The sequence below is a fragment of the Biomphalaria glabrata genome, chromosome 3 (genome assembly GCF_947242115.1).
Source record: "Biomphalaria glabrata chromosome 3, xgBioGlab47.1, whole genome shotgun sequence".
Taxonomy (NCBI): Eukaryota; Metazoa; Mollusca; class Gastropoda; family Planorbidae; genus Biomphalaria; species Biomphalaria glabrata.
Window position 1 is genome coordinate 37,499,457 of NC_074713.1, and position 144,179 is coordinate 37,643,635.

At 36.2% G+C, this 144,179-nt stretch overlaps 4 protein-coding genes across 7 annotated transcripts in view; all 4 read right to left on the reverse strand.

Moving 5' to 3' along the window:
- Positions 1-1,970: 1,970 nt before the first annotated feature.
- Positions 1,971-18,477, reverse strand: LOC106072575 (polyribonucleotide nucleotidyltransferase 1, mitochondrial-like). Of its 2 annotated transcripts, XR_008777106.1 has the most exons (27): positions 18,326-18,477; positions 15,094-15,154; positions 14,199-14,273; positions 13,567-13,672; positions 13,308-13,357; positions 13,033-13,096; positions 12,718-12,765; positions 12,478-12,591; positions 11,833-12,019; positions 11,568-11,619; positions 10,471-10,528; positions 10,246-10,342; positions 9,885-9,987; positions 9,432-9,502; positions 8,616-8,652; positions 7,945-8,008; positions 7,174-7,263; positions 6,772-6,932; positions 5,970-6,041; positions 5,796-5,859; positions 5,522-5,605; positions 4,353-4,436; positions 3,848-3,954; positions 3,507-3,562; positions 3,126-3,204; positions 2,236-2,468; positions 1,971-2,186 (listed from the first exon to the last, which is right to left on the reverse strand). XR_008777106.1 is itself a non-coding variant. In XM_013232960.2 (26 exons), the coding sequence occupies exons 1-26, from the start codon at positions 18,466-18,468 to the stop codon at positions 2,301-2,303; spliced, it is 2,295 nt and encodes a 764-aa protein (XP_013088414.2). In that variant the 5' UTR covers positions 18,469-18,477; the 3' UTR covers positions 1,971-2,300. The 2 variants fall into 2 exon arrangements, 1 of the variants encoding a protein (XP_013088414.2); XM_013232960.2 differs by having other exon boundaries at positions 1,971-2,468.
- Positions 18,478-28,522: 10,045 nt separating this feature from the next.
- LOC106072574 (putative N-acetylated-alpha-linked acidic dipeptidase) lies at positions 28,523-74,416 on the reverse strand. Of its 3 annotated transcripts, XM_056024882.1 has the most exons (20): positions 73,053-73,301; positions 72,644-72,772; positions 67,830-68,131; positions 65,610-65,886; positions 64,371-64,496; positions 60,949-61,138; positions 59,466-59,562; positions 58,246-58,332; positions 56,148-56,233; positions 48,215-48,334; positions 47,902-47,987; positions 46,453-46,516; positions 45,800-45,867; positions 42,413-42,504; positions 41,161-41,251; positions 40,298-40,387; positions 34,511-34,676; positions 32,871-32,952; positions 31,808-31,900; positions 28,523-29,419 (listed from the first exon to the last, which is right to left on the reverse strand). In XM_056024882.1, exons 3-20 carry the CDS (start codon positions 68,105-68,107, stop codon positions 29,218-29,220), a joined length of 2,295 nt encoding a protein of 764 aa, XP_055880857.1. In that variant the 5' UTR covers positions 68,108-68,131; positions 72,644-72,772; positions 73,053-73,301; the 3' UTR covers positions 28,523-29,217. The 3 variants fall into 3 exon arrangements, with proteins under 3 accessions (XP_055880857.1, XP_055880858.1, XP_055880856.1); XM_056024883.1 differs by lacking the exons at positions 72,644-72,772; positions 73,053-73,301 and adding an exon at positions 74,289-74,416; XM_056024881.1 differs by lacking the exon at positions 72,644-72,772 and having other exon boundaries at positions 73,053-73,300.
- A 2,003-nt stretch (positions 74,417-76,419) lies between these two features.
- On the reverse strand, positions 76,420-106,645 carry LOC106079826 (putative N-acetylated-alpha-linked acidic dipeptidase). Its single transcript, XM_056024880.1, has 19 exons — positions 106,553-106,645; positions 102,619-102,957; positions 100,267-100,543; positions 99,392-99,514; positions 98,144-98,333; positions 97,838-97,934; positions 95,871-95,960; positions 94,939-95,024; positions 94,070-94,189; positions 93,852-93,937; positions 91,542-91,605; positions 90,559-90,626; positions 88,818-88,930; positions 87,765-87,855; positions 87,492-87,581; positions 84,629-84,794; positions 80,665-80,746; positions 77,471-77,563; positions 76,420-76,831 (listed from the first exon to the last, which is right to left on the reverse strand). The coding sequence occupies exons 2-19, from the start codon at positions 102,900-102,902 to the stop codon at positions 76,630-76,632; spliced, it is 2,322 nt and encodes a 773-aa protein (XP_055880855.1). The 5' UTR covers positions 102,903-102,957; positions 106,553-106,645; the 3' UTR covers positions 76,420-76,629.
- A 2,951-nt stretch (positions 106,646-109,596) lies between these two features.
- Positions 109,597-144,179, reverse strand: part of LOC106079828 (myosin-2 heavy chain-like) — a 37,267-nt gene continuing 2,684 nt past the window's right edge. Inside the window, exons 4-15 of the mRNA XM_056024884.1 lie at positions 141,612-141,729; positions 131,969-132,117; positions 129,837-130,004; positions 128,873-128,986; positions 128,099-128,233; positions 124,097-124,196; positions 122,897-123,039; positions 121,457-121,705; positions 119,885-120,124; positions 113,978-114,057; positions 111,341-111,470; positions 109,597-110,272 (exon numbers count right to left, since the gene is read on the reverse strand). Of these exons, the coding sequence (XP_055880859.1) occupies positions 110,225-110,272; positions 111,341-111,470; positions 113,978-114,057; positions 119,885-120,124; positions 121,457-121,705; positions 122,897-123,039; positions 124,097-124,196; positions 128,099-128,233; positions 128,873-128,986; positions 129,837-130,004; positions 131,969-132,117; positions 141,612-141,729 (1,674 nt within the window). The 3' untranslated portion in view covers positions 109,597-110,224. The remainder of the gene's footprint in view (positions 110,273-111,340; positions 111,471-113,977; positions 114,058-119,884; positions 120,125-121,456; positions 121,706-122,896; positions 123,040-124,096; positions 124,197-128,098; positions 128,234-128,872; positions 128,987-129,836; positions 130,005-131,968; positions 132,118-141,611; positions 141,730-144,179) is intronic.

The following is a 144,179-nucleotide window of genomic DNA, read 5'->3' on the forward strand; positions in this document are numbered from 1 at the left end:
ATACTTTCAGCCGACATGCCGTTTTATTAAAAAACACCTATATGTGAACTTCCTAATCATCTAGAGTCTTAGACAGTCATTATTTTAGACTAGATTTAAGTAGAGTCTAGACCTAGATTTAGTAGGCCTATTATTATAAAAAAAATAATAATAATCAGTCATTATAGACATCATTCGCAATTTTATTATTAGGTCTAGGCATTGAAAAGTAAATCTATTTATAAACTATAATAGATCTAAGTCTAAGTACTAGCTTATTAAATAAGTCATTATAAGTAGAAGTATTATAATAAATATTGTATAGATCTATAGATTGACTAGATTATAGATAGATCTCTAGTTTAGTAGATTAAGTATAGAGTATAGTAAACGTATTACAGTATTATTAGATCTATGTCAAGTATGTCTTATGTCTATATCTAATAATCTAATAATTAAAAAAACTTTAGTCTTTATTAATATCTAGACTTTTTTCTAATAAAAACTCACTATAGGCATAGCATAGGCTAGACTCGGCAATCTAGTCTCAAGATAGAATCTATACTATTACTAGATCTAATCGATTTTTATATAGGCCTATAGATCTAGACTAGAATTAGATTATAGATCTAAATATACTAATGGAGAGATGAAATGCGGTGTTAGCTATAGCGTCGCGCAAGAAACAAACCTGGGTTTTTCTAAACTCTAATACTAAACACAAATAATATATTTAACCTTGGTTAGGCCAAAAATAGAATATGCATCCTCCGTTTGGGACCCCTCAACTCAAGAAAACATTAAGAAACTGGAACAGACACAAAATAGAGCAGTGAGATTCATAACAAACGAATATTCACATTTGACTAGAGTAACACCTTTAGTAAAATCACTAAATTTAGAAAGCCTTCAGGACAGAAGGCTCAAAAGTAAAGTAGCAATCATACATAAAACACTGAACCATAATCTTCAAATACAAAAACAAAATTTAATAAAATACTCTGAAAGACACAAAGATAAAGGCACATTCCTCGTCCCATATGCTAGGACAAATTTGTACAAACACTCCTTCTTCCCTAGTGCTATTAGAGCATGGAATGGGTTGCCTGAGCTAGCCAGGAAAAACCAGTGACTTGGCTGAATTTAAGTCATTGGTTAATATGCATGACTAAATGCATGACGCGTAGGACGTAATCATCTTCTTTTTTGAAGTAACGTCTGTATTATATAAGATAAGAAGATAAGACTTGGTATGTAATAGTAAAACAGCACCTACCTAAATAAATCGTAACTAGCAATCAAAAACCTACATTTATTGTAGTATATATAGGTCTGTGGTTGTATTTTATATAGCCTTCGTAACTTCTATAGAGAAAGGACTTTTGTAATTTCTTTTACTGAAAATTGGGCTATTCGCGTCTGACACATATATAATTTTTACGTTCAGAAACAAACCCTATTAGACTGCAAGCGCAACTTATTGGGGAAATACCAGAAATAAAATACATAAATTTGATAGAAACCTAGCGGTTTTTCATGAATAGCGTGGGCCTCAGGTTGCGAATCTGTCCAAAACCTTTCTTAGTGAGCATCTAGGAACTTGTGTACGAAATTTGTTGTGGATACGTACGAGAGTTTAAGAGATCTTGTGATCAATGAATCAGTCAACGATTGAGATTTTGTACATATATATATATATATTATATATATATAATTCTTAAAATATGCTTTTAATCATTTTTTAAAATCAAACTTACGTTTAATCTAAAAAAGTATTTTCCTTCAAATGCCAAGTAACATTTTAATTAAAATCAAAATTTTCAGATTGTAAATTCATTAATTTTAATACATGTATTGTTTTCTTTTAAAGATATTTAATATAAATAAAAACAAAAGTGATGTTCCATGTCAACATGCAACAAATTTTAAAGACTAAGATTTGAAGGTACACTTTCATTGAACAATCTGAGATAGAACAACAAAATAACCAGTTTTAAAGTTGATATCAAAATATTTTTATTCTTTTTTTTTTTAACATTATCAACATTTGTATTGTTGTCCAGTTGTATGAACTATTGGTGACATCTCTCTTTTATACAAACTGAAACTGTCATATCAACAAGTTCTTTCAGATTTATATTGTCACTCACTCAAACACTGGCATTACCTCTTGCATACATCCTTACATGACACAAACCAAGTAGCTCCTCTTGCATACATCCTTACATGACACTATCCAACTAGCACTGGCATTACCTCTTGCATACATCCTTACATAACACAAACCAAGTAGCTATCACATACACATAGGCCAACTATTTTCATTGATGTTCTGTTGCTTGAGGGTTCAGATTTCTGATGAGTGGAACAGTCGGACCTTGTAAGACTTTGCGAGATATGCGGTGAGACCCGGAGGATGGGTCTCGGCCAAAGTATTTGACAGTTATTTCATGTCCAACTTCCATTCCTAGAGAGCTAGCATGAGACACCTGCCATAAATAAAAAAAAGATTGACAGTTATCATAAAAAACTCCATTAAGTTTGGCAGACTATGTTAAACAAAGTGTCTTTAACATCTGTTGACAGCGAAATCTACACAAAATTAATCAAATAATGTAGAGAGAACTAGAAAATTCTCAAGTGTTTTTTTAATGGGTGAAATATTTTAGCAAATATTTTAAGTTTAAGTATTATAAATAAAATAATAATAATGTGCTATGATGAAATTCACAGAAAATGTTAGCTAATATTAGTTAACTTAAAGTATGACAGCTTAGCCATTTGGTACATGCTTGTCACATGGTTTCAAATTTAAATACCACCTGCTGACATCAGCTGCTGTCATACAGGAAGTTTGGACTAGGATGTAATAATGTTCATTTCTGAAGCAACATCTGAAACTTTTTTTTCTCACTGCTGTAGTCAATAAATAAGTCACTTAAAGTCTTGTGCAGAACAAAATACTAACTGAACTATGAGGAAAATTGTGTTTCCATGTTTGATGATAAAGTTTAAAACTACTAAGTTTTACTCCTCTCCTAAGTATGAAGGTTGACTTTTAGTGTTGGGCCTGAAATGTTTCCTCGCAGCTGATCATTGTGAGAAACTGATCAGGAACAATTACAAGAGACAAAGTGACATCTCACCTTTCTCTGATCCAACTGTGAATTGTGTAACAAAATTGGCTTTAATCTTGGATGCAGCTCAACCATCACACCAAAGTCTCTAAAATAAACAGCATATTAATTAGATCCAAATAAACTCTCTAAATAAAGAGCATAACAATTACATCAAATCAAAGTTTGTAAAATAAAGAATATAACTATTAGATCCAACCAAAATAAACAACTGGATTTCATAAAATGAAAATGTCAGCAACTGAAATGCATATAACTAGATAGAGAAAAAGAGATTTTTCAATGCACACTGTGTTGACTGGTTTTTGTTTGCTTTTATCTTTCTTTTTGACATTTCTTCTGCTTACACAAACTAAGTTCTATTAATCCAAAAATCTTTGACCAACTAACCTAATTTCCACAATCTTCCCAGTGTAAATTGCTCCAAACTCTAATTCTGGTTCTTTCTGTCAAATAAAAAAAAATAACAATAGCTGTTTTGTTTTTTAAGTTACAAAAACATAAAAACAAACTTCTTTACAAAGCTCAAATGATAAAACAGATATATAAACTGATGTTGTAGAGGCCATGGTCCAAATTAACAAAAATAAGTTTGCAAATGATTTCTGTTTTACTATTTACAAGTCTTTTAAAGATATATAATGGAATATCTTTCAATTGAATGAAATGGTTTGAGACTGAAAAAAAAATATCTAGGAACCAGAGTTGTAAAAGTGCTGTCCATGTTTGACCTGTTCTTCCATTAATTTATCAATCATTTCTTTAGCCTCAGCCATAGCCTCCATGTTTGGGGCAAAGATTTGAAAACTTTTGTCATCTATTCGTGTGATTGTCACACCTGGAAAATGTAATGAAGAAAAATAGAAACATACCTCAATGTTTTTGAGACAGTCATTCTAAAATAAGTTGCAAGTAATTTGTTTTCACAAGAAGCATTTAAGATCTAATTGAATGGCATGCAGAGCATTTGTTTCAATTCATCAATACTAATAGTTACAAGTACAATTTTTAATTTGTGGATAGTCATAGTAATCTTCACTCTCACTAAGGAAAAAAGAAACATACTTTCTCTAACAATTTCTTTTACATTGAATTAGATGAGCAAAGTTTTTAACAAGGCACAAAACAAACAATCTTTACTATAAAAAAAAATACTATCATTTATCCAATATACATTAACATAATATACATTATTCGCTGTCATGAGAAATTAAATTAAAAAAACTCTGGACTTGCCTGTTTCTGATTTAATTTTCCTGATGTTGTATCCCCCAAGACCAGCAAGCTTTGTTTGTTTTGAGTGATCCAGTTCCAATTTCTCTATTAAACAAAAATTTTTATAAATATGAACTGTAATTAAAGCATCAAGTACTAAATATTATGTTCAGCATCAGTTCTGAAGAATGTGAAACTTCTAAAATACTATCACAGAGAGTTATGCCATTAGAGTACTGGCAATGAAAGTTTAAACATTTGTCAAAGTATTAGAGCAGCATATTATCTAAAATCAGCATATTATCTAAAATCAATCTCTAAAGTGGAGCATTATTTTTATTTTATGTAAAGAATGTAGATTTTTATTCTGCTTCAAGATAAAACTAAACACTGACAAATATGACATTCAACTGAGAAACAAAATCATGAACAAAATCATGAAGGGGGGTGGGAGTGCAAACATTTTCAGCAGCTCTGAAACCCTCTCTAAGATACCTCACCCACAGGTCCACAGAAGAGATCATAGTGCACTATTCCAATTTTCTTTCTGAACCTTAAGAAGTAAACATGCCCTATAATGGCAGTGTTCATAGCCACTCATCACTTTGACAAAACAACTTAAGGTCAATTATGTTAAACACATGTGAGAAAAACAGTCTCATATGACTGAGCACTTAGCCATTTCCAGATAGTGAATGCCTTGCAAAGATTGGATGGAACAAAAGTGTGTGTTGATGGGGTATTGATTGATAGAATAAGATTAAGGATTAAGAAACTATTGTTAGGAAAGGTTGTATAAAATAGGTTTGACAGATGATGAAAGGGAGATACTTGTGCTCACAATATGGAGACTGTTTGTAGATTTGAGTGAGTTGATATATAATCCTTATTACCATCCACACTGAAAGCCTGTAGATCTATGTGAATAAAACGTTTATTTCATTCAAGCTTTTATTTCAAGTTGTGTGTTTGAGTTCATGCAAACACCTAAAGGATTTTTGGATTAGCTGTATGAAGCTACATCTCAATAACATTCCAACGACACTAAAGAAATATGACAGAATGCAGAGTAAGGTTACATAAACCTGATTCACACTAATCTTTTGAAACAGCTTTCATTTGTCAATGGCACTGAGATCATGTGGTCTGTTGACTAAAGAGATCTAAGGAGAAGTGATCAATGTATTTACCTGTGACTGGGCCACACACTTTCATATTTTTTCTGGGTGTTGATATCACTTTGTTCATAATCTCCATGATTTCTTTGGTTGCAGCTAAACAAATAAATAACAAAGATCAAGTAAACATTATCTAAAATTGTCCATGATTTCTTTGGTTGCAGCTAAACAAATAATAAATATAAACAAAACATTATCTCAAATTTATTTTGACATAAATGTTGATAAATAAATCATGTTAAGCTTTTATATTTCCTATTGATTTTAAAACTAATTTTGTACTCACCAAAGCCACCTTCCAAAGCTTTGACCACAACATAAAAAGGAATGCCAGGTAATTTTATGTCAGCCTAATTAAGAAAAAAAAATGTTCACTAGCCTTAAAAAAAATAATTCAAGGCATTTAAATCAGAAAAGAATATTTGATTGAGAAAAAAACAACTCTGACATTTGAACTAACCTGAATGGCAGTGAGCCCAGAAGCTGTGGCAGCCATCTTGAAATCCATGTCCCCCATATAGTCTTCAATGCCCTAGATTAGAAACAATAAAAGTTAAGTAGTACTATAGTTAATAGCTGATGAAACAGGTGAAATTAAGAATACATAAACTTTAAATAAGAATATTATTACTTTGTTTTGAATGATTATTCAAGCTTCATACAATTATGACTTAGCTTTTAATTTCATAAAATGCCAAAAAAAAAAAAAAAGAGCATTATTTATGAATGTTAAATCTTGCTCATCATATTTAGTCCAATCCAGTCAATCAAGCAGCCACTTATTTGGACAGAAATCCTGATGAATCAAATCCAAGAATGTGAGAGTAAACAGGAAAAAGAATCCACAAGTTACCCACATAGAAGTTGCAAGAAGCAAATCTACATGTAAGGAATTCACTGTCAACCATGACATAAGTCTACACAAGAAAGCTATCCACCACCCACTAGCTTCCAATGTTGCCATTTGATACATATTCCAAAGTTTGCCGTTTTTTTTCAGACAGGAAGAAGAGTGTGCAGATCATCAATTGGAAAAGAAGTGTAACTAACTAATTTTATTGTGTAATTTTGCATAGTACTTATAACCAATTTTTCCCCATATGAAGTTAATTTCCATTGGGTAGATTGAAATCAAACATTTGATATTATTCTTAAAAGGTGTGATGGTTAATCTAACTGTAAATGCTTCAGCATAAGTCAGAAATAAAGATATTTCAAAACATTTTTTTGACACGATGCTAGACTTATTCTTAATTACTTACCAACAAATCAGTTAATATTTTATAATGGACAATTTTTCCAGTTTCTGGCTCTGTTCGAGTAATAAGCCCCATGGCCACACCAGCTGCTGCTTCCTTTACTGGAACACCAGCATCCATTAGTGCCAGACTTCCTCCACACACAGAAGCCATTGATGAAGATCCTAAATGAGAAGATGCAGCAATGAACTTTTAGTTTATAGCAATTCTGCTCTAAATGTATGTCTTACAATTAAGAAAGTAACAAAGTTGGCAGCAAGTCATGAAGATCATGCTAACAACATTAGCAGAGTTGATGTGAAAAGGAAAATCTCTTTAGTTCTCAAAGTGCCAAACTAAGATGAACAGTTTCACCTCCTAAATATAACTATCAACCCAACTTTGTAAGAAATAAACCACAATTACCATTAGATTCTAGAACTTCTGCTGTGAGTCTTGTTGTAAAGTCTGATTCCTCTGGAAGTATTGCTTTTAAACCCCTCTCAGCCAGAGCACCTTAGAGAAGAAAGATTTTTAATTTATGAAGGAGTGGAAAAAGAGTTTGATCTATAAACCTCATATTTATTTGTTTTAAAGTATGTTGTAACTGAATGACAGAGCACTGACCAACCATAAGGAATATTCCTAATTTTAATCATTATGAAGTTATACAAAATAAATATATCAGTCTGGAAGATTTCTATTCACGTATCATTCAGGAGTGTAGGGTTGGTATTGAGTTAGAAAATGTTTTGTCAAAGTGGGTCTAATTTCAATTTAGGTTCTAGAAAACTCAGTTCTTTCAATAAATAATTTGATTACAATTATTGTACTCATATAAAGCTTAAGTGATTGTTTACATTAATCTTATTGTTCAAACTAATTGAAGCTTGTTTACATTATTCCTATTGTTCAAACTAATTGAAATTCAAATTATTTTTTTATTGCTGAGTTCCAGCATCTTCTATGCTTGGATCCCCATATTCAAGTGAGATATATTGCAGACAATGTTTCTTGAATGTAACAATGAAGTTGCTTGTTTCACCCAGTTCTAAGAGTAGTTGCCAAATGTCAGGGTACTGGCGACTTAACAATCAAATCTTTGTTGGCAACAGAAGCATGTGAATTCAAAACTGTTCTTAAATAAAAGTACATTACTTCATATGCAAATGACAAGTTGTTTTCCTCTGTACTTACCATGACCTAATTCTCTCCTACCAATACCTCCCCTCCCTGTCTCATTGGTAGCATAAGGTGGAAACTAAATAAATACAAAAATGATATTTTAACAATAATAACACCAATTTTAAAATGCTAATTAACTTTTATCTACAAGATTAATTGCATTGTTTGAGACTTTTAATGATGCTGCTTCTCAGAGAATCAAATCACTGATTAAAAGTAAAAGTTCACACATTTAAAAAATATTTTTACAACAAAAGAAAATAATAATAATAAAAAAAACAACAACAACACTGAAACCATTGTTTTTAGCTTGTAGTATCATATTGGTTATTAAAAATAGATGGTAACTTGTAGATTACATCTTACATGTTTCTAGCTCAACCCAAACAGAAAGGAAAATGATTCTAGTTTTTTTTTTAAATGTAGCATAAAAAGTATAGCACTTGGAAAAATGAAAGTTGCTAGGATATATCAACCAAAGGTATTGTCAATCCTTTCAAAATCTATATTGTCAATCATTTCAAAATCTATATTGCCAATAATTTCAAAATCAATAATGTCAATCCTTTCAAGATCTATAGTTGTATCATTGAGTTCAAAAGTACAAACAGGATTTCATCATTTTTTTTTAATTTACATTTTTATTTTGTCAAATTAGAACTGCAGAATATGAAACTATTTACCTCATAGTGAAGCATAAAATTTTTCTCTTTCATACTCCTGAAAAAATTCAAGTGAAAGACATTAAGACATGCATCATATTCAACTAGTTTGGCAGCAAACATCTGATTAGGTGAATACGAAAAAGAAACATGAGCAAACATTGTCTAAAACTGAATCACATATCGGCTGACCACACTGCAATGTTCCTCAAGAAATGGTATTTGTGACTCTCCACTCTAAAAATAAGTTATATTGCACCACATCATACTTTGAGTTACAGGCCAAAATATGTGTACTAGGAATTGGCTTTTAATTATTTTATGATTGCTATCAGATCTGATTTTTTAAAACCTTTATTTCTAAATTAAACTCAATAGCTTTCAAATCTATCAGCCTAAATATATGAAAGAGAAAAAAATGACTTCAAGATGTGAAGTGATTGATTCTCTCTATATAAAGTTTAATCTTAGTGTTTAGTATCTAAGAAGAAAGTGTCTGCTCTTGTTTCAAATAAAGGAATAATATTAGTAGCTAGTTTGGAAAACAAAATGTAGGGACATTTTCATACTCAAGTTGACAAGTAATTCCTTGGATTTCTGCAATAACATTTCACAAAGTTTGCAGTAAATACAACTCTTTGCTCAATTTTTATTTCTGGTATTGAAAGTACGCTTCTATGAGGATTACTAGATAACTTTTTTAAACAACGTTCCAAACCCATAGAGTGAATGTCAGTACTTAAAAATGCAAAGTCATTGATCAGGGACATTTAGAATTATTGACTTTAAATGATTGTAAGATTATTTTAGAAAGAAACAATAAAAAGTTATGTGTACCCTGTTATCACAGATATAGGATCAGACTTGTATGCAGATTCCAAAGTGTCAAAGGTCACTGTGCACAGCACCTACAGAAATATAAACACATAATTTTGTAAGAGGCTTCATGTTCTCTAAATACTGCATCAAATTTTAGAATTCAGCAGATGAGTTGTTTTTTTAAATTACAACTAACTACAATTTGTTTTTTTTTTAGAACTGTTTTTTAAATGAAATATGTCATATTTTCTTGTATGTAACAATATAGAGTTTTTAATATAATGTACAACATTGAAAGCATCAAGTAAATTTAAAAATCTTCAATTAATTGAGTATTCAGATAGTAATGCTCAATTAATAAATCAAAACTAGCTGAGAGTTTACTTGATAAGAAGGATAATAACTATTTACTATTAACATTTTGGTGAAAGAAAGAAACAAATTGTCCCATGCCATTGTGAAAGAACAAACCTGTGTTTGTCCACGCTGAAACAATGCTGAGCCATGGAGAGGTTTATACAAGTCAACAGCACAGGAAATATCCCTCAACTGATTCAAGGCACGCCCATCACATCTGAGAGAGAGAAAAACAATGATCTCGACATTATTGTGAGAGGTTGAGTGTACATCAATTCAAAATAATTAGCTGCTTATAACAGTTTTAGAAATAAAAGGAAAAGTTTTAATTATTTGAGACAATGTACAGTCAAATTGAAAGATAAATAAAAGGTAGTTATGACCTTTATTTAAACACACAAAACTTTTCCATGAAAACATAACTTATTGTTCAGTAATATGCCACAGTTGTAAAGTATTTGGACTATTCTATTACCGTCTATCTTCATCTAGGATCAAATCTCTAAATGTCTGTTTCACAAATGCTTGATAAGCTGTTTGAATAACATTCTCTTCCTCATCAGGGAAGCTTTCTAAACAGATAACAAAATGTCCACTTAAAAGACATGATTAACATTTATAATACTAAACATTTACAGTAAAATAAAAGAAACTCTGCTGATATTTGTCCAGTTAAACATAGAGTTAAAATGCAACCAACCTTTAATCCCCGTGACAACAGACACACCCAAAGCCTTCAGGGCTTCATCTCGAGATATCTATAGAAAACAAATATGTCTGCCCATTAACATTTGGGACAATAGAACATTACACTATACACAATACTATAATACAACAACATTTAACTTCAACATTTTATTAGGTGGCACTAGTAGATCACTTTTTTGTTACCATTACCAGTCTTTTCCCAATAAATAAAGCTAAAGTTTGTTCTGTTAAAAGTTGTATCACTTTCATTGATCCTTCTTTAATACTAAAGAGGTGTCCAGGGCAGAAGGTGTGTTGCTTGGGCTGGGCCCATGTGCTGTTTCACTTCATCTATTCATTTAGGCATATTAGGTCCTATTTATTTTAGGGAACTCTTCTCCAGACATAACCTTGCATACATATGAATTTATGGACTTGTTGTATTTCTTAGGGTGAGGCTTCTCATTTAACTCAAGTTTCAATTCTTTTTGACCATTTTTATTGGGATCCAGGTTGGGCTCATGCTTGTTTCAACTGCTAAGTTTTTTTTTCTGACTTAAAGCCTGGCTGATAACTTAATGCAATAGCTTTGTGAATTCTTGCTTCTATCACCCTGTCCAATCTAGTATTTTCTGTAAAACATCATAACTAAGCTGTGCTTTTAAAACCAAAATCCCTCAGTAGTGAAACTGAGTTGTTTATTTTCTGCATGTGTCCAGTGTGCAAGAAGGTCATGTCTGTTTTGTGTCAATAGTAGAATCAGTCATGTGAGAAGTGAATGTGTTTACTGTCTTGTTGAATAGAACCAAGTATTCAAGCAGAGTTCTTTTATTACACTATTAATAGTTTTCAATGAATTCCGTCCCCAGGAAGTACATGTTTCCAAGCTTACGGATAAATTATATTGAAGAATTGCTCCATTGTTTGTTGTTGCTGCTAGTGAAAACTGTGCTAGTGATGTACTAAAATGAGAACTTTAATGTCTACTAAAAATATGAAGTCTCAATTTAATATTGTGTTTATTATTATACATTGTTATCATTCTCTGCAGAAACAGAACAGTTACTGCATGATTCAGAATAGGAAAGATTGTTAATGAAACTCAATTACCTTGTCATGTTCATTGTTGAACAGAATATCTCTCACATGGTTCATGGCTAAACTGAAAGTACAAGTGAACATTAGTTGATATTGAGCTATTATCACTTAGTACAAATATCTTATTATCAAACAAGTTAAACTCATTAAAATAAGATGAACAGATTCAGGCATTCTATAACAACTCAGACACGCTAACATTATACATGTATGATTAGAAAAGAAACAACATAAAAAAATAAGAATATAAACAATTTATCTTAAAGAGCCAACTAACTTTTTGATTCCATCCAATATGTGCTGTGGACATTGCTTGGGTGGTTCTACTGTCCTTTTTGGTTTACCAACTTTCGTCTGAAGTTCTATTATCTGGTTAATAATAGTCTGTGTAGCTTTTAAACCCTGAGATAAGGCTTGCTCTACTTTGTGTAAACTTAATCTGTCTGCTTCACCTTCTAACATGACTAGCAGAGCCAAAAAGAAATAACCAATGATTACAAAGCATATAAATAAATATTAATATCTAGTTTGTAAAAGTCATAATATACTAATGTGCATATCTTATATATAAGGATATTTTAAGTAGTATTTGTTCTCCACCACCCAAAATAAAATAATATACAATGTTATTTATGCTACAAGTCTAGTAAGCTATTGGTCTTTTTTTCCCTGGCCTCACTGTGTCATTCTTGTAGAAATGTCTACCAGAGAAGCTGGGCCAGGAGAGTAGAAAAAAGGCATATGACATTCAGTGGGCTTCCACAGTATGTTTTCAAGCAAACAGAGGATATAAGAAAGGCTTGCTTAAATACCAGTCTCTTGTGCCACACTGTTCTTCACTTTCTACATAGATAATGAGGATGGCCACCATATAGGGGGGAGACATGTCTTTGTAACTTCTAAATTGAAATCCAAGACTTACCTACTTTACGCTCAGTTGTGCCAGTTATGACCAGATTTAAACTACTTTTCTGAAGCTGCTTACGCGTGGGGTTGATTAACACCTCTTCACCTATGACTCCCAGTCTAACAGCACCTATACAAATATCAATAGATTTCTATCAAACATTTATCTTCAATAAGTAGGAAATAAAAAGTACTTACATTCTACAAGATTCTATTGATAATACACTTTCTACTCACTTGACTAGTAACTACTTACCTACAGGCCCACCCCAGGGTATATCTGAGACTGCCAAAGCTGCTGAAGCTGAAATAAATCAGTACAGATAGTAAGTAGATTGAGACAAAGCCCACAATAAGCTTTGCTTTTTTTTTTTGCCAAGTCAAATAAAATGTTTGATTCTCTTTGTAAATTGATATTTGTACTGTGTTAGTGAAAGTTGTATATTTCTTTTATTAAATTAGTTATCATGTTTCCTGCTAACTTAAGTACTTTAATAATTTTAAATTACATAAAATAAAAAAAGACTGTAAACATAAAGAATAACACAATCAATGGTATATAATCTTTTACCTGCATTGATACTGATAACATCTGGGTCATTGACTCCATCAACAGCCAATAAATTACAGATAACCTGCAATTCAGGCAATAATGATAATAAACTTATTTTTTGTTTTTAAAATAGAAGTAAAACTTGTTACAAATTGTTTCATAACATTAAAATTACTTTTGAACTCTAAATGTACAAGATTGCTTATATTAAAATTTCAGCATAAATATTACAAGATCGCAGACTGATTACAAAAAAGAAATTAGTAGTCAGGGAACTGGAAACTTAGCCTCACCTGAGTGTTGTTATAAAAACCAGCAGGGAACAATGGTCGCAATGATCTGTCTGAAAATAATATGTAGAATTGTTTAAAAATCAATCACTGACTAGGAACTGCACAATCTTAATAAAGAATTTTTTTTATGACTAATACTATATATAAGAGTAGTAAGAAAGTCTTGAATTTGTAATTATTATAAAAATATCATGTGTAACTAAGGATGAAACAACTTTCATGATGTGTAAACAATACATTTTCAGCTGGAACTACACACCAATGATTCTACTTGTCAGTATTTCTTTTTCCGAGGGACCAAGTTCACGCCGTAAAAAATTTGTGGGGATCCTCCCAGCAGCAGCAGCTTTTTGTCTAAAATCAACCTGCAGTACAAAGTAATCAAGTTAAAAACATCAATAAACAAATTGAATATAAACTTGGTGTATGTTTACATACACATGTATTCGTTTTTTTTAAATCCTTTCCTTTCAGCTCCCATGCCTTGTAAATAAAAGCAATGAAAAACTTTAAATTTATTTTCATTAAAATTGTATATTATGTAAACTTTTCAGCAAAAAGATCCTGTAATTCTTGATCAATCCACAGGTGTTAATAATATTTTGAAAAGTAAAATATACTACACTAAAAAAAAAAATGTTTTACACCGAGCTCAATGGGACACATGATGCAAAGTTTAACTACTGCGATCTTATGACCAGCATTATTGGCTAACATGAAATACCAAGGACCTTTTTATTGCTGCATTTTCCAATGCCAGGCTTCTAGAATAATTTACAAATAAAGACTCTTGAATTCACGTTGAAGAAAAAAAAAAGCTGACAAGACACTTGAGATGAGCTTTCATTGAGGTCAGGAAAGAAAGGAGAGCTCCATGACACAACAACTTACTGTGAGAGGAAGAAATGATTGATTCCCACCAGATTTCTGGCTGACAGTGGTGACAAGGACGGAAGTTTCTCCCAACTGGAAATGATAAAACAATGTTTGTATTATAGTGAACATTCAAATAGACTGTTCAAGGTGAAAACTGTGTTTGGTTTCAGTTTTGGGTTATAAAATTACAATTTCAAGAGAAAGATAAAAAATGACTTAATGATATGTCAAGATCATAGTTAAAGTTAGTAATTAAGTAAACATGACTATGATGAAAATATAATATAAATATAAGTTATTAAAAAAGAAAAGTTAAAGTTAACACACACAAAAATCAAACTAGAAGAGAACTGATTAACACAATTATTACTGATACTACTCATCCTACTCTAGCAATGATCCTAATGACAGAAATGAGAAAAACAGTTTCAGTGATAGGACAAATCCCTAAAATTCCAAGGAGTCTGGGAGCACATGAAGCATTCTGATTGGACCTCCCCATGGTGGATGATACTCGTGCCATTGATGCCTGAACAAGCCATTATGCCACAATGCAAAACAGGCAATTGTCATGTTAGTTTGTACTTTGCACAGTTCAGGTCAAACTTCAAATCATGTCTCATATTTGTAACAGTCCCAGACTTGATGAATTCCATTTCCACAAGGCTAAGAAGTCACAAGCTCTTGAAATGTATGGTGACATCCAAGCATCACTCAAAACTGCAGTACCTAAGACTTTTGGAATTGAGTCTTTTGAGCCTGTCAAACCCTCACTCACATGGAGTTAGATGATGACGATACATCCCAATCTAGAAATATGGTGTTCTGTGTCATAATATGTGTTTAGAAAGGAACCTCTACACTTAGACCATATTGTCATCAGTAAGACATAATTGTAAACTAATTTCACCTGAGCAACAGCAGCTCCATCTGCAAATCTTGCAAGTTTCCCAGTACTAAACTTATATACTCTGAAACACAACACATATTTTACTTTAATTTTAAATATATTATAAACATGTTTTGTTCACTTTGAAAAACAAATTTTCTCTTAGATATTTGTAAACATTTGATAAGTTTTAACAATAGATGAAATTGAAGACTAGAATTAAAGGGGAGGAGTTGTAAGCTTAGAAAAGTTCATAAAATAGAATCTAGATCTAGCAGTATTACCTGACCTGAATAAAGTAATAGATTAGACCTATTGTAGTATAACATAGTTCTAGGATTTAGACTCTTATTACTTATCTAGCAGTACATTGTATATTATTATATATATATCTGATTGGTAAGTGTTCATTAAGAACTTTTAAATCTGCCTTCATCCTCAGCATTCCTTTCATTGTTTGGGTCTATTTGAAAGGTGAACAAGTTGACAGAGATATTTCAACTATAGATCTATATAGATATTCAAATATTGTACATGCTTGTATACTACTCTGTCTCTGAACTAACAAGGGGTTGGACTATTTGTAACATTCTCTTCCAACCCCTAATCCCAGTTTTAGTACATCATAGTATGCTACAGACTGCACTGTCTTACCCTTAGAATCTAACACTTTACCTAACTCAACAAAACTTTGTAACAAAATACAGAGTGACCGTGGTATTAGTACTATTAGTACATGAATCACTTCATATCATATTCATGACCAGGCAGGCAGCATGGTTTATTATATTTTAGGTTTTGTATTTATTGGGAAGTGTGGTCAAGAGGCTAAGAATGCTTCAACTTGACTACCTATGAAAGGGCTCGAGGTTTGACAACTGACTTGAGCAGAGTTGGGTTTACTGAGAGCTGAAAGGCAACAACACGGAAAACCATCTCCCAGATACCTCCTCTCCCCCCCCCCCCCACTGCTCCACAAATGAGATTGGACGATAGCGCTCTGAGCATGCTGTAAGCATGAAAGTAGCGCTATATATAAGCTTCAGTGAAATTCTTGTAAATTTAATCTCATTTTCCTTTGGTAAAGCCCTTGCTGTAAATTCAAGGCTGTATTTACTTATTCTGAGCATGCTACTTGTAAGAAACACTTTTTAATCACCATTTTTGCCAGCCATAAAAATGCAAAAAAAATGTTAGAAAAACTTTAAAGTTTATGGCCCGTCAAAATTTGGATATGTATATCTTTTGTGGAGGCCCTGTGGTTGTTGTAGCCCTCCCTTAAATCTGGCATATTTTTTAGTGACTAAAATAAAAACAAAACAAAAAAACCAAATCTGAGAGAAAACCCAAGATTTAAGATTACAGTTAAAACAATAACAAAGATGGCTGACCCATGCACTCATTCAGAATTACCGCAGTAGTAATGTCCATATTGGCGGGCGGGGTTGCCATTACCAGGTTGGTGTCCTTACCTTCCTTATGTTCCAAGTTGCCAGGGAATGGTAAAAAGTGGTGGTTTTATTTATGTAATATTGTAATGTATGTGTTGGTAATGGCCAGGGAATGGTAGAGTCACAAGAGTGTGGTGGTCCATTCATTAAAAAATTTCATAGAAATTAAAATAGATCTAGATCTATAAAAATCATTCATTGATTGAGGTAGTTCCGTATTTCTGACCTACTTTAACCAAAGTCACGTGATTGTAGGACAACAAAGAGAAGAAAGGCCTTGTCTTCCTATATTTCCATTGCTGTTGCTCCTTTATTTTTACGAAATTTTAAATTTACAAACATTTTAAAATATACAGAGTACATCAACGAACTCCCTGAATGTTCAAATAATTATGCGAATGTTTTCATAAAGGGCCAAGAACCATTTAAGGATAGATTTAAATTATCAATGATATTTCCTTTATAGTCATGACAAGCGTCAACACTTTGCCGATGATAGATCTACATTCACATACAGAAGAACATGTTTTTACAAATGTTCTTGTAAGATTAAAAAAAAAAGCTTTGGTATAAACTACACAAAACACACACATATATATATATATATAATATATATATATTTATAGGCCTATATATGGGATATAGGCCTATATATGGGATAATATGCATATTAGTTGAAACAATGTTATTTTCATAAACTTCAGCTATTTTTTAACGTTATGTATTTCATATTCCGCTAATTTCTAATACATTATGCACATCGATAACATTAAGAATTATTTTTTGTGTTGGATACATGATGTATTATTATGTTATTAAAAGTTCTATCATTTTTAAGAAATTCACAAAATGTTACATTAAAGTTTCAAAAATGCGTCGACGAAATAGATCTAGATCCATTTTATTACTTAGAAACCAAATTTAACAATGAAAGGCCGGGGTAAGACACATTTGGCCTGTGACCCCGTGTAACTGTTAGAGTAGATCTAGATCTATCCTTGACTATCAGAGATGTGTTATTTGTTTGCTAAACAACTGAAGCCTATTATGCACAAGGAAAACACATGGCAGTCTTTTTATCTTTTATAACAACTAGTCGACATCGACTACACACTAGCCCTAGAGCTATCTGACCAATACACACTGGTCTGCTGTCCAACTTTCAGTGTTCTACTCAAGTTCAAGCTTGTTTACTTTTCGGCAGAGAGGAAGGGGGGGGGGGATGAAAGTGTTACTTTTTTTTTCTAGGACTGGTTACCTGAATGCTAAGAACTGTAAGTGTAGTCATTCATTGTAGATCAAGAAATCTTGATCTCAGTATGGCAGATTATAGGCCAACGCTTCGGTACCTTCTATCAAAGTCAAAGGTTTAACTATTTCAATTTGTTTTAGTTGAAACTATTAAAAAAATGTATCTCTAGATTGGAGTCTAGATTCTCCTGTTATTAACAAATTATAGTTTAGCGTTAATGAGTAAATGGAAACCACTAAATATTGACTTAAAAAGTTAAAACGCTTCAGATTCTCACTACAAACTAACTAAAACTAAGCACGGTGCGCGTTGTATACACACAACCATGTGACTCGGGGGGAATCCGGAATTACCTCATTAGTAAGTAGACTATATGATTGATTATCAAATTTTAAATGAAATTCAAATTGACTTTAAATACTTTAATTTAATTATTCAATATTTAATGATATGAATCAGACTCAAGAGTCAGAGTCAATCTGAGTACTGAGAGTGTGACTATTGACTATTTGAATTGTGACCTTGCACAGTGCTCGAGTATTTGCTTTACCTTTCACCGAGCTCAAATTCAACTTCTGCACTATTGCTAGTATCTTTCCATGGATTTGTATGAGTAAAGCGACTGTAACGCAACCAAACACTCATACACTTTCTACACTCCCGTACCCTGCACCAAACTATGGGCGCAGCCATTTTTAAAGTTTAAAATATATGATCTGAAAGCTAGAATAAGTTAAAATTTATACCACATAAAAGTTAAAAGAAAAAAAACAACAAAACAAGATATTATAAGCAAACCATACTTATAGCGCAAATGTAATATTTTAGTTGTAGTATAGAGCTGTTTCGAATTTCTACAAAGTAAATAGATCTAGATTTAGGTATTTTGTCTAGTCTAGATTTAGATTTTAAGATAGAAACCAAAAGAAATGTATTCTTATAATAAATCATATAGGGTCTAGATCTAGACTTATTCTGTTGTCTCGAAGCCTTTAGGCTTTCTTCCCTATAATAGTGCCATCAGTGAATGGAATGGGTTGCCTGAATCAGCCAGGAAAACCAACGACTTAGCAGAGTTTATGTCATTGATTAATACGCATGACTAGATTGACACATGAAATGCGTAGGATATAATTATTATTTTTTTTTTTTGAAGTAACGTCTGTAATAGGATAAGATGAAAGATCCCCTCGTGGATTTTATCGGGCCCAAATTAGGCCTAACTGTGCCTTTTCTATTTTATTCTATTCTTTAAACTGACCTTTTCATAGGCCTACTCGATCAACGCTATTCATTTCTATTTCAAATATTTCATAGAGCGAGTGGCTTTACAAGTGATATACCGTTTATCCTATACTCTTAAGCGAGCAATTGTTGTATATATATTTATAGTACCTGGTGACCGAGCCTTGCTCGGATGAATAATTTGTTAAGGAAGGATATATATGCCCGAAGTTATTTTGGGAATATTTTTGTAATTACGAAAAGTCCTCCTACAGTCTAGACAAACCATAACTCACGTCGTGTCGTTTTACATTGCATCTTTTGCGTAAAACTATTGGGCTTTTATTGGCTTGGAAGAAAGTCTTTGCTGTGTAACTTCTAAAATGGTTACGTTCTAACATTTGATATTGCAATTAGTATATTCATTATGGCTTTAGTTCGAAACATCAAGTGATGCAGAATCTCTACGTTATAGGGTAAAACGTGCACCTTGTAACAAAGTAAAATAGCGCATTTTTTCCTAAAAGACTTAAAAACATCGTGTTAGTATTCCAAAGAAGTGTTATTGTGGGGCATCTCTGTTACCCTGACCACCTTTCAGCTCATTAAAAAAGTGCCCTGCCCAGCGTGACTGACGGACTGTAAGAAGTTCATACCATTTCGCAAGAATATCGCTGTTTTTTTTTAGTGCGGCCTTGCCACAGTATGTCTATGATAATGTGCAATTATCTTTGGTGAAGGTGTTCAAGAAGTCTTAGTTGCTTTCTATAAAGTACTCATGTCTCAGATCCACAAATTAGGGTTGAGATAGCCACTATTTGGTAGACACTGATTTTTGTAGACAGGCGGAGCGATTTATTTCACGACATTCTCGCTTGGAGGCTTGATCATATATCAACCTCCCTTTAAAGCAAAGCGTCATTTGATACTATGCTTCCCAGATATGTGAAGTTAACTATCACGTTAAGGGATGTCTATGCGAGGTGATCTTTGGCTGAGCAGGTTTTATAGGGTGACCTCTGTAACATAACATCTGGAACATGATTTCCCCGAACTTTCATAAGCCCAGCGCTAATTCTAGGTGTAAATCATTAAATTAAACCATTATAACTTATAATAGGGTTCCCGTGGTCTCCTTGTTTTCAAGGAGCTCCTGGAAATCTCCTGAAACTCATAAAAATGTCCTTAAAATAGACAAAATTGTCATTTTGGGGTGTCAATCAATATGGTAAACGCCAGTCCTACTCGTGATATAAACAAAACGGCATCGTCAGCTTTCATTTAATAAAAATGTAATGCAAATGTAATGCAAATACGGATTTATTTTCTAATCAAAATCTTTATTTTCACTTATTATCCTTATCCCTACCCTTACTGGTCCGCTCGTAATCCATTTGACATAGGGCCCCGCAAATGTTAGGGCCGGCCCTGGTTGTGCAAGTAAGGCATAGATAAGCTGTGTTATGACCATTTCCTATGTTTTGGTATGGGACAGTAGACTTCGAAGCTTAAACACATTGCAATAATTCACCAGCAAAATAATAACAAAGTAAAAGCTACCTACGGGTGTAAGCAATTAAGGTGTAAACAATTTATAAAGCCTTTAAAACACAATAACTAATCATACATAAAGATATTTAATTTCATTATTTTTTTCCATAGTTTCATAATGGATCAATGTACAATACGATGGTGCGCAAATGTTTGATTACGCCAATTGAATCATTAAAACTTTTTCTTGTTTGCGAAGAAATGTCTTAGTGTACTGCTGTGAGCCTAGTGACGTAAGCGGTGTCAAGTTTTTTTTTCCCATTGACGTCATATAGAAAATTTCATTCATAAAACATTCTAGCCAAAATTAATTTTTCGATAATGATCCATTTTCAAACCGATATAACGGTCGACCTCGAGTTTTCCCGATGTGGCAAATGAGTTGAGAATTTTTTTCTCACTATTATGCACATACCGTGAACTTTTAAAGAAAATCGTTAGAGCCGTTTTCGAAATAAAATTTATAAATATACATACATACATACATACATACAAGAATTGCTCGCTTAAGAGTATAGGATAAAATTTATAAATATATATACATACATACATACATACAAGAATTGCTCGCTTAAGAGTATAGGATATATATATATATATATATATATATATATATATATATATATATATATATATATATATATATATATATATATATATATATATATATATATTATTTCGAAAACGGCTCTAACGATTTTCTTTAAAATTGCAAGGTACGTGCATATTAGTAAGAAAAAAATTCTCAACTCATGGGCCACATTGGGAAAACTCGAGGTCGACCGTTATATCGTTTTGAAAATGCCTCTTTATCGAAAAATTAATTTTGGCTAAAATGTTTTATGAATGAAAATTTTCCGTGACGTAAACGGGAAAAACGCTGCTTACGTCACTAGGCTTATCGCAGTACACTAAAATATTTCTTTGCAAACAAGAACGAGTTTTAAAGAATCAATAGGTCTAATTAAACATTTGCGCACCATCTTATTGTAGATTGATTTATTATTTGAACTGTGAAAGAGAATTAATGAAATTAAATGTGCCGATGTATGATTAGTTATTGTGTTTTGAATTCTTTATAAATTGATAACACTTGAATTGCCTAGAGCGGTGTAGATACCTTGTACTTTGTTGTTTATTTTGCTGGTGACCTTCAGCTGTTCTATTTCAGTTAAAGAAAGTTGGCGCCTGGTCTTTTAAGCGTTTCGGTATTACGTCGTCCACTTTTTTAGCTCACCAAAAAAAGACTGCCTTTGGCATGCGTTCGTCTGAGATTCGTCTTCCATACAGGATACCGCTCTGTCCAGCGTAACTGACGGACTTAAAGAATTACCTCTATTCAAAGGCCCCGAATACACATTTGAGACCAAAGAAAATCTGCTGCCGATAACAGAGGCAGACGCGAAAAGAAAATCTTAATCGACCACCGGTTGACAATGGTTATGCTTGCCCTGGATGTGGCAAAATATATAGGTCACAGCTGGGGTTGTGTAGCCACAGGAAATACTGCAATCCTCATTAATCTTCGGAATCGAAGACAAGCCTTATTATTATTTTTTTTTGCTGTTGAATTATTACCATGTGTTCGTGCTTTGTGTCTACTGTCCCGTACCAAAACAAAGGAAATGGTCATAACAAAGCTTCTCTACTCCTTACTTGCTCACACTGAACAAGATATCTAGCCAGCGGCCAACGAGTTGCGTACGCTGCAGCCTCTTTTTATTTAACTATAAACCTCGGTAAAAAGCTTGGGGTTAGGGCCAGGAGAGATCTGAATGGATGGATGTGTAGAAGCAGGCCATAGCACCACTAGGATGGATGGATGTCAAAAGCCGGTATGAACTTCTTATAGTCCGACAGTCAGGCTGGGCAGGGCACGTATCAAGTATGGGTAATGAGCATATTGTTTGGCGTAACAGAGGTGCCCCACGGAAACGTTTCTTTAGAAAACTAATGCGATGATTTAAGTCTAATAAGAAAAAATACGCCATTTTACTTTGTCACTAAGTGCATGTTTTACCCTATAACATAGAGAAGTTACACTGCAAAGACTTTCTTCCAAGCCAATAATAGTAAGCCTACAATAGTTTTACGCAAAAATGGATTGTAAAACTATAAGACGGGCGTGAGCTGTAGTTTGTCTAGACTGTAGGAGGACTTAAACGACTTTAAATTTAATCGACATGTACAATTAGGCCTACAATTAGAACTAACAGAACACTAAAGCAACTCTTCAGATTAGTAGTCTTTATACGATCGTTCATTTTCGTAATTACAAGAATATTCCCCAAATGACTTCGGGTATATAACCTTCCGAAATTATTTAACAGAGCGAGGTTCGGCCACCTGGTACAAAAATATTCTCAAAGTGACTTCGGGTATATATCCTTCCTTAACAAATTATTCATCCGAGCGAGGCTCGGTCACCTGATATTAATAATAAAATAAGGCTTGTCTTCGAGTCCGAAGATTAGTGAGGAATGCAGTATTTCCCGTGACCGCGCAGCCCCAGCTGTGACCTACATATTTTGCCACAACCAGGGCAAGCATAACCATTGTCCGCAGGTGGTCAATTTAGATTTTCTTTTCGCCGTCTGCGTTTGTCCTCGGCAGCGGGTTTTCTTTTGGTCTCAAATGTGTATCCCGCGGCCTTCGTGAGTGACCTCCAGCTGTCTCGTTCTGAGGCCGCATGCAACCAGGTGCTCTCTTGCGCTCCATCATGGACATACGGTGGCAAGACCGCACTACGAACAGCGATGTCCTTGCGAACGCCGGTATGGACAGTATAGAGGGACTTCTTATGGGCAGGGCACGTATCCCGTATGGGAGACGAACGTAAACCAAAGGCAGTCTTTTTTTGGTGAGCTAAAAGGTGGTTGACGTAACAAAGGCGCCCCAAGGAAACGCTTCAAAGACCAGCTAAGGCGTCAACTTACCTTAGCTGACATAGATGTAACGTTTACTCCAATGCTACCTTGGCTGACATAGATGTGACGTTTACTTCAATGCTACCTTGGCTGACATAGATGTGACGTTTACTTCAATGCTACCTTGGCTGACATAGATGTAACGTTTACTTCAATGCTACCTTGGCTGACATAGATGTGACGTTTACTTCAATGCTACCTTGGCTGACATAGATGTAACGTTTACTTCAATGCTACCTTAGCTGACATACATGTAACGTTTACTTCAATGCTACCTTAGCTGACATACATGTAACGTTTACTTCAATGCTACCTTAGCTGACATAGATGTAACGTTTAATTCAATGCTACCTTAGCTGACATAGATGTAACGTTTAATTCAATGCTACCTTAGCTGACATAGATGTAACGTTTACTTCAATGCTACCTTGGCTGACATACATGTAACGTTTAATTCAATGCTACCTTAGCTGACATAGATGTAACGTTTACTTCAATGCTAAATAAAGAGCCTACAACAGCCTCGAACAGTAGGCCTAGTTATAGCAGAAATAATAAGAATAATTGGCATTTTGTTCCATTCTGAAGATAAGGATGAGTGTGTTTTATATAACCCCTCAAAACCAGCTGAAACCTGCATATTTTGTCACATTTGATGAAAAGCCGTTGGTCGAATGGGGGGTGTCTATTTAAGTTTTCTTTTTGTCGTCTGCCATTTTTTGTTTTGAAGAGTTCTACTTATCAAGTCGTAAGAAATGTTATCAGATCCCAAATCTCCGGATCCTCTTCGCTGACCAGCGTGTCCGGCACACCTTTCAGAAATAACCCGTCTTCCCTTTTAATCTCCAATGGCTAAAGTGCCAATCAGCAGACCAACAACCAAACCAATCACAGCAGACAAAAAAAAAAAACGGAACGAAAATAAAGTTTGGGGCACTCACGGAGGCATACAGAGTTTCTTGGAGGAAACGTCATCCGACTGTAGCACGTCAATGCTGGTTGAATTCATTATAAGGTAGACATTAATAACAGAGTTTAATTACTAAAACATTGTTTAGTAAACAAGTTTGCATTGAAAGTATATTTGAGTTAGGAAAACCCGAGTTATGGAAGTATGAGAGTTTGTGTAATACAAACTCTAGGGCGGCCCCAGAGGCCAGTCGTACTCACACTGTCATGCTTCACAACACATCGCAAGTGATGTGTCCAGAGGAACGTCAGGAGCCGGTATAATTTTGGATCAGCGGCTATTAATGTAGGCATAATGCTGACTTTTACAGAAAAAGATACAGTGGAAAGTCCAAACACTAATTTTTTTATTTGCATATTAAATCATTGTTTGTTTTATATACTTCAAATACCTCTACAGAATTGAAGAAGATTACATCCTACTCCAAACGTCCCGCAGGACGACGTGACTTGGCGAGGGGGGGGATGGCTCGGTTCAAACTCGGAATGATCCTGACAACAGTCCAGAGCACATACCACACGACCAGGCATCCATATCTGGAAAATGCTTGAAATATTTCTTAATTTATTTGGTCACTTAAGTACTGACTTAATGTTAGAATACAAACGTTTGTTTGTTAAAAGTTTGACATGTTTCTGATGTTTTTTTCTGAGTGGAGGATAAGGTGACCAGATATTAGTGCAGCGAAAGCGGGACTCATGTCAATCTCGGAACGTAAATAGAACAGACCTAGTATCGGCACAATTTTCGTAAAAGTTTACGATTGCCGCTGCTACATCACTTTTTTTTAACCAACTCGCGTCCTCCAAATAATAAGTCGCATGCGTAATTCTTAGGCAAACAAAAGATACTTCAAGAGCACTGACATTCTGTTCATCAATAAACAGAACGTCTATAAGGAATATTCCGCAATGTTGGGTAGATCTACAAAGTGCAGGTACAATTCAGCATGGGTTTTCAAAGAACCTTTTGATAATGACGGGATCTCTTGTAAAAAGAGATATCATTTCAAATCAGGATATAATTTAAATAGTCTCTCCATCAAATGCTTTAGAGATAACCACCAGGTCTTTCCTTAGCCCAATTATTTTTTTTAAATATCCATTGAAAGGTTGAGCAAAGAATTTTATCATCAAAGGAAACAATTTCCCTTTAGTGCAGGCTCAAAGCACCCATGAAAGGTGACAAAAAACTGGGAATCACTAACCTGCTTCTTTACTTTGTTCATTATTTAGTAGCCAGACCTTTAGTAACAATTGGTTTTGATTCTTGCACACATGTATTTTGTATCATACATTTCTAAGCAATTTCATAGTGCAATCCACTGATAAAAAATTGTCATTATGGAAAACTGTATGATAGGCAAAAGTACCTTTAGCAGCTGCTAGTTGAACTAAAAGACAAATATTTAAATGTTGTAGGCTTACTAGAAGCTTCCAATTGAAAATTACAATCTGCATTCAGATGTTCGGGTTAATCCACATGTGCGACAGAAAACTGTGTCGACATTGTTAGCATCACACTCCACTGTGGTTGTTCATTTTTCTTGCCCTCTATAAACGGGAACTCTGCCTGTAGATTCCTATAAACTTAGATGTTCGTTTTGTATTCGACATTTCTTACCCTGTCATCCATTTGAACAGAAAGGAAAGTCAAGTCAAGGAATACTGTATGCTGGGATTGATTCACAGAATCAGCGAGAAACAAGAGGAATAACAAAATGCCAACAGTCGAAAGAAAACGTGCTGACGTCAGTTTCTGAGAGGAAGCCAGAAAGCAGCAAACTTAAAGCTTTATCATAAGTCTTTAACACAGGAGCCTGCTAAGCAGAGAACATCAAATAGAGACCAAGAAGGAAACGCCGCAAGGCGGAACTTTTAAGTTACTAGTCAAAAGATTAAGATTTTAAAATAAAAGTGTGACATTGATCGACTTTTTTAAAAATGAAAACGGGACATTGGCCGTCCCGCCCGGACATTTTATGAAAAGCATGACAGTCGGTCCAATGCGGGACTGTCACGCCTAAATCAGGACCATTTGGTCATCTTATTGAAGATTGGGGGTGGGGGGTAGGCCTATCACAAGGTCTCAAAGTCTTCAAAGAAATTAATTAATCATTTTCAAAACTCCCATAGACTGTTGATAACTTCTATCAACATAAAGTCAACCATTGGTCTTAAAAATCCCATTATAAAGAAAACTTAAGTATGTGCCACATGCTTCACTGCACCTATGAATGATGATTACATGCACAAAGGCAGCGACCACATTTTAATGAGAGAAAATGTAATGAAATAAAGAACTGCATGACCAGGGCACATACATACTATGACATCATATGTATTCATTATTCATTGTTTTAACTCTTCACTTCTCTTATGTATTTACTACACTCTTAAAGAGCATTCTAATTCTAATAAGAATGTAGACCTGCCTGTTGAAAACTTATTTAAATTAGTTTTTAACTCTCGTTTAGATGTCTCAATTTAGTCATAGTGACAGTAGAACTTCATTCAACATTTGTTACAAGATACATGTCAGGTATTCAGTTATAAAATGTTCCATGTTTGTACATGATATAGATTCTAATCTCGTCTTGAAAACGAGCCGGGCATGAAGCTAACAAAATTTGTAACTGGGCATCACATTTTGACAACGTGATGAAAATCTATACTTAAAAGACTTGAACCATAGACCATGCATAGACTTATATATTATATCTAGACTGGAAACCAGAAACAAATTCTTACCCGCTATGGATCGATTCACAGACCTATGTAGGCTATATAGATTTTTATGTACGTAACTCTTTTTTCAAGCTCTAAGGGAAATCGCCCAAATCAATCTTTTCTGTCTTAGAAAAGTAATGATCTTTAGTTTTCAAAGTTTAGAAATAATGCAAAATCATTTCTCGGATTTTCTTTATAATGGGCTATTAATCACAGAACTATATAGTCACGTTAATATATGAGACAAAGTCATTTCCTGTTAGTTTCCATTGAGATAATGTTTCAAAAATCCTAGATCGAAATAATTCATGTCTGTTGATTTTAATCATCTTATGTACATTTAAATAGATTGATTTCCTAGATCTTTCTAGATTATGTATCTAAAAATTGCAAAATAATAAATATGAGACAAGAGTACTCTTATTTTTGATGATTAATTAGGCCTACATAGGTTAGGGTTGAAAAAAAGCTTTACTTCTTATAACTACTTTACAAAACAACTCATTGTTTCAACTGTTAAAAAAATTTGAGGACAGTTTTTGTAGTTTTAAAAGATCAACATGTCCAGTGTAAATACAATAGGCCTTTATATAAGTCAATGACTTGAACATTAAAATTGAATTTTGGAGATTAATCCTTCTTTCCTTAGTTTTATTCTTTGGATTAAAAAAAATGTTTTTAAAAGAAAAAAAAATAATTAGAAAACGATCCATATAATATAATGTACAAAATATTGCGCAATCAGAACAAATACGTGGCAAGTTTTGGTCGCAGCTTTGGATGTTAAATATAAATTGATTTATAAAATCCTAGCAACCAAATCGCGATTTTTGGTAAATTATAAAAAGACTTTTAAGTAAAAATGATTGTTCTTGGTCTAAAATTGTGAAGTGTTTAGGCCTATTTCCAGTGTATATCTTCTAGAATGCAAAATGCTATTTTCCAAACTCCTCTGTCAAAATTCTATTGGGGTTTAGAATTACCTTACATTTATTTGGTGAAAAGTAATAGTCACACTTTCTAAATATTTGTATGCAAAGTGTAAGCACATTTCTTACACATTTTAAAGTCTGTTCAATAGTTCGTAAAATGCTAAGATAGTAGGCCTAAATGTAGAGCCAATGAGCCAATGTCACCTTAGACAGTCAGGCTTGATCTTCATTGTCCTACTTTTGTGGACATTAAGCTGTCCATTAAGTAAAGTGTTGGTAAACGTACACATCGTAGGCTGCATAGCATTTAAGAATTACAACGATAATAAAAGAGATTTACTAAAACAAAGAAAGAGATTTAAACAAAGAAATTTACGAAGACAACGAAACAATCAAGAAACGAAAGCCCGCAAATAATTAAAAAAGGAATTTGAAATTCTTTATATTTTTATATTAATACATCAATACAAAATCAAAGGGCACTTTTAAAAAAATCAAGCAAATTATCAATAAACAAACTAGATTCAGATGTTTGTTTATATGGGGAATATTGCAGACATGTAACAGGCATAGCGAAAAGTAAAAAATGTGTATTTTTGAAAATGAGCTATACATATAATAATAGTCATAATTTAATTTCATAGCAATTGAACCAACATGTAGACTGAAGGCGCCATGAGAACATAACAAAATACAAAGCTCATAAGAAAGATTGATTTAAATACTGTATGAACAGGGAAGTCATAAAATCATGGATCTTTTTGTTTAGGATATCGTAAGGACTGGTCAGACTAAAGTGGATGCTGTGGTCGAAGGCAACTGATACGTTCGTAAAATGTTGTCCACACATTTATGAAAGAAAACTGTAGAAATCAGTTTTGAATACGATCTATTTTTTTTTAAAGAGAATGTCTCCCGAAGTCTAGTTTTGTTTGCACTACATTAAAAGAATACACAAGTGCCTTTCATTTTGGCTGTGTCATCATAACTGTCCACTGTTGGACAGGAAGAGGTCAGTCTAATGATGACGTTTATGGAAAGGAGTGACCATTTGTCCACAATGTCTAAGACAGACGATTTCTTAAAGAGTCCTAAAAGTCACGTGATTGTTATAAAGTTTCAGACATGAAGTTCGTGACGTCACGCAACATGGCGCCAGCTGATTGGATGGTCTGCAAGACGACAGAGAAATGTTGTTTAACTTTTTCCCATCTCTCCGGCTCTGTGCCGATCTTAAACATCAGGTCCACTAGTCCAGGGAAACTGCTTCCGGCGTAAGAATCGTGGTCACTTTCTGCGAATATCAAATGTCTGAAACGACAGGTAAGTAAGTTAAACAATGTTTTTTGTGCAGCATAAGGAATGACTCGCTAAATCATGCATAATGCATTCTTTACATTAAAAACATTGTTTTGCTTGTTGATTAGGGATAAATCGTTACAAGGCGATTGTACATAATTAGATTGTTCTTTTATATTATGTGGACACAGAGACACGTACTTTTCTGTAGATTGACAAACTGAATTCAATTATTCAAAAGTTTCCAGTGGGATAAATTGATGAAAGCTTTTACTTTAATTTCATCCTGTTTCCCGAAAAAAAAAGAGAATGTTTCCAGGTTGAGATATTTCGCAATCCTTTTGGCAGCAAGTTGCCTCGACGGTCCAAGAAGTAAATATCAAGTAGTCACTTACAGGTTTGATAGAATACAGCCAACTTCCTTCCTAAAGCGAACATACATAACTAGTAATGGCAACTCTAAACATGTTACCATCGATGTGATGAGAACCTCAAAGCTCAACGAAATCTCGAACAATTTGCGAAGTTTTGGAGAGGTTGTGAGGTGTGGAGTGGTTGTGAGGCTGTAGTGGTTGTGAGGTGTGTAGTGGTTGTGGGGTGTGGAATGGTTGTGAGGTGTGTAGTGGTTGTGTGGTGTGTAGTGGTTGTGGGGTGTGGAATGGTTGTGAGGTGTGTAGTGGTTGTGTGGTGTGGAGTGGTTGTGAAGTGTGGAGTGGTTGTGAGGTGTGGAGTGGTTGTGAGGTGTGTAGTGGTTGTGAGATTTGTAGTGGTTGTGAAGTGTGGAGTGGTTGTGAGGTGTGTAGTGGTTGTGAGGTGTGTAGTGGTTGTAAGATTTGTAGTGGTTGTGAAGTGTAGAGTGGTTGTGAGGTGTGGAGTGGTTGTGAGGTGTGGAGTGGTTGTGAGGTTTGGGGTGGTTGTGAGGTGTGAAGTGGTTGTGAGGCTGTAGTGGTTGTGAGGTTGCAGTGGTTGTGAGGTGTGTAGTGGTTGTGGGGTGTGGAATGGTTGTGAGGTGTGTAGTGGTTGTGTGGTGTGTAGTGGTTGTGAGGTGTGTAGTGGTTGTGGGGTGTGGAATGGTTGTGAGGTGTGTAGTGGTTGTGGGGTGTGGAATGGTTGTGAGGTGTGTAGTGGTTGTGGGGTGTGGAATGGTTGTGAGGCTGTAGTGGTTGTGGGGTGTGGAATGGTTGTAAGGTGTGTAGTGGTTGTGGAATGGTTGTGAGGTGTGTAGTGGTTGTGTGGTGTGTAGTGGTTGTGAGGTGTGTAGTGGTTGTGAGGTGTGTAGTGGTTGTGAGATTTGTAGTGGTTGTGAAGTGTAGAGTGGTTGTGAGGTGTGAAGTGGTTGTGAGGTGTGTAGTGGTTGTGAGGTGTGAAGTGGTTGTGAGGTGTGGAGAAGTTGTGAAGTGTGGAGTGGTTGTGAGATCTGAGTGGTTGTGAGGTTCGGAGTGGTTGTGAGGTGTGGAGTGGTTGTGAGGTGTGTAGTGGTTGTGAGGTGTATAGTGGTTGTGAGGTGTGGAGAAGTTGTGAAGTGTGGAGTGGTTGTGAGGTCTGAGTGGTTGTGAGGTGTGGAGAAGTTGTGAAGTGTGGAGTGGTTGTGAGGTCTGAGTGGTTGTGAGGTCTGAGTGGTTGTGAAGTGTGGAGTGGTTGTGAGGTCTGAGTGGTTGTGAAGTGTGGAGTGGTTGTGAGGTCTGAGTGGTTGTGAGGTCTGAGTGGTTGTGAGGTCTGAGTGGTTGTGAGGTGTGGAGTGGTTGTGAGGTCTGAGTGGTTGTGAGGTCTGAGTGGTTGTGAGGTCTGAGTGGTTGTGAGGTGTGGAGTGGTTGTGAGGTGTGGAGTGGTAGCGAGTGTTGGGTTGTTTCGAGGTTTGGAGTGCTCCTAAGTAATCAAATGTACAAAAACTTTTTTTACAGAAAATATGATTCTGGGTTAAGAAAAAGATTTTATTGGAAAGTTAATTTTTGGATGGGAGGAAGTGATACCATTAGTTCATAGCATGAGGTGACACGTACCCGTATGATGTCTCTGCGTTTCCGTATAAACTTTTTTTCATAGGGGATCTCATTCAAAGTGTGTTGAGTCTTTTGAGCGCAGTCTCATGGCCTCCGGGAAATCTTTTATAAAAACAGATAACTGGCTGGTCGTGAAGTAGACCATACTCGTCGGACTATGATGTTCCCAAGTTCAAACTCTACCCACTTCCCCTGCCATCCTGCAGGAGGTTTGGGCAAGGATATGAGGGTTTTTTTTTTCTTTGAAGGAACTTCTGAACCTTATAAATTAAACAAACACTTCCCCCCCTCCTTTTTAGAAAATCAATGAAAATATCCAGCAACACCGAAGACACTAATAGCGTGTGTATCGTAAAACACAAGGGCAAGTAACTCCCAAACACAAGGGCAAATAACTTACTTTTTCTTAGGTCTACCAGGGAGACCCTCTGGCTCCAGAAAAGCTCGCTCAAGTAGCATGATTTGGTCGTTTACAGTACGTAGAGCAAATGGACTGGAGAAAGTTAGGTACTGTTTTAGCACATATCTATCTATCTATCTATCTATCTATCTATCTATCTATCTATCTATCTATCTATCTATCTATCTATCTATCTATCTATCTATCTGTTTCTAATCTAATATAATCCATCCATCCATAGATCTCTTTCTCTCTCTCTCTCTTTTTTTCTCATGTACCACTAAGATAATTGAAGTGTTGAAATGAAGTGCAGTATCCAGGGCCGGTCTTAGGCCACTGCAACATATGCGGTCGCAGTGGGCCCCGCTCTTTCATAGGCCCCGCGCGATGCCAATTCTAAGTGTAAATTATTAAATTAAACCATTTTAACTTTACTAAAGCGTTCTTAAAATTCTCCTGGAATTATAAAATAAAAGAAAAAGTCATGAAAATCTCCTGAAATTATTAAAATCTTCTTAAAACTGATGAGAATCTCCTTAAAAATGACAAAATTGTCATTCCGGGGTGTCATTCAATAATCCTACTCGCGATTTAAAAAAAAAATGGCATTGTCAGCTTTCATTTAATAAAAATATAATAAGCCGAATTTTAACCAAAACAAGAAGTTCAAATACTTAATTAACTTTTATTGTCACTGGCATACAATTACAGATATAAATCTATCTCGACTTCTGAGAAAAAAAAAGATATTTTGCAAGTCGATAGTAAATCTAAAAGGCAGATCCATAGTGGCAGATTTGAATGTTTATCGGCTTTTTGTTGGAAAACTACTATTTACTGTAAAGTAAATGTAAAGTTAATTTGACAGTGATTATGTACTTAGTAAAGTATAAATACAATGCAAAGGCGACTTTATTTTTGAATACATAATCTTAATTTCCACTTATTTCCTTATCACAACCCAAATTAGGCCCCGCGCAATCCGTTTCGCATAGGGCCCCGCAACCTGTAGGACCGGCCCTGACAGTATCTATTGATGGTTGTGTGTCAAACTGTCACTCACTTATTTTTATTCACAGATTTGAGTCTTGTTTCAAAGTCATGTACATCTTTAGTGAAGTTTTGTATCACTATCTCTAACATATCTGTGACAAAACACATTTCTAAAATTAAGATGTAGATAAATAGAGGGAAGCAACTGTTGCGTCTATTAAAAATGTTACAAGTAAACCATATTTCTTGCCAATGCAGACAGACAAACAGACAGACAGAAGGTTTGTTTTCAATAGTGCAGTATGAAGAACTATTTGTCTGGTTCATCGAAAATGTGTGTTTATGTGAGGGTGGAAAATAAAAACAAATGTGACATTGAATTCAAACGACTACCAACAACAAGTAAGATAGAGACAAGAAAAATATAAACAAGAAAATATATATATTACAAATACAAATTGCACTATTATTCCAATTAAACGTATCAATTAGTTTTGATCAGTCATGTAATTAAATTTGTAATAGACTAACAATAAAAAAGCAGTTATACAAATTTACAAAAAGGAGAAACGACCTGAATTGGAACTCATGGCTCAAGCCTTCACTCGCCAACACGGCAACCACTCTGCTAATGGAGAGCTTACGAACATGGACGATTGTTTCTAAAGTATCATCCTATTTTTCAGGATTGTGGTCACTAAGAATCAGACGACGACCTATAAAGGGGACTAATTCAGCTTATACCAACACTTCAGTCAATTACCATTTCTTCTGCTTGTTTGAGAAAGCAAACAAAATTTATTACCAATAGTTAATTAACTAATTGGTTATTTTTTTTTAACGGATCCATGTGTTGTAGGTAAAAGAAATAGTTGTGCAAAAGTTTAGCTTGATTCGAGATTGGATGTGGGAGAAATAACGTGTACAAACTTCTCTCACAATCTCGGATCAAGATTAAATTTTAAACTATTTATTTTACCTAAAAAAACATGAATCACAATGAATCAATTAAAAGATTAACCAATCAGTCAATTTTTATTGGTAATTCATTATTTTTATATAGAATAAGGATGATAACTTCTACAATATATATAGCTGCAAGAGCGGAACTCTCCCCCTTATACAAGCTTTGTTTTTTAGAAAATGAGTGTGTAAAGGTAGATATATTTGTTTGTACAAGATTTGTTAGACATATACACTACACGGGTAAATGGTAGAGAAATAAGTTGTCTTCATCGCCGTTAAAGAGTACATGTCTCTTCTATTTGCGCATTACTGTCTAGTTACAGAGTACTGACCGTAGTTGCATGGTACTGTCTAGTTACAGAGTACTGACCCTAGTTGCATGGTACTGTCTAGTTACAGAGTACTGACCGTAGTTGCATGGTACTGTCTAGTTACAGAGTACTGACCGTAGTTGCATGGTACTGTTTAGTTACAGAGTACTGACCGTAGTTGGCATAATTGCATGGTACTGTCTAGTTACAGAGTACTGACCGTAGTTGGCTTAATTGCATGGTACTGTCTAGTTACAGAATACTGACAGTAGTTGGCATAATTGCATGGTACTGTCTAGTTACAGAGTACTGACCGTAGTTGGCATAATTGCATGGTACTGTCTAGTTACAGAATACTGACAGTAGTTGCATGGTACTATTTTCATAATACTGACAGTAGTTGCATGGTACTGTCTAGTTACAGACTACTGACCGTAATTACTGAGATTTGACTTGAGTGATGCCCCATAGTCTTTGTCCAGTTCTTTCCTCAAAGTCTCCAGGCCAGCAGCGTAGTTGGAGACGTTGAATGGAAGAATTAGTGAATCCGCCAGTCGTCTGGACATCTCTCCACTCAGTTGAGCAATAGCAGCGTGGAACTGGAGACAGTGGACAAACACGTGGACAAGGACTAGTTCAGTTAGGGTCTTGTTTTCATTCATAAAAGTAATATGGGAAGGAAATGAGTTTACTTCTGCATTAGTTGCTATCAGAATGATTGCCTATTAGTGATGGGCAAAAGTTAACTAAAAAGTTAGAAACTTGTAGTTTAACTAAACAAAAATTAGTTAAGGCCATTGTTTAACTAGAAAAAAAAAGTTTAGTAGAAATCGTAGTTTAATTATTTTTTTTTTAGTTACTAACTAAAAAATTTAATTAAAATTTGTAAAACTTTTCAACATATGGTCAGGGTTGAAACGCACTCCCTGTTTTCTGGTCATGTGATATTAATAACTTTGGTTATAAAAAAAAATGATGCAGTTAACAACTATTTAGACAGTCTGCACTTGAAGATCCTGGTAGAAGTTAAGGGAGTAAATATTTGCACTTGAAAGTAGCAGAATTATAAAATGTTAAACATTTTTTGCCAAAAGCTTCTATGCAGTATTATGAATGAGATTGTTCCGAATTTTTTGTGAGCCACGTGGAGGTGTTTAATTTCTGTTTCTAGTGGGAATCTGATGAGTGAGTTAGGTCAATATTTAGTGGTTGTAATCAATTCATTTGTGGCAAACAATAATTTTTTTTTAACTGCAGGAACATCAATACACCCTTTTATAGTCTTAAGACTTATTATTGAGATATATTAAGTTTAAATCAACAGCTAGGCCTATATATATCTAAAAGCATTAGGGTAACCAACTCTAGAAAAAAAAAACTTAATCCACACCCTCTCTGACCATAAAGTAAATAGACTGTCCAACTGATTTTAACAACCTGATCAGCTAGACATACACATGACCACATGTAGGCCTAGTGTACTGCACTGGCGGATCCAGGGGGGGGGGGTAGGGGCGATCGCCCCCCCCCCCACTCGGCCGACCCCCCCCCCCCGAAGGGGGGGGGGCGGACGAACTTTAGTATAGGATTTACACAATTTGTATACGAATTTATTACTTATGTTAAAAATATATACTAATTATTTATATTTCAACCTATTTTTAGATTATTTCGCCCCCCCCCTCTAGTATGTTGGCCGATTTGGTGGGGTCGGGAGGGGGCGATGGTATCAATCCCGCCCCCCCTCCTTAACTTTCGAGTGGGGGGGGCGGTCCAATTTATTGGTAGAAATCACAGCCTGCTAACAAAATCAATTAAATATCTATATCCTTGTAACTTGTTATTGATATTTTAACCGATCTTTATATTATGTCGTTCCCTGTTTGCCGATTGGTGGGGGGAGGGAACGAATACCTCTACTGCCCTTCCCACCTAAACCCTTTGAGTGGGGGGGGGGCGGTCCGTTTTTATTGAGAAATCATAGTTTGTGAACAAAATTAGTTAAATTAATATATAAATTTTATATTATGTCGCTCCCTTTCTGTCATTTTGGCCGATTCGGTGGGGTGAGGGGGGGGCGATTGCAAGTACTGCCCTCCCCACTCTAGCCCTCTGAGTGCTGGGGGGGGGGCGGTCCTATTTTTGTGGAGAATCATAGTTTGTGAATAAAATTAGTTGAATATCTATATAATATAAACTACGTATTGATATGTGACCCATTGTAAATATGTCGTACCACACTCTAATCTCAAATTGTATCATTAGAAAATTTAAATGAAAAAGGGTTGTACCAGGTGGGAGGGGCGATACATGCAATCGCATTTCCCCCATCGGACAAATCAATACTTTTTCTTTTTGTATTATAGTTAAGAAATTACAAAATTAAAAAATCTGTCACTAATATAATTTATATATACTATAAATTAAATTCTTATATCGAGTCGCCCCATACCTATTCTTTAATGCCAAATGCAATCTTTAGCAGAAATTAGTAAAGGAGCGAGGATTAATCGTTTTCACTCTACCGCCATTCCCATTTCCAGACAGAGTTTTTGTAATTTCACATGAAGTTATCATAAGTATTTTAAGAAAGACTTTGCATTGGAAAAGTTAGAATTCAAACGAAATTTTTCAGTATAAGAGTCATGATTGAGATGAGTTCTAGACTCAAATAACATTTTCATAGTCGCCTTTTCCCAACCTTTACTCAATCTGATATTTTTCTAGCTAAATAAATTTGGGACTATAACTCACAATTTATGCTAGAGTTTTCTTGAATACTATTTATCGAATAAGTTTTTTTTCGGCGGCGATCCTCAAAGCAAAAATCTAAATACGTGGGGTATCCTATCTTTTCAAGGAACAAATCGGTTTTATTTGCAATGTATTATGGGTCTATAAATTCAAATTAGAATATTTTTCAAGTACAACATTATTCGAAAGGTTGTTTTTTAATAGTATGAATAATGAGCTTCAGGTCAGGAGAATGCGTTTCTGCAGTGAAGAATGCAAGAAAACGCTTTTGGCGTCGGGGCTTCGCCCCGAACTCCATTTATGAGTAATGAGTTGTAGATGTCAGGAGAATAAGTTTCTGCAGAGAAGAATGCAAGAAAACGCTTTTGGCGTCGGGGCTTCGCCCCGAACTTCATTTATGGGTAATGAGTTGTAGATGTCAGGAGAATGCGTTTCTGCAATGAAGAATACAAGAAAACGCTTTTGGCGTCGGGGATTCGCCCCGAACTCCATTTATGAATAATGAGCTGTACTTGTCAGGAGAATGCGTTTCTGCAGTGAAAAAAGCAAGAAAACACTTTTGGCGTCGGGGCTTCGCCCCGAACTACATTGTGAAGAATGAGCTGTACTTGTCAGGAGAATGCGTATCTGCAGTCAAAAAAGCAAGAAAACGCTTATGGCGTCGGGGCGAAGCCCCGAACTCCATTGATGAATAATGAGTTGTAGATGTCAGGAGAATACGTTTCTGCCGAGAAGAATGCAAGAAAACGCTTTTGGCGTCGGGGCTTCGCCCCGAACTTCATTTATGGGTAATGAGTTGTAGATGTCAGGAGAATGCGTTTCTACAATGAAGAAAGCAAGAAAACGCTTTTGGCGTCGGGGCTTCGCCCCGAACTCCATTTATGAATAATGAGCTGTACTTGTCAGGAGAATGCGTTTCTGCAGTGAAAAAAGCAAGAAAACGCTTTTGGCGTCGGGGCTTCGCCCCGAACTACATTGTGAAGAATGAGCTGTACTTGTCAGGAGAATGCGTATCTGCAGTCAAAAAAGCAAGAAAACGCTTATGGCGTCGGGGCTTCGCCCCGAACTCCATTGATGAATAATGAGCTGTACTTGTCAGGAGAATGCGTTTCTGCAGTGAAAAAAAGCAAGAAAACGCTTATGGCGTCGGGGCTTCGCCCCGAACTACATTGTGAAGAATGAGCTGTACTTGTCAGGAGAATGCGTATCTGCAGTCAAAAAAGCAAGAAAACGCTTATGGCGTCGGGGCTTCGCCCCGAACTTCACCAGAGAACCTTATAGCGCTGCCCCAGTTGTTTTGTTTTTCGCCGAAGGTTGAGAAATGCTGCTTTTTTTATTCTCATATATATATATATATGTGTGTGCGTGTGTGTGCGCGTTTGTGTGTGTGTGTGCGCGCGCGCGCGCGCTGTATGCACGTTTATGCGTAGGGTTAGGGTTTACTGGGCGTTAGGGTTAGGGTTTGGAAAAAAATCGCCCCCCCCACTCCAAAGTTCTGGATCCGCTAGTGGTGTACTGTACGTGTGTAGTCGATAATACTGTAAGACTACCCTGTATTAAGCGTTATACAATAGTGTTTGCTTAATGTGGAGAGGTCAGACAAGAAAATAACATACTGGCGTGGCTAGTCAAGCATGTTCGTAGATATATCTTTACACTAAAATAGTTATACACCCTCCCTGCCCAGAAAGTAAATAGACAGTGTGTCCGACTGATTTTAACAACCTGGCCAGATAGACGTACACGTGTAGATCTATATAGTGTACTTAGTGTGCAGTGCATAATGACAAGATCACCCATTTATTTTCCCTTGCGCGTTTAACGGTTATGCAATAGTGTTAGTTGTATTTTTAGTGGTCAGACAAGAAAATAACACATCGGCATGGTTAGTCAAGCATGTATTTTACACTATAAAATAGTTGTACGGGTCAAATGTTTTAAAAACTCCAACGATTTCGTTTCTATTTCTTTAGTTACTAGATCTAAATTTGAAATTCTAACTTTATGTTATTTAATGAGATTTTAAACTTTACCAGTATAAGTGAGATTTTCCATTATATAATAAGTTAATATAACTTTTTTTTAAAAATAGTACCATTATTTTCTAAAGGTTTTAATTCAAGGCAAAAATACAAGCACACATATTTATTTAGACATTTTATTTTATTGTGCATAACGTTTATGTAAGAAATATAATCCTTAATACTGATTTTATTATAGGTAAATATTACTAGAATGTTAAAAGAATAAGATCGAACCGTAGGAATACAGTCGAATGATTATATCTATATAGGTCTAGTTCAACCCCGCAACCACCCCCCCCCCCCCAAAAAAAAAAAGTTTGTTATAGTTTAATTAACTTTCTTTAGTCTAGTTTAACTTTTGAAAGTCATGATAAACTAATAGTTGAACTACTTTATTTTAGTTGAAATCTAGTTTAACTTTTAAAAGTTAGTTTAGTTCCCACCACTATTGCCCATACTTCTAAACAGACCGGGTCCTCAATTAAAATCAAACGTGATAAAAAAAAAAGACCGAATTTGCCCATAATTGGAATACACATAAGTATAAGTATACACATGAAGTATAGTTACTCTACATATAAAGCGTACTCTTTAATTACGTCTATTATCTAGAATACAAGGTTTGATAAATAAATAATATCGTAATGAAATAACATCAGACCTAGTCCTAAATCTGTAATAACACGAACCACTGTGTATTCATACGCGATTATAAAGAAATTTTGTTACAATTATTTTTTTTTTTTAGATGTAGATGTAAGCAAAAAAGAAACAAAAAAACGCAAAAAAAAAAAAGGAAATTTCTTTCTTATAATAATCTCCCTTACATTTAGGTATTGTTTTTAAAGTGGAGCATTATTTATGTAACAAAAAAGGCTGACCATAGACATAAATAAATATAGACTGGAAGTAGGAAGTTATTTTTATTTGGGGGGAGTCAATATGTTTTATGTACTATATCTATGTGAAAAAAAAATGGCGGCGATTGAGCTATAAATTCTAGGACTAACATTTCAGCCAATATATACCTTTGATCTTTAGTTTTGAAAAGTGCAAAACTGCCATATTCCCAATATTTTGTCTTTGTTTTATAATCATAGACATAGGCAAATATATATAGGTTTGTGATGTGGATCTACACACTTATCTTTTCCCAAATATTTCCGATAATAATTTGTTCTTTATCGTCCAGTCTATATATATATATGTCTATGAGGCTGACATAATAAGTTTTGACAATAAAACTGTTCGCAATCAGAAAACAAAATGTAGCTGTTGCACCAGAACTTTGCAAGCTGCAAACAAATCTTGACATAGAATTTTCCACAGCTTTTCTAGCTTTGGAGATTTTTGCGAGATAAACCAATGGACGGACAGACTACACAAAACTAAAAGCGGCTAGTCGCTTTCGGGGGCCACTAAAATCTTTTAAGAAAACTCACCAGAAATTGTTGATCAAACTGTGACTTGACGATTGCAAACTTTTCATACTCTGTGTGGTACAAAGCGTAGTAAGCTATCTTGTATTTGTTCTGAATATAACAGACATAACATACTGTAGAGTCAAGTAAATGGAGAGACGCCTCACGGACAATGAATTCACTTACATTAAATAGGATTCTCTCTAAGTACTATATGTAAACATGTATTTTTATTTCCACATCCATAAAACTTATTATTATTATTATTTTACAATGCTTCTATCAACTCACTCTGTCTGGTACAATTTGTTCTACTCCTCCCACGCCATCCCGGATAAAGTTAAAACAATTATTTATTGTATTTATTTGTTTATTTATGAATCAGTAAACAAAATTAACAATTTGTTAATTTATTATTGGTAATTTTTTTTTGGTATTGAAAAAGAAAAATAACTGCTACTTATTGAGTTATGTGGATTTATGTGTGGAGTTATTTCCCTTTGTAGGTTCTATACAAGTCTTTTTTTTCCTACTTACCATTCTCGGGTGAAATTGTTTAGCACAGACAAAAAAGAGCTTATTCTTGCAGTATTGAGATATATGGAAGTGATTTTTATGATTATTTCCCTTAAACAAGCTTTGTTTAAAAAAAAATAGTTAAAAAAATATTTTGCTTGCTACTTCTGAACACTCACTTCGAGCTTACTTAGAAGTTAATTAAAGAAACATCTAGATTTATTCATTTTATTCTGAGAAGCCCATGCATTGAATTTGATTCAGTTTCAAGACTTGAAGTTTGGATTTTACTTCTTCTTCGTATATAATGCTATATCAGAATTATTTTGATTGTAATTGCAAGGGGAGTAACCAGTGAAGTGACTTACACTGTCGTAGGCGTAGCTCATGTCAAGGGCGGTAATACCAGCTCGCTGTAAGATAGGTGCAAAGTCACTCCCAGAGGCAGGAGTTGTAATTCTGTGGAGTTTAGAAGGAACAGCCTTTTGTTGTACACAACGGTAGTAAATGAATATTAAATAAAAGTTAAATAAAATCGACCAGACACGTATGACCATTTTCTAGATGGCAAAGATAAAGCTTATTAATTGTGAACATACTATGTGCATGACAGTACTAGGGAGGATTCCACTCTGCAGGAAATGGAAACATGCCCAAACGATATGACCAGGCAGCATCCATGTATTCCTCAACATCAGTCCATTTTCAACTAACATTAGCTATATATTTTTTTGCTTTTTTTCCCCCATACGTTTATAAATAATACCAGCCGGATGTGACCCGCGGGCCTTAATTGTGTATGCGTGATATAGTGCATTGGATTTAGATCTATGTCAAACATGGCGAGATGTTACCTTAACACTTTATAATTTTCACACGAAAATGAAAGTAGGCTATGAAAAACGGTTTTACCCGTTTAGCTGAAATATTCATAGCAATATATACATGTACTGTGAAAAACTTTGTTTAAAAAGTTTCGTTCTTCAACCGAGTAAAAATGTAGGTATTTTTACAAAGCTTATCAACTCACTCTGCCTGTCTGTCTCGAAAAAGTTTGTACACGTTATTTTTCCCACACACAATCTCAGATTAAATTGAACTTTGCACAATTGGCATAGACAAGACATAAATCAGTAAAAAAAATTAACCAATTAATCAATTAATTTTCTTATTGGTAATTGATTATTTTGTTTGATAGTGAATAAGGGTAATAATTTCTACATTACTGATGTATTTTGTCGTAAGTGTGGAGTTCTTTCCCTTAGATGAGCTTTTTTTTTTTTCAGGATTTTTATTTTTAGGGTCTTCAGCTTGTGGTAGGAATACTTTATGTATCTTAGGTTCAACGCTAGTATCTAAGGAACATTGAGGCCAACTTTTATCAACATTGATCTACTGGTTTTAATTTCTATTAGGGACATACATACTTACACCTTACAATTTGCTTGATATATTAGTTTATTAGAGGTTCTGATGCTGCGCACACACTTAATGTCAATGACATACATTTCCCTAGTTTGTACTCGTAGACATTACAGATTGATTTTTAAGAGACTTGAATGTCCCATCTATGTGTTATATATATATATGTAAAGTACAACAAAAAGTTCATTCACTTACAAAGGGAGACCAGAATTGTTAGTGACATGAAGCCATGTATCATAAACAGTTTTTCGCCCAGACTCAACTTCTTTAGGGTTAGGGTTTGGGACCTGAAATTATAAAGTGATAAGAATGTATTGCTGTACATTATGCTCAGCAGAAATGACAATAATCTAGTTTGTTTGTTTTTCATTGAAATAGTTGTCCAGCTGGCTAACACAAACATAATTGTTCTCTTTTTACAAAGCTTATATCAACTCACACTGTCTTTCTGTCTGTCTGGTAAAAAGTTTGCACACGTTAATTTCCCATAGCAAATCTCGGATCAAGCTGCAAATTTTGCACACTTATTTCTATTACCTGACAAAACAAAAATCAATAATAAAATTAACCAATTAGTTAATTAACTACATGTATTGTAAATTAATTATTTTGCTTGGTATTGAACTAGGGAAAGAAATTGTACTTGACTGTAATGGTAATCTAAGTTGAATTAGCCACCTTTATTCATTGTAGAGAGAAATAAGTCACATCACTTTAAAGTTTTAAAATAACAATAGATAGCTATAAAATCTTATTTCATAAGCATTTTGCTGGCACAGTGGTCATGTATTGGTTTGAGGAGGCTCGAGCCATTGAGTTCGAATTCAGGCCCTTCAACTTAAAAAAGTTTAAATGCATTTCAAAAGCGATCACGGTAACATTCACACAGATATCCCCCTCTTTGTCCCCTCACCCCTTTTCCAACTGGTCCAGACAAGTGATAGGATCATAGCGTAATGAGAAAGCTAAAAGCATGAAATTGGGCTAAAACAAAAACATTTGGTAAAAATATTTCATATCGCACATATTTATTATTGTTAGTCTAGATCAGGGGTGGGCAACCTTTTTCTGTCGAGGGCCACATAAAAAAAAATAAAATTAGGAATAATATATATGTATATATACATAGCAAAATACGCTAGCTAAATGTCTTTTAATTTACATGAATTACATTAAACATTTACATCTTTATTACAGTACCAATTGACGAATTACAAGGTTTATCAATTTCTGAAACTAATTTTAAGAATATTTTTTATATTTTCTTATAGTCTTTTTACATCACAATAATTCATCACAATAATTCAGCTGCACAGTTGTACTTAATGGGAAATATTTTACTGTTTACATTCGTGCATAATGTTCCGGAACTGGGGTGGAAATAGCTTACAAATTCTTATATTGTGATTGCTGTCAAATTACAGCCAGTCAGCATGACCTATTCCTAAACTTGATTATTTTCAAACAAAAGAAAAATACTTGTTCACAGATGTATGCGGACGCAAATAATGTAAAAAGTTTAGCATCAAGTTGTTTTTTAATGTGTGGAAATACAGCTTCTGGTACCCGTAAAACTTCTGCGGAATAACTGACTGGAACTTCACTTTAAGGTCATAATATGCTTCGAGGTATTTTCTCTGGAGATGAATCATCTGCTGCACTAGATGGTGAGGTGTGGATATTGAAAACTGGTTTCAAGTTCTTGACGTCTTAAAATTTGCTTTCAAATTCCAAAAGTTGTGTACTTTTCAACTATTTTACAAGACATAGCTTCACCGTTCAGGTAAGGAAAATGATAAAACCTGTTTTGACTTGCTTGCCTGCAGAAAAGGGAAAGTTTTGTTTGAAAAGATGCACATACGTTTCATGCGCAAGCAACCCATTGCAATACCTACGATGAAAAACACGATGTCTGTCCTCCACTTCTCATTAGAAATATTAGTAACAAAGTCACAGTCAATGTCCTTCAGGGGAACATACCAATGTCTTCCTTGAGATCCCATATTCTTCTGAACACCTTGCCCATGCTAACCCAACGGATACTACTGTGGTACCGAACATGAAAATGTTATGTTTTCACATCTTAAGACTAAGACTAAGACTGCTTTATTGATCCTTATGGAAATGTGTTGTGATTACAAGGCCAAGGGCTCTTGTCTTATATAAAGACAACTGAGTAAAACAGATTTTTAATAAATTAAAGATCTTCAAGCACTTATCGGAACTGCCTGTGGTTAAGACCCCTAGCTCTGATAAGTTTGATCGCTGAGATAATCGGATCCATAATTTGTTTGATATTCAATGCAGCTTTGCGCAAACTTTCCCTTTTAGAGTTTTCGGTATAATTTACTGCTCTTAAACATATTAAAAACCTGTTTTACTCAGTCAAAGCACGGGCTCCATCAGTTGTTACACTTGCCATCTTGTTCCAAGCCAGCCCAACACTTTCAACACAGTTGCTTAAAGCCTTGAATAAATACTGGCTTTGAGTTTGTGTCTTTGACTGAATGTTTTGAAATATTGCCAAAAAGCATAATCTTCATTTGCTTTAAACTTGTTAGAAGGACAAGTAGAGACAATGTTTCGTTAGCATCTTCACCATAAGTGATAAGAAGATAATTAAAATATTTAATTGTAATATATTAGTTTTTTTTTATATATATTTTATCTTATTTCTATATGTGTCACATAAAATACTCTGGCGGGCCGCATATGGCCCACGGGTCGTAATTTGCCCACCCCTGGTCTAGATGTTAGAAATTTAATTATATTACTGATCCAAACTAATAGATAAAAGTACGCTCAATATAAGCTTTGTGTTTTTTTTTTGTTTTTGTTTTTTTAAATATTTTTAAAAATATCTATAGATCTATGTTTTTTTATTTACATATCATGACATCGTTTCTTTAACAAACTTACAACAAACAAAACCGTTTTTTATGTATGAATCCTCCCACCAGAATCAAGACGAAGGCAGTAACAGTGAAAAAGGCGAAAAAAAATAAGGAGAAGATAGCCAGACACTATACTAAAGTGATGTAACGTTCATCTGTTCCTATGGCCGACTGTTAACTTTGGTGTCATGTAGCCAGAACAATGAACAACACCCCCCCCCCCATTTACCTCAACACCTCAGTACCTATTAGAATTAGACTCATGTGTGCTCTAAAAATTCCATTTTTCAAAATATGTCAATAACATGGGCGTAGCCAGGATTTTTTCCGGGGGGTGGGGAGGGACGGGGGTGTGTGTGTGTGACCCCCCTCATATTCCCCCCTGGCTACGCCCATGGTCAATACCCATTAGAATTGGACTCATGTGTGTTTTCGAAAATCCCAGTCTTCAACATATGTCAGTACCCATTAGAATAGGATTCTAGGGTGTCCTAAAAGTCTTCAACTACTTTAACTTGAGTAAAATGTGAAACTGATCCACTTGTATTTAGTGGTCTTGTATCGAAAGCAATATTTAGAACTTTGCCACAGTTTTAATAATATGGGGAATCGATACATTCAGTCCAGTCTTATCAGTTGATGGTGTCAATTTTTTTACTGCTATGTTTACTTACAACAAGAACATTACCTTTTTACTGGCATCATAAATGATGTTATGCATGAGAGGTGTAGAGGCTACTTTGAGGGTGTCGTTGCCTAGGTGACGTAAACATTCATAGAGGTTTAGGTTTTCATGCTATTACAAAACTCTTAATCTTCATCTCAAATATATAGTAAACAAATGAACTAAATATCGAAACAATACAGTAGTGGCGAATATAATTTACAACAGTAGCACAACGGGAAGCATTCCTAACATAAACACAGCAATACCGAAGTACATATATTCAGAGTACAACTGTGTACAAAAAATGGTTTGGTAATAGTACAAAAGCTCAAATCCAATTAGCAGAAGATATGTATGTCTTGTTCCTATCTGGTCAATGACTAGGGCATGTGAAATACGATGTAGGTCCAGTTAATAAATCTAATGACCAAAGTCTGGTAAACATTTGTGCCCCATGGATTGGGTTTCAACAAAGTGATCTTTATTCATCAAACAACCAGAATGGCTGAGTGGTCGAGTGGTATGTTCTTTAAACTGTTATGATGATAGTCCCGAGTTTTTACCTTGCTAACGTTCATCCACTGTTTCCTACAGGAGGTTTGGACGACAAGGACGCAATAATCTTCATTTCTTAGGGTCATTTATAACGTATAAACAAAACAAAAACAACTTACCAAGTACTGCAATGTCCACATTAATATAGGCCACTGCTCGCTCCCTTAAAGTGGCCACATATTGCTGAAATATTGTGAAATGTAGTGGTTTAAATTCACTCAAACAATGCAGTGCATTACTCTCATAAGTCAGTTTTTCTATTATCTTCTCATTGTTTACAGACTTTTTATTTTATACTTTGATTTTACAGTGGTCAAAAAAACTAAAAAAAAAAATAGTTCATAGTTTTTTCAATGTTTAGTTTGTCAATACGTCCTGCACACCGGATACACCAAACAATGCTAGCTATTTAAAGATTTGCCTTCATTCGATGAACATCTTGAAGAATGAGGGCATCATTGAAAGAAATGAGAGCACAAAGTTCAAAGTCACTTCATTCCATAATTAAATTTTTTTCCACATTCATTGTGTAATTGTGTTGTTAAGGGTTTGCCTTTAAGCACTCATTTCATCTAATATATAAATATGTTTATTTAGAATACTTTATTGATATTTTGGACATGTTATTATAGTGTTTATAATGTTCCCCTACTCTCTTCAGACTTGTTGAGAAATGAAAGAATATATTTTAATAAGTAGATATATTGTAATGTGGAGTTTGTATTTAGTTTCATTGCTTTTGTTTGTTGTAGGGATGTCAATATTATCCTGCGCATATTGCGTGATGTAATGAAGAAAGGTTTGGTGGATGTAGGAAAAATCTTTTGAGAGATAGAAGTACGATTTGAATAATTATGTTCATGCCGCTCTGCGCTCATAAATTTTTATCAAAGTCCAAGGTGTGGTGGAAGTAGTGGAAATCTATTGAGAGATGAGAACGATTAGACTACTTATGATCTTGCCACTGATAACTTATCTCCTGAAGACCATCTTTCACTGTATTTGTCAGTCGTTCTTTCTTAAATAGGAGCGTGTCATTTCAAACCCTGATGTAACGTTGTATTTATTCTAATACACGCTGACTTGAAGAACTACGCCACACACTGGGCAAGAAGTTACAAACGATGTACAGCAATACAAATCTATGGAACTTCTTCTGTACGTACCAGTAATAGCTTATCTTATTGATTTTAATTAACACGCGAAGACATTTTTGACATGAGCTCTCTTGATTCTTTTTGTCTTGGAAATAAAAATAAATATATCTAATATAGTTAATTTCACACTTTTAAAAATTATTATTTTATGGATTACAGGATGAAATGACCAGGGGATGAAGTTACCATGGATGACGTGACCAAATATGAAATGACCAGGGGATGAAGTGACCAAAGATGAAATGACTAGGAATCCATCTTTTTCGTGCACATCTTCAGTTAATTTCAGTAAGGTAACTAACAGTGGGTTCATCCTTTACGTTTGACTTGGTCACTAAAACAAATAATCAAAAGGTTGTCTCTGATGACAGGATGTTTTATACAACATGAGCAGAAGTTGTCAACACTGACCTCAACCCATTCTGTAGAACCAATTAAACCAAACTCTTCAGCTCCCCAGGAACAGAACATAATTGACCTTCTGGGTTTCCATTGACCTTTGTGAAGAAAAAAAAAATGAATTGGATGAGCATAAAGTCTACACGCAATGAATAGTCTACGCTTTCTCTCAAATGCAATTATTTATGTAATTTATTCTTTTGTTTTTCTTGTAACCCCACTTAGAGTTTCATTATAATTTTGTTATCACACATTTATTTTGTTCAATTTATATTGTCAATGTCTATATTCAATAGAATGTCAATGCTCGCAACTGGACTGTTACCTGATTTGACCAATGCTCCCATCACTGTGGCTAGCTCCATGATTACGGCTGTACCACTGGAAGGGTCGATGGCCCCATAGATCCAGGCGTCACGGTGATTGCCAACTAAAACGTAGCGATCTGTTTCAAAATGATAGAATTAATAAATAAAAGAGATTGTGTCTTATTTTTTTCCATTTTCTTCAAATAGTTCGCAAATTATTCTTGGGTTCTGGGTGGAACCTGGACACTAAGCGGGTATTTCGAAAAAGCTCAAATCTTAACTTTGAGCATTACTATCTAACTGGCTACACTGTGAAAACTCTGGTTTGATCGTTATAATTTTTCAAAATATAATCATCTTAAATTCAATATGGCTATTTGGAATACTCTTTCAGCGGGTATTCCCGCACTCGACTTTAATATTTTATTGATGGTTGTATATATAATAACAGTTCCTCCACATTTTGCACACCGTGTCTGATGTAGACATTAGATGGACTGGAAGAGAAATAGTTTGATTGTGAAAGCTCATTGGAAAGTTCCCCCTGCAACATTGAAGACACAGACATAGATTAGACCTAGACTGGACATGGACATCTTTAACAAAAAATGTCGTGAAAAAAAAAAGAACTGAAATAAGGCGTTGTTTTGTAAAGTAGTTATAAGAAGTAAAACTTTTTTTTTCAACCCTTACCTATGGAACATATAATTGTTTAGATCTAGATCTAGTTTCTGAACCCGAAAATAAGAGCATTTTCGTCTCATAATTATTATTTCGCAATTTTTTGGTACATAATCTAGTAAGATTTAGGTAATCAATCTATTTAAATGTACATAAGATGATTAAAATCAACAGACTTGAATTATTTCGATCAAGGATTTTCAAAACATTATCTCAATGGAAACTAACAGGAAATGGCATTATTTCATATATTTGCTTGAATATATAATTCTGTGAATTATAGCCCATTCTATTTAAAATCCACAAAATTGTTATGCATTTTTTCTAAACATTGAAAACTATAGAATCTAGATATTAATTTGTTTTCTAAGACAGAAAAGATCGATTCAGGGCGCCTTTCCTTACAACTTGAAAAAGAGTTACTTACATAATAATCTATATATATATATAGGTCTGTGATCAGATCACTATCGGAGAATAATTTGTTTCCGTTTTCCAGTTTAGTTATACTATATATAGGTCTGTGGTTGAAGCATTACAAGAAATAAAATGAATGAGAAATGGTATAGAGTACCATCAGCGTCATAAAAGAGGAACGGAATTTAAAAAAAAAGATCAAAAAGCTTTTTTTTTTAAATACAATCATAAAGGGGAAATAATTCTTATATTGATTAATAATAAGACTTGTATTCGAGTCCGATGATTAATGAGGAATGTAATCTTATATTAATTGTCTATTCTTGTCTATCCCTTAGTCTGCTGGACCGTTAGGGCACCACGCAAGATTCGTCGACTGTCCTTCTCCATTCCTCTCTGTCCATAGACTTAATTAGAACCTCCTTTCTTTTATGCTGTCCTCCCATCGTTTTCTCTGTCTGCCTCTTCTTCTTTTTCCTGGTACTGTTCCCTGAAGGAAGGTCTTAGCGAGCCCCGAAGATCTTGTGATATGGCCATAGATTTTTAACTTGTGTTTTTTTACGATAGTTAGCAGGTCATCATGGGGTTGCCGCGGTAGCCCTGTCTCTAATCTCTTGGTTTGTGATGCGGTCTTTGATTGTGATACCTAGGATCCTTCTTAGCATCACAATTCTAGCTCTGCAGTCAGCGTCCAAGGCTCACAAGCATATAAAAATGTGGCTATGACCAGGGAGCGCATCATCCTGATTTTGGCGCCTTAGTCTTTCCATATTATTTTAAGTTTAATAAGGCCTGCTGTGGACTGAACAATTCGGGCCAGTAGTTCCGGTTTCGTTCCGTCATCTGAGACAATAGCTCCAAGGTATTTGAAGCTGCTAACACTAGTCAGCTTTTCACCTCCAATACTAATGCCCCTTTTAGAGCCCTATTGGCTATTGGTCATATTGATTACGTAACATGAATTAGCTTATTCCTACACAATATTGTTACGTATTTCTGAATCTTCTGGCTAGATGTATTAGTTGGCACACAAATAAAAACACAGCAAAGAACTTGACGACTAAACTTTCAGTTTCATATAACTTTAATGACTATTAACTCTAACAGTTCGTCACTGTAACATGTAGCGTAGAAGACTGTACAATATCTGTCAGTTTACAGTTAGCTATACTTCGTTGCAATTCATCTCTTCACTTCGTTGCAATTCATCCCTTTTCAACTTTCCTCGAGCCGTATTCCACAGAACAGACCAACGACACACTTCCCAGTGTCGCTCCAGGTCTCCCAAAGCTGAACCAAGTCGTACTCAAGTCTACCGAATCAGAGCCGCACACGTCTTACATCGACTGTATCGACTGTAACGGCTCAAGTCCACTGTAGTTCGCTGTATAGACTTTAACGACAGTAGTCCACTCCAGTTAACTCTACCCTAGTTAACTTGCATCGAGTCGTACACATTTCTCTTCCACAGAGCCGCACACGTCTTACATAGTCTGTATCGACTGTAACGGCTCACTCACGACTCCATACGACTGACTTTCACATTAACTCTCTGGCTTATATAGAGTCCCTAATCGCTTGTCCAAAGTTGCACAAACACGGCTAGTATCCTCTGGAATAACACGTGAAGAAATGTCACATCCTGTCTTTGTTTATACATGTAGATTCCAGAAAACATCGGCTGCAGTGTCATCTAGCCGGGGTCACAAGTTGTGACCTCTATCTGTCACTGGACATTGCTAGTACCTTATGGAATAACACGTAAGGACACGTCACATCCTGACTTTGTTAATACATGTACATTCCAGAAAACACCCGCTGCTTTGTTATCTCGCCGGGGTCATACGTTGACCTCTATCTGTCACTGTCATTTGTAACACTGCCCCCTTCTTAAATCTGTTCGTCCCGAACAGATTCTACTTCACCACGATACTGATGAAATCGATCGACGATCAAGAAGGAAGCTTTGGTGGTTGCCCCCTTCTCAGAGATGTTCTTTCAATCTGGCAGTTGTCCATCTTCTTTCCATAGAAGAATGGGGGCCAAATCCTCATTTTTCAGCAGTTCCTCACAAATGTTTTCATCAATCTTGGTATGGAAATATCGACCTTCAGATGACGACATTGGGCAGCATTCTAACGAGTTCGTGCTTCACTAGCTGAGTTTTACATTTTCAAGCATCTTTTTACAAAGCTTCTTCAGAGATACACAGATTCATCACAGTACTGCAATATTCGCATGATCTTCTTTTAAACAACAGCAACTGACTTGGGTTTGTACGATGTCTGTTGGGTTGATCTTCTTGTACAGTTCTGTCACAGATGGTTACTCACTACAGTTCTGACATCTTAAACTACTTCTTTTCTGTCCTTCTTGCTTCTGACTTAATTAGCGTTCTTCTAAAACCTCTGTTATACTTCATCAAACCTATTCTCATGAGGAATGTTCTTAGATTATTCTTTAATTGCTTCACACTTTCAACTGATTCGTAAGGCTTTCTTCTTTGGTTTGATGGTCCCGGACATAATCTTTTCTAACAACATGGGCTATGGAGTTTCATTAGTGCAGGTGGGGGTCTATCAGTGGGAGAAGTGGTGGGCTTGTTTTCTAACAATATGGGCTGTGGAGTTTCATCAGTGCAGGTGGGGGTCTATCAGTGGGAGAAGTGGTGGGCTTGTTTTCTAACAATATGGGCTGTGGAGTTTCATCAGTGCAGGTGGGGGTCTATCAGTGGGAGAAGGGGTGGGTTTGTATCTTGATCTTGTTGGGGCCATCCACGTTGCACTCTGCATGTGTCGCTTTCTCCGCCTCCTCCATTTGATATTTATTCGGTTGCGTTGATGTCGTTGTCGTTGTCTTGCTTTCTTGTCGATCAATGCTGATGGCAGCCACTTAGCACATAGGAAGGTATTGCATTTCATGGCTGTAGTTATCAAGGCTGTTGATCTAACAAGTTGCTTCAGCATTATTCTTCGATGGGTGCTTTGCAAATGAGCTGCAAGTCCACTTGAAGGCAAGGTGTCAAACACGTCATCACCTTCATCCGAGTCTGGAGGACTCGACTGTGGGGCAGGTTGATAACATTCAACGTGAAAAGGTCCATCAACTTCAGCAGCATCAGTTTCTTTTGTAATTCCTTGACTATCACCAGGGCTTCTCGCGCCTACCTTGATAGCTGTACAAGCTTCTGTTAAGTCTACAGCTTGTTGGTGTATTTCTTGGCATTCACAGTCTTCTTGCATAGCTACGTACGTACAGTTCTTTTCAAACGCATCAGTGCAGTAATCAAGCTTCGAGTTCCTCTCGTAGACACTGGCAGATAGAAGACAGTAGTCTTTAAGGCCCACAGCAACAGGCTTGGACGCAGACCCAACGTTGTCTTGATCTGTTTGGCTGGTTGAGGTACTCATATCAGATATATCTGTAGCTAAAGCTTCGGTCAAACTATAGGTCTCTTCTATTGTTTGTTCAGCGGTATCATTCTGCTTTTCGTTGAAATAGTAACAGCTATCGTCTCTTTTCATTTCTTGTGGGCCACATTCATTTGGTTTGCTATCACAGTCAAAGACAGCACAACCATCACCAACATGCCTATCGTAATTGTCTGTATCGCCACATCCTTGGTTGGACAATTGTTCGCTGTTCATCAATGGTGTAGCTCTTTCATCTGTCGACTCAATCTGATACTGCTGAGTGTTCAGTAGCTCGTTCATCATGGTTCTCGTTTGATCTTTTATCGTATCTGTTTGTTCTTCAGTCTTGTTGGGCGTGGTAGCTATTTGTTCATTCTCATTCATGGCTTTGATCAACTGGTTAAATGAAGAAAATCTGGAGTAGATTTCTGATTCTATCTCCTTAATGCTCTCTTTCACCGAGTTCATTTTGTATTGCAAAGTTCTCAGGAGCTCCATCGTATTAGGTTTGATTTCAAATTGGGAAGTGTCTGGATTCTCATCTTCCTTCAACAGGGCTTGTCTGAGACGTGCTGTTAGAGTTTCCTTATTTCCGTTAAGCTGTAGACTTCTTTCTCGAAGCTCTTGTCTAAGTTCTTTCATGTCAAGTTCATTAAGAAGTTTAGTGGAACACATTCTAGCCAGAAAGATCCCACTTCTGACACCAATTGTTACGTATTTCTGAATCTTCTGGCTAGATGTATTAGTTGGCACACAAATAAAAACACAGCAAAGAACTTGACGACTAAACTTTCAGTTTCATATAACTTTAATGACTATTAACTCTAACAATTCGTTACTGTAACATGTAGCGTAGAAGACTGTACAATATCTGTCAGTTTACAGTTAGCTATACTTCGTTGCAATTCATCTCTTCACTTCGTTGCAATTCATCCCTTCTCAACTTTCCTCGAGCCGTATTCCACAGAACAGACCAACGACACACTTCCCAGTGTCGCTCCAGGTCTCCCAAAGCTGAACCAAGTCGTACTCAAGTCTACCGAATCAGAGCCGCACACGTCTTACATCGACTGTATCGACTGTAACGGCTCAAGTCCACTGTAGTTCGCTGTATAGACTTTAACGACAGTAGTCCACTCCAGTTAACTCTACCCTAGTTAACTTGCATCGAGTCGTACACATTTCTCTTCCACAGAGCCGCACACGTCTTACATAGTCTGTATCGACTGTAACGGCTCACTCACGACTCCATACGACTGACTTTCACATTAACTCTCTGGCTTATATAGAGTCCCTAATCGCTTGTCCAAAGTTGCACAAACACGGCTAGTATCCTCTGGAATAACACGTGAGGAAACGTCACATCCTGTCTTTGTTTATACATGTAGATTCCAGAAAACATCGGCTGCAGTGTCATCTAGCCGGGGTCACAAGTTGTGACCTCTATCTGTCACTGGACATTGCTAGTAGCTTCTGGAATAACACGTAAGGACACGTCACATCCTGTCTTTGTTGATACATGTACATTCCAGAAAACACCCGCTGCTTTGTTATCTCGCCGGGGTCATACGTTGACCTCTACCTATCACTGTCATTTGTAACAATATTATTGAAAGAAACTCTATGCATACATTTTCTTACAAGATGTCTATTGGATGTGTTTGTTGATTATAGTGTGTCCAGAGGTGGGCTGCTTATTGAAAAAACAAACAATAACAACACATATAGCTCTAGATTGTCATTTAATAAGGGCGGAGCTTATGTTCAAAATATTTAGCATGACATAGTGCGGCGTCCTTAGATAATAAATGGTAGAGGCGTAGTCCCACGTATCAAGGATATCAAGCGATGGGGACGACGTAGTAGCAAGGCTTGTGGTCACCACCTCATCCCCATTTCCCTAGTAGTGGACGTCATTCATATTTGCATAAGAAAAGTCACCAATTAAATTATACAAAACACCGAAAAAATTGAACGAGGTTTAACAACGTAGCGAAAGAGATAGACGATATTTTATGTAATGTTTTAATACCCATTTAGGCCCAGGGAAGGTACCTCACCAACCTTTCCCTTGGTATGCCACTTGTATAGAGAGTGCAGGGAAGGTACCTCACCAACCTTTCCCTTGGTATGCCACTTGTATAGAGAGTGCAGGGAAGGTACCTCACCAGCCTTTCCCTTGGTATGCCACTTGTACAGAGAGTGCAGGGAAGGTACCTCACCAACCTTTCCCTTGGTATGCCACTTGTATAGAGAGTGCAGGGAAGGTACCTCACCAGCCTTTCCCTTGGTATGCCACTTGTATAGAGAGTGCAGGGAAGGTACCTCACCAACCTTTCCCTTGGTATGCCACTTGTATAGAGAGTGCAGGGAAGGTACCTCACCAGCCTTTCCCTTGGTATGCCACTTGTATAGAGAGTGCAGGGAAGGTACCTCACCAACCTTTCCCTTGGTATGCCACTTGTATAGAGAGTGCAGGGAAGGTACCTCACCAGCCTTTCCCTTGGTATGCCACTTGTATAGAGAGTGCAGGGAAGGTACCTCACCAGCCTTTCCCTTGGTATGCCACTTGTATAGAGAGTGCAGGGAAGGTACCTCACCAGCCTTTCCCTTGGTATGCCACTTGTATAGAGAGTGCAGGGAAGGTACCTCACCAGCCTTTCCCTTGGTATACCACTTGTATAGAGAGTGCAGGGAAGGTACCTCACCAGCCTTTCCCTTGGTATGCCACTTGTATAGAGAGTGCAGGGAAGGTCCCTCACCAGCCTTTCCCTTGGTATGCCACTTGTACAGAGAGTGCAGGGAAGGTCCCTCACCAGCCTTTCCCTTGGTATGCCACTTGTATAGAGAGTGCAGGGAAGGTACCTCACCAGCCTTTCCCTTGGTATGCCACTTGTATAGAGAGTGCAGGGAAGGTACCTCACCAGCCTTTCCCTTGGTATGCCACTTGTATAGAGAGTGCAGGGAAGGTACCTCACCAGCCTTTCCCTTGGTATGCCACTTGTATAGAGAGTGCAGGGAAGGTACCTCACCAGCCTTTCCCTTGGTATGCCACTTGTATAGAGAGTGCAGGGAAGGTACCTCACCAGCCTTTCCCTTGGTATGCCACTTGTATAGAGAGTGCAGGGAAGGTACCTCACCAGCCTTTCCCTTGGTATGCCACTTGTACAGAGAGTGCAGGGAAGGTACCTCACCAGCCTTTCCCTTGGTATGCCACTTGTATAGAGAGTGCAGGGAAGGTACCTCACCAGCCTTTCCCTTGGTATGCCACTTGTACAGAGAGTGCAGGGAAGGTACCTCACCAACCTTTCCCTTGGTATGCCACTTGTATAGAGAGTGCAGGGAAGGTACCTCACCAGCCTTTCCCTTGGTATGCCACTTGTATAGAGAGTGCCAAATAGCTCAATACTAAGCAACGTATATCTTCCCAAAAAACTACCTGGCTCAACTGTTCCTCGAATCAAACCAAAAACATTTTCTGCTTTGGCTCTTTTATTAGTAGTCGTCACATTCAGTTGAATTGTCCTGTTGACACAGTGAAAGGAGTTAATAAACAAATAATCATTTTGTTTGGTGTAATAGGTATATATATATATATATACCTCTTTACACCAAACAAAATGATATATATATATATATATAGGTGACCCGTCAAAATAGCGCTGACAAAATAGCGCTGACAAAATAGCGCGAAATTTCCCGACAAAATAGCGCGAAATTTCCCGACAAAATAGCGCGAAATTTCCCGACAAAATAGCGCGAAATTTCCCGACAAAATAGCGCGAAATTTCCCGACAAAATAGCGCGAAATTTCCCGACAAAATAGCGCGAAATTTCCCGACAAAATAGCGCGAAATTTCCCGACAAAATAGCGCGAAATTTCCCGATAAAATAGCGCAAGACAAAATAGCGCGGACTTCTATATGATGTGTATAAAAGTACCGGATTATTAGTAATTTAATGTCATGGGCATCATTTTTGTTGGTGTCTATATTTTTCAATATTAAAACATCTGAAATTATGCAATATTTGCAGAGAACGTGAGTACTTTAAATTTTATATCATTCCCTTTTTCACCTTTGATTAAAAAGGATCTTGAAATGCGGTGACCCGACAAAATAGGATAGGAAATACGAAAGTGTGTTCTACTATAATCAGAAATCTGCGGCATCTTTCTTTAATCAAAACAGGGCGTAAGGAATTTGTAGGACTATTGGGAGGACAACTTTATTGGTCGCCGGAGACGAAACTGCAGAGTGACTCCAAGATTTCCAATAGCATTATGGAATGTTTAGAGATCGTGTGTAGGACAATCTACCACTAACAAACAATTCAGTGGAGGGATGGCACCATGCATTTCAACTGTCTATTGACGGTCATCACCCTAATGTGTACAAGTTAATCTCTTACTTCCTCAGAGAACAGGAGAACACTGAGAACAAAATTCTGAGGTACAATGCTGGAGAACGAAGTAAAGATGCAAGTAAGACAAAGTACCTCCAACTTAACTGACGACTTGAAGCTATATTACCAATGTACAGAAACAAGCCAGTGATGGAATTTCTACGTGACATTTCATACAATTTAACATTGTGAAAGTTTGTGTGTGTGTGAGTAAATTTGACAAGTATCTTTGCGTGTTTTCTAAGTACACTTTTATTTTTATAATGTAAATAAATGCTATATTTTGAAATTATTCATTTTACCTTTTTTTATTTTTGCTTATTTATGTTTTAAGATATCTAAATTGATTCCTGCAAAATGACTGAAAAATTATGATAACTTTAAAACAAAAAAAAAATATTGGGTCTATTAATATTTTACGATATCTAAAGTATTTCTTTCAAAATGACTAAAATATACTTTTTTTCTGCGCTATTTTGTTCGCGCTATTTTGTTCGCGCTATTTTGTCGGCGCTATTTTGTCCGCGCTATTTTGACGGGGTACCATATATATATATATGGTTTACAATTTCTAAATCTATATAGCACAACACTTTCAAACCTACATTCCAACTGGTCAAATCCTGCCGTTGTATTTTTGTCAGGCCTCGAGTATAGTTTGAGTGATATGTAAATTTGATAAACTCGTTTTAAAAATTAAAACTAGAATTCTATATAAGTAGTATAAAAGCTGTATACAATCATAATAAACAGGGACTGTAGATGTTATTTCTCCCACACCCATTCTGGGATTAAGTTGAAACTTCGCACAACTATTCATTGGCATAGACAAGATATTAATTAATAAAAATAATAACGAATTAGTTCCTGGTTATGAATTATTTTGTTTGGTGTTTGTAAGGAAAATAACTTCTACATTATTGAGATATATAGATGTATATGCGAAGTTCTTCCATTAAGATAACGTTGTTGTTTTTTAAAGATTTATATATTATTTTTTCTTTGAAATGACAGAACAAAACAGAACAAAATATCCATTCGAGGTGGACTACATTTTCGTGAAGTGATAAGGGATTGCCTTGTCCAGAGTAGATATTTTATATTTAAGACGCATGTACATAATTTAAACTTACATTCCATTTTGTAAAAATCCCGGCCCTGTATTATACGACACATTCAAACTTCCTTTCCAGTTTGGTATTGGCGCTCCATTCAAGTGCCTGCAGAACAAATGTCGTCTGATTATAATTGGTTGACCAAAACTATTGAATGCAATGTAAAAACCAGAATCTGAGAGCGTTTCTCTAATGGAAGACAATGGTTTTATTTAACTGTTTTCTCTAATTTTTTGCTTTTAGTTCTATTACATGTATACTAATAAGACTGCGAACTTGTTTTCAAACCCTTTCCTTCCGCCGTTGCGAGCTGGCCCTACTCCCTAAGCCTTGTGTAAATGTCGTATCAGATACAGTTGTAGAGACACAAGCTGCTTTACTTTCAGTCACTTGAATCTAGTCCAGTGTTCGTGGCCTCGCGTAAACCACGTGCTAATAGGCCTCATTCACCAAAACGAACGGTCACGTGATAACCATTGATAAAACAACCAAAAATACTGGCACGCGATATCCATTGATTCGAATGAAGTCGTAAGTTGTATGGTAGAGATGGGAAGCAGGTGGCCCAATGTTGTTTACGATTGGTGAATGGGGTCCATTTTCCAGCGAAACAACAATCACACTTCACTCCACACAGACAGTACTTACTGAACAGGTCAAGGTTAATTGAGGCAGGAAAAAGAGGAGGGGGGGATATCCTCAACATCCTGGATATCTGAAAACATGACCTCTAAACAAACATCACCCTATTTATACCGTTTAAAAAGTTATACAAAACAGGTTTATGATCAGGTAGTGAGCGCAGTTCAAATAGAGGACGTAGTCAGCTAGTCACTACGTGGGGTCTTTGAATAGCTTTAGTGAGTCTAATAGGAAATGGGATTATAGGCACTCTGTTTCATTTTAAAACAAGATCATTTCTTTAAAACCACTTAGGTGAAGAGACACCATACACAATAAATTGAGTGGCTACAAGACACCACAGATCTTGATCTTTTCTAAAGTTTGAAGTAGCATACAATTTGAATGTTAAACTTATCTACATTAATCTTGCCATTTCTATTGAGAGATTGACACAATTAATCCTTCGAAATTCAGCGTCCATCTGACTAACCAACTCAATAACCAGCTGCTGAATTTTGTTTTCAAAGATACCACATACTTCCGCCTCTGTTCGCTAAATGTACATTGTCTTTATATACATTTTTGACATAAGCAGACTTACCGTACACACTTACTTTAGTATTTCGGCGGCGGCTCCATAGCCGATAGGGTGTGAAGGAATTTTAGGCAGAGGTGGATCCACTTTGTCCTCGTCATAGCGATAGGCCAGGTCTTGAGGGAGAGTTGAAATATATATATATATATACTATGTGTGTGTGTGTGTGTGTGTGTAATGTTTAATGCTTTAAAAATAGTAGCAGTTTGTATATGTATGTTCTATTTTTTTTTATTTTTTTTTAAATGCCAAATATTAGTTCAATGAATAGTTTAAAAATGCTTGAATAAAAAGATAAAAAAAATAAATTGGTTTACACATGCGCCAGAGCTTTGCAAGATCTAAAAATATCATGATATCATATTTTAAATTTCAATTCTAGTTTTTTCAATCTAAACATAACAGAGGTCGGACGGACCGGCGACAGACAGACCACACCAAATTTCATTTCCGGAGACTCTAAAAAGATTTACTATAAAATGTGTTGCTCAATGTGTTAAATCCCACAGTCTTGCTACAGGATTACCTACTGGGCGTCGCAAAGGCACCTGGTTCGTTTTTTTGTTTAAAAACAGATATTAAGGATTCTTTTTTTTTTTAAATAGAGGTTCTCATTTACAGTCTCCCACAACTAGAGAGCGCTAGGAGTTTGCAAGTAGGAGAAGAAGATGTTATAGAATGAGGAGACAAAGACAAATGCAGGAAGTTTGGGTCAATGTGCTATCATCTTAATTTCTGAAGGCCCTTTCAAATCAGGAAATACATTGAAACTTTGCTCATATTATTTTCTGTGGAAGCCAATTTAGGACAGGCAATGTAGGACAGGCAATGTAGGACAGGCAATGTAGGACAGGCAATGTAGGACAGGCCTATTTAGTTCCCCTTTCAGATCTTGCGACCTATGGAACAGATGATGTAAAGGTCCACAACGAGGGTGTCATGTGGCCAACACAGCGACCAACTGCCTTTACTTGCCCCCAACAAATGTAAGGTACCCATTAGAGTTGGTTGGACTCAGGCGCGCCCTCAAAGTTCTAAAATTCCAAAACACATTCTTCATGGGGGTTCGAACGAGACTCTTTCGTTCGGAAGTCAAGCGTTTTACGACTCTACCACCGCGCCACCCAGAACTGGCTAACTGGTGTGACGCTTTGGTTTAACGAAGTTAAAAAGAAAGCTCTAAAATCTAATTTCATAAAGTGCAGATCAAGAGTGAGCACGACATTTCCGCAATGCATGTTTTGTTTAGCACATTCCTTCTAGTCACCAATACAATCTTGTAACTTATTAGGATACAAATGTATGCCTGACGAGTAGAGGATTGTTTCCGGAACTGACAGTGTTGTTTTTTTTATAACGTTGATTACAAAGACGTACACATTGTTTTTAGGTATGTTAGAACTGTTTAGATACACACACACACACACGAGCTTTAAAAACACACACAGTCTGACAAACACACAACTTATTCACGTGTTTCTGCATTGGCTGAGATGACTCACTATTGGCAGGGTATCCAGGAGTCAGCGGGTCACCGTCACCAGTGAAGACTGTACCTCTCTGAACCCCAGTGGAAGGAAGCCACCAAGTGTCTGGGTAGACCCTGTAATCACCCTCCTTGAACCCAGTGTAATCATAGGGATCGCTGTAGATAATGATCCCAATGGCGCCATAAGAAGCTGCAATGTCAACCTAAAAATAAGAAAGAAAAAAAAAAGCTAAACTAAATCGCAAATTATCAGTGTCAAATCCCTGTTTCAGTCAAATCCCTGTTTCAGTCAAATCCCTGTTTCAGTCAAATCCCTGTTTCAGTATCAAATCCCTGTTTCAGTATCAAATCCCTGTTTCAGTCAAATCCCTGTTTCAGTGTCAAATCCCTGTTTCAGTCAAATCCCTGTTTCAGTCAAATCCCTGTTTCAGTATCAAATCCCTGTTTCAGTATCAAATCCCTGTTTCAGTCAAATCCCTGTTTCAGTCAAATCCCTGTTTCAGTATCAAATCCCTTTTTTAGTCAAATCCTTGTTTCAGTCAAATCCCTGTTTCAGTCAAATCCCTGTTTTAGTCAAATCCCTGTTTCAGTCAAAACCTGTTTCAGTCAAATCCCTGTTTCAGTCAAATCCCTGTTTTAGTCAATCCCTGTTTCAGTCAAATCCCTGTTTCAGTCAAATCCCTGTTTCAGTCAAATCTTTGTTTCAGTCAAATCCCTGTTTCAGTCAATCCCTGTTTCAGTCAATCCCTGTTTCAGGCAAATCCCTGTTTCAGTCAAATCCCTGTTTCAGTCAATCCCTGTTTCAGTCAATCCCTGTTTCAGTCAAATCCCTGTTTCAGTCAAATCCCTGTTTTAGTCAATCCCTGTTTCAGTCAAATCCCTGTTTTAGCCAATCCCTGTTTCAGTCAAATCCCTGTTTCAGTCAAATCCTTGTTTTAGTCAATCCCTGTTTCAGTCAAATCCCTGTTTCAGTCAAATCCCTGTTTTAGTCAAATCCCTGTTTCAGTCAAATCCCTGTTTCAGTCAAATCCTTGTTTTAGTCAATCCCTGTTTTAGTCAAATCCCTGTTTCAGTCAAATCCTTGTTTCAGTCAAATCCCTGTTTTAGTCAAATCCCTGTTTCAGTCAAATCCCTGTTTTAGTCAATCCCTGTTTCAGTCAAATCCCTGTTTCAGTCAAATCCCTGTTTTAGTCAATCCCTGTTTCAGTCAAATCCCTGTTTCAGTCAAATCCCTGTTTTAGTCAAATCCCTGTTTCAGTCAAATCCCTGTTTCAGTCAAATCCTTGCTTTTGTCAATCCCTGTTTCAGTCAAATCCCTGTTTCAGTCAAATCCCTGTTTTAGTCAAATCCCTGTTTCAGTCAAATCCCTGTTTTAGTCAAATCCTTGTTTCAGTCAAATCCCTGTTTTAGTTAAATCCCTGTTTTAGTCAATCCCTGTTTCAGTCAAATCCTTGTTTATCACCAAATCCCTGTTTATCAGTTAAATATCAGTTTGTCAGTCGAATCCCAGTTTGCCAGCTAAATCCCAATTTGTCATTCTAATACCTGTTTATCTAACTCCATTTTATTGACATCAGCGTAATTTAGCTTCCTTTATTTCAAGAGAAAGGGGAAGTAATTGTCAATGTGTAATATGAGAAATATTGTTTTCTTGTAAGCGACACTCCCCATAAACAAGTACTATTTTAAAACTTTGGACATTACAACTCCTTGATAGCCTCTGTGAAAGAATTCAAACATATCGTCACTGCAGAGGGCGCTGTGATTAGGTGAGCAGGTGGACGAAAAAGTACAAAAAGGTAACAATTTATTACTTACCATGTACTTTGAACAATTAAGCTTATGTGGTGATTGAAACAATGGCGGTTAATTTACCAAACGATTTTAAATTTGAAGATCTTTCTCAACAGGTTCATACAAAAGCCGAAGTAAAATTGTTTAAGAATACACATGAAATGTAATTTCTTTTTTAAAGCATTCATTAACATTCTTATTGATGAGCTCCAGTCTTTTATGTTTAATTCTAAACATTTTATCTTTTTTTTTTAGGAATGTAGATCTAGATTTATAAGGTCGAAAATAAACTAAATCAATGAATAAAATCAAATGAAAGTTGTTGTTTATTCGATAACAATGACTCGTGTGCTAGTAGAATCTCCACTGTAAGATGCTAAAACATATGCTGGGATACAATTGTAAACCTCTGACTATTCCACCGAATAATAAAATGACTAAAATAAATGATTCACGTTGAACTAATCAGAAATGCATTATCTTTAAGCGCCAAAGGTATAAGCTAGTTTCTAAATAAAATTAATTGAACTCACCACACCACATCTAACACAACACAATGTCATTACATCGCACCACATCTAACACAACATAATGTCATTGCACCACATCTAACACAACACAAGGTCATCGCACCACATCTAACAAAACACAATGTCATTGCTCCCCACCACATCTAACACACCACAAGGTCCTTGCATCACACCATATCTAACACAACACAAGGTCGTTGCATCACAACACATCTAACACAACTCAAGGTTATTGTATCACACCACATATAACACAACACAAGGTCATTGCATCACACCACATATAACACAACATAAGGTCATTGCATCACACCACATATAACACAACACAAGGTCATTGCATCACACCACATATAACACAACACAAGGTCATTGCATCACACCACATATAACACAACACAAGGTCATTGCATCACACCACATATAACACAACTCAAGGTTATTGTATCACACCACATATAACACAACACAAGGTCATTGCATCACACCACATATAACACAACACAAGGTCATTGCATCACACCACATATAACACAACACAAGGTCATTGCATCACACCACATATAACACAACACAAGGTCATTGCATCACACCACATATAACACAACACAAGGTCATTGCATCACACCACATATAACACAACTCAAGGTTATTGTATCACACCACATATAACACAACACAAGGTCATTGCATCACACCACATATAACACAACACAAGGTCATTGCATCACACCACATATAACACAACACAAGGTCATTGCATCACACCACATATAACACAACACAAGGTCATTGCATCACACCACATATAACACAACACAAGGTCATTGCATCACACCACATATAACACAACACAAGGTCATTGCATCACACCACATATAACACAACACAAGGTCATTGCATCACACCACATATAACACAACTCAAGGTTATTGTATCACACCACATATAACACAACACAAGGTCATTGCATCACACCACATATAATACAACACAAGGTCATTGCATCACACCACATATAACACAACACAAGGTCATTGCATCACACCACATATAACACAACACAAGGTCATTGCATCACACCACATATAACACAACACACTTTACTCACCTTATCACCCCTAAACAGTTTTCCATATTTCACGATCACTATTCGACCATCGACACTGATATTTTGTATTCTCAGCAAGTCATCATAGTCTTCAACTCTACCATAGTTTACAAACACCAGCTCCCCCTGTCGTTAGAAAGAATACAAACTACTCTTTAACAAACAAGCAGTAATATCAAGCATTATGTTGCTCTAATAATTGTTACAGTATTTCAAAAACACTCTGTTATTAACTAAAAGTTAATCATGCCATTTATCTCAAAATTGAAAGGTTTATCTCCCTTTCTATTATATCAAACAAAATTAATTAATTATCACTGAGTTACTAATTGTTTTTTTTTTTTTTTTGGATTGATTCATGTAATGTCATCGACTATAAATACTTTTGTTCAACTTGATCCGAAAATGGGAAGTATGAGAGAAATGTGACAAACTTAGTGGATTAAATCCGTATATACATCCACATCTCTAATTAAGTAGCATTTATTTCCCTTATTTCGATATTAAATAAGATAATTAATAACCAATAACCAATTAACTATTTTGTTTCTACGTTGTTTTATTGATTTATGTTTTGCCAAGCACAATGAATAATTGTGTTAAGTTTGAACTTGATCCGAGAATAGGAAGTGGAAGAAAAAAAAACATTTTCAAATTGCCAAAGAAAGCCCACAGAAAAGCCATTGATAGGAGCAAAAGATGTACAAAACACACTTATATAGACCTCAGGCGAACAACGGTAATACTGCACTCAACCTTAATCAGTTATCTTTGAAAAGACATTGTTATTTAGAGTTGCTTCCCTTGGTCCAAAGTTTTGGTTATTGTCCTAGAGTAGATCAAGAGTATCCTAGACATAAAAATCTACCTAGATATGTAGTTCTTTTTTTGAAGTGTGCTGGATTTAGTTGCAGTGTTACAGCATATTATATTTTATTTTTGTTTTGGATTAAATACATGTATACACGTGTTGATGTTATAGTTTTAACATGTCCTGTACAACTTCTCAAAACAAAGGTACGATGTTTTAAGTAACTCAACTTATCCATTAGTTTGCTTTCGTACATTTGTTAGCATGGCGGATGACACAATTAGAAGAAGTACTTTCTGATCACTAGCCAAAGGTTTAAGCCACAAACCTCTACAAGCCTCTACAAACCTCTACAAACCTCTACAAACCTTTACAAACCTCTACAAACCTCTACAAGCCTCTACAAACCTCTACAAGCCTCTACTAACCTCTACAAGCCTGTTTGGTGAGTAGGCGTTGAACGGCATCACTACGTCCGGCTCTCCGGAGATGTCGCTTTCGTGTTCTTTGGCGTCATAGACCACGCTTCCGCTGGCGTTGATCAGACGGACACTGTTAGGCGTGACATCACTGGGGTAGGACAGCAACACGTCATAGGGCGTGGTCTGGACGTGAAGGCCGTTTGATTTGAAGTGATTCTGAAGTAACGTGACCAGCTCAAAGTCACGTGATCTGCCCGCTATATGTGGATGTTTGGTTAGGTCCCTGAAATAAATTAAGGAAAATGTCATAACAGTTAAGTTTGGATGTTTGGTCAGGTTACTTAAATAAAAAGCAGGGATCAATATCGTGTACGTCTTTTTCGAAAGCTCCCATCTCCCCCCCCCCTCCCCCCGAGCGCTATATAAATATTTTAGTACTGTGACTGTCAATGTTGGATACAGTAGGAAAAGAAATCCGGTTTCAGTCGACGTCAACAAATCTAACTAGAGGAGGTCAAGAGGAATGGACAATAAGACTTAAAGAACGTTTGTAATAAAGTATCAATCAAAAGTAATGGGTGGTGAGAATGATTTAAAGTAAACATGTCCTAATTGTAACACGCCATTGTGACTAGGTCTAGAAATATGACAAGACGAAAATAAAGCTCGTTTGACAATGAGCTCCACAGATGTTAAATGAAATTACTCCCCCCCCCCCCTTTTTGTTTTTGTAGTTAAAAGCCCACATTAAGGCTCACTATAATCTCTCATATTGTGATTTATAAAATGTAGTAAATGTATCGTGTATAATCATTTACACTGACCAGTAGTTCAAAGGTTGAATACAATTTGAAATTATTATACAGGTCACAGAATACGGGAAAAAAAAAAGAAGAATATCATTTGAGACTATTACACTTAAAGATATTTAAAAAAAAAACAGACTTAGCCTTAACCGCTAAGTAAAATTAATTTTAAAATATTGTTTAAAAAGCGTATCACCAGTTAGCTGCCCATTAAGATGAAGTATTTGCAGTAGCGTGATGCAGTCTAATCTCTGTCACTGTATCGAATGTATTCACTAATTAAACACGACGTTCTCGTTGATAAAACGTGATGCCTCATAATTTCAATTCACTTAGCTGTTTCAACTTTTTCTTAATTCACTTAGCTGTTTCAACTGTTTTCTTAATAGTTAGGTTTTAAACCCTTTCTAGTGTGTCTGACCAGACATCTTCAATAATGTAACTCCAAACACAAAAGATTAGAAGTGATGTTACTTCATAATGGTTTTGTGGAGAATTGCTCCCTCCCCCCCATTTAAAAAAATTGAGAATTCGTTTTTTATTATTACAAAGCTTACATTTATTAACTTTGTCTGTCTGTTTGTCTGTGTAATACACATAGCGTACGCATTATTTCTCCCTAAAAATATGAATTTAAAAAAAGGAATATAAGGAATATATATATATATATATATATATATATATATATATATATATATATATATATATATATATATATAAATAGAAGTCAGCACTTACAACTATATCTCTCAATAACAAAGAAGCTATTTCCCTTAGTTGATATCAGGCAAAATAATTTATTACAAATAACTATAATTATTTCAACTTGATCCAAGAATGAATGTGGTAGAAATAACTTTTTCAATTATCTATGGGGACGAAATCTTACATAGTTAACCATATCTATAAATACTCAAGGATTAATTTCTCTTGCTGATATCAAACAAAATAGTTAATTACGAGTAATTAATTGCCTTTTTTTATTCGTGATATGTCTATGCCGATGAATAATAGTACAAAGTTTCAACTTGATCCGAGAATGGGTGTCGCAGAAATAACCTGTACAAACTTTTTACCAGACAGACATTGTGAGTTGATATAAGCTTTGTAAAAACATAAAGAAACTGCCTACTGCTACAGTTTTACAAATAACATTTTCCCCATGCCCGATGCTGTACGTTTGTTATCTCTGAAGAGATTGTATGTGGTATAAATGTCACGTGTCCAGTGAAGGCTCTACAAGTTGAACATTCAAAGTTTGACCAACGTTTCAACAATGGCTGACGAAGAGCGAAAGTAAGAAATAACAAAATAATTTATAATAAATAATTGTTTTTATTTTGTTTGTAACAAACGTTGTCAGTCCAGACCGTGTCCTAATTAGACCAGTTAATTAGGAGTTGTAATTAGGTCACATTACCTTAAATAACTCTCTATCCTTTCTGGATCTATTGAATTCAAGATCAGGTCCGAGATGTCTGGATTCTCTTCGCTGACCAGCGTGTCCGGCACATCTTTCAGAAATAATCCGTCACTGTTGTCTTTATCACAGATAGCAAAGGCGCCAATAAGCAGACCAACGACCAATCCGACAACAGCTGAGAGGACTAGAAATAAAATCAGTTTTGTCAGATTTATCTTGGATTTCTTTCTGAGAATATCCTCAGTGCTCAACATTTCCGTGCTGGTGGAACTCATCTTTAAATGTGGATTGATACAATACTGCAGAGGAAAGAGAAATACAACAACGTATTTTGAAAAAAAAATTTTAAGTGTATCAATTAGTTTGAACCAGTAACTAGATCTAGACTAAAAATAATAAATTAGATTTTTTTTTTAACCAATTGTTTTTGTTTAGCGCTATTTTATGCTTTTAGTTTCCTCAATACACTATGATCCTATCACTTGTCTGGGCCAGTTGGGGCGGGGGGGAAGAAGGGGACATCTGGGTAAATATTACCGTGGTCGCTTTTTAAATGCATTCATAAAAAAAAAATTAAAACAAAAAATAACGAGTACAATTTCTTTCCCTTGTTCGATACCCAAAAAAAAAAAAGATAAATTACCAATAGTTAATAACTAATTGTTGTTTTGTTATTTGATTCGTGTGTTGTCAGGTAAAAGAAGTAAGTGTGCACAATTTCAGCTTGATTCCAGATTGGGTGTGGGAGAAATAGCGTGTACAAACTACTTTTACCAGACAGACAGAGTTGATATAAGCTTTGTAATAAAAACTTGAGCAGAGTTTCTCTTCCAAACGTAACCAAAGTCAGTCACAACATGGTAGCCGAAAAGAGGAAAGTGAAAGCAAGGCCATTCACGTTTAACATGGCGTCGCACCTTCTTAGATGACGTAAAATCCGTGGGCACCATTTGGTAAGAGGTGAAAGCGAGACCAATCGTTATAGAAGACCTGAACACTGACCTGCAACGTCACAACCTGTGGGAAGTTTAGACCAATAGCTGGTTGCCACGTCATATACCAATCTCTGTGGAGATAAGGGTGCTGAACGCCACGGAAGGACCTACTATTACAATGGACCTCCTTCACCAATCGTAAATAAACAACATTTAGCCACGCGATTCTCTATCTCTTCTATACAAATTACGATATAATTTTTAATACACTATGGCTATCAAGTGACAGTTTTTTTTCGTTGTTTTATCAATATCATCACGTGACTAAATGTTGTTTGTTTACGATTGGTGAAGGAGGTCCATTGAATAGAAATGTTATTTTGCTCTGGAAAATGAAACTGAAATTGATCTGAAAGTAATAGAGCAGATAGAGTCTACTAGACGTAGCCAGAAGTAGGCTGAGGTCGTGTATACTTTCCTGGAGAGAAATACCATCAAATATGCGCAGCTCAATCATCAGAAAATTAATGCGAAACTTCTCTGATAAATCTTAAATGACACACTTATGATTTGTAAGTTCCAGATATAAATTTATCACTCCAAACATTTTGAGCACATTACTTGTAGCATAACACACAACCAGACAGCCAACCACATAAAAAAAAGTTTGAGACCACACAGCCAGACAGCCAACCACACCATCAGTGCGAGACCACACGAGCAGCCAACCACAACATCAGTGCGAGACCACACGAGCAGCCAACCACAACATCCAGTATGAGACGAAACAAAAAGCTAATTATTTCTTGAAACTTTTAGTTTGTACTATTTAAGACAAACACTAAACATTAAAACAAACTAAAAGAAACCGTAACCAAGGTTTCGCAATATAAATATTCTCCGCCAATCAAAAAACAACTCAATACCACTAAGTCTATTACCACTCGACAAGATCTAGTCAAAACAAGATTACAAAGAGAGTTTGTGTTACACAAACTTAGAGGCGGCCCCCGTCGAAGTCGGATCCCTGTCGGATCTGCATATTCGCAAATAATATTCAAGAGGTGATTTAATTTTGATGGTCAAAAGTAATAATGTTTCAAAGATTCATTAGCCGTAAATTTAAATTTAAATTAAATAAAAAAAAGTAGATTAGTTTTAGTATATTAAAACATTGCAATATTGATCAAAAGGTTTTGAAATGAGAATCTACACTTTTTTTTACACTTTAAGTTTAGAAATTGAAATTCTACATCTTAATCTAGTCTATTTTAGTCTTAACTAGATCTAGAAATTGTAGATCAAGAATCTAAAATAATTTTAATTAGAATATAAATCCAGATCTAGATATACTGTAATAAAAATCTAGATCTAGTTTTAAAAATCTAGATTAGATCTAAATCAAGATATCATTCCTTTTTTAAACGCGAGTCACATAACGAGGCTTAATAAACATTACTATACCGAGTTCTTTTTTCATTTCATTTAAAGAATTCATTCCATATGACGTCAAAGGAAAAAAAAACACTACGTCACACGGCCTAGCTAGACTAAAAATCGTCTTCATCATTACGAGCCATTAATGAGTGTTCATAGACATTGGTGCACCGAGAGCGTTCTTTTAGCATTTCTTTTAAAGAATTCATTCCATGTGACGTCAAAGGAAAAAAAAACACTATGTCACACGGCTTAGTTAGACTACAATATGTTTTCATCAATACGAGCAATTTTCGAGGGTTAATAGACATTGGTGCACCGAGTGCGTTCTTTTAGCATTACATTTAAAGAGTAATTCATATGACGTCAAAGAAAAAAAATTCCATTACCTCACAATAGGCTAGTACCGGTCCCATAAAAAAATGTCTTTATTTACACGAGATATTTAACGAGGGTTCATAGACATTGGTGCACTGAGTTCTAATAGAATTTATTTAAAGAGGATCAAGCCGCATTGTTTTTGCGTTTTGTCTGTCAGTCGGTCTGTCCGTCATCTTGATATAAAAAAAAAACAACAACTAAAAGTTATTAAAAATTGATTAACCTTTATTTTACGTTTCAAAACATCGCAATAATTTTTAGGTATGAACACAATTGAAAAGTTTATATAATAGATTGTTCTATATAAATAGTAAAAGAAAAAGAGAATTTCAGATAAATGTAATACCATTAATTAAATTTTTTGGATGGTCTCGTATAAAAATTAGATGTACTACAGCCATGTGGAGAGATTTTCATACCTTACTTTGGTGTTTGGATTCTGTTTTCCTTAAAAATCGGAACATAATATTAACGATAATTAGATTTTTTAATGTTTTAGGTAGAAAGTTAAATGTACTGTAAGAGAGTAGTGAGTTAAAATATTTTTCATAAAAATCCGTAAAAACATTATTTCGTAAATGAGAAGATTATTTGTTTATTAATTAGAAGAGGGAGTTCAAACAATTATTTGGCGTTAGTAGATTTTTAAAAAAATCGGAACTTTCTGGCGACGATTTGTAAGAAACAAAATCCGGAACATTCTTTATCGATTACAAAACTTCTTTGTTATGTTTCAGCAAGAAAATTAAATGTCTAAAAAGTAATGTTCAGTAATCAATTCTAGTAAATTACTTTTTTTTAAAGCCCTGAACAACCTATTGTCGATATTTTTAAAATTTGTTTAAAGATGAAAATACGGAACAATTTGATATTGATAACCAAATTATAGTGACACATTATCAAATAATATAAGTGTAATATTAGTAAATTATGCGATTTCAAACAATCATTAGGCATAATTCATGTTTTATAAAACAATATCCGGAACATTTTTACACTTAATGAAATATAAGTCAGTATAGAGATTTTGATTTAGCATTAATATGCTATTTACATAAAAAACGGAGCAACATATTATTGATAATGTGTTTTTGCAACGTTTAAGCATGTAAATTGAATGTAATATAAATTAGAAGAGCAAACAAACATTTGTTGGGGTTGATTAGTTTTGCACAAAAAAATCCGGAACAATCAATTTTTAGATAATTAAAACTATTGAGATGTTACGGGAGGAAAATTAAAGGGTAAATCAGATTTTCAATAGCTTTTAGAGTTCTAGTTTTTTTAATCTAATCGTGACGGACAGACCGACCAACAGAAAAAACGCACAAAAATAATCTTCTTTTATTCGGATGGGGGCACTAAACAAAAAATAAATAAAATCTGATTTTTTAAAAAAGTTTAAGGAATTAGTTTAGCATCTAATCATGTTGCGACGTTACGCTACTGCACGAAAATCGCTGCATAAAAAGTCCATTTAAAAAAATGTGCGTGATATTTAGATACAAAGTGCATTATTAGCCTTTATAAACAAACAGAAATGTTTTCTTTTAATTTTAGCAGCTAGTTGACCAGAAAAAACCATCTTTAACTATTATTTATATTTGTTGTAAACATTTCCTGTACATTTTAAAAATATATTTGACTTAGTGATACTGAAAATACACAAAAATTGTCCATCTTTGTTAGCATATTGTAACATTGCCTCCCTTACATTTACGTAATTGTTTTAGAATTGGTGTATTTTTATGAAAAAATCGCTTGCATAATTAATTGTATAAATTAAACGGTTTGCTTTTAGAAAACCAAAAGTAGCCGTTGCACCTAAACTTTTCAAGCCGCATTTAATGATGAAATAATATTTTTCATATCTCTTCTAGTTTTCGAGATCTGAGTGTGACAGACGGACAGACGGACAGACGGACTTTTTGCACAAACCTAATAGCGGCTTTTTCCCTTTACGGGGGCCGCTAATAAAAAGAACTCAAAAGAAAAAAAAGTTGGTTTGTTTTGTATCCTGCAGTGTCACCAGTGTGTGTAAGCTTCAAAAATGATTACCTTGACTTGAGTAATGTAATGTGTACATAAGTCTTTTCTAATTCTATTCAAGACTTGGATGACACTGATGTCAAGCTGTTTTAAACACAGATGTTTAATTTAAAATTGATGTACAGCCTATTGATCTATCTGTAAGGAAAAACACACACAAAAACATCCTATACTAAAACATCCCACAACAAAAACATTATATCACTTAAACATAACAAAGTAAAACATTACATAGCATAAACATCACACATCAAAACATCCCTCAACGAAATAGATTACACAACAAAACTAGAGCTTTTTATTTTTTACCCACGTATTAATGTTTGTTTGGGTGTTTGTTGGGTTGTTTGTTTGGTTGTTTGCTTGGTGTGTTTTTTTCTCTCAAAAATCTGATGTGGCCAGGTTTTTAAAAACTTACCCTGCAAAATATTTGATGAAACTGAACAGAAATAAAAGTCCAGGTTTCTGACCTGCTAAAGGTCAAGAGTAACAACAATGCGTGTACCCTTCTCCTGTTTTGACACACCTATTGACAAGACAGCTTGGTCAAGTCTACATTTCTACCTGTAGTGGAATCAGACACGCACTTTATTTTCCAGCAGTCCCACAAAGTGTGTGTGTGTGTTTGGGTTACAGATACCTGACCAAGCCCAGGACCGGATCACTTTATACATAAATTATGGTATAAATCTTAAGTTGTTTTTATTTACCGTAACAATTTTTTTTACAACTTAATGACGAGAGAGAGAGAGAGTGTGAGAATATTTTAATATGGCGTCTCTTTTATTATTATAGTTCATAAAGTATGAATTTGAAAAGAAGACTCTAGAACAGAGGTGGGCAACCTTTTTCTATTGAGGGCCGCATTAAAAAAATTGAGAATGGGGGGGGGGGCGCATATATATATATATATATATATACAGTGCTTTTTTGTGACGGTACTCGCCGGTACAGCGTACCGGCACCTTTTTCAATGTGGTAAAATTGTTTTATTTTCTTGCATTTTAACGACGTTTATTATTAATTTATTAGTAGTTAAAAGTTAGGCAATCCATCACTGAGTACCGGCATCTATTTATTTAAAAAAAAAAGCACTGTGTATATATAACTTGGAAAACTAAAATGGACTAACTATATGTCTTTTCTTTCACATTTGTACTGTATTCTAAATTTACATTACAACATGAGTTAAAAGTTTCTGAAACAAATTTTGTTAATATTTTTTTTTGTTATTGTCTTTTACATCAGAACATTTCACCACCAATGTACTGTTGTACTTGTGAAATATTTAACTGTTTTCACTCATGCATAATGTTCCGGAACTGTGGAACTAGCTTATTAGTAACTGCTTTCAAAATACAGTCAGTCAGCATAGAGATAGACACTACACTCTAATTTCTGTACTGTGATAGACACTTGGCTTTAATTACTCTTGATGAAAGAACAGCTTCTAATTAGCCCATGTACACATCGTTTCATTTGTCAGGGGTTTTCACATTTTTTCTGCATATTTCAGGAGAAAGAAATATCTGTGGCTGTAGGCTCTTGTTTAAAATGATCATAAAAACAAAACAAAAAAACAATAACATGCGTGGCATTATCTGTTACTAATTACTCTACGTCTGGGTGTGTGTGTAGCCAAGCCAATACTTACCTTGAATGTATAAGACTAGTACACAACACGTCAAGACAGTTCTAGTGTTATGTTGCTGTTATGATACTTTGTCTATTGGATAGCTGTGCAGAATCATATGTATGTCTTGTTTGTTTTGTATTTAACCCGGATATATAGGTTAGGTGCACATGTCTCAGGTCAAAGGACAAAAAAAGAATTCCTGAAGGTATATGTGTGTGTAAATATATGTAGGCTCTCTATGTAAACACACGTGAATATTGACTGACAGATGTAGACACGGACACACACACATTACAAATGTTACAAGTTCAAATCAACTAGAACTAAAGTGCTAAGTAAGAAATGGAATGAAAATACATTTTTTTACAAAGATTCTATCAACTCTGTCTGTCTGTCTGTCTGTCTGGTAAAAAGTTGTACACGTTTCTCTCACACCCAATCTCGGATCAAGCTGAAATTTTACTCAACTATTTCTTTTACCAAACACAAGAACCAATTAAATAAACACGAATTAATTAATTACTTATTGGTAATTAATTATTATGTTTGGTATCGGTTGAATTATTAGTCACCTTTATACTTTGAATTAAAGTGTGAAACTAGCAATACATAACTACAAAAACCTTCTATTTTCATCATAGGCGTAGCTATACTTTTACGGGTAAAGTTTTGGGGGAAGGTGAATTTTTTTCTTCCTCTCATAAATATATATGACGATTGGTCTCAACTAATATCATGTTTTATTAAAGGCCTGTGGAAGCAGCTGGTAAAACTTGAAAGTTTCTCTGTACACCTGTGGAAGCAGCTGGTAAAACTTGAAGGTTTCTCTGTACACCTGTGGAAGCAGCTGGTAAAACTTGAAGGTTTCTCTGTACACCTGTGGAAGCAGCTGGTAAAACTTGAAGGTTTCTCTATACACCTGTGGAAGCAGCTGGTAAAACTTGAAAGTTTCTCTGTACACCTGTGGAAGCAGCTGGTAAAACTTGAAAGTTTCTCTGTACACCTGTGGAAGCAGCTGGTAAAACTTGAAGGTTTCTCTGTACACCTGTGGAAGCAGCTGGTAAAACTTGAAGGTTTCTCTGTACACCTGTGGAAGCAGCTGGTAAAACTTGAAGGTTTCTCTGTACACCTGTGGAAGCAGCTGGTAAAACTTGAAGGTTTCTCTGTACACCCGTGGAAGCAGCTGGTAAAACTTGAAAGTTTCTCTGTACACCTGTGGAAGCAGCTGGTAAAACTTGAAGGTTTCTCTGTACACCTGTGGAAGCAGCTGGTAAAACTTAAATGTTTCTCTGTACTTCCTGGCTGAAGAATGGGAGAAATAGTGAACTCCAAATTTGATGTTCTAAATACATTTTGTCTGACTGTTCACATTTTGTCTGACTGTTCACATTTTGTCTGACTGTTCACGTTTTGTCTGACTGTTCACATTTTGTCTGACTGTTCACATTTTGTCCTACTGCTCGTGATTGTCTGAGTGTTCTCGAGAAATGTTCAGATTTTCAACAAATGTGACTTTGTGTGTCATTAGTGTACGAATTCATCTTGTTTTTGTAACAAGGCAGCAGGATTAAATTTAAAATTAATCTAATGTTTTTAAAAAGTTTCATTAATAAAATATTAAGTTTTTTTTATTAAAATGAATATGTTAACATAATTTCTCAGTTCATTGAATTCGTTTTTAAAAGTTTGAAAGCCAACAGCTTACATTGGGAGGGGGGGGGGGAGTTCCCACGATCAACTAAACAAGGTCAAGGACGCTAAATAGAATTTTCTTGTTGCCAACTAAGAAAACAAAATTACACTACAGACGGTAGAGATTAACAAATTTGATTCTGCAGCGCTAAAAAAGTGAAAAAATGTACCGTATTAAAAAAAACCCACACCTGATAGATACAAAAGCTAACTATTTATAGTTTTTCCCGCCATAGATGAAACTTTCTAATGGACAATAAAAGAAATGTTATTTTTGTTCTGTTGTCACAGATTAATAATAAATTACTGTAGACGTTACTAATTAATAAAGATAATAACGAGACTGTCTTTATCAAGATAGACATATATAACTAACTTTTTATTTCCATCCGATTCTTTGCTTTCGCATAAAACATAGACAACAAACAATGACGTAATATCTTCTAATATTAACACATTTTGTCTAGCCAGAAACTCTTAATGAAAACTTTATTGAAATATACAACAAGTCAGTAATGAAAACTGTATTGAAATTCTACACTCAACATAACCAATACATTTATTTACACTTTCACCAATACCATTACAAAACACAAAACACAAAATCAAAAATAACAATAATTACATAAAGAAACAAAATACAACAAAACTGAACAACTACTGCAGATTAAAGTGTTTCGGACATAAAACCAGTGACATCACGCAACGTGGCGCCAGCAGATTGGATGGTGAATAAAATAGCGGAGAAATGGCGCCTGACTTGCTCCCATCGCTCAGGGTTATGTTCTATCTTGAACAGCAGATCAACAAGGCCTGGGAAACTACTTCCGGTGTAGATGTCATACGAGTTCTCAGCAAACAGAACATGTCTGGAAGAGAAAAACGAAATGTTTCTCTGTACACCAGTCCGTGATACTATTTATAAAACAATGAAAAAAAAAAAGTATCACGTGACAGCCTTTATGGATTACGTATTTTGTATAGAAGAGATAGAAAATCACGTGGCTAAATGTTGTTTGTTTTCGATTGGTGAATGAGGTCCATTGGAATTAAAACATTATCTCATGTCATGATGTCAAAATACAGGAGCCCATAAAAATGTCAAGTCCCCCGGGCCCCCAAATCCCTAGCTACCCACTGACAAGTGCTCCTTCCTCCCCAGTGCCACTAGAGTTTGGAACGGATTGCCTGAATCAGACAGGAAGCCAATTACTTAAAAGAGACTTTAATTAACATATATGACCTGATTAACACATGGACACGTTTATTAGAGCGATGTCTTGGATTGTGTGTCTGATTTGTTCATCATGACTAACTATTCATAGTTTCGTTTCTTTTGTAGTTCACTACTATGTGCGACTGTCATGTTTTTAAAGCCCAAACCAAAAGTCCGACATATCGCTGACAGCTCTACCATTCACTCTATTCGGCATATACAATGTATTTCTAATCCATTCCGAAATTGTGCAGAAAAAAACAAAGAAAAGAGAACTCTAACCGGAACTTACTTCTTCATTGGTCTCCTCGGTAAGCCTTCTGTGCTGAGGAAAGCCCGCTCTAGCAACATGATTCTGTCATTCAAACTTCGTAGTGCGTACGGACTGAAACATTCACCAGAAAAATTGGATTAGCCGCAGAGTCTGAGCAGACGATATACTTCATTCGTTCGGAAGACGTTTATTATGCCCTAGAATAGGTTCTTCCTGGAGTTAGTGGGAAAATTGTAGACTCCCCGCCATTGGCAGCAATGGGGTTTGGGGGAGCGATTGGAGCTCCCCCAACGCGGGACAAAGCCCCGCCGCCAAACACTATTTCTAAAATTGAAAGCCAAAAAATGAATATTCTGAGGTATCTACAGTAAATTTTCCTGCTATTAAAAAGTTTTATTTCAAAAACCTAAAATGCTATTCTTACTGGCGCCAAGTTGTACTAGGATGTCATCACAACCCTTAGTATGCGTAATTCATTTTGTCGGAAAACATGTCCCGCAAACCTCATGCGACACTCTGTCACAACCTTACTAAGGGGTCGACTCCCGATTCGGCATAGGATTTCCTTGATTTAGACCCGATCTCTATAACTGACTCCTAAAATCTGTCTTAGCCATCTTTGTTGAGCCACATTTAGTGTTTTTTAATTTCGGCAGATGACTGTTCAATGCGCTTTATTAATGGAGCCCCGCCACTGGTAGAAATGTGTAACCTCTCTTGAATACGTTTTGGAATTAGGTGACTGTAGTTTGCTTTAGATTTTATATCGAAAAGGGAAGTTTTATCCTCAAAATCATCTGTTGCGGATTTTAAACTAAAAAATCTCTGGAGTTGTTGTTTTTTTTAATTCAAAACCCCATTTAGCTACGGTCTTAGCATTTGGTAACTGTAGTTTGCTTTACAATAATATTGAAGATAGAGGTTTTCCACCTCAAAACTCTCTGTAGTGGGATTTTAAACTCAAAAACCATCTGGTGGGGTTCCAAACTTTTAAGAAAAGCCATCTGTAAGAGAGGGGTTTAAACTCAAAATCCCCAATTGGCTTGGCTACGCTCAAATAATTTTAGTGTGTAATTTTCTTTTTTAATATTAAAGAGGTATTTTTTACCTTCAAACCCTGCTGAAAGGGGTTTAAACGCTCATAACATTTAAGTGCATAATTTACTTTTTTTTTTTCATATTGAAGAAGCATTTTTAGCTTCAAACCCCGCTGAATGGGGTTTTAAACTCAAAACTGAGTCGAAACCCATTTACCTACGCCATAACATTTTGAGTGCGTAATTTGCTTTTTTTTATATTGAAGAGGCATTTTTTAGCTTCAAACCCTACTGAGGAGGGGGGAGGTTAAACTCCAAACCCTCATAGAATTTTGAGTGTGTAATTTGCTTTTTTTAAATAATGAATAGGGGGTTATAAAATCAAAATCTTCCGTAACTGTGCTCTTGGAATTTGGGGATAGTCGATTGCTTTTTTTTTTTTTTGTTTTGTTTTTAGAAGAGAGGGATTTAACTGCAAAAATCCTTGGTAGGGGGTTTTAAACTCAAAACCCGCTGGTAGGGAACTCAAAACCCCCTGATAGGGGTTTTGAACTCAAACCCCCCTAGTAGGGGTTTTTAAACTCAAACCCCCAGGTAGGGGTTTTAAACTCAAAACCCCCTGAGAGGGGTTATAAACTCAAACCCCCCCTGGTAGGGGGTTTTAAACTCAAAACCCTTGGCTGCGCTGGGGCAAGTGATGATATAGTATTAAAATGTCACCCAAAATAAACAAAATCAAAGCAAAAAATCAATTACTGAATTCCGATCCCCCTGGGGAAGGGGATTTCATTTGGGGGGGGGGGGTTGAACCCCAAAAGCCCCCCCCCCGGCTACGCCCATGGTTTAAACTCTTATATTAACTCTTATTTCAAGGAATATCTGAAGACATATTGCAACTCTTTGTTCTACACTTATTAAGTAAGATTATGATTATCTGAATCGGGTCAAATCACTACGACAAATAACTTTCTTGATTGCATTGCAGAACCCCAGCCTCTCCCCGTTTTTATTCGAACAATAAAATATAGTTAAAACAAACAAAATATAACGAAATCATAAAAAAAAAACCAAAGCTTATCCAATGAGAAGAACTTCGCACGAAAAACTATGTCTCAATAAAGTAGAAGTTATTTCCCTTATTTGATATCAAGTAAAATAATAAATTACCAATAATAAATCACTAATTGGTTCATTATTTTTAATGATTCATATCTTTTCTACGCCAATTAATAATTGTGCAAAGTTTCAACTTGATCCGAGAGTGGGTGTGGGAGAAAAAAGCGGATGAACAGACAGACAGAGTTGATATAAGTTTTGTAAAAATTATGAGCTAAGAAAAGATGTGTGGATGTGTGTGTGTTTAATAACTTTATAATTTTCATTCAATAAAAAGCTGAAATGAATTAATATGAATGAAAATGTTTGTCTGTAGGAGAGAGTTATTTTTACAATTTACAATACACACACTTATCTGGTACTGGACACTGGGCAGAGGTCAAGGGTACTTGGCAATGGATATTGTGTTTTGTGTACTAAATAATGAACTAAAAAAAACGTTTGGAAATACTGGAAAGAAATGTAAGTCAGCTTTCAAAACTCTCCAATGGGCTTGGGGTTGGAGTAATCTGAAATGAAATCTCTACACAAGAGTTCATAATGGAGACATGAGAAAATCACAAGCAGAAACGTGAAACAAAAATGTATTAATGTATTAGTTCACTGTCAACTCAGGTTTCATGACCTAATTAAATGTATTAGTTTACTGTCCACTCAGGTTTTATGACCTAATTTAATGCATTAGTTTACTGTCCACTCAGGTTTTATGACCTAATTTAATGCATTAGTTTACTGTCAACTCAGGTTTTATGACCTAATTTAATGTATTAGTTTACTGTCCACTCAGGTTTTATGACCTAATTAAATGTATTAGTTTACTGTCCACTCAGGTTTTATGACCTAATTTAATGCATTAGTTTACTGTCAACTCAAGTTTCATGACCTAATTTAATGCATTAGTTTACTGTCAACTCAGGTTTCATGACCTAATTTAATGTATTAGTTTACTCTCCACTCAGGTTTTATGACCTAATTTAATGTATTAGTTTACTGTCCACTCAGGTTTTATGACCTACTTTAATGTATTAGTTTACTGTCCACTCAGGTTTTATGACCTACTTTGTTGTATCTACTTTCAGCAGCTGAGTCTCGAACTCCAGCGCATCTCTTGTGAAGTTTTCCACCACATCTTTCAAGAGATCTAAAGAGACAGACGAACAAGTTAGCATCATTGTTTTAAAACATAGAGACGACGTGTTCAATACATTGAAACATTGACTTCAAGAAGTTACACAAGAGAAGGTTTAAATTGACTAAAGACTTTGATTTCATACAGTAAGGAAACTGTGTCCATGATTTGTAGGATATATTTAGTAATTTGTAATCTGCTAAATTTGGAGGAGCTTCAAAGCTCCGTTTTGCAAAAGCCTGCAAAGTTTAAGGGCTGGCAATAACCATAGCGAGGATGAATGTATTTGGACTACACGATCCAAGGTCACCAACCATATTATCGATAAGTCCTTGCAGGTAGTACATGCATTCAACTATTTCAGTTTCACAACTCAAGACGACCTTTCCCTAGAACAAGAGATTTTTTAAAAAGACGTTTGAAAGGGCAGCTTCGTTAGACCCAAGTTTGTACGTCTGGGGTAACGAAACCCTACCACGAAAACGAAGATGGAGGTCTTCAAGTGATGTCCTAAGTACCCTACTAGACTAATACTTCCTAATTTTTAAGCTCAGGGTCCTGTTTTAGATTCACACGAGTAGGTTCACACTAGACATAGCTCTTATGATAGTTTATGTTGTTTGTTAGTCTCTCAGTGTGTAAAGAGGATTATTACAGAAGCACGGTAAACTGCTATAAGCGAATCAATTATCTTGGATTATGTGGCTTTAATGCACAGTTAAGTCTGTAAAGGTCTTTATGAACGGTAAGGCGAGACGAATCAAGTTTACGGCACTTACTGACATTTAATGTGACCCATTTAGGCACCGGCCAGTCCGTCCGTGACTGTTTATACATTTATATTTCTTTTTTTTTTACACAACAAATTGAGGAATTACAACCAGAGTTAGTTCTGTAACTAATTGTACGAATATTTTTTTTTTGTTATAGTCTTTTCTCAACGTTTCTGTTGTACAGTTGTACTTACTGGGAAGTATTGATCTGGTTACACTCGTGCAAACTGTGGAACTATCTAGCTAGTTGTCATCCTTGTGACTGTTGTCAAATTACAGTCAGTCAGGAAGCAGCACCGACCTGCTCTTACAATTGTTTATTTTCAGACAAAAAAATTCTTGTTCACAAATTATGTGGACTCAAATAATGTGAAAGTTTAGCATTAAATTTTTTTAAGAATAGAAATACACCTTCTAGCACTCATATAATTCCCACAGAAGAACTGATGGGAATTTCTCTTTCAGGTCTTCAACCAAAATCATGGTCTACAATGCCTGCGTTCTGAGTTCTGAGCACACTTCTTTATGGTAGTGAGAGCTGGGCAACTTACATGCGTCAAGATTATAGATTAAATAGCTTCCACTTACGCTGCCTGCGACGCATAATGTGCATCTCCTGGTGGAATCATGTCTCAATCAGAACGTTTGGAAACTAACAAAATATGCACAGATTCTATGCTCTTCTGACATAGTGAAGACTACGCTGGCTCGGTCATGTCACCCTCATGTCAGATGGAAGAATCCCTAAAGACATCATATACGCTGAGTTTGCAGAGGGAGTCAGACCCAAGGGCCGCCCAAGACTAACCTACAGAGATATCTGCAAGCGAGACATAAGAACTACAGGCATCATCGAAAGTATGTGGGGGGGGGGGGAGATAGCCCAAAACCGATTGGTATGAAGTGTAACAATGTCTGGCTTTTTCCTAATAATTAGATATTAGCCATCAATCTGTTTTATTTCTTCATATCTTCTGGATTTATTGGACAGACTGACAGACAGACAACACTGTCACAGACAGACTGATGGACAGACAGACAGCAAGCACTGTTACAGACTGACTGACAAACAGACAACATTGTCACAGACTGACTGACAGACAGACAACACTGTCACTGCAAATAAGATGACAACTTTTTTTTATAGCCTACATCTTGAGCAGGTGTTTTTTTTTCAAGGATATTTAAAAGAAACAAGTTACTCAAAAAGACCAAGATCTGCTGCTAGCGTTTATTTTGTATTTCGAGGCGTACCATTAAAGTTGAAAAAGGCGTTTTGATAATCAGCGTACAGGAGACAAAATGCTAATCATGTACTTGTGAGAACAGATTCTAGATCTAGTTTTAAGCGTTTTGCTTTGCCTTTTTTTTTGTTTTGTATCATTTGTAAGCTTTGGTCCTTCTTTTTGTCTTCCAGTGCTTGAGCTTGTGCCTGGTAACCCGGGCTGAGGGCCAGATTCTCAGCACGTTTGTCACAGCAAGAAGTTGTTAACTCCAATGGAACAGACCTTCTACACTTCGTTATGCAGTTCGGGCAGAGATTCTGAGAGACAGATTTGTGGCGGGAAATATCCTAAGGTCATCATTGTCTAACATTTGCAGCTTTTTTGTGTGTTTAAACTGAAATTTAAAAGTAAGGTAACGCTACTGTTTCAATTGAGAGAGAAATTTTTTGCAGAATACATGCTTAGTCATCTCTGTGTAGAAGAGCATTGATGCTGTGCATATTGGCCCGTTTCAGAACGTCCTGGTTGGAGACATGATCCCTCCAGGAGATGCACATTATGCGTCGCAGGCAGCGTAAGTGGAAGCTATTTAATCTGTGTTCTTGACGCATGTAAGTTGCCCAGCTCTCAAAGCCATAAAGAAGTGTGCTCAGAACGCCATTGAGAGTTTTGCCATTGCTGCAGAAGCTTTTCCTATTCTTTTTGTCAGCTCAGTGTCTAAATCTAGGTTTCAGGCTATTGTTGTTCCCAAATATGTGAATTTCTGCACCACAGTAAGTGTGTGATTTCCAATATGTATCGCTGGTATTTCTGCGGCGTATCTTGATTAGAGAAATGCTGTTGGCAGATGAAGCGGCATTGTGAATTGCAGAGGCTTGTGAATGCTCTGGTAGCTGCTTGTCAAGAGTTTAGCCTTACAATAAACCTCTCCAAGATGTCGCAGAAATACCAGCGATACATATTGGAAATCACACACATACATATAGTAATGTCTCACATATAATGTAATAATGCCTCAGATAAGCATGTAGTAATGCCTCAGATATACATATAGTAATACCTCAGATATACATGTAGTAATGCCTCAGATATACATGTAGTAATGCCTCAGATATACATCTAGTAATACCTCAGATATACATGTAATAATGCCTTAGATTTATCGTAGGCTACAAATACTTTTCATAATTTTCCAATTGTTGGATTAACATCATCCAGAAATGGACGGATCTCCCTCTGATGGTAAAGATTGCAAGCAGGTTTCTGGTTACTTTTGATAACTATATCTCTTCTACTCTCTCTCTTTCTTCCTCTCATTTTACCTAATTGTCTCTCTACCTCTTTCTTTCGCTCTATTTCTATCACTCTCTTTTTCTCAATCTCTTTCTTTCTTTTCTTTTTCGGTCTTATTTCTCTCTTCTCGCACTGTCTCTCTAGGTATTAATGTAGGCTGACTATAAAGTACATCAGGTCCTATAACTAGCAACAGGCCAGTGCAACTACAAAAGACTTAGTACATTAATTCCCCTATGAAGAGTTCTCCTTTTGTAATGACCGTGGAGAGATAACGACATAAAGCAAAGTGAAATACAAGTAGACTGTTCATTTTGTGTGTATGAGGTAGGGCGATAGGTGGCTTAGAATTTCGATTGGTGCGTCCATTGTTCTAATGAATTTTCATTTTATATACAATTTTTATAAGATTATAAAATGAAAATTTAGTGTAAATATACATTTTTTTTAAATAAAAGGGATATTTTTAAAAGACTTACTTTAGTATAAAATAATGTTTGACAATTAACTTTTTTAGATTACAATATTGTTTAAATCTGGCATGTCTATGTTATCTGACCATTCAGCAGTTACTGTGATTCGAAATGAAGAAACATCCTTACCGTACGTGGCTACCTTCTCTTTCAGCTGTAGGCCGTAGTCGATGTGGAGGTTCTGTCTGAGTTTTTCTAAGCCATCGGCGTAGTTTCTGACACTGAAAGGCAGCACCAACGAGTCTGACAATGACCTGGTCATCTCGCTGACCACTCTGGCTAGTGCTGCGTGAAACTGAGAAAACAAATCAGTGCCGTCTTTGGATCGAATGAAGTCACCAACATTTTTACAAAACTTTTACTAACTCTGTCTGTCTGTCTAGTAAAAAAGTTTGTACACACAATCTCGGATCGAGCTGAAATTTTGCAAAATATTTCTTTTACCTGACAACATAATAATAATAATAATAATAATCTTTATTATCCGTAAGGAAATTTGTCTTACAATTTGTGCATTACACCAAACAAAAAACATTATAACTATAAGAAACCAAAGTGTACATTCACACCAGACTCACTCATAATTTACACGTGACAAAGTTTATACCAGATTGTTCTTATTTAATGATTTGATTGCCAGGGGAACAAAAGAGTGTTTGTGTCTGTTTGTCTTTGCTATCGGTGTCTTGTATCTCTTTTGTAATGGTAAAATCACAAAATCCTGACACAAAGGGTGATTCTTTATTTCGAGGATCTTGTTAGCCTTTTTATAGATGTTTGTCTCAAACAACTGCCCAAATGGGGTTTGTTTTTTGCCAATGATTTTGCCAGCAGCATTTAGGATTCTATAAAGTTTATTTTTATTTTTAATGCTAGATTGCCATACCAGGCAATGATATTGAAACTTAAAATAGTGCAGATGTGAGCGTGATAAAACATGATTTGATTTGATTTTTGATTTTAGGCACATCGGCACAATTTAGGCCATGTCGTGCCTGCATTCCCTTAAGGACTACTATCTCTCTAAACAACAAGGGCCAGATTCTATACAGTCATATCATTAAAATCAAGGTCTATTCGCAGTTAAAATAGTAAAGGTAGTAAAAATTTAATTATTCGGTAAAAATCTAATGTAAATGGTACATGATCACAAATTCATAAATCAGATCTTCGTAGATAGCCCCACTTCCCGGATAAAGCCCAGTACCTTCCCAGGGTCGACATTATCAAATAGTGTTTTTAAAGATAAAACATAGCCAAGGCCTTTTCGCTAACATTAAACGAGGACAGTTTTCTTAGTAATCATAATCTTTGCTGCCCTTTTTTGCTGATATAATCATTATTTGCAGTAAAATTTAGTTTATTGTCTAGGATAGTACCAAGGTATTTAAAGGTTTGCACAATTTCAATAGTCTCTCCAGCTACAGAAACAATATCATTTTCCTTCTTGTCCATACGAAAATCGATTATCATTTCTTTAAATAAGAATCAATTTTAAAAAATAACCAATTAGTTAATTAACTATTGGTAATTAATTATTGTGTTTGAACAAGGGAAAGAATTGTACTTGACAGACTTGGTGGTAGAAGTTGAATTAGTCGGAAAATTAGTCCCCAGATTGTGAATTTTTTTCATGCATTTAAAAAACAATAATGTAAACATTCACCAAGATACCCCTTTCTTCCCTCCCCTTTTACAAGTGGTCCAGACAAGTGATGGGATCATAGCGCATTGGGAAAGATAGAAGCTAAATAAATACGATTGGTAAGAATAGTTCTAATGGCACAGATTCAGCGATACACATAGTGTTTTAGTTTTGCTTTTTTTTTTTTAAAACAGTGGTCAGCATGTCATAATGGGCCCAATTGAAAGGGTGATCCTGATCCAAATCTCATTTGTGATGCGGTCTTTGTATGTGATACCTGGGATTTTTCTATAGTATCTCAATTTCATGACTAAGATCCTGCTCTCTAGTTCTGCAGTCAGTGTCCAAGACTTGCAAGCAGATAAAAGTGGCCATAATCAAGGAGCGCATCAGTCTGATTTTAGTCTCGAGGGTTCTGCCTTTGTCTTTCCAAATAGTATTTAGTTTTGAAAGTGGGGCTGGGTGGCTGCTTGGTTAAGCGCTTGTCTCTTAACCTGGGATCTTGGGTTCGAATCTCGGTAAAGACTGGGATTTTAAACTTCGGGATTTTTGGGGCGCCCCTGAGTCTACCCAACTGTAATGGGTACCTGACTTTAGTTGGGGAAAAAATAAAAGAGGTTGGTCGTTGTGATTTGCTTACCATATGCTGCGCATCACCAAGTCATCAAATGGATACAACTACACTTAATTAGTATTTTTACATTTCTCTTGTTTAATATTATGCTTGTTATTTATATTTGACTTTTCCATTCTCGCCTAACCCTGTCCTCCCTTAGAGACGATATTACTACCTAGATTAAAAAGTAGGATAAATACAGAGTTAACGCCATTCTTTTTTAGTGCATGATCCCAGAGAAGAAAACTCAGGAGCCGATGACCTTCACATCGTCTCAGACATTTGTTAGGATCCAACAGCTGCGTGGAGAGGGGGAACGCTGAGCAAACAACGTTACGGCTATGGCTGATGCCCGGCTTTGGCTGATGGGAGACCAATCGTTATAGCAGGCATCAACACAGAAGCGACGTCACAGCCTGTGGGCAGTGGAGACCAATAGCTTGTTGCCAAGCCTTACAGTCCTGTGACGTTGCAACGAGCTATTGGTCTAAACTGCCCACAGCTTGCGATGTTGCAGGTCAGTGTTCAGGCCTTCTAGAACGATTGGCCTCGGCTGAACTACGGACACGGCTGATTCATCTCATTCCCGACATGAGCCAAAGTCGTTATATAACTAAAGACGTCAACAACTAATTTTATCTTGTCACCAACGTTTACAAGAATCTTCGTTCCAATGACTATCAAGCGATCAATTCTAAAAACTTTTGACCATTAAGTGCATCCATACTAACCTGGAAGTCACGGTCAAAGTGAGGCTGTATGGAGTCAAACCTCTCGTACTCAGTGTGATAAAGAGGCGGGTAGGAGATGTTGTAAATGTCCTACAGATAGACACAGACAGATTTATAGGACAATATATCATTCCAAGTTTATAGTCGATAGTGATTAGTGTTTACACCTATGGTGAGGGTACTATTAAGTTTACTAAAATAAATATTTTGAATTCTACGTTGCTATTGCTGGTAAGGAATTCAAGTTTTATTGATTGATGTATGTTTACATACCGTGCTGTAAGTGTATGTCAAATCCACGGACGTAATTCCAGCGATCTGTAGTAGCGCGACGTAGTCACTTCCGGAACCAAGGGATGAAATTCTGAACGTTGAATTAGGAGAACAAAGTGAGGTCTTACTTACATACACATCATAAATACTTACATACATACACATCATAAATACTTACATACATACAGATCATAAATACGTACATACATACACATCATAAATACGTACATACATACAGATCATAAATACTTACATACAAACACATCATACATACTTACCTTAATGCATAAACATACATTAGAGACATACACACAATGCACTCCTAGGACTGTCTAACACACACATTTACTCAACTTCAACACAAACACCTGATTGACGTTCAAAGAGAATAATGGCGGCTGGTCACGTGATCCTTTGCCAAAGCAGACATTATGGGTGATGGTGGGCAATGTTGAGCGGTGTATCAGAAATGGCTACTTTCTATTAAATGCTCCGATCCACATGTCAGTGGCGTAGCAAGATACCCGTTGGCCCGGGTTCAAGACTATGACTGTGGTCCCTTCCCAAGTTGTAGGTGTATGTACTATTACAATCGTTCACAAGAAATAGTGTCATGACACTAAATGTAGTAGGCACTACTTCTAAGTAATAGTGACATGTTTTTAGACATGCGTCCTGACACTAAATGTAGTAGGCATTACTTCTAAGTAATAGTGACTTGTTTCTAGACATGCGTCCTGACACTAAATGTAGTAGGCACTACTTCTAAGTAATAGTGACATGTTTTTAGACTTGCGTCTTCTCAAAAGTAATACACGACTTTCTTTCAATGCCCCATGCGTTCTCAAGTGTGTGTCTGGGGATGAGCTTTTCCCAACGTTTGCGTTCAAGTTAACTTCGTGTCTGGAGCTACAGCCCAATTCACACCCCTATCAACACCAAGTGATCTCCCATTAGTTAATCGGCCCCTTCTGCTACGGCACTACCCTCAGTGGATATAGTTAGGTGAAATTTACTTCATTTCGATAAGTAGCTAATGACCAAAGGACTAACCGTGGTACAGGATTCCTCTGAAACAGGTCATCAGAGTACGGGGTAACATTGAGCCAAGTGTCGTAGACAGTCGTTCTACCAGCCTGCACCTCTAATGGGTTTGGGTTCGGGACCTTATTAATAAAACCAAAGAATGATAATTATTTATAGGGAAAGTCAATAATTCCGAAATATTTTCTACGGATCTTCATTGACTCAACCATTCACTTTACTTTCTCTTTTCAATTCTACCGAGCAGACGTCGCGGGGAGATGTGGCAGACGATCTGTTGTTAGCGAAGCAGAACGTTTTGGCGCCGCCGTTTTGGCGCGAAGGTCGTTTTGGCGCGATCCGTTTTGGCGACGGGACGTTTTGGCGCGAAATACGTTATGTACGTTTATTGTATTATTTCTTTTAAAAGAATTATTCATATCTATGTTTTGCTCGAGTGTTTGTGTTAAGACATATTTTTCACGTACTAAATGTAAATGTGTGTTTGTTTTTCAGATCATTTTCTTTAATAAACATTTTGGCTTGTGTATGTGTGTTTATTAAGAGGCACACTTTTATTTTCAAAAAAAGTTTTTTAAGATATTACTTTAAAATTAAAAACAAAATGAAACGATGATAGACTAAAAAATTGGTGCAATTATTTGTTTACATTAACATTGGTTTATTTAATGACTGTATGGTATCTCCAGCTATACATACCAAACACTTGCTAATAATAAGTAAAAATATAATACATGTACCATGTTTCTCAAAATACTTTATTAAGTATACATGGACACCATGGTTATTTGCCTAAGTCGCTGGAATTCAAGGGTTCATTAAAAAAAAAACTACGTGCTTATTAAATTATCGTCAAATGATATCTCGCGCCAAAACGTCCCCTCGCCAAAACGGCTCGCGCCAAAACGTCCCCTAGCCAAAACGGCGGGGCCAAAACGGCGGCGCCAAAACGTCACGTACCGGTTGTTCGATGGAATGTGACTCATGAAATAAAATATTGATTTCATTAAGCTTTTTGTTTCTCCCTGAAAGTGTGAGTGATTGTAGCTTTAAAACATTTCTCAATAGACGGACATTCTTATGTCCGTCTTAGATCAGTCTTAGGTCAGTCTACAATACTCTACATCGATTTGAAGACGCTCAAATGGCAAACTATTTTAATTTGGAGGCTAATGAGCGACAATGGTGATGTGTGGCTAGCACAACTAGTCGTGGAGACTTGCTCTAATTGAGACTTAATTACAGAGGCAAATTTACGTCAGCTGCCAAGGGGCTCTTCCTCAAAAAAGTGGAAAGGGGGGGGGGGCTTCTACAAACTATGCACACAACTAATAATTTTAATCTGTATATAAAGTCTATAAAAGTAAATGAGATCAAATTTTACGTGTCTCTAAAAGGTTCTAACTCTAGAATTAACTAAGTACATTTTTATTAAGGTCTTCCAAAGATGATAAGAACCTCCATAAAAACATGCTCAGGGCGTATACTACATTAAATCCGGACCAGCTATTTTGGAATGTAATAAAAATTCTCCACCTCCCAACAAAGTATAACTACTGTTGTTTATATATGTATATATTGACTTTCTATATAAACATCAGCACGCATGTACCCATTCTATTACTAGCAACTAAAAAGAAATTGTGCTCCAGTATTGGAAATATGTGTGGAGTTTTTGCTGGGGGTTTCTTCTAACCCTGTCAAGGATTCAAGTCTTATTTATTGATCTTTTCATGTCTTCTAGGTTTACCTTTAGGCTGGCTTGATAGATGACATTGTGGAACAGGGGGGTAGAGGCCACTTTCAGGGTGTGATTACCTGACAAAGTAAAAGAGAAGAGGTCAAGTGGGTCAGTGAGATCTACATGGCAATAAAGTAAAATGGTAGACATCAATAGGGCTGACGTGGACAAGAAGACAGGCTGTTTCTTGTTTAGCCTAACAGAGGTGCATAGTTTTACCGTGCTGTGGGGACTTAAGTTTTCCTTGCTAGCTCTCCACAGAAGAAAACAAGAAACAACTATTAATGAGATTAGTATCGAAAAAAATTAATAATTAGGGTTAAGGTGAACGTTTTCTTAATGGCCAGAAGAGTTTCTTCCTTTTATTTCGTTGATATGTTGTATTGTGGGTAGGGATAGTGGAGGGTACTTGAAAGGTGAACGGACTCAGAGCTCTCAACTGCTCCAGGACCAAAGCCGTCAGAATAATATCAAGAGATATGCAATTTTACTTATCCAGCGTTTCTTCGGACGATCCTGTCTGATTGTTTCTTGAACAAGAACCTGAAGGATAACCCTGCAATGGTATCGATTCTAACGGTGTGTTATTACCAGTGTATCGATTCCAATCGTGTGTTCGTGCCAGTACATCAATTCTATTGGTGTGCTTTTGTAAGGGTATCGATTCTACCAATGTGATTTGCCAGGGTATCATTTCCAACAATGTGTTTAAGCCATCTCTGCATTTCTCATTATAGGAGTTAAGGGGATCCTTTTGTTTGTCAAATATATAAACCTGAAACTTCGAATGCTGTTTACCAAGCAATCTTATAAGAACTGATCTCAATTCTTTGAGCAATCAGTGTACACAATAATTGAGCCACCATTATCCAAGTACGAACAGTGCTCGTGATATGAGACACAAAAGAGTTCATTTAATGTTATTGACATAGATTTACGGGTGGGGTTGAGGAGGTAATTCTCTTCAAGACATTGTGTTTTGTGATTCCTACCTGAGACCGCAGAGTCAACGTTGATATAGCCAACAACCCGCTCACGTAACGTCGCCACGTAGTTCTGTGTTCGATAGATTCAAATTACAAACACGGTTAGAACATTGATCCATAACGGACAAATACACACATTGAACCTAATAAAATAGTTAGAAAAATAAAAAGATAAAGGCACATTTCTTGTTCCAAATGCCGGGACAAAGTCTTATAAATGCTCTTTCTCCCCTAGTGCTATTAGAGCATTGAACAGGTTGCCAGGAAAACCAGTGACTTAGTAGACTAAGAGTTTCTATTATGTCCTTTACATGACTTATATATAAAATAGAAGTGGAGTCTTTGGTCTTTGTGTGTGTAGTCAGCTTCGGATGGCTGCCTGGTCGTTTCGGTATGCGTGCTGGACTGTCGTTCGGACTTGTCGATGGTCCCAGGTTCATACCCTGCCCGCTGACATCCCCATCTTCCTGAGGGAGGTTTGGACTAGGAAGTAAATTTTCAACTCTGAAGGAACATCCAAAACATGTCAAACCTTTTTACAAAAGCAAACATTTAACACAAATTACACAGGCCAGTGCTAGACGAGCGGTCTACCACTTTGAGTGACGACATGGCTACGTATCGGAAAAATCTGTGTAGTTGTACTCAGGCCAGTCTCGTCGGATATGGTCATGTGACATCCGAAAGGTTCGAGCGATGTTCCTTCGGTGCCACAATCAAGATGGCGTAATTAAGTACGGCTCAGTGCAGTGCGTTTATGTAAGGCGTTTTACAACGGTTCGGTTCCGAGTAGAGTCAAAACATTTCGTGAGTAGGCCTACAGACAAAGTCGCGATCTATGTCATTCTACGATCTATTCCAACACAACGATCCCGTTGTGTGAAGTCAGTCCTGAACCGCTGAACCCAGTGCAAGTCCAGGACGAGGCGGAGAGGCCAGTTCAGCGGTGCTAGAGCTTATACAGCGGTGCTAGAGCTTATACAGCGGTACTAGAGCTTATACAGCGGTGCTAGAGCTTATACAGCGGTACGGTTATCAACGGTGAAGCATTTCTACAGTGTCACGTGTTGCCAACTATACACTATTGGCTGTGATTTAATGGACATTCAAGTGTTACGTTATTTTGGAGAACTGAGTTGTCAAATTCTTGGAGTTGGTAGCGTCGCGTAGTGCAGTTTGCAGAGAGCCTGGATAGTGAGAATCGTTATAATATTTTAAAAATTTAAACACATACAAAATATAACAAATTTGATCAGAGAAATGATTTGTACAGAAACTTTGTACATTTATATTGGTCGGGAGTTCTGCTAAGCCAACATAAGCGTTAGTTACATCAACCTGTTTTGGAGACAATAGTTCTTTCAAGTTCAAATGTACACATAATATTGGCGTACCCCACTCCATAATTCTTTTAGTACTATTCAGCAGTGTATTTATTAATTTTATCTAAATTAAATTGTTAGCTTCAAGACTTCACTAACCTCTAACTATTCTGTGCAAGATTTCACTTACCTCAAGCCATTTGGTGCAAGATTTCACTTGCCTCAACCCATTTGATGCAAGATTTCACTTGCCTCAATCCATTTGGTGCAAGATTTCACTTGCCTCAATCCATTTGGTGCAAGATTTCACTTACCTCAATCCATTTGGTGCAAGATTTCACTTGCCTCAACCCATTTGATGCAAGATTTCACCTACCTCAATCCATTTGGTGCAATATTTCACTTACCTCAACCCATTTGGTGCAAGATTTCACTTACCTCAACCCATTTGTTGCAATATTTCACTTACCTCAACCCATTTGGTGCAAGATTTCACTTAACTCAACCCATTTGTTGCAAGATTTCACTTACCTCAACCCATTTGTTGCAAGATTTCACTTACCTCAACCCATTTGTTGCAAGATTTCACTTACCTCAACCCATTTGTTGCAATATTTCACTTACCTCAACCCATTTGGTGCAAGATTTCACTTAACTCAACCAATTTGTTGCAATATTTCACTTACCTCAACCCATTTGTTGCAATATTTCACTTACCTCAACCCATTTGTTGCAAGATTTCACTTACCTCAACCCATTTGGTGCAAGATTTCACCTACCTCAACCCATTTGTTGCAAGATTTCACTTACCTCAACCCATTTGGTGCAAGATTTCACTTGCCTTAACCCATTTGGTGCAAGATTTCACTTGCCTTAACCCATTTGGTGCAAGATTGCACCTACCTAACCCATTTGGTGCAAGATTGCACCTACCTCAACCAATTTGGTGCAAGATTGCACCTACTTAACCCATTTGGTGCAAGATTGCACCTACCTCAACCCATTCTGTGGATCCGACAAGACCAAATTCTTCAGCTCCCCAGTTACAGAACATGATCGATCTCCTTGGCTTCCAACGACCTGAATGCAATCAAACACCGAAACACCGAGTTAGTTACAATTATAGTTCTAATTAATTAAAATCAAGATATTCTCAGATATAGATTATACAAATTGACTTAAGTTATTGCAAACATATAATCAAGTTTTTACCAGATGTGACCAGATCTCCCATCACTCTTGCAATCTCCATCAAGACGGCTGTCCCACTCACAGGATCAGTTGCACCATATAACCAGGCATCCCGATGATTTCCAAACAACACATACCTGTCTGATATAAACACACATACCTGTCTGATATAAACACACATACCTGTCTGATATAAACACACATACCTGTCTGATATAAACACACATACCTGTCTGATATAAACACACATACCTGTCTGATATAAACACACATACCTGTCTGATATAAACACACATACTTATCTGATGTAAACACACATACCTGTCTGATGTAAACACATACTTATCTGATGTAGACACACATACCTGTCTGATGTAAACACATACTTATCTGGTGTAGACACACATACCTGTCTGATGTAAACACATACTTATCTGATGTAGACACACATACCTGTCTGATGTAAACACATACTTATCTGATGTAGACACACATACCTGTCTGATGTAAACACATACTTATCTGATGTAGACACACATACTTGTCTGATGTAAACACATACTTATCTGATGTAAACACACATAGCTGTCTGATATAAACACTCCTATATGATGTTAACACACATAGCTGTCTGATATTAAAGTGAAGTTATTGTAATATGCTGTCCCCCATCCTATTCAAATGTATTCGCCCCCAATTTTATACTTGATCTACTGTCCACTACGGATATTGTAGTAATCTCTAGTTATAATCATTTCCATTGCTGATATGTACACATATAACAAAATCAAATTCTTAAAGAACTTGTATGTTTCAGATTAATTTTTGGTTTGGCCACATTTGAAGAAAGAATGATGTTGTGGCATTGATTATTTTATCCATCAACTGACCTGTTTCCACGTCTCCCTGGATGATGCCGAACACATTCTCAACCTTTACTCTTTTATAGCGGTTAGTGACATTCAATTGAACTTTGCTGCAAGCAGATCAAATTACGGTGGGTGCATCAAAGATCATTAATAGCAAACTATTTCCTCAAATCACATTTACTTTTATTGTATCAGCTCGTACACTTAAGTTACGTTATTAACAAACCAGAGGCGGATCCAGGGAGAGGGGTAAGGTAGAGGCGATCGTCCCCTCCCAGCAATCAACAGATATCCCCGCCACCCAGGCATCCCCCGAATGAATTTTTGTATTGAAAGCCCAAATTTGTATAAAAACTAGAATCTAGTTACTCATTTAAATAACACAGGCCACGTATTGGTGGTTTAATTTGTTCAATCTATTCAATTAGGCAGACTTATCTAAAATTTTATCATTAGTAAATTTAATTTGGATTGGAAGGACGATAATGCTTCCTCTCTACCGTGAAGAATTAGAGTATGTGATAGAGTCACAACGAAAGCTGAGTGAGCTACAGACGCTCTAGTAGGCTGCGGTAACTATATACTTTAGCAACACCGGCTAGTGTATGGCGGAAAGTATTTATATACATATATTTATACATATTTGCACAAGAACATCTTTTCTCCAGCCTTGCTTCGAGATCTTGAATCAAAACTCACCACCTGTCCGTATAACCCTATATATGTCTATGATAGTTCCTAACACTCCCATGATCGATCGATTGTTAACAATCATGGAGTTTAGGTTCACTCTAATCACAATTGAAGTCTCTTAGCTGCATTAAAATTAGAACAGAATCGAAAAAAAAAATTAATGCTAAAATCTCAAACACTTTGTATTGATACCTACAAAATTGGACTTATCCAGATTCGTGCATACTTTTAATTTCAAGACACCAGACACTAGAACTTACTAGCCTTGTTGGGTAAAACCTGGCCCAAGTCTGTATGTAATGTTAAGTCCACCTGTCCAGTTTCTGGGAGCTGGAGAACCGGCCATGTACCTTGAATTCAATAATTTAAAAAGTGAGGTAATTATCTTTTTGTTTGTATTGTTAAAAGCAAGTAGACCTATACATAAATATAATTTACAAAATACAATCTCGCCGTTTTAATATGTAAATACGCAATAGAAAAAAAGAATACTTTAAAAAAACACAGCTTACTTTAGGGAAAGAACCGCTAATTATTGCCATTTACTGGAAATTAGCCTACATGGCTCCCTTTCTTCTATATAAAACAAAATTAATTAATTGCTACTAAATGATTAACTAATTGGTTAGTTTTTGCATTGATTCGTGTATTGTCATCGACTATGAATAATAGTGTCCAATTTCAACTTGATCCGAGACTGGAAGTGGGGGGAAAACATGTCGAGACATTAGAAGGGGATTTAATCCATATATACATCCACCTCACTCATAAGTAGCATTTATTCTCTTTATTTCGATATCATATAAATAATTACCAATAATTAGTGTACTAATTGTTATTGTTTTTTTTAGTTGATTCATGTCTTGTCAGGCTCAATGAATAATTGTGCAAAGTTTTAACTTGATCTGAGAATTGGAAAGGAGAGAAAACAAAATGTGCTGAAACTGTTTCCCAGAGATACAAAGTGAGTTGATAGAAGTTTTGTCATGCAAGACGTCTACTTTGGATAAATTAAGACAAAAAATAAAATTTTTAGTATTCCAACATTTATATATATTTGTTAGTGATGTAAAACGTTATGAAGATTTCACCAAAAAAAAACAACAACAACTGATTTTGTATTGATGTAAAGTAAACATAGTGTAAAATGTTCATTCTCGACTTCATCTTTATCTAGATTTCATCTCAAACAAACTCGCGCATCATTAAACAGTCCGAGAAATTTGCCAATTTTCATTGACACTAGTCATAGCACGCATTAGACTGACTCCCCGTTTGTGTCCTATTCACCTGATTGCCAGGATGTCTGAACTCAACAAGAGCTGCAGTTTTAGGAGCTTCTCTATTGAATGGCACGAGATTATGCATTCTAAACTTGAGAAATGTCCTCTGTTATGTGTTTTCTGTTATTTGTTCTCTGTTATGTGTTTTCTGTTATTTGTTCTCTGTTATGTATTTTCTGTTATTTGTTCTCTGTTATGTGTTTTCTGTTATTTGTTCTCTGTTATGTATTTTCTGTTATCTGTTCTCTGTTATGTATTTTCTGTTATTTGTTCTCTGTTATGTGTCTTCTGTTATTTGTTCTCTGTTATGTATTTTCTGTTATTTGTTCTCTGTTATGTATTTTATGTTATTTGTTCTCTGTTATGTATTTTCTGTTATTTGTTCTCTGTTATGTATTTTCTGTTATTTGTTCTCTGTTATGTATTTTCTGTTATTTGTTCTCTGTTATGTGTTTTCTGTTATTTGTTCTCTGTTATGTATTTTCTGTTATCTGTTCTCTGTTATGTGTTTTCTGTTATTTGTTCTCTGTTATGTATTTTCTGTTATTTGTTCTCTGTTATGTGTCTTCTGTTATTTGTTCTTTGTTATGTGTTTTCTGTTATTTGTTCTCTGTTATGTGTTTTCTGTTATTTGTTCTCTGTTATGTATTTTCTGTTATTTGTTCTCTGTTATGTGTCTTCTGTTATTTGTTCTTTGTTATGTGTTTTCTGTTATTTTTTCTCTGTTATGTAATTTTTTAAATTTATTCTCTGTTATGTATTTTCTGTTATTTGTTCTCTGTTATGTATTTTCTGTTATGTATTATCTGTTATTTGTTCTCTGTTATGTATTTTTTGTTATTTGTTCTCTTTTATGCATTTTCTGTTATTTGTTCTCTGTTATATGTCTTCTGTTGAATGTTTTCCTGTTAACTGTTTTCTGTTAAATAGTGTTGGTTCCTCACCTGAAAATATTATAGGCAGCCCCATAGCTGATCGGATGTGCCGGAATCTTAGGTAATGTTGGTTTTGCTTCTGTCACAAGTTGCCGGTAAGCCACATCTGTGTAAACATTTTGTACACATTACTCAGTCATTCAAGATTTGATGTTTTATGCGACAGATTTCTTATTTGTTCTGGTCCAATCTTTTGTTAGAACATTTGTTAATGTACATGGAGCGAACTTTAAAGAATCTTGGGGTATTTGTAGTTTCTTTCGTAGGTTTAAAGTCAAGTACTTGTATACATCTAACTAACGCAATCTAACTTACTGTTCGAGGGGTACCCAGGTGTTAAAACATCCCCGATTGTTGACACCAAAGTTCCTCTTTGAACGCCGTCAGAAGGCAGCCACCAGGTCTCTGGATACACCCTTGTGTCGCCACTTTTGATGCCTGTGTGGTCGATGGGATCTGAATAAATGATGACGCCTATGGCTCCGTACGATTCAGCGATGGCTACCTGGACGAAATGACAACATACATTGACAAGTCAAAAGGACAAAACGTGGGGACATAAATTTATGTCTAGAGACATTAGCTACGTGTCCGATGTCAAGGGACAAGTGTAGGATCTCACGCGACTACCGCACACCCAGTTACGACCTAGATATTTTGACACATCTTGTACAGACAGAGCCATTGTCCACCAGAGTTTTTATTTAAATCCTTTTTTTTTCTCTGATTGGGTATGTCCATCTGGACTATCCTTTCCTCTCTGTATCTGAGAGTAGTCAATGCAAGTATGCTGGCGTCATCTGTATCTGAGAGTAGTCAATGCAAGTATGCTGGCGTTATCTGTATCTGAGAGTAGTCAATGCAAGTATGCTGGCGTCATCTGTATCTGAGAGTAGTCAATGCAAGTATGCTGGCGTCATCTGTATCTGAGAGTAGTCAATGCAAGTATGCTAGCGTCATCTGTATCTGAGAGTAGTCAATGCAAGTATGCTGGCGTCATCTCCCTAACTGACTTAGGAACAAACGGAGGAGGGGGGTGTCACTTTTTCTTTATTTACGGTTTATCTAAAAAGTTCCTTGATTAATTAATATCGTCTCCTGTTTTGAAATTTTTAGTCGAAGTTTTTGACGCGTAGGCATGGTGGTTAGGTAGTAAGGCGCTCGGCTTCTCAATCGAGGAGTCTCGGGTTTAAATCGCAGTTAAAGTTAGGATTTTGAATTTCGGGATTTTTAGAACACCCCAGAAAGTAAAGACGGTTGTAGTTTTTCTGTCATCATGACATTCTCGTGAACAGACGGCCACACCTGAGGCAGTACAAGTGATTACAGATTTGAAATGTCTTGATTCGAATATACATGTAATTTTTAAAAATTTAAAAAAATTCATTTTTTTAATGACTTAATCGAGGATCATCTTCTAGACTTCTAGGCCTACACAACATTGGATTGATGAATATATTCTCAAACTAGAGGCATCGCCGCCTCATTTGGAAAAATACATTCGAAACTTAAATGGTGTCAGAAGATGAACAATGTTAGATGAATGATACGTAACCTTCTCACCTTTGACCCTCGGAACAGTTTGCCATATTTCACTAACACTAGTTTGCCAGTTACGTTCACGCCAATACTTAGCAGGTAGTCGTACTCAATATGGCGGCCGTATCCAACGTAAACAATCTCTCCCTTCAAAAAAAAAAAAAAAAAAAAAAAAAAAAGAAATCTTTTCAGATTACTTTGTTATTGATTGTTTAAAAATATTGTTAACACTTTTGCAGTTTTTTTTTTAGTAAACAATATCCCCTCCTGATAACATCAAGCTCAAAACAAGATAAAGACAAGGGAACAACAGATACAGAGAAGAGGAATAACTGGACGCCATTCAAATCACAGGGGGATTAAAAAAGAATCTGCCAAAAACAATAGCGCTATATTTCAAAAATAAAATTAAATAAATTGATACCTAGTAGCTGGACACGAGTTTTGTGTATAACTTCAAGTTTTATTTCTCTATCCGCTTTACTTTGTACTGTGACGTCATTATCCGGGAACTCCCTAAGAGGCTTAAAATAGATCCAGTATAATGTGACCATTCAATCAAATGAAAAGAGAAACAATTCATCCCTTCTTTCCTCATTTTAATTCATTTGTGGAGGGGGAGGAGAGGGTATCTGGGAGAAGGTTTTCCTTGCTGCTTTTAGGTAAACACAACTCTGCTCGAGTTGGGTGTCGAACCTCAAACCCCTTAAAAGGTAGCCAAACCAGGTTCAAGCGTACTTAGACTCTCGGCCACAAATCTCACAATCGACTGTGTTACTATGTTTCTTTTTTTCTCTGACCCACATCATGCCAAAAAAAGGGACCCAACAGTCACTAGATCAACTCAACGTGACAGCCACTCATCCAGCGTGACAATTCTGTAGCTGAGCTCAACTCACCTCTACAAGACCTTGCGGTGCGAACGCATTGTACCCTGGGACTGCGCCCTCAATGTGTGATACATCCACCTCGTCTGTCTTGGAGTCGTAGACCAACTGACCAGCTTCGTCCAGCACGCGGACACTGTTGCGCGTGGTTTCGCTAGGATAGGACAGCAGTACGTCATAGGGCGTGGTCTGCACGCGCAGCCCGTGATCCTGGAAGTGTTTCTGCATTAGGCTCACCAGCTCGAAGTCGTATTGGTGTCCAGCTAGGTGAGGCTTGCTGCTCAACAGTCTGAAAAAGAGGCATAACAAGAGGCGGTGAGGCTTGCTGCTCAACTGTCTGAAAAAGAGGCATAACAAGAGGCGGTGAGGCTTGCTGCTCAACTATCTGAAAAAGAGGCATAACAAGAGGCGGTGAGGCTTGCTGCTCAACAGTCTGAAAAAGAGGCATAACAAGAGGCGGTGAGGCTTGCTGCTCAACTGTCTGAAAAAGAGGCATAACAAGAGGCGGTGAGGCTTGCTGCTCAACTGTCTGAAAAAGAGGCATAACAAGAGGCTATGAGGCTTGCTGCTCAACAGTCTGAAAAAGAGGCATAACAAGAGGCGGTGAGGCTTGCTGCTCAACTGTCTGAAAAAGAGGCATAACAAGAGGCTATGAGGCTTGCTGCTCAACAGTCTGAAAAAGAGGCATAACAAGAGGCGGTGAGGCTTGCTGCTCAACAGTCTGAAAAAGAGGCATAACAAGAGGCTATGAGGCTTGCTGCTCAACAGTCAACATGGATGGACTACAGAAACACTACATATTTAAATATTGCTGCAACTGCTGCAGAAAGAAAGATCTTGAAAGATTTAGAAAGTCGGGATAAATCTTTAGACGGACGAAAAGAGATAAATCTTTAGCTAGACGGGAAGAGATAAATCTTTACATAGACAGGAAGAGATAAATCTTTATATAGACAGGAAGAGATAAATCTTAAGATAGATGGGAAGAGATAAATCTTTAGATAGACGAGAAGAGATAAAGCTTTAGATAGACGGGAAGAGATAAGTCTTAAGATAGATGGGAAGAGATAAATCTTTAGATCATCATCATCATCATCAAACTCCATTAGAGTGAGGGCTTGAGAGGCTCAAATCCTCTCTTGCAAAAGCCCTGGACAGAAACCCTGCTGTCTTGCGTAGTGCATAAATGTCGCCATACAGGTCGAGAATTTTGGGTTTCCCAGACCTGTCGAGACGGAGATCAGCAAGTCTGGGGCTGTCAAACAGAATATGAGGCACGGTTTCCTCTTCTTCCCCGCAGCGGGGGCACCGTGAATCAAAATTTGGCCACAGCCGCGAGAAATATGAGCCAACAGAACAGTGGCCTGTCCTGCACTGTGCTATAATAGCTTGCTCAGGCCTGGACAGCCTCCACCACGGGGAAGTGCGGTCAGGGCGCCTGATGCGCTCCCAGACTCCACGGGCTTTGTGGGACTTGTCCCAGCACTCAAACCACTTTTCCATTTCTGTTTTTTTGTATTATAGCCAGGGCTTGATGAAAGCTTACAGCCTCATCAGTGGGTGGAATTTGCCCTCCCTGGTGGGCCAAAGAGTCTGCAATTGTGTTGCCAGTCACACCTATGTGACTCGGTACCTACTGCATAATTACAGGGGTGCCATAGCGTTGTTTAATGTTATGTGAAGCCATGATGACAGTGTTGATTTTGGGGGGCCATGGTCCGGGGCTTTGCAAAGCCTGTAGTACAGATTTTGAGTCAGTGACCACAACAATCTGTGTTACCCTCAAATGTCCCTCGCCGAGTTGAGAGTCAATGACTTTTAAGGCTTCACAGACTGCCAAGATCTCCGCATCAAAATTCTTTAGATAGACGAAAAGAGATTGTAGAAAACTCCGGTAAAGAAACTCGGCTCATTCAGTGAGGACAGGAGAAAAGTTAATTAACTGAAATAAAGTTTCGTCAATAAAACCTCTAAGTCTTGGTGACATTGTCTATCGACCAAATAGAAGGGTAGTCACCGGTTTCTTGTCGTTTGGTTATTTACTTCTTTTTGTTGCGCTTTGTTCTCAAACCCCAGCAACAGTTTAGAAACAACAATATTTAGAGTTCAGTGATTTTATGTAAAACAATTTACACGTTGACAGACTGGATGTGAGAAATGTTAGATAGATAGATAGATAAATAGATAGATAGATAGATAGATAGATAGATAGATAGATAGATAGATAAGTAGATAAGTAGATAGATAGATAGATAGATAGATAGATAGATAGATAAGTAGATAGATAGATAGATAGATAGATAGATAGATAGATAGATAGATAGATAGATAAGATTGAGAGATAAAGATGAGAGGAATACTGACCTTACATTTTCTCCAATTCTCTTTGGGTCTATGGCGTCCATAATGAGCTGAGAAATAGAACTGTCCTCAACTTTTTCTTTGAAGCCTGTGACTTCTTCAGCAACATATTTTGTAGACACGACCTTCTCATCACCAATGGCAAACTTACCAACCAACAGGCCAATAGCCAAACTAGGTCCAGCCACGAGGAACAGTGTGACCCAATGCTTTAATCCCTTACTACGCTTTCGGCTGAACACGAGGCTACTGCTGGAACTTTCCAGTTCCATTGTTTCATCTTTCATGTTGATTTGTGTAGGTCAGTGACTTGCTAGGTTTTAATTAAACCATGGAACTACACTAAATTTAGAAAAGCAAAGTTATGTATTAGGAAAGGCCCATCAGCGAAATGGCATATAAAGCGAACACCTCCCCATAATTTTTATCCATTCTTATTTATTTCAAAAGTAACTGCAGAACTAATAAAATGGTATTACAAAGACTCCATTTTTCTACATTTTCCACATATTCACTTTCGTTTTCCCTCAAACAATAAAGCATAACTGAAGGTCAAAATTGATATGTATGAAAATGTCCATTCTCAAAACGTTTCCGAATAAACGAGAATAGGTCCGAACTTAAGACGATTGTAAAGCACCAATAGACATCGGCCGAAAAAAAATTGCATATTATGCTTCTAAATTGATGAGGAAATAGTTAGCTAGAATAGCCAAGGCTATTCATTCCGTTGAAAAATAAATATTATAGGGTGTTCGCTCAAAATGACCTTTTTAACTGAAAACCTATTCAGCGAAACCCCTATTATAAGCTTAAAAAGCCATTAATAATAATTTAGTTACTGATTTAATCTGTTTTTCTTTTTGTCTTCCCTATTGTTATATGAAATATTAAAATAATAGGCCTATTTTTAACCTTAACCCAAATGTCTTCGATTTCGAAGATTAAGGATGAGTGCAGTAGCCTACATGTTTCACATGTCTACGCCCAGTTGCGACCAGCATATTTTCCCGCATTTTGTTTCCGTCTAAAATGTTTGACTCGCACCTCTCTCTCCAACAGTCATATGCTGGCAGTTACTTTCCTCTATGCCAGTGAGGGGGAAACGACGCATCATTTGATCTTAACAGTGCTTAGGCCTATACGGTTAATACGGGGGGGGGGGGGGGACCTCTGTTTTGCCGTCCTCCTTTTTTTTTTAACTGGCTGGTTAACATCTTGTTACTAATTAATGATATTAATATGTGTATAGATGTTTAAAAGAAGATCAGAATTCATTTTCACTGGGTTCCCCCACCATTCTGAGATTAGGATTTCAGAAGATTTCCAGGAGAAAATATTCGATTTCAGGAGCGGAAAAAACGCTAACTATATATTTAGTAATAAATAGAAGAATTACCATATAATATAGTAACTATACATGTATAAAATTACAAGATCTCTCCTGAGTCTTTCGTCTCCATGCCCGAAACCCAAGCTGTTGTAGATCTACCTCCCATACATCATCAATCCATCGCATTCGGGATCTGCCTTTGGGTCAATCAGCGCGTGTGTGTGGGGGGGGGGGGAGGTCGAGTTGATGTTGATTAAATTAAGTGCACTGAACATGTGATCTTAAAACAAATAGTTGCAGTAACGAGAGTTTATGAAATGGAGAGTAGTACGACGTGGACTAGCCTACAGGAAGGTGGCGAGATAGAATTTTGTAGTTTCTTTCTTTCTTTTAAGAAAAAAAAAATTGATCGCAAGTTTCGTAGGCTATATAGACATCAGTTCCAAGCAGAGAAAGGAGATGTGGAGCACGAGAAAAGTGAAAACAAATTTAGGCCTAATGTCACAAGGAGGACATTATTTATAATGCTTCATGGAAGAAGTTAGATGAACTAATTGAAGCATAATTTCCTATATATTAACATGCTATTTCGCTAATTTTTACGGCCTTTCGCTCATTATGACTCCTGCGAAAATTGCGTTCGCTGATAAGGTCCGACCCCTACCGCAAGTTGACTTGAATTATAAATTTAATAGCTGATATGGAAAAAAGATTCAAATTTAGTTTTATTGCCCAATAGCTGAGGAGTCCGCAGATGTTTTTCATTTTTTTAATACGTTTAACCATTGCGGAGTTATAAATTCTAAACTAAAAACTGGCACAAAAGCGTTCGCCATAGGTCCTTTCCCATATATCTATGTCGCAATCATCTTTTTTGAAGTAGCATTCGTATTTTATAAGATAATGACGACAGAATGAACGATTTCTAACAAGTGTCGATTTTTACGATACATTTTCTGATTTAAACAATCTGAAGGATATATTACTAAATAGATCACTAGATAGATTATTAAGTAAATAGATCACTAGATAGATTATTAAGTAAATAGATCACTAGATAGATTATTAAGTAAATAGATCACTAGATAGATTATTAAGTAAATAGATCACTAGATAGATTATTAAGTAAATAGATCACTAGATAGATTACTAAGTATATAGATCACTAGATAGATTATTAAGTAAATAGATCACTAGATAGATTACTAAATAGATCACTAGATAGATTATTAAGTAAATAGATCACTAGATTTATTACTAAGTATATAGATCACTAGATAGATTATTAAGTAAATAGATCTCTAGATATATTACTAAATAGATCACTAGATAGATTATTAAGTAAACAGATCACTAGATAGATTACTAAATAGATAGATCACTAGATAGATTATTAAGTAAACAGATCACTAGATAGATTACTAAATAGATAGATCACTAGATAGATTACTAAATAGATAGATCCCTAGATAGATTACTAAATAGATAGATCACTAGATAGATTACTAAATAGATAGATCACTAGATAGATTATTAAGTAAACAGATCACTTGATAGATTACTAAAAAGATAGATCACTAAATAGATTACTAAATAGATAGATCACTAGATAGATTACTAAATAGATAGATCACTAGAAAGATTACTAAATAGATAGATCACTAGATAGATTACTAAATAGATAGATCACTAGATAGATTACTAAATAGATAGATCACTAGATAGATTACTAAATAGATAGATCACTAGATAGATTACTAATAGATAGATCACTAGAAAGATTACTAAATAGATAGATCACTAGATAGATTACTAAATAGATAGATCACTAGATAGATTACTAAATAGATAGATCACTAGATAGATTACTAAATAGATAGATCACTAGATAGATTACTAAATAGAGAAATCACTGTTGCTGTTACTTTGTGCTATCTGTAAAATGATTAGAAGACTCATTAAAAAATACTTTGTTTTAGCAGCACTTCCGAATTCTGTACACCAGATACCATGGCAGTAGGGGGGGGGGGATTAATGGATTTTTTTCTCTCTTCCCCATATATATAAATATGTTTGTGTGTGTGTGTTTGTTTGTATTTATGTATGTAAGTATTTATGTATGTATATGTGTGTGTGTCTGCTGTCGTCTGCTTTATTTTTTGTTTTAATGAAGAGAACACCATAGGGGAGGATTTTAATCACACCCCCCCCCCTTGGTAGCGCCAGGGCAATTGATGGAGTAGTATTAAAATCTCACCTACAATAAAGAAAATTAAAGCAAAAAAGTAAAAAAATTCACTCCCCCTCCCCGGCGATGGCTTTAATTGGGGGGGGGGGGTGATTAAGCCTCGACCCGACCCCTGGCAACGCCCATGCCGGATACATCAAAAAGATTGCTATTTATGGATTAGCCTCCGTGAATGAACACCCCCCCCCCCACACTACCGGTTGACAACACTGGGTCTTCCCAGGTTCTGGTCTAATTCAGTGAGAAGTAAACACACAACATAAACATGTTTGGATGTTAAATGGTGAAGAGACTAATCCAACAGTGTTGGCCTACGTTACGTAGGTAAAAAAGAAAAAAAAGGTTTGGCTGCTTACCTGACCAGCGCGAGAAACACGGCTCGCTGTTTCAATCAAATGTTCAACATGCTGCTTGACAGTTTTCTTTGGTCAGCATGTCCTCGTTAGAAAGACTTTAGGTCAAGGTTAAAGTTGAACATTGTCGAAACCACAAGGTTACTCACAGGGCCAGTCTTACAGGTTGCTGGGCCCTATGCTAAACGGATTGCGCGGGGCCCAGTCTGGGTAGGGATAAGGATAATAAGTGAAAATTAATATTTTGTATTAGAAAATAAATTCGTCTTTGCATTTTGTTCATATTTTACTAAGTATAAAATCACGGTCACATTAACTTTACGGGCCATATACAGTAGACGATAGTTTTATAACAAAAAAGCTGAAAAAACATTTAGATGTGTCTTTTAGATGTAGACCTACTATCGACTAAGAATTCGAGATCATATAGTCTATCGTCGAGATAGATTTAGATCTATATTTTTATGCCAGTGACTTAAAGTAAATTAAGTATTTTGAACTTCCTGATTTGGTTAAAATTCGCCTTATTCTTACATTTGTATTCAATGAAAGCTGACAAAACCGTTGTTGTTGTTTTTAATCGCGAGTAGGATTGGCGTTTTCCAAATTGAATGACACCCCGAAATGACAGTTTTCAAAAGCTTTTCACAATTTCAGGAGATTTTTATGACTTTTTCGTATATTTTGCAATTTCATGAGATTTCCAGGAGCTCCATGAAAATTCGGAGGCCGCGGTAACCGTTTAATAATAAGTTAAAATATTATAATTTTATAATTGACACCTAGAATTAGCGCGGGGTCTATGAAAGTGCGGGGCCCACTGCGAGCGCATAGATTGCAGTGGCCTAAGTCGAGCCCTGGTGACTCACTCAGGGGCGTGGCTGACAGTTGGTTGAGGGTTTGAATTCCTGCATTTTTTTTTCTAACCTTCGTTCCCTCTCTTTCATCTGCCTATTTCCAGAATTGATTTAGTGTTCATTTGGTGTTCATTTGGTGTTCATTTGGTGTTTATTTAGTGTTCATTTGGTGTTTATTTAGTGTTCATTTGATGTTCATTTAGTGTTAAAATTAAAATGTATAACTGGGTTGCATACACAGAGTAAATGTACACCTAGATTATCAACAATCTGCACCTAGGCTGTTCTCGGTTTGTATCGCATTTATATCTCTATATGTTGTAGATATCAAGATCTAGTGTTTTAATAACTAGACTATCTCAACTGTTTTGTGGTTTGCGTAATATATTGATGCCTGGATATTTGAAGCTTGTTTTACCTTTCTGTCTTTCAGAAAGTATTCTTGTAGGAGTTGAGACCCACTGGCTTTATCGTTTTCCTTTTGTATGTGAGTTGTATGTGTGATATCTTGGTCTGAATCGGTTGAAGTGCTTGTATTTTGTTTGTACAACAATGCTCATTATAAAGAACAAGAGACAATGAAATGTTCATATAGAAGTTGTGTAAAATGGTTTTTAAAGGTCATTGATACAGGTGTCAAGGTGACAGTGACTAGAATTACGGAAATGACAACTTGACGTCATGGCTGCACTGTCTGTGTAATCTCGTGACACAGAGCGCGAGACGGGGAGTGATCAAATGCGCATCTATTATTTGACGTCTTACAGTGTATAAATATGCCAGGTCCAGCGTGTGTTATTCAAAGTATTTTAAAAACGTTCATGTGCGGTCTCAATGTTGCATATCAGTTGAAGTTTTGCTGTTCACTTATGATATGCTTTAGAAATATATATAGGCCACAGCAGGGGGGAAATACTGCATTTTTCATTAATCTTCGGACTCGAAGACCAGCCTTATTATTATATTGAGATTTTCAGGTCTCTCCCGAGTCCAATCAGAGCAACTAAGACTTACGTGACATTAGTCGTTGTGCTGGCTACAGGACACACTCGTTAACAGTCAGCCATTGAGTCAGATAATCTTTAAGTCTAAGAGTCTCTAAGTCTTATTTCATTGAGGACACACTCGTTAACAGTCAGCCATTGAGTCAGATAATCTTTAAGTCTAAGAGTCTTTAACTCTTATTTCATTGAGGACACACTCGTTAACTATCAGCCATTGAGTCAGATAATCTTTAAGTCTAAGAGTCTTTAAGTCTTATTTCATTGAGGACACACTCGTTAACAGTCAGCCATTGAGTCAGATAATCTTTAAGTCTAAGAGTCTTTAAGTCTTATTTCATTGAGGACACACTCGTTAACAGTCAGCCATTGAGTCAGATAATCTTTAAGTCTAAGAGTCTTTAACTCTTATTTCAGTGAGGACACACTCGTTAACTATCAGCCATTGAGTCAGATAATCTTTAAGTCTAAGAGTCTTTAAGTCTTATTTCACTGAGGACACACTCGTTAACAGTCAGCCATTGAGTCAGATAATCTTTAAGTCTAAGAGAGGGGGGAATTTCACTTATTTCATTGAGGACACACTCGTTAACAGTCAGCCATTGAGTCAGATAATCTTTAAGTCTAAGAGTCTTTAACTCTTATTTCATTGAGGACACACTCGTTAACAGTCAGCCATTGAGTCAGATAATCTTTAAGTCTAAGAGAGGGGGGAACTTCACTTATTTCATTGAGGACACACTCGTTAACTATCAGCCATTGAGTCAGATGATCTTTACATTGGGTGGATGTTAAGTCTAAGAGGGGGGGGGAACTTCACTTATTTCATAGAGACATAGACAGCGAGAACAGAAAGAAATGTTACTTAGAAGAACAGTCATAGAACTGGGATTTGAACCAAAACGTTTTGCTGTAGACTTCACACGTCCTACCTCTCAAACGTATTCTGTACGTACGTATGACTGCCTATGAACTGTTCAGACAGCGGTCGATTTATTTACAGACTTGATCTAAAATCTGGGTTGTTGTTCTGTCAGAACTATTTTGTTTCTAAAGAATAAAGTCATTTATTCATTATACAAAGGATGTAGACCTTCAGTACACAGGGGAGGAAGTAGGTGTAGTCTATAGGATTTAAAGTCTATTTGTGTTTAACTCAAAAACAATTCCTGGACGATGCATAAGCAAATTGAATGTCAAATTATTTATTTAAAAATCAGTCATCAAAACATACCAATAATAGCACTTATAAACATTTCCAAACACTCAATTAACACTACAACAAGTTCTAAAAGATAAATTATCATGAAGTCTATATAAATTTGAGGGAAAGGTAAATCTCTATAATAAAAGGTATTTGTAAATAAACTAAAGTTTCCCTTGAAGGTAAAGTAATTTCTTTCTTGTACTACAATGTGTTGGAAGCAGTAGCTTCCTTCATTTATACAACCATAATACTCAATTCTGTCCTTACACACATGGCGGCTTGTGGAGGTCAAGCGTGTCCCATTGTCCATGTGACTGTCAAAGGTTTAGTCCTTGTTCTACAACCAGAATGTTTCACCACAATTACGACTTCTGTGGCCACTTTTTAAAAAATCAATCAAATTTTGCCAGGACAATGACAATTTAACCACATCTGTTTGATATTCATACAATCAAACAGTATGTAGTGGCCAGCGAATCTGGACAAATAAACTAAACATATGAATGAAGATTTACTCATAAATAAAAAAAAAAACAACAACTGGCGAGGCGACTGCTCTTGTAATAGCCTTGAACTTGCTCGAGATGTCATCACAACAGATTGTAGTCCTTTAGTTGCTATCTTCAGTATCTGCCACTATTGATTGTTCATTTGGTTCCTGTGAAAACACCAAAACAAATGTTTGAAACTAGAATGTAAAGTTTATTTAATGACCACCATGCTCAAGATACAGACGTTACATTACAGTCAATTTGGTTAGTGAAGAGTTAATTGGTTATAATGAGCCACAATCATGATTGTAACGATACTATAATATGCCCCTGTATGTTTCTGACAAATAGGGAATTAAATCCTATCAACCAAAAAAAAAAAAAAAACGCTGGGAAATCTTTGTTTCGTTGAAGAAATGTCTCTTTTCAAAACAAAACACTTTAATTTTTCTAGTAGAAATCATGAAACGATTAAACACACACAATTAAACGCACAATTAAACACACACAATTAAACACGCAGTATATCTTAATATCTATAATAGAGTCACACAAAAAAAGAGACTGAACATGAAGTTTGAAACTTATTGACTGATCATGCTTATTGCCTTCCCGTATATATATATATATGTTACTTAAAAGTAGCTTCACCTACATGCAAGAAAAAAAACTAGAACCCTATTTTGAATGAACTTAGTTATTTTAAATTCTATTTGAACATTACTTTGTCTTTTGGATTTCTCGAAATGTAAACCTATTGTTTGAACACTAAAACAAAATAGACATTCAAATATTATTTATTACGTAACAATAATAAACCCTTTAATTTCAATCAGATCTTTTCAAAACTAGGATCAGACATGTGTGAGAGAGGCTAGAACAGTATGAGGCTTTCAAGAAGTGGGAAGGAGCAAGGGAGGAGTGTCTACTCTCTTTCCTAAACAGTCGTGCACCTCATCCTAAACAGTCGTGCACCTCATCCTAAACAGTCGTGCACCTCATCCTAAACAGTCGTGCACCTCATCCTAAACAGTCGTGCACCTCATCCTAAACAGTCGTGCACCTCATCCTAAACAGTCGTGCACCTCATCCTAAACAGTCGTGCACCTCATCCTAAACAGTCGTGCACCTCATCCTAAACAGTCGTGCACCTCATCCTAAGCCGCATTGTTCATATGGGGATGTATGCAAGAAAGAGAACTGCGAGTAAATCTCCAACTCATTGGCTGCCTTACCCCTACGACTGAGGACAGAGTGCGATGCAAGTCCCGCAACTCTTGACGTAGTTGTGATGTGCTGGAAGCTTCCTGGGCTTGTCTCAATCTCTGGGCTTGTAGCTCATTTTGAGTCTTCGCGAGCGTTGATCTAAAATTAAAAAAAAGAAACATCTTTAAAATAATTTGAGAACAAAATAAAATGACACAAATGGTAACTAATGTCCCCACTAAGTCACCACTAATGTCACCACTAAGTCACCAAGTGTTTCTTGTCGGTATCTTATGAGAAATTCAGTCGCAAAACTAATACTTCCAATAATGACTTGAACTTGTGGTCACGATCAACTATACAAGGTCAAGGACGCCAAAACTGAACACCAACTGTTGGCATCTAAATATAAAAGAATTGAAGTGAAGGTCATCTGTTTCTGTGGCCCACGGTTAACGAGGGCTTCATGTAGCCAGCACAACGACCTACCACCTTTACTTTTCCCCAACTAAAGTCAGGTACCCATTAAAGCTGGGTGGATTCAGAGGCGCCTTCACCAGGATTCAAACCACTCAGCCACCCCGCCTCCAGTTAGTTGCCCATTTGTTTTTAACTAAGTCTCAAGTCCTAGAGTGACAGTCTACTGCTTCCTTCTTAGTGAAATGGTTATGTGCTAGAAACCAAAGAGCTTAGAGAAAATTTGGATTCTGCAGGGCTAAAATTTGAACCTAAAGTATCCTAGACAAGCACCGTCTAGAAAAAAACATAGCTAACAACTCTTCCTTCATTTTGTACACCAGAAAGTTAGCGTTATCAGGGCATGGAATGGGTTGCCTGAGATTAGAGCATGGAATGGGTTGCCTGAGATTAGAGCATGGAATGGGTTGCTTGAGATTAGAGCAAGGAATGGGTTGTCTGAGATTAGACCATGGAATGGGTTGCCTGAGATTAGAGCATGGAATGGGTTGCTTGAGATTAGAGCATGGAATGGGTTGCCTGAGATTAGAGCATGGAATGGGTTGCTTGAGATTAGAGCATGGAATGGGTTGTCTGAAATTAAAGCATGGAATGGGTTGCATGAGATTAGAGCATGGAATGTGTTGTCTGAGATTAGAGCATGGAATGGGCTGCCTAAGATTAAAGCATGGAATGGGTTGTCTGAGATTAGAGCATGGAATGGGTTGCCTGAGATTAAAGCATGTAATGGGTTGTCTGAGATTAGAGCATGGAATGGGTTGCCTGAGATTAGAGCATGGAATGGGTTGCCTGAGATTAGAGCATGGAATGGGTTGTCTGAGATTAGAGCAAGGAATGGGTTGTCTGAGATTAGAGCATGGAATGGGTTGTCTGAGATTAGAGCATGGAATGGGTTGTCTGAGATTAGAGTATGGAATGGGTTGTCTGAGAATAGAGCATGGAATGGGTTGCCTGAGATTAAAGCATGTAATGGGTTGTCTGAGATTAGAGCATGGAATGGGTTGCCTGAGATTAGAGCATGGAATGGGTTGCCTGAGATTAGAGCATGGAATGGGTTGTCTGAGATTAGAGCAAGGAATGGGTTGTCTGAGATTAGAGCATGGAATGGGTTGTCTGAGATTAGAGCATGGAATGGGTTGTCTGAGATTAGAGTATGGAATGGGTTGTCTGAGAATAGAGCATGGAATGGGTTGCCTGAGATTAAAGCATGTAATGGGTTGTCTGAGATTAGAGCATGGAATGGGTTGCCTGAAATTAGAGCATGTAATGGGTTGCCTGAGATTAGAGCATGGAATGGGTTGTCTGAGATTAGAGCATGGAATGGGTTGTCTGAGATTAGAGCATGGAATGGGTTGTCTGAGATTAGAGCATGGAATGGGTTGTCTGAGATTAGAGCATGGAATGGGTTGTCTGAGATTAGAGCATGTGATGGGTTGCCTGAGATTAAAGCATGGAATGGGTTGCCTGAGATTAGAGCATGGAATGGGTTGCCTGAGATTAGAGCATGGAATGAGTTGTCTGAGATTAGAGCATGGGATGGGTTGCCTGAGATTAAAGCATGGAATGGGTTGCCTGAGATTAGAGCATGGAATGGGTTGTCTGAGATTAGAGCATGGAATGGGTTGTCTGAGATTAGAGCATGTGATGGGTTGCCTGAGATTAAAGCATGGAATGGGTTGCATGAGATTAAAGCATGGAATGGGTTGCCTGAGATTAGAGCATGGAATGGGTTGCATGAGATTAGACCATGGAATGGGTTGTCTGAGATTAAAGCATGGAATGGGTTGTCTGAGATTAAAGCATGGAATGGGTTGTCTGAGTTTAGAGTCAGCCAGGATAACCAATGACTTTAAACATGCTTGACTAGATTGACCTAGGGGCATGCGTAGGACGTAATCTTCTCTTTGAAGTAACGTCTGTATTTTATAAGATAAGATCATAGTTTTTTTTTCCGTTATGCATAAATATCTCTACTAATGTCCAACTGTATATCCATGTTAGACAGTTCTCTTCTTACGGTACTTTATGTCAATGTAATCCCAAGTTTGTAGAAGTAAAGTTTTGAAAGTAAAATAAAAATGCAAATTTAACCCAACAAATATTTCAACACATTTTTTCTGAAACAGTATAACTACATCACAAATATTATTACACTAGCCCAGGAGCTATTTGTAAAGGCACTACTTTACTTGTAATCAGATAAAGTTTTCACAAGATTATCTTGAGTTTTCGTGATGTCCTCCAGACGGCCGGACTCGTCCTCTTTTTTCTGTTGGTTAATGAAAGAAGAAGACCGGACTGTTACACTGAGAACATAACTGGAGCCTATTCTAATGAATATACACCCAGGGCCGCCGCTACCTATTGTGTAATGTGTGCATTGCATGCAGGCGGCCGAATGTAAGGGGCGGCCAAATCATTTCCAAGAATCATTTTTTTTAAATTTTTGGTTTAGTAATTTAAAAAAAAAATTATTAAATATTTTATTAAATTCTACTGATTCCATTATCCTTTGAAAACTGGGAGGGAGGGGGGGGGAGACGATATTTGTACAATAAGAACTTAATAAGAAGTGATTTTGGAAACTTAAGAAGAAAAACAAAGCGACACGCGAGGGTTTCCCACGGGGTTTTTCCATAAGCGCCGACTCTTTCCTGTCCTTAAATTTTCGCGGGTTGTTTGTAATATTTGTTTCGAGTCGTATAGCCCCCCCCCCTGTAAGTAGATCTAGCAATTAGAAACTCAATTTTAAAACATTGTCACATTGTTTCTCGAATTGGGGGAGGGGGCGCGACTTCCTGACAAAAAGGGGTGTTCTAGAGTGTGTTTCCTAGGCGGCGTTAAGAAGAGGTTAAGCGTTTGATTGGTGGTTGTTCATTTAAGATGATGAAATTAGCATAATGCAAATGTAAAACGTCAGACAATCTTGAGACATGAAAGAATATAGACGTTATTTTGTGGTGAGCTAGATTTCGTTTAAATATCAGTAAATTTCATTAATATTAGATCTCTATCTCAAATTAAATCTGTGAAAATTGTAATAACAATTATATTGATTTTTTGTTCACATAAGAAGTTTGTTCAAGTTATTTAAAGCTTATTTAGTACAAATATAAAACGCCTTCATTGGTTCAGTTGTACTAGCTGTTTGTAGCGACAAGTCAACGACTAACTAACAACAAGGAGAGGGGGCGGCGAAAAAAATGTTTTATTTTCAGTGTAATTTATTTGAATATTAGTAAAAATTAAAATCTCTTAAGTAGGAGACGGCGTTTTATCTTCTATTAAGATCGTTTTAATGTAGACCGCATTTTGCAATGCGCTTGTGCAACAATATGGGTCAAGAAAACATTTTAAAACGTCTCCGCTAGTGCCATTTTTCTGGATTTTTTTGGGTCTCAGAATAGTCGAATTTCTTCCGCCTATTGCACTTTATAATAGTGACGACTTTTGTATAATAGTGACGACTTTTGTGTGACAAAAAACGTCCGTGACAGAGACGTCTTACTTAACACGAAGAAAATTGTTAAAAAACCCACGCCCATTACAGACGTACGTGCGCAACATGTATTCCTACCTAGAATGTCCCTCCCATAATACTATTGGCCAGGGCTGCCTCTTTATTATTAGATTCAGTATGGCCCTCGACTTTTTTTTTATTAGGATGAATAGTGCGTTCTGAAAGAAAACACATTAATATTAGCCTTTTTAAAATTCTCTCTTCTTACTAAGAGAAAAAGGCCAGAAGACGCTTAGCGCCCAGTCCCACCCGGAATCAAACCCTTTGCCGACTTGAGCGAAATCCTGTCGCATCGTCAATTCTATCTCCATGAAGAAACTTTTACAACGCTTACAATTTATGTTGGCAACACTAGTTCGGAAAACAAAAACTGACCATAGGCCTATTATATAGGTCTGTGAAACTGATTCATTTTAGTGAAATTTCATTACCAAAATTAGGATTCAGTACAAAATGTTAAAAATATAAATGAAAAATAAAACCTAAAAATTGTGTTATAATTAAGACTAAGTTTCTTTTCTCTTTCATTACATTCATTAAAAAAAATGCAAAGTTAAAGTTAAAAAATAAAACATCTTAGAGGGAATGGGGATACGACAACGATGCGAATATGAAAAGAAAAAGGAATGGTACAAAATAGATTTAAATCAAAGAGAGCTTTAGGTCACAGTGTCCAGCTCAGTCTTCATGAATTGTTTTTCTAAAAAAAAAAAGGGGGGTGGGATTTTTTTCAACCTCGCGGCGGCCCTGTATACAACCGTCTGACTAGATCCTTCAAATGCCTAACTTGTTATTTGTGTGTTGTCTTCGGTGCATTTTAGAAAAGAAAACAAATTAAAAACACAGCATATTTGCCAGTTTGGCTAAAAGCACATCGCACTTGCCAGTTTGGCTTGAAGCACACCACACTTGCCACTTTGGTTAGGTTTGTTATCTTCAATACATAAAAAAAATGTTTTATTTCAAGTCATATTACATAAACACCAAGCAGCGTGTCTGTATTATATATCATTAAAAGTAAAAAGCGTCCTTCACATTGGTCTTAACAACTTTGTCAGCAGCATGCAACATGTTAACCACTTTGCCAGCAGCATACAATATGTTAACCACTTTGTCAATAGCATACAACATGTTAACCACTTTGCCAGCAGCATACAATATGTTAACCACTTTGTCAATAGCATACAACATGTTAACCACTTTGCCAGCAGCATACAATATGTTAACCACTTTGTCAATAGCATACAACATGTTAACCACTTTGCCAGCAGCATACAATATGTTAACCACTTTGTCAATAGCATACAACATGTTAACCACTTTGCCAGCAGCATACAATATGTTAACCACTTTGTCAATAGCATACAACATGTTAACCACTTTGCCAGCAGCATACAATATGTTAACCACTTTGTCAATAGCATACAACATGTTAACCACTTTGTCAATAGCATACAATATGTTAACCACTTTGCCAGCAGCATACAATATGTTAACCACTTTGTCAATAGCATACAATATGTTAACCACTTTGCCAGCAGCATACAATATGTTAACCACTTTGTCAATAGCATACAACATGTTAACCACTTTGCCAGCAGCATACAATATGTTAACCACTTTGTCAATAGCATACAACATGTTAACCACTTTGTCAATAGCATACAACATGTTAACCACTTTGCCAGCAGCATACAACATGTTAACCACTTTGTCAATAGCATACAACATGTTAACCACTTTGTCAATAGCATACAACATGTTAACCACTTTGCCAGCAGCATACAACATGTTAACCACTTTGTCAATAGCATACAACATGTTAACCACTTTGCCAGCAGCATACAACATGTTAACCACTTTGTCAATAGCATACAACATGTTAACCACTTTGTCAATAGCATACAACATGTTAACCACTTTGCCAGCAGCATACAACATGTTAACCACTTTGCCAGCAGCATACAATATGTTAACCACTTTGTCAATAGCATACAACATGTTAACCACTTTGTCAATAGCATACAACATGTTAACCACTTTATCAATAGCATACAACATGTTAACCACTTTGTCAATAGCATACAACATGTTAACCACTTTGTCAATAACATACAACATGTTAACCACTTTGTCAATAGCATACAACATGTTAACCACTTTGCCAGCAGCATACAACATGTTAACCACTTTGTCAATAGCATACAACATGTTAACCACTTTGTCAATAGCATACAACATGTAACCACTTTGCCAGCAGCATACAACATGTTAACCACTTTGTCAATAGCATACAACATGTTAACCACTTTGCCAGCAGCATACAACATGTTAACCACTTTGTCAATAGCATACAACATGTTAACCACTTTGTCAATAGCATACAACATGTTAACCACTTTGCCAGCAGCATACAACATGTTAACCACTTTGCCAGCAGCATACAAAATGTTAACCACTTTGCCAGCAGCATACAACATGTTAACCAATTTGTCAGCAGCATACATGTTAACCAATTTGTCAGCAGCATACAACATGTTAACCAATTTGCCAGCAGCATACAACATGTTAACCAATTTGTCAGCAGCATACAACATGTTAACCAATTTGCCAGCAGCATACATGTTAACCAATTTGTCAGCAGCATACATGTTAACCAATTTGTCAGCAGCATACATGTTAACCAATTTGCCAGCAGCATACAACATGTTAACCAATTTGTCAGCAGCATACATGTTAACCATATTGTCAGCAGCATACAACATGTTAACCAATTTACCAGCAGCATACATGTTAACCAATTTGTCAGCAGCATACAACATGTTGACCAATTTGCCAGCAGCATACAACATGTTAACCAATTTGTCAGCAGCATACATGTTAACCAATTTGTCAGCAGCATACAACATGTTAACCAATTTGCCAGCAGCATACATGTTAACCAATTTGTCAGCAGCATACAACATGTTAACCAATTTGCCAGCAGCATACAACATGTTAACCAATTTGTCAGCAGCATACAACATGTTAACCAATTTGCCAGCAGCATACAACATGTTAACCAATTTGTCAGCAGCATACAACATGTTAACCAATTTGCCAGCAGCATACATTTTAACCAATTTGTCAGCAGCATACATGTTAACCAATTTGTCAGCAGCATACATGTTAACCAATTTGCCAGCAGCATACAACATGTTAACCAATTTGCCAGCGGCATACAACATGTTAACCAATTTGCCAGCAGCATACAACATGTTAACCAATTTGTCAGCAGCATACATGTTAACCAATTTGTCAGCAGCATACAACATGTTAACCAATTTGCCAGCAGCATACAACATGTTAACCAATTTGTCAGCAGCATACAACATGTTAACCACTTTGCCAGCAGCATACAAAATGTTAACCACTTTGCCAGCAGCGTACTAAATGTTAACCAGTTTGCCAGCAGCATACAACATATTAACCACTTTGCCAGCAGCATCCAACATGTTAACCAGTTTATCAGCAGGGTAAACGAAAGATATCGGGTCCGGCGTAAATTGTATCACTGACAGAAAAAGGGGCAAAGGCGAGTAACAAGCACCTAATAAACCAGTAAACTTCGGACAGAGGGCGCTGGAAGGCTATTTATCCTTGACTAGCTACCAACCCCTAGGAGAAAATTCTGAATTCAAATCATGCTGCTCTCAGCTATACCGAAACAAGGAAAAGGCTTCGGTCAACTCTAAGGAAAAATTAAGAGCCGACGACCCTCAGGCAGCTTTCAACATAGGGCTGCACACTGGCAGAGCCTGCGACACCCTCAGGCAGCTTTCAACATAGGGCTGCACACTGGCAGACAACTCTCTAATCCTGAACTGTATCGGCACTTGCCGTTCTTTTGGACAAATCAGATGGCTGGAGATTGGGCGACATCATTCTGGCCATATCAAATGCCGAGGCATCCTACAAGTAAATAGTTTTCTTATGAGATGATCCAAAGTGGCTTTGTGATTGAGGGAGGTCAGATATGTGATAAGTAAAAGATAGTTTCCAGTTTCTTAAGTAGTACAATCATACTATGTACAATGCGACAACGGTATGGGGTGATAAATACTTTTGGATATTTTCAGAAGTTATATCTGATATGCACAGTTCGACCTGTGTGCGGGGGTCTGTCTTTGAATAAAGAACTAAAAGAATTCGTTTTAAAATAACTTAATTCTTCCAGAGGAAATGACGAAAAGGTTAAAGACCAACTAAATAACTAATTCTACACTGTATAATTCAGATTTAATGATAGACAGAAGTATCAACAATATTTAAAGATCGAAACGTAATGGCTTGTTGAACAGGTTTTTCAAATCTCAGAAATCAAAAGTTCTCTAATTGTTTGAAACTGATCAACCAATTATCTCTCCTAACATCTTTTACTTTTCTGTGTAGAAACTCTGAGCTACTACAAACGAAAGTTTCAAAACATTTCTTGTTTAAATTTCTGTAGCAATCTTGGTGTGTACAGCACGTAATATATCCAATACATTGGTCAATACATTTCCCAGAGTCATCAACGGGTGTACCAATGACCTACCAGTTTAGTCTGCAGCATGTCATACAGGTTTATGGTTTGTCTCTTAACCTCTTCCAGCTGCTGCAGGTCTCTCTGATGCTGCTTCCTCTCTTCTTCCAGCCTGTTCAGCTCTTCGTTCTTTGTCTGTCTGAACTTCAGAACCTCTTTCTGGAGCTCCTGCTGGATCTTTTGGATAAGCGACATTTTCATTAAGGTGTCCTTCTGCTGCTTCAGCAGCTGCAACATTTCCTGTGAGGAAACCTTTACAAGAGTATCGAGAAAAGTATGCATTATGTCTGCACTTCTTGGAAACAGCTTCGGATTTCCAAAATGTGTTTAGAAAAAAAAGTGCTAACTATCAGGAGGGTGTTTACAAAAAGTTCTAACTATCAGGAGGGTGTTTACAAAAAGTGCTAACTCTCAGGAGGGTGTTTACAAAAAGTGCTAACTCTCAGGAGGGTGTTTACAAAAAGTGCTAACTATCAGGAGGGTGTTTACAAAAAGTGCTAACTATCAGGAGGGTGTTTACAAAAAGTGCTAACTCTCAGGAGGGTGTTTACAAAAAGTGCTAACTCTCAGGAGGGTGTTTACAAAAAGTGAAATGTCAAAGTACTTTAAAAAAAAAACAAAGCTTATCTAAGAGTAAGAATTCCATATTTAAAGCAACATATCTCAATACTGTATTTGTAGCTCCATTTCTCAATATTAATAAGTAACTATATACCACTAATTAATTAATTAATTGTTGTTTTTTTTTAATTGATTCATGTTATGTTTGGTACACTGTATAGTCGTGCAAAGCTTCAACTTGATCCAAGAATTTTCAGTTGGAGAACTAACGTGCACAAACATTGTACCGGACAGACAGAAGGAGTTGATAGAAGCTTGGTACAAAATGCTGCATTGTCTTGATATTATACCCCACATTACTGCCCTTATAGTTTATAAATAGAAGTGTTGTCTCATGAGTACCCATTCTCCCTTAAAATACAAAAAAAACAACACTTTGTACAAATGTCATCTGCGTTGTTCTTGCCTGTTAATGACTCGGCAAATGTAATGAATTGGTTGCATTCACAAAATTGCGGGGACCTTTAGGGGAGCAGTGCCGGGGTGGGGGGAGGAGGCGGACGGAGAGAGTGGTGGGGGGAAAAGTATCGGAGAGTGGACGGGCCTGCCATCGAGAGAGATTGTGTTTGAGGCCAAGGACGGAGAGGAATTAGAGAACTACAGTGGACAGGTCATGAGTGGTGAGTGGTGTCCCAACAGACCAAGGGATAGGTGAAGGTGTACTAATGGTCAAATAGCTACTAGCTGCTACATCATTGATTGATAGTGTGACTTCGTTAATAATATTAATGGGCCTAACAATATACAGTCATAAGATAGTTATAGTTTTTTTTTTTTTGGAAACGCTTTACTATTTTGAAATAGAACATAAAGCTCGAAGCATAGATTTTTACACAAGACTGACCATACTCTAAGAAAGAATTCATAATCCGCTTATAATAGAAACAGACTAGTCAATGCGTCATAAATTGAACCCATAGAAAAAGCTTGTTGAACCATGTTTGAATGCTGTAAGAATCTTACACTGGTTGAAGCTGAAGTTTCCATCTTGCGGTACACTTCCAAGAGTTTACTCTGAAGCTTTCTGAGTGCCACTTCATTCAAGACACGCTTCCTGTCTCGCTCCAACAGATCCTCGTGAGTCTTCATCATGGTCAGCTTGTACTTGATCAGAGCGTTCTGGATCTCCACCTGAGTGTCTCGCAGCTTCTTCAGACTCCTAAGTGCTGCCACCTGGCGGTTCAAGATGTTGGTCACCAATCTTCCTTTAGGCTGCAAGATAAGACACACTAACATAGGTCACAAACATATGTCACAAGACTCACAAACATAGATCAAAAACATAGATCATAAACATAGATCAAAAACATAGATCACAAACATAGGTCACAAACATAGGTCACAAACATAGGTCATTCATTTGTTTATCTGGCAACTGCTGAATAAGTGACCTTGCACGTAGATAAAAAAAAACATATGTCATGCACTTATTAGACTTAATTTGATCTAGGTGTACTTGAGAACATTCTCAAATCATCGATACCTAACGGTCATTTCAAACCCATGACGAAGTGCTATCCGGGCTGACCCATAAACAGGGAGCACATTGAAAACAAGGTTACAAAACAGTTTGTGTGGAAACACAAACTCAGAATCGGCCCCCGAAGTGGTCAGCTTAGGCATGTAAAAAGGCAGGTTTCAATATCAGAAAAAATATCAGAAACTATGAACTACAAACTACTAACAACTACAAATGTATATCGAAAGTTACAATAAGGAGAGAAGTCTATATGGCAAAAGTGTTGCCGATACTGCTGTAGTGTTAGTTCGACTAACGACAGGAAACGGAGATTTATTAATGTTATTATTATTACACAGTTAATATGTAAATGTAAATAAATATTATGACAGAAGGTATTTAATTTAGTAATAAAAGTTTTCAAGTACATTTTTTGACAAAAAAATCCAAAACCGTTTTCATAAATATGCTAAAAAAAATTACCTCCCTTACTAAAGAGTCTATTCATAGTGAAAAGATGTAGAATGATGTATTTTTATGAAAAAAAAACAACAACAACTGCTTGCATCATGATATTGGATTTTCAGTATTTTTTCTAGTTTTTGCTATCTAAATGGGATGGACGGACGGACAGAGAGACAGAGCACACAAAACAAATAGCGGTTATTCCCCTTACAGGGCCGCTAAAAAAACGTATGCAAAAATAATGGATTAGATCGTGATTCGTTTTGGAAATTTTAAGAACAGTGGTCGTTAAAGGTAAAGTATCACACCAGATACAGGTCCTGATCATAACTTGGACTAGATCCCACGACCTTTCTTTCAGAAAGTCAAAGATCTCCTGCTATTATTTGGAATAACAATTCATTTCATATTTCACTTATTTTCTTTTTCATATTTAATGTATTTAAAATTAAAATAATTTCCAGAAATATTTGACGTACCCCTTCAATGGCCAGTTTTCTGATACTGGTTCTAAAATTTCTCATAGCCATCTCAAGACTGACCACCTTATCAACAATCGCTTTCCTGGACACTTTCAGGCTTGCTAATTCTTTGTAAAGATGAGATCTATCGGAAATTTCAACTGCAAAAATAGAGTAATATTAATAACAAAACTCTAGCATCAGAGTGTCCAAATATAGACATTTTTTTTCGTCAATAGACATTGACATGAAACCACATTGATTATTCTAAACCTTCTTCTCTGAGATTCTTGAATAAATTTGTCACTGGTATGGTCAGTGACCTGGTTAGTGATTAGGATTTTACTAGTGATTCTGTCAGTAATTTGACAAGCGAATAAAATGATGTAGTTAGTAAGTTGGTCTGTGATTTTGCCAGCAATTAGGTTCGTGATTTGGTTAATGATTTGGATAACCACAAAACACTACAGCCTGCAAATTATTTGGATACTTGTATCTATATTTGTAATTATTTTCATGGCTCAAGAGTTTGGACACCACGTAATGGAAAGATCACTAGAGTTATCCTACGAAAAAAAAAAGAGGGGGGGGGGAGAACAAGTAGTATTCACCCGTCACAAAATAGTTGGGCCGGACTTAACCGTTGTGACCAAGAAGTCATGTAAAGATCACACTTTTTTTATTTCTACCCCACGTAGTTTTAGCGGCAAAAAAAAAAAAGATGGAGGGGGGGGGGGCAAGTAATCTATTCTGTATTCACCTCAATAAATAGCAGGGCCGGACATTGTGGAGCCCTATGCGAAATGGATTTTGCGGGGCCACGTTTGAGTAGGATACGGATAATAAGTGAAAATTAAGAGTTTGTATCAGAAAATAAATTCGTCTTTGCATTTTATTCATTCTTTACTACGTACAGAGTTACTTTACGAGCCTTGCGTGTAGCCAAGTCATACAGTATATCATAAGAATTCTGTTTCCTACAAAGATCACAGGTATTGCAAAATGCCGTTTTTTTTTTATTGCGCGTAAGATTGGCGTTTTCCATATTGAATAAAACCCCAAAATAACAATTTTTGTGTATATATTTCAGCATAGACTCAGTCAAGCATAGACTCAGTCAATCAAAAAGACTCAGTCAAGCATAGACTCAGACAAGCATGAAGAAGTATTTAAAGTCAAGCTGTATAACAGTTGGAACTACCGGTCTACCATACTGACCTAATACGTCATTCTCTATTCGCTTCTGGTTGCCTTGTAGTGAGGCGACCTGTCCTCGTAAATAGGTCATTACTCGACGATTCTCCACATTCAGCTTCGACTGTAACAAGACATAAAACAAATACATCACCTGATTACGTTTGAAAAGTCTACAGTCAGTTTTGCATTAGCATTACAAAGGTAAAATAATTAAACACTTAAAAGGCTTGATATGTGTCACACGTATCAATTTGAAATAAACCCAAATCTAGGTTATTTAATTTAACATATCCATGCCTGTAAATAACGGAGTTTTTCTATGATGTAAGCAGACACCTGTCTATCACTTGTATGATATATATAACATTTGACGGGAAATAGTTTGATTGGTTGAAGAAAATAATTTCATTGGTTAAGCCAAGTGTCAAATTAGAGGTCAGAAATGACGCCATTGGGATAATTCAGTCTGGATGTAAATCTTGTAGAGTTAAGATGTATTTTAGTTTTGAGTTAGAATTTGTAGAGATCAGTCTTGTGTTTGTATTAAATCTAGTAGTAAAATTGAATATTTTATTATTGTACTCTTGAAACATAGTTAGTATCTGATACAGTTCTATTTCTGTACAAAGTGATTCCAAGTTTTGAATTAAAATTCTGTATTTGAATTAAAAAGGACCTCTATTTATTGAATCTCTAAGATATTATTTAGATCTAGAGATATACATCTATAGAATCCTCGGCATCACAGTTACAAGATATCAGCGCCCCTGACAATTCAGCAAAGATCAACAACGAATTCAACTAACAAAAAAAGAAACTTACAAACAGTGACATCAGGCTCTTTAACAGTGGTATCTTTAAACCGTGATAATAAGACTCGAGAGATGGGCCTCACATATAATGACTGATCGCCATTCCCACTTAGGCGTGACACAGTCCCAGTGACAGCAGAAGAATAAAATAAAATGCAAGCAAAGTAAAAGGCGATATTTTTTAAAACTTCAATGTCAATGGTAGTGGTTGATGATAATTTCATCTTTATTTTAATGGGGAAAGTTTTTTTAAAGAGGGTATCATGTGGCCAGCACAATGGCCGTCTTTACTCCCCCCCCCCCCAAAAAAAAAAGTGTCTCTTAGAGCTGGATAGACGGAAGGGCGTCCTAACATCGCAGATTAGAAATGAAGACCCTCAGATTGAAGGCCAAGAATATACTTACTCATCCACCATGACTTATAGACAATTCTAAAAAAACATTGTTGCACATAAAGCTAAATGATGTTACAACACTAGAGTAAGCCGACAACTTTAAAAGTTGCTATAATATATATTTACAAACCATATATCAACTCTGTCTGGTACAAAGTTTGATCACGTTATTCCTCCAACACCCATTCTCGGATCAAGTTGAAACCTTATACAATTATTTATTGTACCTAACAAAACACAAATCAATTGACAAAATTAACCAATTAGTCAAATAATTATTGGTAATTAATTATTTTTAAATATAGAAAACGGGAAATAACCTCTACATTATAATGAGATATTTTTGTAAGTTTGGAGTTCTTTCTCTTTTATAAGCTTTGCGTTTTTTTAAAAAGTATTTTATATTTTGCTTGTTCTTGCACAAGTATCAGCGTGCTAAGAGTTTTAGAATAAAAACAATCTGTGACTGACAACATCGCTATGAACACTTTCTTTCAACTTGCTATAAATAGATTTGAAGTGTTTTAAATGTCATTTTCACCTGGCCCCATGTCATCCTTCTCATAGCAGACACGTTCGCAGTAGCGTCATTGTCTTACATTGCTCTGCTATTAAAAGACATGATTGCGAAACGTTATGACCTACATAACAAATGATACTGCTTAGACTGGCTCAGGGTGTCAGATACTGCTTAGAGTGTCAGATACTGCTTAGACTGGCTTAGAGTGTCAGATACTGCTTAGAGTGTCAGATACTGCTTAGAGTATCAGATATTGCTTAGACTGGCTCAGGGTATCAGATACTGCTTAGACTGGCTCAGGGTATCAGATACTGCTTAGACAGGCTCAGGGTGTCAGATACTGCTTAGACTGGCTCAGGGTGTCAGATACTGCTTAGACTGGCTCAAGGTGTCAGATAATGCTTAGACTGGCTCAAGGTGTCAGATACTGCTTAGACTGGCTCAGGGTATCAGATACTGCTTAGACTGGCTCAGGGTGTCAGATACTGCTTAGACTGGCTTAAAGTGTCAGATACTGCAAAGAGTCAGATACTGCTTAGAGTGTCAGATACTGCTTAGAGTGTCAGATACTGCTTAGAGTGTCAGATACTGCTTAGAGCGTTAGGTACTGCTTAGACTGGCTTAGAGTGTCAGATATTGCATAGTGCCAGATACTGCTTTGAGTGTCAGATACTGCTTACTTAGAGGGCCAGGTTGTATTTTTTTTCTGTAAGTAAAACAAGTATGAATCTAACAAAATCAAAAGTTCTTTTCAAAATATTTGATGAGAGATCTAAATATTTAACTCGTTTGTCTTTTTGAAGAAACAGGAAAGAAAGGCATTAAGACATTTAGGCAAAGTGGTGTCCACCTTTTCCATGTTGTTGTTAATTTGGACTGAAGATTATTCAAAATTATGCATGTACATCTACAACGTGATATGTACATAACATGTGTGTACATTGTGAGTCCTGATGTTATAAAGAAGACGTATCAATAGATCATGAATTGTCTTTCGATTTAGTAACAGATTTGTAGAGATAAATGAGTATCGTACCCTTTGAATATCTCATACAAACGAACTCACTCAAAGCCTTACCCAAATCTTTATAACAGAATGGAACAAAGAAAAAAATGTTTCTCTTTTACCATAAATGCCAGTGGGACATATTCGGCCCATAACACGGTGGCCCTTCAAAACTTGTGCTCTCTGTGCGTAGTGAAGCTTGTTTCCATTGCCCTCTACCATCAGGCTGAACAATTTGGCCGACACTGTGTTATACCGAGACTTCTCATAGAGGGCCTGAGCATTGACCTGAACGTCGCAACGTGTGGGCAGTGGAGACCAAAAGCTCGTTCACACGTTACGGTTTGTAAGAAGTGGAAACAATCTATTGGTCTCCACTGCCCACAGTTTGTGACGTCGCAGGTCAGTGTTGAGGCCCACTATAACGACTATTCTCATCCACACCATTTCTTCTTCCTCCCAATCCTCCTCTTCCTCCCAACTCCCAATCCTCCTCTTCCTCCCAATCCTCCTCTTCCTGCAGCTACAAACTGGCCGCAACATTTGTGTAGCAATACTAAGCATATGCACAATAACTTAGTAGTCTTCCAACGGTCTCTAGGTCTAGCTGAAAATCTCAACAAGTGAAGTGTTTAAATATATATATGTTCCCCCTGCCCCATAAGTAAAAAAGATAAACCGTTAAAGATGTACAGTTTATTATGATACTAGTGTTATATCACTAATCCACATTTAGACGTGACTGGCACTTCGATGAGGCTGTAAACAGCTTAAACGTACAGATGACGTCCAACTATTTATTATGGCAGAGTTTTAACGCAGCTTTAAAGTGAATAGATCTTTTTAAAGAACTTTAAGTCAGCACGTTATTACGTAAGTCACAATGTTTCTGTGCTATTCAATACATGCAGTCTTCTCAGGTGGTTATAAATACATTAACATTGTTATCTGGTTCAAGTTTGTGTATGAGTTAAAGTCTTTGTTAAAGTCTGTGTTAAAGTAATTTGTCTTGAATAGACATAAAGCAAATTTCCAATTTGTGTCGACAGATTAGCACATTTAATATACTTGTATATTTATTTAAAATTTGAGAAAGTGGCTTCAAAAATTTACCCTTCCATTTAATTTTAAATCTTTGCTTGGTCTTTTTTTAATTCCTTTCGAAACTTTTGAAAGTCTTCCTTTAGAGCTATCCCTGGTTTGCCATCAGACAATCACAACCTCTTTTGACCTGACATTCAGCTCTGGTTAGACCTGACATTCACCACCAATCTGTTCTCTGACACTTACCCCTGGGTCAATGACTTTACGTAACTGTTTCTCTGAAAAGCGCAACCTTTCATTCAAGAAGTCAATTTGACTATCAAAACTCTGCATCTTTTTAGAGACGACTGCCAGGATGCCTTCTTTCTTGTTGATTTGTTTCTGAAACACAAATGCTCAGCTTTAGACATTAGTTGTAGATAAACTTTTGGGTTGATTTAAGTATTATTTGTGGTGGGTGATTGACATCCCTACCAGAGCTTCTGATTTTGTCATAGAATAAAAAATTATGATGAGCTTTGTTTTTGCATTTAAATTTTGAGAAAAACAAATGACTAACTAGTAGTAAAAAAAAGTTTCCCTATTCAGACCTTGCGATCTATGGGGGCAGATGATGTTTAGGACATCACTTTATTTAACCAATGGTTAACAAGCAGGGTGTTATGTGGCTAGCACAATGAAAAACCGCCTTTACTTTCCCCAACTAAAGTCAGATACCCATTAGTGTTGGGTGGACTCAGGGGAGCCCTAAAAATCCCGAAATTCAAATCCCTGTCTTCACCGAGATTTGAACCCACGACCTTAGGTTCGGAAGCCAAGAGCTTAACCATTCGACCACCGCGCCCCCTAAATGACTAACTAAGGATTATAAATGATTTTCATGCTAACTATGACTAAACATTTCAATACCCGAATTAGGCCCTATATAACACATTGATCCCTACTTTGAGTATAAGATCAAACATGTCAAGTACTATTTGTAGATCAAGCGCGTAAAACGTAGCCTAAAAGACCTTTAACCTGTAAAGCTGGTATCCTGGGGGCCAGAGTCATGATTTTCTTGGTCAAGAGACTCAAGGCTTCGGCCAGTGTGGCCTGGGAGTCTCTCATCTCCTTTAGTTCTGGTCCAACCATCTGAGAAAACAATCAAAACAGAAGGTGCGTTGCTGGGCTAGTAACAGATGAATTTTGTTCATGATTAGAGAAGCTCTAAGTTTTGTAGAGGTGCACAAAATATGTGTTCAGTTGTTTGATAATACTTCCACGATGTGGTATTATTAATGTATGTATACCTCCTTATGGACAGTGCGAAAGTAGCACTTTAATAGAGGATTCTTTAAAAAATCGCTGTTTACCTGTGAAGGTTTGACTTATGCTATCACTGTTAACCTGTGGAGGTTTGACTTATACTATCACTGTTAACCTTCGGAGGTTTGACCTATGCTATCACTGTTAACCTGTGTGTGTGTGTTTGGGGGGTGTTCACTTATGCTATCACTATTTACCAGTCGGAAGATTGAACAACAATTTTGTTGATGTTTCCCTAGAGTAACAACATTTACAGATGCTTCAAGACAATAAACTAAAAAAGAAAAGTAGCGATACTACATTTAATACTGAACAATAAACTAGAAAAACAAAACCTGATAAACTACTTAGAAAAACGCAAAGTTAAAGGTACATTTCTTATTCCATTTGCTCGGTTAAATTCGTACAAGTGCTCCTTCTTCCCTAGTGCTATTAGAGCATGAATCAGCCAATAAAATCAACGTCTTAGCAGAGTTAAAGTCACTGATTAATATGCATGACTAGCTTGACACGTGTATACGAGTAAGACTTTATTATCTTCTCTTTTGAGGTAACGTCTGTAATTTATAAGATAAGATTATAATTAAACATACGGAGAAAGTGGTAAAGTTTTTGCTCCTCTGATTATTAGACCAAAAATAGTATTTATAGAAACAATTATTGAATGACTACTTACAGAGTCTATGCTGGCAACTTTTTCCATGACATCCGCAGAGAGCCCTGCAAATCTGACCTCCAGCTCCGCCTCTACCCTCTTCACATTCATCAGCCCATTCTTAAGGTCCGACTCTTCAGTGCCCAGTTCTCTTACACTGGCCCTGTTGTCTTTGGCAGACTGAGACAGCTGTTCACATAGAATGAAAGAAAATGTCTAACCTAAGAACTTCAGTCATTACAGTTCGCTATTGTCTATTATATATGCTAGTGCTTCGACATATTTCAGTATTCTGACGTGTTTTCTCTTCTATTCGACGGGACGGTTTCCTTGGTGATATGCTCGTCACTCTGGTGACTAAATTTCAAGAGGTTTCATCGTACCCCCAGTCATCCTCTGAAATCCTGCTAAAGAATGTATCTGATTTCCATGACAACTGCTGCAGCATCCAGTTTGGAAGTAAGATCTTGTACCTGGTCTACATTGTCTCCAATGAGGTATGTATCGTCTGAAAACCTGAGATGGGTAATAGGACGCCATTCAGTGATTGGTGTTCTACGGTTTCCATTCCATAATAATATGCCCCAGAAATAAGTTAGAAAAGAGGTGGAGTCGGTATGCATTCTTGACGCACTTCTATGGATGTCCTTAAAACGTTCTCAAATTTGGTTGTTCAGAAGTACTGAGCTATTTGCATTTTGGTTTAGGACTTTGATAACATCAATAATGTTTTTAATGTTCAACTCCCCCATCACTTGCCATCATTTTAAGTGTATGAAGTATACGGATTTTTTTTGGTGTTGAAGGCATTTTACATTTAACAGTCTGACGTTAAATATTTGTTCAACAGTGCTTCTACCTGCTCTGAAGTCTGCCTATTCTTCGGAAAGGACTTCATCGGCTATTCTATTGAGCCTGCTGAAAATTATTCTTAGCATTATCTGGCTCAGATGACTGACCAGACCTATTGTTCTATAGTTTTGGCATTGTCTCATATTTCCTTTCTTGGGCAGTAGCAATTAATGATTGGGTCCATTCTTTTGCCCATCTATTTTCGTCCCATATGTTATGACAGATTCTCCTAAAACATTGAGTCATATGTGAGCTGCCATTTTTTAATGTTCTGATGCTATATTATCCATTCCAGGCGACTTGCCAACTTTTATGTGATCTTATGGCTTCCTCTACTTCTGACACTAGTATCGGAGCCTCCAAAGTTCTGAGTTGTCCCATGGTATTTTGTTGATAAGACTGTAGTTGGGATTTATCTCGAATTTAAAATTAATTTAGTAATATTGTATCCACCTTCTAACACATTGGCTTCTCATTCAGAAAAGTTCCACCTTTGTTTTCAATCAGTATGGTTCTAGCTTGTCTTTAAAGCTTTTAATGTTGGCCTTTTTTGTTTCTATTCCCTACGTTTTAAGTTACTACCGATTATAGTGAACTGGTCACTGATCCATTTTTCTTTCGCCTACTTCATTGTCATGCGTATTTCTTTACTGGATGTTCTGTATTCTTCTGCCAGCAAGGGACTCGCTTTCTTTTTCTTATTTAGGTCTCTTCTTGCATCACATAAATCAAGGATTTCTTTTTGTGACCCATGGCTTTATTTTCCTTCGCGTTATTCACTCGGATCTCAGAGGCAGACTTGGGTAATGACAGTTCTAATAGTATCCTCTTGAAAATGACAGTTCTGATAGTATCCTCTTGAACAAGCTTGAGAGCTGCAAAAACAAAACGACAGTGAAAAACACCCAAACAGTGAATTGTTTAAGGCCTCTGTGGGAGGGACATTTGCATGACTATTATAAAACGTGTACACTGCGGGCATGTCTGAAACTTAAAAAAAAAACAACAAAAAAACATGCAACAAAAACTATGCGTTCAGGCGAGACCATTCATCATAGTGGCCACAACACTGACCTGTGACGTCCCAACATTTAGACAGAAGAGACTAATAGCTCGTTGTCACGTTGTACTGACCTGTGACGTAGAGATGAGCTAATGGTCTCCACTGCCCACAAGTTGCAACGTTGCAGGTCAGCATTCAGACCTTCTAGGACAATTTGGTCTCGGTTTAAGACAGTTTCATTCAACCGCCTGGCCATGCCTCCTAAGAAAGGTTTTCTTGCGTTTCATGTGCCACTCACCATTGCGACTTTGAGATCCGTTGCTTTTTCAGCCTCGTTGATTTTTTTGACCTTTTCGCTGAAGGTCTTCTGAAGTTCTCCCAAGGTCATTATGGCGTCCTCCACGCGCTTGGTTTCTGCCTTCAACACTTCCGTTTTCTCATCTTCAGCTGACAAAGTCAATTAGAAACAACTCAAGGGCAAGTGTGACTACTGAAACTATGTCAATTATAAACAACTCAAGGGCAAGTGTCACTAAAAAAAACTATGTCAATTATAAACAACTCAAGGGCAAGTGTCACTACTGAAACGATGTCAATTAGAAACAACTCAAGGGCAAGTGTCACTACTGAAACTATGTCAATTAGAAACAACTCAAGTGCAAGTGTCACTACTGAAACTATGTCAATTAGAAACAACTCAAGTGCAAGTGTCACTACTGAAACTATGTCAATTATAAACAACTCAAGGGCAAGTGTCACTACTGAAACTATGTCAATTAGAAACAACTCAAGGGCAAGTGTCACTACTGAAACTATGTCAATTAGAAACAACTCAAGTGCAAGTCTCACTACTGAAACTATGTCAATTATAAACAACTCAAGTGCAAGTGTCACTACTGAAACTATGTCAATTATAAACAACTCAAGGGCAAGTGTCACTACTGAAACGATATCAATTAGAAACAACTGAAGGGCAAGTGTGACTACTGAAACTATGTCAATTAGAAACAACTCAAGTGCAAGTGTCACTACTGAAACTATGTAAATTATAAACAACTCAAGTGCAAGTGTCACTACTGAAACTATGTCAATTATAAACAACTCAAGGGCAAGTGTCACTACTGAAACTATGTCAATTAGAAACAACTCAAGTGCAAGTGTCACTACTGAAACTATGTCAATTAGAAACAACTCAAGGGCAAGTGTGACTACTGAAACTATGTAAATTATAAACAACTCAAGGGCAAGTGTCACTACTGAAACTATGTCAATTAGAAACAACTCAAGTGCAAGTGTCACTACTGAAACTATGTCAATTAGAAACAACTCAAGGGCAAGTGTCACTACTGAAACTATGTCAATTAGAAACAACTCAAGGGCAAGTGTGACTACTGAAACTATGTAAATTATAAACAACTCAAGGGCAAGTGTCACTACTGAAACTATGTCAATTATAAACAACTCAAGGGCAAGTGTCACTACTGAAACGATGTCAATTAGAAACAACTCAAGGGCAAGTGTCACTACTGAAACTATGTCAATTAGAAACAACTCAAGTGCAAGTGTCACTACTGAAACTATGTCAATTAGAAACAACTCAAGTGCAAGTGTCACTACTGAAACTATGTCAATTATAAACAACTCAAGGGCAAGTGTCACTACTGAAACTATGTCAATTATAAACAACTCAAGGGCAAGTGTCACTACTGAAACTATGTCAATTAGAAACAACTCAAGTGCAAGTGTGATTACTGAAACTATGTCAATTATAAACATCTCAAGGGCAAGTGTCACTACTGAAACTATGTCAATTATAAACAACTCAAGTGCAAGTGTCACTACTGAAACTATGTCAATTATAAACAACTCAAGGGCAAGTGTCACTACTGAAACTATGTCAATTAGAAACAACTCAAGTGCAAGTGTCACTACTGAAACTATGTCAATTAGAAACAACTCAAGTGCAAGTGTCACTACTGAAACTATGTCAATTATAAACAACTCAAGGGCAAGTGTGACTACTGAAACTATGTCAATTATAAACAACTCAAGGGCAAGTGTCACTACTGAAACTATGTCAATTAGAAACAACTCAAGTGCAAGTCTCACTACTGAAACTATGTCAATTATAAACAACTCAAGGGCAAGTGTGACTACTGAAACTATGTCAATTATAAACAACTCAAGGGCAATTCTCACTACTGAAACTATGTCAATTATAAACAACTCAAGTGCAAGTCTCACTACTGAAACTATGTCAATTAGAAACAACTCAAGGGCAAGTGTCACTACTGAAACTATGTAAATTATAAACAACTCAAGTGCAAATGTCACTACTGAAACTATGTCAATTATAAACAACTCAAGGGCAAGTGTCACTACTGAAACTATGTCAATTAGAAACAACTCAAGTGCAAGTGTCACTACTGAAACTATGTCAATTAGAAACAACTCAAGGGCAAGTGTGACTACTGAAACTATGTCAATTATAAACAACTCAAGGGCAAGTGTCACTAAAAAAAACTATGTCAATTATAAACAACTCAAGGGCAAGTGTCACTACTGAAACGATGTCAATTAGAAACAACTCAAGGGCAAGTGTCACTACTGAAACTATGTCAATTAGAAACAACTCAAGTGCAAGTGTCACTACTGAAACTATGTCAATTAGAAACAACTCAAGTGCAAGTGTCACTACTGAAACTATGTCAATTATAAACAACTCAAGGGCAAGTGTCACTACTGAAACTATGTCAATTAGAAACAACTCAAGGGCAAGTGTCACTACTGAAACTATGTCAATTAGAAACAACTCAAGGGCAAGTGTCACTACTGAAACTATGTCAATTAGAAACAACTCAAGTGCAAGTGTCACTACTGAAACTATGTCAATTAGAAACAACTCAAGTGCAAGTGTCACTACTGAAACTATGTCAATTATAAACAACTCAAGGGCAAGTGTCACTACTGAAACTATGTCAATTAGAAACAACTCAAGGGCAAGTGTCACTACTGAAACTATGTCAATTAGAAACAACTCAAGTGCAAGTCTCACTACTGAAACTATGTCAATTATAAACAACTCAAGTGCAAGTGTCACTACTGAAACTATGTCAATTATAAACAACTCAAGGGCAAGTGTCACTACTGAAACGATATCAATTAGAAACAACTGAAGGGCAAGTGTGACTACTGAAACTATGTCAATTAGAAACAACTCAAGGGCAAGTGTCACTACTGAAACTATGTAAATTATAAACAACTCAAGTGCAAGTGTCACTACTGAAACTATGTCAATTATAAACAACTCAAGGGCAAGTGTCACTACTGAAACTATGTCAATTAGAAACAACTCAAGTGCAAGTGTCACTACTGAAACTATGTCAATTAGATACAACTCAAGGGCAAGTGTGACTACTGAAACTATGTAAATTATAAACAACTCAAGGGCAAGTGTCACTACTGAAACTATGTCAATTAGAAACAACTCAAGTGCAAGTGTCACTACTGAAACTATGTCAATTAGAAACAACTCAAGGGCAAGTGTCACTACTGAAACTATGTCAATTAGAAACAACTCAAGGGCAAGTGTGACTACTGAAACTATGTAAATTATAAACAACTCAAGGGCAAGTGTCACTACTGAAACTATGTCAATTATAAACAACTCAAGGGCAAGTGTCACTACTGAAACGATGTCAATTAGAAACAACTCAAGGGCAAGTGTCACTACTGAAACTATGTCAATTAGAAACAACTCAAGTGCAAGTGTCACTACTGAAACTATGTCAATTAGAAACAACTCAAGTGCAAGTGTCACTACTGAAACTATGTCAATTATAAACAACTCAAGGGCAAGTGTCACTACTGAAACTATGTCAATTATAAACAACTCAAGGGCAAGTGTCACTACTGAAACTATGTCAATTAGAAACAACTCAAGTGCAAGTCTCACTACTGAAACTATGTCAATTATAAACAACTCAAGTGCAAGTGTCACTACTGAAACTATGTCAATTATAAACAACTCAAGGGCAAGTGTCACTACTGAAACGATATCAATTAGAAACAACTGAAGGGCAAGTGTGACTACTGAAACTATGTCAATTAGAAACAACTCAAGGGCAAGTGTCACTACTGAAACTATGTAAATTATAAACAACTCAAGTGCAAGTGTCACTACTGAAACTATGTCAATTATAAACAACTCAAGGGCAAGTGTCACTACTGAAACTATGTCAATTAGAAACAACTCAAGTGCAAGTGTCACTACTGAAACTATGTCAATTAGAAACAACTCAAGGGCAAGTGTCACTACTGAAACTATGTAAATTATAAACAACTCAAGGGCAAGTGTCACTACTGAAACTATGTCAATTAGAAACAACTCAAGTGCAAGTGTCACTACTGAAACTATGTCAATTATAAACATCTCAAGGGCAAGTGTCACTACTGAAACTATGTCAATTATAAACAACTCAAGTGCAAGTGTCACTACTGAAACTATGTCAATTATAAACAACTCAAGGGCAAGTGTCACTACTGAAACTATGTCAATTAGAAACAACTCAAGTGCAAGTGTCACTACTGAAACTATGTCAATTAGAAACAACTCAAGTGCAAGTGTCACTACTGAAACTATGTCAATTATAAACAACTCAAGGGCAAGTGTGACTACTGAAACTATGTCAATTATAAACAACTCAAGGGCAAGTGTCACTACTGAAACTATGTCAATTAGAAACAACTCAAGTGCAAGTCTCACTACTGAAACTATGTCAATTATAAACAACTCAAGTGCAAGTGTCACTACTGAAACTATGTCAATTAGAAACAACTCAAGGGCAAGTGTGACTACTGAAACTATGTCAATTATAAACAACTCAAGTGCAAGTGTCACTACTGAAACTATGTCAATTATAAACAACTCAAGGGCAAGTGTGATTACTGAAACTATGTCAATTATAAACAACTCAAGGGCAAGTGTCACTACTGAAACTATGTCAATTATAAACAACTCAAGGGCAAGTGTCACTACTGAAACTATGTCAATTATAAACAACTCAAGGGCAAGTGTCACTACTGAAACTATGTCAATTATAAACAACTCAAGTGCAAGTCTCACTACTGAAACTATGTCAATTATAAACAACTCAAGGGCAAGTGTGACTACTGAAACTATGTCAATTATAAACAACTCAAGGGCAATTCTCACTACTGAAACTATGTCAATTATAAACAACTCAAGTGCAAGTCTCACTACTGAAACTATGTCAATTATAAACAACTCAAGTGCAAGTGTCACTACTGAAACTATGTCAATTAGAAACAACTCAAGTGCCTTGAGGTAAAACCTTTCACGACAATTCCTCACTATCACAAATGTACAAGGTTCTCTTTGAGATGTTTGTCAAATATTTCAGGGGGTAAGGATCTCACACTTTCTCAAACTCTCCTCTCTTTCTTCTCATTACTAGAGGTTTGGATTCTGTCCCTTTAATCCTATCTACAGTATTTGCATACACGTTTAAAGCATGTTTTAATTGTTTACTTCATTGATCAGGCCTTGTATGCAGGGCCGGTCTTAGGCCACTGCAACCTATGCGGCTGCAGTGAGCCCAGCCCTTTCATAGGCCCCTCGCGAATTCTAGGAGTAAATTATTAAATTAAACCATTTTAACTATAAATAAAGGGTTCCTGCAATTCTCCTGAAATTGCAGATATACAAAAAAAGTCATGAAATTATTAAAAAATTCAGAAAATACAAGCAAATCTCCTTAAAAACAGACAAAATAGTGTGTTGTCATTCAATATGGAAAACGCCAATCCTACTCACGATTTAAAGAAAACCTCATTGCCAGCTTTCATTTAATAAAAGTGTAATATTAAGGCGAATTTGAACCAAAATAAGAAGTTCAAATACTTAATTTACTTAAATAGTCATTGGCACATAAATATAAATATTAAAGTCTATCTCAACATCGTAAAAAAAACACCAAAAGCGATGTTTTGCTAGTCGGTAGTAAATCTGAAAGGCAGATCTGAATGTTAATGTGACCGTGATTTTGTACTTAGTAAAGTATGAATAAAATGCAAAGATGAATTTATTTTCTAATACCAAATCTTTATTTTCATGTATTATTCTTATCCCTACCCAGATTAGGCCCCGCGCAATCCGTTTCGCATAGGGCCCTGCAATCTGTAGGACCGGCCCTGCTTGTATGTTATATCTACAGTATTTACATACACTTTTAAAGCACGTTCTAATTGTTTATTTGATTGATTAGACCCCAACAGCAAACTTCCAGATGAACAAAACAAATTATCCTATAATACATTTCTTGTAACATGACATTGGTCATAAGCTTACACTTCATTCAAACTATTTCAAAGATCACAAAATTGTTATATGGTTAATTCGTCTTTAAATATATAGATATACTTATTTTGAGATTTTGAACTTCATACATTGGTATGGATGCTACATATTATTACAAGGTACTGCAGCAGTTGACAGATTTTCACCTTGTATCACTAAATTTGAGTACAAAGTAATTTAAATGTGGTAAAATGTATCTACTGTTTTCAATGATTAAATGCTGTTTTTATTTCTTTTTTTTTAATTTTTATTTTAAACAGATCAATTTTAAAATGAAAAATTAATTGTTTTATTTAAAATAACAAAATGATAACTTCAAATGCTCCAGGGAATTTACTCGGTTAAATGGAAAATTACCAAAACAATCTCATTATTTATTTCATTATTTCCCTTTGACAACGAACAAAATATTTTTCTTTTAGATCTAGAATCTAGTCGATACTTTTTAAAACAAAACAAACAAGATTACAAAGAGAGTTTGTGTTACACAAACTCAGAGGCGGCCCCCGTCGAAGTCGGATCCCTGTCGGATCTGCATATTCGCAAATAATATTCAAGAGGTGATTTAATTTTGATGTAAAATGTTTTACACGTTTCGGATGTTCCTTCAGAGTTGAAGATAATTACTTCCTAGTCCAAACCTCCCGCAGGACGACGGGGGATGGGAGCGGGCAGGGTTTGAACCCTGGGCCATCCATAAATCTGAACGACAGTCCAGTGCGCAAACCGCACGACCAGGCAGCCATCCGATGGTCAAAAGTAATAATGTTTCAAAGATTCATTTGTCGTAAATTTAAATTTAAATTTAATAAAAAAAATAGTAGATTAGTTTTAGTATATTAAAACATTACAATATTGATCAAAACGTTTGGAAATGAAAATCTACACTTTTTTTTTACACTTTAAGTTTAGAAATTGAAATTCTACATCTTAATCTAGTCTATTTTAGTCTAAACTAGATCTAGAAATTCTAGATCTAGACTCTAAAATAATTTTAATTACAATATAAATCCAGATCTAGATATACTGTAATAAAAATCTAGATCTAGTTTAAAAAATCTAGATTAGATCTAAATCAAGATATCATTCCTTTTTTAAACGCGAGTCACATAACGAGGCTTAATAAACATTACTATACCGAGTTCTTTTTTCATTTCATTTGAAGAATTAATTCCATATAACGTCAGAGGGAAAAAAAACACTACGTCACACGGCCTAGCTAGACTAAAAATCGCCTTCATCTATAAGAGCCATTTATCGAGTGTTCATAGACATTGGTGCACCGAGTGCGTTCTTTAAGCATTTCATTTAAAGAATTCATTCCATATGACGTCAAAGGAAAAAAAAAAACACTACGTCACAAGGCCTAGCTAGACTAAAAATCACCTTTATCAACACGAGCCATTTCTCGAGTGTTCATAGACATTGGTGCACCGAGTGCGTTCTTTTAGCATTTCATTTAAAGAATTCATTCCATGTGACGTCAAAGGAAAAAAAAACACTACGTCACACGGCTTAGTTAGACTAAAATATGTTTTCATTAATACAAGCAATTTTTTCGAGGGTTAATAGACATTGGTGCACCGAGTGCGTTCTTTTAACATTCATATGACGTCAAAGAAAAAAAATTCCATTACCTCACAATAGGCTAGTAGCCTACCGGTACCATAAGAAAAAATATCTTTATTTACACGAGATATTTAACGAGGGTTCATAGACATTGGTGCACTGAGTTCTAATAGATATTATTTAAAAAGGATCAAAGCCGCATTGTTTTTGCGTTTTGTCTGTCAGTCGGTCTGTCCGTTATCTTGATATAAAAAAAAACAACTAAAAGTTATTAAAAATTGATTAACCTTTATTTTACGTTTCAAAACATCGCAATAATTTTTAGGTATGAACACAATTGAAAAGTTTATATAATAGATTGTTCCGGATGTTTGTATAAATAGTAAAAGAAAAAGAGAATTTCAGATAAATGTAATACCGTTAATTAAATTTTTTGGATGGTCTCGTATAAAAATTAGATGTACTACAGCCACGTGGAGAGATTTTCATACCTTACTTTGGTGTTTGGATTCTGTTTTCCTTAAAAATCGGAACATAATATTAACGATAATTAGATTTTTTAATGTTTTAGGTAGAAAGTTAAATGTACTGTAAGAGAGTAGTGAGTTAAAATATTTTTCATAAAAATCCGTAAAAACATTATTTCGTAAATGAGAAGATTATTTGTTTATTAATTAGAAGGGGGAGTTCAAACAATTATTTGGCGTTAGTAGATTTTTAAATAAATTCGGAAATTTCTGGCGACGATTTGTAAGAAACAAAATCCGGAACTTTCTTTATCGATTACAAAACTTCTATGTTATGTTTTACAAGAAAATTAAATGTCTAAAAAGTAATTTTCAGTAATCAATTCTAGTAAATTACTTTTTTTAAAAACCTTATGCGATTTCAAACAATCATTATGCATAATTCATGTTTTATAAAACAATATCCGGAACATTTTTACACTTAATGAAATATAAGTCAGTATAGAGATTATGATTTAGCATTAATATGCTATTTACATAAAAAACGGAACAACATATTATTGATAATGTGTTTTTGCAACATTTAAGCATGGAAATTGAATGTAATATAAGTTAGAAGAGCAAACAAACATTTGTTGGCGTTGATTAGTTTTGCACAAAAAAATCCGGAACAATCAATTTTAGATACTTAAAACTATTGAGATGTTATGGGAGGAACATTAAAGGGTAAATCAGATTTTCAATAGCTTTTAGAGTTCTAGTTTTTTAAATCTAATCGTGACGGACAGACCGACCAACAGACAAAACGCACAAAAATAAGCTTCTTTTATTCGGATGGGGGCACTAAACAAAAAATAAATAAAATCTGATTTTTAAAAAAAGTTTAAGGAATTGGTTTAGCACCTGATCATGTTGCGACGTTACGCTACTGCACGAAAATCGCTGCATAAAAAGTCCATTTAAAAAAATGTGCGTGATATTTACATACAAAGTGCATTATTAGCCTTTATAAACAAACAGAAATGTTTTCTTTTAATTTTAGCAGCTAGTTGACCAGAAAAAACGTCTTTAACTATTATTTGTATTTGTTGTAAACATTTCCTGTACATTTTAAAAATATATTTGACTTAGTGATACTGAAAATACACAAAAATTGTCCATCTTTGTTAGCATATTGTAACATTGCCTCCCTTACATTTACGTAATTGTTTTAGAATTGGTGTATTTTTATGAAAAAATCGCTTGCATAATTAATTTTATAAATTAAACGGTTTGCTTTTAGAAAACCAAAAGTAGCCGTTGCACCTAAACTTTTCAAGCCGGATTTAATGATGAAATAATATTTTTCATATCTCTTCTAGTTTTCGAGATCTGAGTGTGACAGACGGACAGACGGACAGACGGACAGACGGACAGACGGACAGACGGACATTTTGCACAAACCTAATAGCGGCTTTTTCCCCTTACGGGGGCCGCTTAAAAACAATTTGTTGAAAACTAGTTGAAGAAACATTTTTAACACAAACCTGCAATGTTTTGATCCGTCTGCTCTTTAGTGGTTCTCAGTAAGTGATGCGTCAGGGCTCTAGAATTCTTCAGAGCTGCTACCTCGGCTCTTAGCTCCGCAGTCTCTTTATGTAAGTTCTACAAGAAAATCAAAACTGTTACCCTCAATGTTTGTTCTCTGGACGTGCTCAAAGTCAAACCTATAGTTACTGAATGTGTGGTTTTAGTTCAAACATTGACCAAACAAAAGGGGAGTGCCTGTAACGAGGATTTGCAGTAGAGACAGGTCAACCTAATAACCAGATTCTGTGTCTGACAACGGTGTGGTGGAAAGGAACTCAAGAACTGATGGCCTCTATGTTTGTCATCTTCATCATCATCATCCATTGGATCAGAGGTTCTCAAACGTTTTTGACCAGGGGACCACTTTATGTAGTCAAAACTTGCTCACGGACCCCAAAGTGAAAAAAAAGCTACATAAATGTATATTATATGTGCAACACATTTTTTATTTATTTTGTTAAACTGAAATGTAAACACATTAATGACTTGGATGAGGTGGATGACATTGTATGCACGACTCAACGAGCACACGTTTCGAGTCGGTTTCTTGGATTTGTGATGAGGTTCATGACGGCAATGAATCCACGTTGGACGCAATGAGAAGTCAGGAAAGCAGTTGACAACCCATAATGCAGGTTAAAAATTTTAGAATTTGTAATATGTTTTTGTAAACAGAAGTGGTGGTATCTTTGTTGAAACATTGTCTTAGGTACCTGGATATTTCGATGAGCTGCTCCTGTATTAGTTTGTATTCATCTGTGATTGGGATCTGAGTTTGTCCACGCGCTAAAGGGTTCAAAACCCAGTTGGGCATATCCAAGTGAAGAATGTTTTCAAATCTTTGGTTTAGGTCGTCATAGAATAGTTACATAGTACTTAATAGACAAATTAAACAATTTTGAGGGACGAGTGGATTATTTTTCAAATTATCTGCTTGGATACACCGGTTTTAGAGAAGTTATTTTAATTGTTTACAGTTTTCATCTTTCTGCGGACTCTCTTCCATCGTCTCGCGGACCACAGTTTAAGAAACACTGCAGTGGATTAAGTATAAATGTCAAGGTCAAGTTTGTCTTGGTTTTTGTTTGAGTTATCTCTCTTTAGTCTCCAACCTACTCTAGATGTCTAGCTAGTTTTGTATCTTTTAATTCTAAAAGCACATTTCCAAAGACTCACGAAGACTATGGTAGGGGAAATAAAGCATAAGTTGACTGGTAGATTTAGTAGGAGGAGATGCTAGAATTCAAGTGTAAGAATAACCAGATGAGTTGTCCTGTGGCTCTTGTGATGAGTTGATTAGATGACATTCATTTCTCACATTCACAGATTTAGTTTGAGATCAACAACTTAGGACCACGGTGGAATTCTCATCAACTGTTTAGTCTTCAAATCAGAAAACATTTCATCAACTGTCTAGTCTTCACAGCAGGAAACATTTCATCAACTGTTTAGTCTTCACAGCAGGAAACATTTCATCAACTGTTTAGTCTTCACAGCAGGAAACATTTCATCAACTGTTTAGTCTTCACAGCAGGAAACATTTCATCAACTGTTTAGTCTTCACAGCAGGAAACATTTCATCAACTGTTTAGTCTTCACAGCAGGAAACATTTCATCAACTGTTTAGTCTTTAAAGCAGAAAACATTTCATCAACTGTTTAGTCTTCACAGCAGGAAACATTTCATCAACTGTTTAGTCTTCACAGCAGGAAACATTTCATCAACTGTTTAGTTTTCAAAGCAGGAAACATTTCATCAACTGTTTAGTTTTCAAAGCAGGAAACATTTCATCAACTGTTTAGTTTTCAAAGCAGGAAACATTTCATCAACTGTTTAGTCTTCACAACAGGAAAAATTTCTTGGTAGACTTTCGTTGAGTTGTATATCCAAACAGCTAGTCTAACTAAAGCATATTGATTTCTTATTGTCAAACAAAACCTTAATAAACTTGGATTAAACTTCATTATAAACAAAATTGAACGTGACCTTGATCATCAGTATATGCATATCTTTAAAGGTCAATGTAGATGTATGTCTATACACCAGTAAAATAGTGATGTCTTCATGTCAACAAAATACAGTTCTCGTGTACACATTCAGGTCTTTCTGTCGCTCCTGCTTGTTCTCCTTAGTTCAACTTTCACTCCCCTGTTTATAATCTCAACTACGACAGACTTTCTCGTGGTTACATCAGAATCTATTCACCCTATACAAACAAGTATACGCCTAGTTTTACTCATAGTTACATCAGAAACATATGCACACACACACACTCCATTATCTTCTTAGCAACAGTAGGTCTTATGTCAATGTAACTTTGTCTGGGATATTATCTTCTATGTTGACTGGGTGAAGTCTTGTCAATAAGAGTTTCTATCTATATTATTGCGTTAATCTGTTGACCTTATTATAAACCCATTACGTTTTAAATACTTTCGCGTTCATCGTCCGTCATTATCGGTTCGTGGCCTAGTTCTAAGTACTTAGCAAAAGTAAGATTGAGTGTTGAACTGGTCATAATAATC

Excerpts from the sequence above, each read along its gene's own strand:
- LOC106072575 (XM_013232960.2), bottom strand. The coding sequence starts at position 18,468 with ATGGCTGCGCCCATAGTTTGGTGCAGGGTACGGGAGTGTAGAAAGTGT. Across the intron at positions 15,155-18,325 it reads GAATTTGAGCTCGGTGAAAG|AGTATATAAGTTTAGTACTG; the intron begins GTAAAGCAAATA and ends GTTGTGTTTCAG. Across the intron at positions 6,042-6,771 it reads AAATATTAACTGATTTGTTG|GGCATTGAAGACTATATGGG; the intron begins GTAAGTAATTAA and ends TTTCTAATCTAG.
- LOC106072574 (XM_056024883.1), bottom strand. The coding sequence starts at position 68,107 with ATGAGTTCCACCAGCACGGAAATGTTGAGCACTGAGGATATTCTCAGA. Across the intron at positions 61,139-64,370 it reads AACTGTTTAGGGGTGATAAG|GTTGACATTGCAGCTTCTTA; the intron begins GTGAGTAAAGTG and ends TCTTATTTTTAG. Across the intron at positions 31,901-32,870 it reads AAATCTGTGAATAAAAATAA|TCCATTTGCTCTACGTACTG; the intron begins GTGAGTGACAGT and ends AACTTTCTCCAG.
- LOC106079826 (XM_056024880.1), bottom strand. The coding sequence starts at position 102,902 with ATGAAAGATGAAACAATGGAACTGGAAAGTTCCAGCAGTAGCCTCGTG. Across the intron at positions 95,961-97,837 it reads GCTGCCTATAATATTTTCAG|GTACATGGCCGGTTCTCCAG; the intron begins GTGAGGAACCAA and ends ATTGAATTCAAG. Across the intron at positions 84,795-87,491 it reads ACTTTGACCGTGACTTCCAG|TTTCACGCAGCACTAGCCAG; the intron begins GTTAGTATGGAT and ends TTGTTTTCTCAG.